This window comes from Schistocerca piceifrons, chromosome 3 (assembly GCF_021461385.2).
Source record: "Schistocerca piceifrons isolate TAMUIC-IGC-003096 chromosome 3, iqSchPice1.1, whole genome shotgun sequence".
Classification (NCBI taxonomy): domain Eukaryota; kingdom Metazoa; phylum Arthropoda; class Insecta; order Orthoptera; family Acrididae; genus Schistocerca; species Schistocerca piceifrons.
Window position 1 is genome coordinate 84,315,877 of NC_060140.1, and position 144,179 is coordinate 84,460,055.

Sequence of the window (144,179 nt, forward strand, 5' to 3'; positions counted from 1 at the left end):
AAAAGAAAAAACATTGATAAGAAGGGACAGGATGAGAGGAGGTGTTAAGGCATCAGGGAATATCCTCCATGGTACTTTGTAACTGAAGAGGAAAAAATGTAAAACAAGAAAAGAGACTGTTACACATAAAGCAAATAATTGAGGGCGAAGGGCACAAGTGTTGCTCTGAAAAAGAGGTTGGCACAGGAAAGGAATTTGTGGCAGGTCATATCAAACCAGTCAGAAGATCGAGGACAAAAAACAAACCTACTGTTATCATGTGAATCCAATTAACACGTCTGGTTTTCTGTTTAGAAATTGTGATCAACATTATTAACATTTACTGAAATGTAAAACCGCTTCTTATTTGCAGTGACAACATGCGGAACAGCTTCCATGAACTAATCCTACCAAGGCTGGTAAGCGGAGCACTGCCCAAATCATTCCACACTTTCCTTAAAAAGCATTTTACCGCACTTGCAAGTACTTCAAAGTATAAGATCAATATTTCAATTAATATCAACTAAAAACTCATTAAAATTCACTGATAAGTTTCAAAGCTTCTTCACTAGATAAAATCCAATTCTACTAATCAAATTCAAATCATTTGATGAGCAAGTATAGCTCATCTATGAATGTCCACGAAAGATCACACTTTATATTCTGCAGATATCTAATAATCGAGTTCGGCAGGTAGAGAAAAATAATGTCGAGGAACACCTTGAGTCAGAGAAGCCCTAAGTTCACTGGCAGAAAAATGCTGCTGGTTCTTAATAGACACCACGATTAACTGACCGTGTAATTACTGCCACAAAGGAGGAGGCCATTTTAGAAAAAGAAGTTTCTAAGCACTGATACTTTTTGTTCCGGCACAGTGTGACGACCTTTTAAATTTGCATTTACTTACAAACAAAACAAAAGGTTGTTGGTGTAAATTCTGCCAAATATAGGTATTAAATTTTCAGGCCCCTAGTCATGAGGCATGCCTCTACAAGCAACACAGGGAAGCCTGTGTGCCACTGAACAACATTAGGCATATATTAAACACAAAAAATTGACTAGCAATCACTTTTACTACACTTTATTTACAAAATATAGCATTATAAAGAAATAGAAGTCATAAATAAAATAATTTGTACTCAATGGTAGTAATATAATGGAAATGTGCTTAAAACGCATAACGTGTGCGAATATCCTCAAGTTTCTTTGAAACTTCACTCGGTGTCCGGTCGAGATCTTCTGCAATACTTTTCTGTTTTGCTATGTCTATGGAATTGAACTGCTCACACAGGTCCCCATCCAACACATTCTGGAAAAAAAATTGCAGAAGGTTAGATGAATGTTAAGCTTACTTCTTTTTGACAAACATGATATGTAGCATTTGAAGTTGTCATACCTTTACTGGGTAATAGTATGATCTGAAGGACAAATGATCCCTTCCACACAGAGGTGGGTTTTCTGACCTCATATGCATTTCAAGATGCTGAAAGAAGTCTTGGTCTTCATGGGAAGTGAATGGTACAAGAACACCTACTGTTCCTGATAGTGTAGTATACACCAAGGATTCACTTCCACCTGGGATCAATGTTGCTTTCTAAAGAAAGAAATCAAGAACAAAGTATGATTAAGATCACCAGCTTAAAATATTTATATTTTAATTTCTCAAAGAAAGCATATATTCTAGCAAATAACCAATTTACTTCTCACCTGAAGGGACATGCAGATTTCTCCCACATGAAAGTTAGCAACCACTCCAGCCTTTTGAGAAGCCCCATTTAGCAAGCCCCTGTCCCAAAGTGCTTTGTTTCCTGTTGGATCTTCATCTACATCATCCGAGATATTACCAGATAGTCTTATCTAAAAAAGAATATGAATACAATAATGAAGAAACAACACGAACTTTTCACACAAAAGACTAAGTACTACAACCACATACATCAAACAGAATACTACACTACTAAGGATTAACTAGCCATGCTATATTGGCTTAAGACTTTTTTGAACTTTCAAGTGTATTCTGGTGGTGCAACAAGTTTGACATGAACTTAATTGCAGCAGCATATGAAACAAGTTAACTGCAAGAGTGCTAGTGTTCTGCTGGAAAATATGTGAAGGTTTAATGAAAAATAATCTAGCATCCTAAGCCTTCCTACAGCATGCCCATTAAAAGAGATGACTGAAGCTATATCTTAGGTACTACAGTAGTAAACAGTTTCATAGCAATGTGAGTAGACTTTTCCTTCTTTTGTATCAAAATAATACACCATGTATATTAAATGCCCTTTTAATACAGATGAACTAAATTTTCTATAAATACAGAACTACAGGAATGGAAAGTAACTGGAAACTGACCTCAGCTACTTTATGAAAAATTTACAACACTGAAATAGAATATTTATTAAGTTCTATACAGATTTAAAGCATAGGTTCCCTGCCCCAAAATAAGACAAAATATCCAGCAAACATGGGCTCTAAAATGCCTAATTTTATTAAGAGCTACAAGCACTTTTTCAATGGAAGACACACATTTCATAATAGCTAAGATTAGCAAGTGTCCATAGCTCTAAGTGCACATTCTAGAGCACATGTTCACTAGAGATTTTTCTTGTTTTGATGTAAAGAACATGTCCTCAAAGTCTTTAAAGGGAATTCTGTCACAACCTGTACATCGTTCAAGTCACTCAATGTCTGGTAACAGCGTATAAAATTCAATAATTTACTGTACCATGTCAAAACTGTGGCAAGTCACAGCCATGATTAAAGCATTACTCCCAAAGAAATGAAGAAAACTACTTCCATTTTACACTTCAGTAACATCACAAAGCTTAGCTTAACAACTAGAATTTACAATAATATTCACAAGAGGAATCTTAAGGGTGCTTAATCATCTGACAGATAAAATGGAAATGTCGTGTGGCTAGGGCCTCTCGTCGGGTAGACCATTCGCCTGGTGCAGGTCTTTCGATTTGACGCCACTTCCGCGACCTGCGCGTCGATGGGGATGAAATGATGATGATTAGGACAACACAACACCCAGTCCCTGAGTGGAGAAAATCGCTGACCCAGCCGGGAATCGAACCCGGGCCCTTAGGATTGACAGTATGTCACGCTGACCACTCAGCTACCGGGGCTGACAGATTAATACTGTTTTATCCGGTCTCTTGTAATTTTGTCTAAAGCACCAGCAGTGTCCACACTATGAACTAATCTGCTGACAGTTCATCTTTAAACACATACAATTTTAAGTCCCCACCACATTTTTTGTCTGTCTGTAAGGGCTTGTCTCAATATGGCAGGGATTTCAATACAGTCACCACTAACAGACTAACACACAAGGAAGGTTTGTGTCTATAATTTATTATCGCTATGTCAGGCAAGTCGCCTGACTAGATATTTATTGCTACCCATTTGAAGCCGTGACAGGTCCTAGTAGCTTACATTTCACTTGTTTGAATGTGAACTCAATTCCCTATTACTTTGAAGAGTTACTGCATTCGTCACCTGAGCCTGAAAAAGCTGAAGGTTCAGTAAGGCTTTTGCACCATTGGATCAGGTTTAATTTATGGCATCATGTCACCGTTAGTGGAGTGACTGCCCTGTCCGATGATCCGTTTCCATAAAATGATTTTACTGTGACAAACTGAATTTTCTGAAGTAACACACACACACACACACACACACACACCACTGCAGCATGCTGAAATCATTTGTATAATATAAAACAAGACTGGTATGTTAAAAGTAGGTTGAATGTGCTGATCTTACCACAGCAATATTGCCAAATTTGTCCGCAGTGGCTACAGTATCATAGTCCAAAATAGTTGCTGTAGTTATCCACCGTGGGTGGGTGTCGTCAGCAAAAATTATTAACTGGTTTTCACGTCTTTTGTAACGCACCATGAATACGCTCTCTTGTACATCAGATACAAATATCCTCTGACCCATGGCCTGAATGTTGACTATTAAGTTAGGTATATGCTGTGGAAGAAGAATTAATTAGATATGCAATGTTAACAAGGAAAAATCAATCTGATAACGACAGATCAGAAAGTTGAATATATCACAGTGTATCAAAAGTCTAACATGTGCGAAGCATCATTTCATTAAAAGGCATTATAGTTAATCAAATGTTCAAACCTTGTTCTCACACTTCCGAAGTAGTTTTTTTTTGCCCATGTCATACAGACGCAGCATGCGCCCAACCCCAACAAGTACACGTCCTTGGAATGGAGTGATAGCTGTAGGTACTTCATCAACAGGGGTCTTGTGTACCAACTCCATGTTTGTACAGTCCGCATTTAATCTAAAACGGGCATAATTGCAAAAGAGCAAATATAATCCATCTTACATAAATATTCAAGTGCATTCACAACTAACAGGAAAAACAATAAAGACAATGACCATCTGTACATAGTTAACTCTAGGGAGTGTGCATTATCATTATATGAACCTCTGAATGTCCACCTTGATCAGCAAAGGTAAATCAGTCAAGTATTAGTTTTTAGCTATATAAGTATCTGACAGCACTAATACTCCAACTTTACAGTGTGATATAAATTAGCTGTCAATTGGCAGGTACTGCAGTGCACAGCTCCCACCACCAATAAACCAATGGGAGCCAGGCAATGTTGGCACACAGTATGTTGCCACTTGTGCTACACTGTCCTGTCTAAAGCATTGTGCCAGTCCACCCTCAGCGACCCGTTGCATAGTGAGATTTTGGTGACTTACCTTCACTTGCCTATCGACATGGATGAAAGCAGTTGAAAGAGGGACAGACAGTCTGCACACTCTGAGGAAACTTTCGAAAGTGTCAGACATGGTGTAATCATATGCAGTCAGTTGCATGGGCCTCTACTTCCTTTGGATAGAGTGGTGGAGTTCACTGTAGCTGCTCTACAATTCAACAAACAATCAGGGATAAGAAACTGCAAGGAGAAATTCACAAAAGGAGAATCAGGACTGTCATAAATTGGAGTAAAAGAAGCGTCTCGAGTAGAGGCTCCCAAAACACCTCTCTTCAGGAAGATGCAATTTGTCATCATATACACACATTATTGAAGGAAGGAGTGCAAGTCCTGTTTCAGGGTACTAAAGCATCCTTGTTATGAGTCATGAGAAACTCAGGATTCTGCTGTTAATTCATTTCTGTCTGCCAGTTATTAATGGAATACAAGATACTGATGCCTGGTGCTGCCACTTTCTTAGGGAGTTAGGAGGAACAAATTTTGACAATATCATTTAGCTTGATGAAACATGGGTGAATGCAGCTCACAGGCTGGAGGGTATTGGGTGAATGCAGGGTATTGGGTGAATGCAGCTCACAGGCTGGAGAGATGATACCACCATCAGCAGTATGGTAGCTTAGACTGGAAAAGGAAAAGAATAATTGTAGCACATGCCGGAAGTTCAATGGTTTTATTCCTAATTGTCTGCTGTTATTCAGTTCAAACAAGTCCTTTGTCTACCATGAAGAAATGAACCCCAATAACTGCTTCAAAAATTAACAAAACACACTATAATTTTTAAGGATAATGTGCCACATCACTCTGTTACACAAGATAGGCACCTATGAAGGCCATGATAAAAAGGACATTATTTACTGTCCAGGGAAGTGTAAAATACAGAACCCGACAGTGGCAGAATTATTAGAACTTGTGTCACAACACAAGCAAAAGTATCCAGTTTACATTGTGGACAAAATAGTGAAAAAATACCAGCTCATGAAAGCTCAAATTACCTCCCTATTATTGCCACTTCAATGCAATAGAACTGTTTCAGGCTCAAGTTAAACATCATTCTGCTACAGAAAATGTTAAGCTGACCAAAATGGAACACCTTTTCAAAGAGCAGTTGAAAAAGAGCCCCAGATGACCGGCAAAAGATAGTGGATCACATCAAAGGAGTGATACAGGAAATGTGGAATAATTAAGGTGTGTCACAACAGTGCACCGAAGATTTGGTATGTGTCACTACAAACAGCGACACTGGTACTTCCACTGACTCTGAATTAAGCAATTTTTCATGTTGTCTGATTTGCGAGCAATGTGTAGTACACTTTAAAGAACATCTTACTCCCATTAAATCTTGTGTTTGTGAATTTATTTCGTTTCATTTCTCTTTCCCAATGTACAACTAAGGAATACTGTTCATCCATATCATCATTATCATCATCATCATCTTATGATAAGTTAGACTGAATTTTAAATATACTTCATTTCATGTAGGCACGAGGATGTGAGTAATAGTTTTCAAGATGTGACAATAATATGAAGATGGATTGCTACTCACTGTGTAGTGGAAGTAATGAATTGCAGAAAAGTACAACAAAAAGCCTTCTGAAGTAAGTTTCTGGCCATAAAGCCTTCTGAATTACAACCCACAACCCCCCCCCCCCCCACACACCCACCCACCCACAGCCACACCCACCCACAGCCACACACACACACACACACACACACACACACACACACACACACACACACACACACCTACCTTTACAGAATGGTCATCTGGGCGAGAGTTTCATTTACATGTGTGTGTTTTTATCTAATTCAGTAGATTTTTGGATAAAAAAAACATACTTATTTAGTGATATTTTTGATGTGCCTGTCTGCAACTTCATTTCCACTATACAGTGAGTAGTGATCTATCCATTTAATAATATCATCCCATCCTGGATACTTCACTGTTTAGTTTTACATTTCTGTCAAAGATTATTGCTGGGGATCAATGTTAGTGCTACCAGCATGACCCTCACACAGTCAAAGCGCTGAATAGCAGAGTCCTGGATCACCAGCCTCGAAAAAGTAAAACAACAACCCTTGAGAGCAAAGAATGTTTATCGCATTCTGTGACAGTAAAGAATTAGTTCAACAAGACTATGTTCCTCCAGATCAAACAGTGAACATCTGAGAGAAGCAAATCGATGTTGCCACCCTGATTTGTAGCACTCTCAGGACTGGTTCTCACTTAAAAGACTCCATAATACTGCTTTATCGGGGTTACTGAGTACTTGGCCAGACAAGCTGTTATTGTCTCCCACGTGTGCTGTACCTGCCAAACCTCTCACCTAGTGATTTTTTCTCGTTTCCACGAATGAAAAGGCGACAAAGGAAAGCTTCAAGACATTGCACATATCCCAATGGGCTGTGATAAATGAGCTTACAAGCACTGCAGTTTAAAATTTCCTTGTTCACTTATGGCGGAAACCTTAGCAACTGTGTATAGACAGCCAAGGGGACTACTACAATAGGAGATAGGATCATTACTTGGAAAGTTCAATTTTATATTTTTTTAAAAGACCTGCATTGGAACATTTCTGACAAAGGTAGTGATACTACACAGACATTCTGTGGTACTATTATTATAACCATAATTGTAGCTGAAAAATTAAATATGTAAGTTACAACACAATCTAATCATAAGCACTATGAAAGTTTCAGAAACACAAGTTATCAAGCATGAAGAAATAAAATGACCTCCTCATAACTATCTTGAAAAGCTGGGCAACAAGTGCCATCACATGCAAGCTCCCATCTGCCACCCACTGATTAACACTGCAGTATCTTTTTCACATTTACTATATAGCACGACGTGATTTAATGTGTCTAGTCCTATATTCTTAATTCTGATAGAAACAGTAGGAATATTTTATTCAGGATGTAATTTCGTGCATTTTTACTGCATCTTTAGAACAGGCCCCTACAGCCATGGTCACTTGAGTGCACATAGATATTACAAATCTGGATCTTATGGAAAAATAAATAGAATGACTTCAGTGCTGTAATTATAATCAATGGCTTCAGAGTCCCGGACACAGCTTAATCATCATAGTCACTCATCTTAAAAAATTCTATGTATGTATTTCCAATGTTACTTACTTGTAAGTATACAGAAAACCTCCAGCAACTTGTCTTGGATTCAGCTGGTAATCTTTGGCAACACCAACAACTACAAACTGCTGGTTATCTGGTTGATTAGCAAACTTCACCAGGGTTATGCTAGTAAAAACACACACAGCTTGTGCTAATATTTAACAAAATCAAAATTTTTAAATATTTGCATCAAAACATGTCAGTACTGCAGGACTATCATCAACAATAACAGACTGTTGTATTTTATCATCATAAATTATCCTAAAAAGATGTACTCCTTCATATCTGAGCTCACCCCCCCCCCCCCCCAAACACACACGGTATCCACAACTAAATTCAAGCATACCAAACTATAAACAAAACATACAAATGTTTCTGAACTTCTGACATACCACATGGCAGCTTCATTTTGATCAAGCTTTATGAGCTGTTCTGTTTTTCCCTCCACTGGATCAAGAAGCCTTATAACAGATGCCCACATTCCAGGGCCTGCCTTAGGTGCACTGAATATATTTTCAGGTAAATCTTCATTCAAGAACGCTTCTGCCATTTCGCGAGCAAGTTCTTGCTCTTCTTCTCCAGCTGCTTCCTTCATCTCTTCTGCCATCTGAATTCGTCGCTGTTTTTTAGTTTCCTCAGTATAAGCATTATGCTCAGTTTCCGTAATAATCAGATGAGCTGACTCTTGATGAATTACAAATTTACGAGGTGTGTAGTCTACTGGAAACGAAACCTGCAAGGGAAGTAAATTTTTAACTGTTGTGAACCAATACAACTCTAGCACTGTAGTTTAACATTTGAACTGAGCTTAAAGTTTTGGCATCCAAATGCAGATTAGGGTGTTACCTGGTTAAACACAGCTCCCAGTTTTTCAAGTGCCAGAATTCTCAGTGTATTGGTTGAAATTGCAACAATACCCTCTGGGCATTGCTCAGAAGAAAAACCAGATGCATATTCAAGAGACTCATATGAAAGTGGTGTCAAGTGGAACCTGTTCTGGTAATAGTAACTAAGCCAAGACCTACTGGACATAGCTAACACCTGAAACGAAGAAAAATCACAAATTATACAATTATACATTCGAACACACATTAAAAAAAATCACTTTATGCAAAGAGTTTTTATATGGATATTTCACAAAGCGTGTAACAGCACAGTTCAATAACTTGAGGATAAGGTATGATTCATTCTAATGACACTTATACTTGACAACCATTCACTGAAAACCACTTACAGCTTCACTATCCTGCATTCTGATGCGAAATAATTTCACTGGCCTCGATCCAAGGTATCGAGTACGTGTGTCCGAGAGATCACCAGTCACTGGGTCCAAAACTGTTCTTAATAACACCCCATTCTGCAAGCCTATGTTGAGATACAAGTGGCTTGCAGCACCTGGACCAGATTCTCCTTCCTGACCCTCTCCAGCTCCCATTTCAACAATACACAAGGATTCTGCTGCTGCAGGTAGTGCTTGCATGCTCAAAGGTGACAGGCAGTCCTGAAAATATACACAGTCTTATGACAGAAAAATTTCTGTGGAGAATAAAGGTCAATCTTAAACAGTTACAATCAGTATAACTTTTTGCAGCAGCAGCAGTCAGATGAAACACGGACAAAATCATCACAATAACAACAACTATCCACAATAACTCCTAAATGTGCGTTAGAAGCTATCTCAGACTAGTCTAAGTGCTTAAAATTCAAATTATAACTTACTGATGGATCCAGGGAAATTATCCTGACAGTGTTATCAGCAAGACCAACAGCTAAAAATCGTGATCTTTGTTCACCTGGAGGAACATTTGCAAGTGCCATACAAACTGCTTCAGATGGCATTTCTTTCCTTTCAGTGAATTCATTCAACTGTCCCGTCTAAAACAGCAGATAAAACCACAACATAAACAATGTTAAATGCAAAAAGAACACACTTCAAGTAAAAAAGTAGCTGAACTACTTTTTTATTTTGGTTATCATACACTTATAGACAAACTTAACCCTTCTACAGTCATTTGCAAAAGTTCATTTTTTATAAAGAAACCTTCATATGATGTTTGCCTTATTACTTCACTGCAATAACTAGTCATGACATGCTTTAAAAAGCTTTCTTGGCAGCTTTCTAGCAGTTACAAAACATTTCTCCCAGGAGCCATTCTTCTACTGCACAATTTTTCAACAAGTTGATGGTAGTTGCCGACAGCAGATAAGAGCACAACACTGAACATGGAAATACTGTACACATGCTGTCCCCCTCCCCCTTCTTTGGACTGCATCATTACAATAGCTCTCAGCTTAAGAAATAAATAAGCTACTGGAGCACACTCCAGTAGTCTTACATTAATAGTAAAAATTACACTGCCACCATGTTTGTTCAAAACTACAGCAAACAAATTAGTGAACTGAACCTGTATACACTTGAGTTCACTCCAACTGAAACTGATTTCATATGGAGGCGACAAGTGGATATTTATTTCTGCACAATCTTGTGACCATCAACAACCATGATGCTGATGGTGTTGCTGTGTGCAATAGACTGCCTACAATCAAGTCTCTTTACACTTTCTCATACACTTGCAATGATTACCTAGTCAATTACAGGGAGAACTGAAGGTGTAAACTGGTGAAATTTCGTAAGTGGAATGCTGATAGCAATATACTTAATCACTACACATCACATAAGCATAAGCAAGTATTGTAGAGTGCTGAACTACACTTTTCTGACATCCACCTTTACTCTGCAAGACTCTCTCACTCTTTAAATACTGTTACTTTTGTCTGCAACTAACAGGGCTGTAGTTAATATTTGCTGAAATGCAATTTAAATGCAGGGTGCACATAAAGTCTGGGAACACTTGATTGTACAAGAACTTAACATTGTACAGATGTCAAACATATTGCATTTCAAAGAGAAACTCAGTTTTTTTTTGTACAAGCATTCGATATGCAAACTATGAGTGACAACAGATATCAATACGGTAATCAAATTCTTGCCATACCTGTCCCAGCATGGCATCATCGATTGTGGCAGTCACTTCCCGTATTCTCTCCTGGAGCTCTGCTACATCATGTGGTCGAGGTGGTACATACATCAGATCTTTAATATGTCCCCACAGAAAACAGTCACACCGAATGAGATATGGTGACCGGGGAGGCCATTTCATGAAACAGCTGTCCCCTTCCATAGCACGGCCAATCCATCGAAGCATCAGCTCTGTGTTCAGGTACCCACAAACTTCACAATGAAAATGGGCTGAAGTCCCATCCTGCTGAAAGATGGACAGTTTGATTGCATTTGAGGCCACCAGTTATTGCTGCAACATGTCCAAGTCTTTGGACTCCTTATGAATGTCCCTCATACGCACTCCACGTTCACTTCACTAACATCGGGACATAGCTTCTCTTTGCCGGGCACAAGCAACCCGTCCCTAACGGATTTGTTGTGCCAGTGGTAAATGGCCTTCCTTGTTGGTGGCTTCTTACCGTACTTTGTTCTAAACATCCGTTGAACAGCTGTAGCACACTATTTGTTGAACTCCAACACAAAGCTTGCGCCGCACCTGAACTCACCATGTTTGCAACTAGCACTATCGGCAACTTGCTAAACTATGCTGTGGCTGTATACATGGAAAAAAAACTTGCAGGGTTTCTCTTCAAAATGACATATGTATGATATCTGTACAATGTTTGGTTCTTGTGCAACAAATAATTGGAAGTGTTCCCGGACGTTATGTACACCCAGTATCTGTAAGCCCTAAAGGCACTATTCACTATTCCCCGGGCAAGCAATGTAATTTTTCACAAAATCTATCATTTTCTCTAGTAGCTATAGGTGAGCTTCCTCTTCCCAAACTCTGCAGTACAAGAAACACATCAATACAATCTAAAATAAAATTACTCTAACAAAATTAGTTATTATGAAAGTACTCACGGGATCCATCTCGAAATATATAAGTTCACCTCCTGTCAGTGCAATTACAACCTGCCGCTGATTGACAGCACATTTTACAATTGTCTTCTTTCCTGGAGCTGACCATTCATTGACACGTTTATCTGCTCTGATATGTCTGATTCCATTTGGGTAAACCTGGAACATATACAACCTCTATTGGATTCACCTAGATAACATCAAACAACAAATACTGTAGCACCAAAAAGAAGAAAGCATTAATTCGAACACAAATGCCTTTAAGTTCTGATAGAGCAGGAAGGCTATTTTCATTTATGCATCTTCCTTTTGTGCTTAATCCCAGAATTTAGGGAAGAGTTACTACTGCAATGTCTTTGCACCAACATTGTATGAATCAGCACAAAACAGTACGTTCTGGGAAAATGTTAAAAGATTACAATAACTTGGTCTCTGAAGACACCCAAGATCCACAATTATCTTTTTTGTTAATTGAACACAGTGACTGGCTACAACTTCAAGTAGCATATTCAGTTTTATACTTCCACATTTTACAGTGTATTGGCACCACTGATTGATGGATAAAAAGGTCAACTGTGAAGTACCAATAACGGAAAGCAGCACTTAATACGAAGATGACAAGTTGCAGAAATGCACAATTAGGACACTTACACATCAGCCTTCAGCCAAAGCCTTTGTCAGAAAAAGAAAGAAAAACACCATTCACTCTCACCTCATGCACATATGACTGCCAACTCCGGCATCTCGGACTAAAATTGTTCAGAGCTGCAGGAGGTTGCCTATCATGTGTGTAAGGTGTGCTTGCTTCTATCAGTGGATGGTGTGTGTGTGTGTGTGTGTGTGTGTGTGTGTGTGTTTTTCTGTACCTTTTGCTGACGAAGGCTGTGGCTGATAGCTTTGAGTAAGTGTCTGAACTGTGCCTGTCTGCAACTTAACGTGTCATCTCTATGGTAAATAGCAATCTATATTTCCCTTATATTAATAGCTTTTATGAGATATTGTCATGTTCTAGAACACAGTGTTAAGCAGCATTTTATTCACAGAACTATTGTCTCACTTAACTCTAAAGTATTCTTTCAGTAAGAATGTAGAAAAAGTGACTATTCCTGCCATGAAAGTGCTATTTCAACACATTCCAAATCTGTTGCTTCATACATTTTGCATAGATGTAGTCTGGGCACACACATTTTCCTGCTCATCACAACTCCACAGTTGGTAAGCACTCTGCCAACTTCAGTCCGGTTACCGTATGATAGAAGTGAAGATAAATTAAGAGGAAGAAAAAGAAGTGGAATGAATAACATGGCCGTAAATATTAAGTGAACAGATAAAAGGATAAACCACTGATTGCACACCTGCACTAGAGCATCCTCACCCAATGCTGAGCAGGAAAGTGTTGGCGTAGTGCCCAGGAATCCAGAATCTGTCACTTCTTCTACAGTTTCTCCAATGGAAAGAACCAAAGTTGCATTTACGAATGCCACAATGATATATGCATCATATTCCTCTGAAAAACACGTTAAAAGTTCATCATCAGGCAATTTCAGAAGACAGCATGCAGAAAGATTCCAACTACACAAATAAACCACTGTGTTATACACATATTACTGAACTGTTAGACCACTTTTTTCTAAAGCATTAGCACCCATTATAAACTTACTTCTCATATTTGATTCATCCAGGCCCACAGAAACTACCCCAACTTATTGTGTGTTTAAAATTAGTTGAGACTTTTGACATCTGGCTAACTGGAGGGGATGTGCCGCCACTCCCAGGTAACATCAATGGCAAGGTGACTTTCCCTACAGTGCCAAAAGTTCAATCGGTAAAGTATCACTGTTACCATGCCATGAATAAATAGTAAAATGCCGTGTTGCACGTTAAGATTCACCAACGTTCATTAGCTCTAGTGAAGTGATATTTTCCGGCATATAAGTGCTGTACAGTCGCCAAATATTGTGAACAGGCGATTTGTGTTAGCATTACATTAATAAAATCGTGCAGCATGCCTGAAGATGAGATTAAGAATAAAACTGGTCATCCAAGAACACTTTCGCAGTTAAGACCTGCTGCAAAATACTACTCCAAACTTGAAAACAGTAATGGACAATGCACCATACCTCTGTTGTGATGGCTAAAGCTCCAACAATGTAGTGGAGGAAAGCGGATATTTTGCTCTGGGTACAAATAAATATTTCAGTGGATGAAGTTCAATCTACCACGTATAAGGTGTGAGTTAATGAAACTTTTAGTGCTGTACAAGCCAAAAACTCCATTGTACAAGGTCAATAAACTGGCTAATGTTATAGGACAGTTTTATCTGGCTTTTTCTGTATCACATTTAAATCAAACTAAGAATGTATGGGCCTAGGTGAAAAGTAAGCAAGATTATGCTCAGTGAGGTTGAAATGTTGACAAAAATAGCCATTGCAAATGTCACACCGCAGGATTGGTCTCGAGCTGTCATCCATACCAAAATGGTAGTTGATGAGATATGGATTCCTGAAGTACTATTAGGAGTTTTGAGTAATACTTAACTACTCCAATTGCCATGTTAAAATTGCTTCATTTGCCAAAACACAGCAGAGTTTACAAATACGAATCCCACTAACATCTACTGCAGCTGGAACTGCGACAGAATCCTGAAACAGTGTTAAACTAGCAAGTCAGGCCAATAGTTTATGAAAAAGCCCATCCTCAGAATAAAAACAGACTTCTGCACTTACATTGTTTCTCAAGATTGCTGTCTGGTTCAAATATTCTTCCAGGCTTATAGACTAATTCGAAGCAATCCCTATTTTCACTGCAAACTTCAGGAATTTCTTGCAGTAGTGTACCCAATATCAAAATATTGGAATAACTATGGCCATTTACAAAAGATAGGCAGTTCATCATGAAGCTGAAGAATTAAGCTATAAGATGTACAAGAATCAAGACTTCTGGCTTATTGTTCGTGCAGCCAAGTGAGCCGTATAGATACCATGCAGAGCATTACTTGTTTTGTCATCACCTCAGCACATGTTGGCAACTATGCTTCCCTCCATTCACCCCACACTGAACTGTCAAAACTAATTTTAAACACACAGTCAGTTTTTTGTTTGAGTAGAATATCCATCTGAGAAAAATCTGCAGCTTTTGATAAGACTCCAGTCTGATGGAACCTCATCAGGCAAATAAGGCACATATGGCAACAAGATATATCTTAGTTTAAGTATTTTTGCCACATGAAGACACTTGTGTGGACATGCGTTGTCTTGAGATTACTTTCTTCCTCGCCAAAACTGGCATTTTCCCATGTATCTTTTCTGTAGTTGGTCCAGAGGGTTAGCGTAGTATTGTCTTAATTCTTTGACCAGTAGAAAAGACTGACACAATGATCTTGCCATCCCACTACATTGCCTTTGCTTTGTTTGGTGGTGATGAAACAATATGCAACATGTTTCCACTGCTGTGACTTCTCTTTCTCAGAGGTACAGTAATGCAAACAAATTTCACCTGCAGTCACAAACAGGAAAAATAAATTTTGTTGGTTTCTCTAAAAACAGGCCAGATTGTTTGGACATTTCCGTTTTCATGCATTTCTGATCCTGCATTAAAGAGTCATGACACCCACCTAGAATTTTTTCATAACCAATACCACTGTTAAAAAGTGATACGTCCATTTAGATGACATCCCTACAACTTCAGCAATTTCTCACCCCTTTAGTAGGTGATCCCCATGACCATCTTATGCACTTCTGCAATAATTTTTGGGGTAGGGGGCACATCTTGACCAACCACTATGCAAATTATCTAACCTGTTGCAACCAAAATTAAACCTGTCTGTACATTTGGTGACAGTTTAACATGGAAAAGCAGAGTCAAACAGCGCATTCTAAAAATCTGCATGACTTTCACTTGGCTTCATATCTTTAAGTAGTACTTAACTGCTGCTCGAATCTCAATTTTTTTACATTCTAGCAAATCACTATATGTGAACAACAGACATCAACATCACAGATCTCTACCCAGAACACTGGCAGACCACTTATTTACTCTATTACACTATTACGTGTGAGGATCTCATTGCACTATTGCCAACATCTGGTGGTGAAGATTAATTAGGAAATTAATGTTTGGTACAGAGAACAGTACAGTAGAGCGTTAATGCAACTGGCAGAAATATTCTTGAACTTTCATTTGCTTGTGTGATGGAGTGAATAATAGATGGTCGTGTAAAAAATTTCGTAACTGCAATGTGGGGCTATCCTATGATCAAACTAAATTAGGCTATACTGTGATCAATCTAAATTCAATGACCGGGAAAAGGCTGTATGGTGTGTGGCGAGCTATCTTCCGCACAACAAGGTTTTTCTTTGTATAATTTTAAGTCTTGTACAGTGCTGTAAGTAGTTAAAATACCCTGAAATTATGCTCATTACATAGGAAGTAAGCGGAGTTCAAGTATCCCACTAAAAGAAACCCCTCAGAGTGCCCAACATTCACAGCAAAGTTACCTAAATAGTGCTTTAGTGTTTCTGTATAATGCAGTTATTCATTGAACAACACTGACTTAACAACTTTTAATGATCACTAATTTATACGAAAGACTGTAGTGTAGGCACTAACACTTCAACATGGCAGTCAGAAGTGCGAACAAATGTATTTGTATCACCATGGGGAGAGGAGTAAATTGCCTGGGAACAGGCTCTGCCTCCCTCTCACAGGGCTGGCTGTAGGACAGCAGATCTGCCTTTAATGTCCTGGAAGTCTTACTTTAACCGCAAGCTGTATCAGGATTAGTCTCTTCACTCATTTCAAAGGACAAAAACAATGAGTAACACAAAACTAAGCAGAGTACACACAGCATTTTTTTTAATGGCTCAACTTTTATCTTAAACAACAGTTCAGGACATATGTACCTGCAACTGCCACATTAAAATGTCCACACAATAATTAAGTCTCAGTTTCTACTAAGAAAGCCATCTTTAACACATCAGAATACTGAAAATGAATGACCTTAGAAAACTGTATGTGCTCAAAAGCAAGTGCTGTCCTAGATTCTTTGTCTACTGCAGCAAATTCGTTCTCCTCTTAATCCAAATCTTCACAGAATTATGGAACAAATACATGCCAAGCAGAAACTATTTTTAACAATATTTATGACAGTTTCATTTAACTCCTGAACACTATTTGTCTTTCAGATTTGTTTTCCAGCATACTTTTAAATTATTGGAATCCAAAAGTTCCACAAAATCCCAAACTTTAAGATTAAACTACAGGCACAGTATATCAGTATCAACCATGTTGCACAGGATCACATACTGAATATGCACAATTCTCAAAAACACATTGCTTACATCAAGAAAAATGGGGACACAAAATACTACTTGCAAGAATTAATACAATGCATATCTTGCCCTGCATAAGCAAACCCTACAAAATTTGTTGTTCTGCTTCAGTACAAAAGTGATTTGTGTAGTTACCACGGCATGTTTTAGAAAATCAGACAGCTAGCTTTTTCAATATTATGTACATTCTTCACCTGGCTACCTTTACTAATCTTTTATTGGGATTTCTTCTCATTCCGGTATATATGGAACACAGGAAAAATGATCCTTCAAATGCCTCTGCGTGAAGAGTAACTACTCTAATAGTACCTTTAGGATCTCTTGGTGAGCAACACTTAGGGGGTTTTAGTATATTCCTAGAGTAGTTATTTAAAGCCAGTTCTTGAAACTTTGTTAACAGACTTCCTTGGGATAGTTTAGGGCATCTTCAGGAGTCTTCCAGTTCAGTATCTGTCACACCCATGGATAAAACAAACCTGAGACCATTCATGCTGCCCTTCCCTGTATACATTCAACATCCCCTGTTAATCCTATCTGGCACAGGACCCACACACTTGAGCAATATCCTAGAATCAGTCACATGAGTGATTTGTAAGCAATCTCCTTTGTAGACTGATTGCACTTCCCCAGTATTCTACCAATAAACTGCCAAAGTCTACCAATTGCTTTAACCACTACTGAACCTATGTGATCATTCCATTTCATATCCCTGCAAAACATTACACCATGGCATTTGTAGGAGTTAGCCGATTCCAACAGTGACAGTCATAGTATATTACATTTTTCGTTTTGTGCAGTGCAAAATTTTAAATTTCTGAACATTTAGAGCAGGTTGCCATGTCAACCATGTTGAAATCTTATCAAGATCTGACTGAATATTTACACAATTTCTTCCCGATAGTTCATTACAAATAACTCATCTGCAAAAAGCCTGATATTACGATTAATGCTGTCTGCAAGGTCATCAATATAAAATATGAACAGCAGGGGTCCCAACACACTTCCCCGGGCACACCCAAAGTTAATTCTACATCTGACGACTCTCCATTCAAGATAACATGCTGCATCCTCCTTACCAAAACATCCTCAATCCAGTGAAAAACTGGACTTGATACCCCATATGGCAATGCTTTTAACAATATGCATAGTCAAATGATTTTGGGAATCAAGAAATAATACAGCAGTACCTGGTTGTCTTGATCCAAAGTTTTCAGCACATCGTGTGAGAAAAATGACAGCTGGATTTCATATGACTGATGTTTTCAAAACCTATGCCAGTTTGCAATAAGGTCATTCTGTTCAAGATACCTCATTATGTTTGAGCTCAGCATATGTGGTCACATATTATTGCAATAATTAACATAATGCATAGGATAGATCAATTCAATGTCACAAGTCTTTTGCTCTAACCTGTTGCAGGAACAGCCAATGTACAGAGTAACTATTCAGTACTCTACTACACACACCTGAATTTTACCCACTGCCTTTACACAAATGGGAAGTTGGATGAAGTACGTTCTATTTAATTTTGGCATTAAGACTCACCACAATGCATTATACTCTTCTGGACATGTCTCCCCATTGGGACTGAATTTTTAACAACATCCAGCATGAATGATGCAGTGACAGGACCGAAGTCTTAATTACACAAATGATGAAAAATTCTGCTAGAATTAGCAGCAAAATATTCCTATGGAATTAACCTGCAGGACAAGGCAAAACTAAAGGTCCAGAACTAGTCCCATCCAGTCCAGCAAATTTTACTTCCGAAGAAGGCTATTTCATAACACACTGCACTGCAGAAGTTTCATTCTGGAACCATGAGTACTCCTAAAAGCAACTTTTCAAGTTTTACATGTTTTTCAGGTGGTGGTGTACAGCCTGTTAAAACAGTTAAAAATCATGGCTGCACACATGTATTTAATTATTACACAACCAGTTTAGGTCATAAAAAGACTATTTTCTGGTGTATTATGCCATAGTAATCTAGTGTCAACAACCCACAATACTCCGTATTGTCACGTGCTTCCCCAAAGATTTATTATGCGCTGTAAAGATTTATTATACGCTGTAAGTGCTTCTGATTTATGGTTGTTGAGATTTTGGTTTGCAGCATGCTTGATAGTGGTTGTGGGTTGCTGTGCATATGGTTACAATGTCACAATATTCATGAAGATGGTCCATTTATGTCAAATATGGCTTTGTTTAACAATGACTTTTTAATAATTTAAAGTTTTGACTGGCGCAAGCAAATCAATGTCCAAGCTAAACTGGGTGTAAAAGAATAAACATTTAGCAGCCACAAGCATAAATCAGTGCCTTGTTTTATTATCAGTGCTTGTCAGCAACACGGACCAAAGCATTATCATCACAATGCTTGTGAATGCCAATTCTTACTCGAAAAAACTTTTGAAAACTGTTCTATTTAGACTGGTTAATATTATTCAAAATATTTATCTGGATATGAATGTTTGTTACAGAATGAAACTTCTGCCTTAATGGGTATATGCTCATTGTCTAGATTGCCCACTCTCGTGGACCCAGTTTAAGAATTGAATAATACAATTATTTTACCCTATTAGTTCTCACCTTATTCAGAAGCTTGCCATATTCTTCAGTTCTACCCAGTGAGGCCGCCTGAAAGAAAAATCAACTGGTGTTTGATAGATTTTATCAATTTCACCAGTCTGTCTATTATTAAGCTCAGAATTCCAAAATACATAATTTAACATATTCATTAACTTAATATATATTTTTTGAAATAATAATGGTGAGAACCAATACGTAAGTAAAGTAACATACATTGGCCAATTATGTGGTAAAGAATCTGAACTACTAACTAAAAATTAATCACCAACTTATTTTCATTGTCAAAATAGATACCTCAAACTAGTCAAAATAGATACCTGAGAAACTAATGTGTGTGCCTGCTACTACCAAAAACCCAAGTACAAGCAGAACTCACATTTTCTCTTCTCACTCCTGAATAAAACTGAGGACTTTGATGAAATAGAGACTTGGTTTAAGTAGTAACCATCTTAGCATTAACTTGCACATTTCATGTCCAAACTGACAGACTAGAATATGAGGTTTAAACACTATTTGCAACAACCAATACATTCTAATGATGGGATTACAAAGCCTTACAACCTTGTGATATTAATGCTTTACAAGATAAATGCTCACCATCAACTCTTCGTTTCACTGTCCAAACAGCATTGGGGTTGCCTGGAAGTTCTGAAACTGCCATCTCTGACACTTCCAGTCCATGTCTAAGGACCCTAACAGTAGAGCGAGGTCCTCTGCCACAAAGCATGTACAACTGTGGTGTATCTTCATTTGCTGTTGAGACAAAAATAGCACTGAAACTACAAACATTCACATTAACGTGACTTATAAATGAAATTACTTTCCCTCAGCTCTCATAATCTCTGCACACAGGGCAACCCTGCATTCCTACGCAACCCTTACAGGTTTCACAGAATCGCAGTCCCCCTTGCAACGGTTGGTTTCATCATAAGGAACTATAAACTTATGTAAAGCCAATACTTATTACAGTGTAAAACAAAAGAAACTCACCCAAATCTGCTACCTGACAAGCCATTATAGGGGACAAAGAATCAAGTTCATCAACCAGCACCAAGTTCCTCAAATGTCTTGGTGCAAAGAAAAATGTGTCTCCTTCTTCCAATGGCATTGCAGAGCTAAATTCTGGCTCATCATCGTCATCACCTAAGTGTGCAATCTGGTACAAATAACTGTAAGAAAATTTAAACAATTTTCAGACCAAAAAAAATAAGACTGTACATATTTTGAATAGATTAGTCACAAATTGCAAAAAGTTAAAATCTCACAAAAACTAAAATTCCATCGCTTCAAAATATCACGTGATGGTGAAATATAATGTACTTTTTCAAATGAATGTTGACTTCCTAATTTGTGTGTACATAGGTACATGTTGACTTCCTAATTTGTGTGTACATAGGTCTCAATTAAAAATATGGAAACATCGGATGCGCAACACATTACCACACTTAATATGCGGCTGGAATGCCGCGGGCAATCAAAAACAGTTTTTAGTCATCCAAGTTTTCAACGTAATCTTTTACCATTCTTCCTGCAAAATGGTGGCAATTTCATGTAGTGATCACAATACTCTCTTCAAAGTGGACCATAAAGTTACAATACTGAGATCTGGTGACCTGTGGCCATGGAAGATGCCACAACTCATCCTTGTGCTAACAAACTCATCATGGATGATGTGAGCTTTGCGAACAGGGGCCCTGTTATCTTTGAACACATCACCATTGGGGAACAAACACTGTAGCATGGGATAGACCTGACCAGCCAAAATGAGTACACAATCATAGACAGTAATGCAACCTTGAAGAGTACTGATGGAATGCCACAATATGGCTGCCCAAACCACCACCAACCCCATCCACATTTCACTCTTGGGATGAAACCAGTAGTTCTGAACAGTGTGCAACAATACTCTTCAACCAAACAATTTTCTTCCATTTCACCATAGACCAGGTATTATTGCCTTACCACTACATTTTTTCTATTACAGGGATTTGCATCAGTGATGAGTGGTTTTAGAATTCCAGCTCATCCTGAGATTCCCTGCTTATAGAGCTCAGTGTTGTTTGGCGTTGACAGGGTTCGAGAGTAGTTTTCATTTTATCACTATTGGTCTGCATTGTGGCTAGGTGGATGAGGATTTTCCACTTTCCCTGTATTCAGTATAAATCTTCTGATCAAGTGCCTCTTGAAACCACATTGGTGTATGCATGTCTAGGGTTTTCCAATTTTTGTCCAATCTCTGTACATTTGTACTATTTTTGACCATCACCTCTAATGCCTGCACTTCATATCTCACCATATCTATCAACTGGTGGGTCCCACAAATCAGAGTAGCCTTCTCCTTTCTAACCCTCCTCAAATCTCATTTCCAAAGAAGGAACTAACAGTTCTCAAAGTTCATTCCACTTTTATGTATAGACAGTAATCAGAATTACAACCCACCTCCCCCCAAAGCCAAGTTCTGGCCAACAATTTCATCATCTTGTAACTTAAAGACATTTCGAATAAGCATGAAAACTTTCTGGAGTGGATGGAACCTGTGGAGTTCCATGGAGCAGATCTTAAATGGAGAGCAAATAACAAGCTTTCAGATAAATTTTAAAGTTACATTTCACTTAAAAATAAACCATGTTTAAAGACACAAAACTATCAGAGATAAATCAATGAGCTAGTATCAGTTCTAATTATAAAGGGAAAGCAAAAATGAACAAAGTACAAAAATTTAATATACAAATGTGGGACGCAACTACGCAGTAAGGAACAAATGGAGAAGCTATTAAGTGAAGAACATGTTAAGGGTGCATCCCCACTTCCAGTTAAGGGAAAAAACACTATAGGGGCAAGTCCAAGTATACAGTGTGATATGGTATACAGATAGTATACGTGGATGAGGAGAAAAAACCCTGGATTTTGCCCAGATTTCCTGGTTAGAAATACACTTTCTCCCGGATGAAAATACACTTTTTCTGTGTTAAGTAATAGTATACTTTTTCCTGGAACTGTAAAACGTCCTTTCAGTGGTTATGGTTTTATACACCGGCATAGAATTTCCCAGCACTTTAAAAAACGAAACTCTAGCGGGGGGGGGAACTTGTTTTGCAAAGATAGTCTGATGTGCAGCAACATGTACACTGCATATTTTCGTATTATGAAAGTATAAATTAGAATTCCACTGAAGACCACATGTTACTTTCTGAAGGATTGACATCAAGATTGTGATGCACTTTTGTAAGCCAGTCTTAACTCGCACACAGTTCATCTTGCATAAAAGGAAATTTATTTTGAAAGTAAGGCATTACAAACAACCATTTGGAATACTTTCCCACAACCTGTTAGGTAACAAGCGTCGCCATGCTTGTGCAGCCACGATGATGCAGGAAGCCCGTACGTTTGTACGTGTAAAACATAAAAGATCTTACATTATGTCGTAAAAAAAAGAAGACATTGGATGATACTCCCAAGAGCATGGGAATTTTGAACCATACTAAAATGCATTATTCGGCTTGAAGTGCACATCCGTATGTACAGATTCAGATGGAAATTTTCTAGGATTACCAGTACTGCGTTATCTCATATTTGGTTCTTTATTATGGCATAATGCCATAAATGCTAGAAGATTTTTTTTTTTTTTTGGTGGATTTAGGGGGCACAACTGCAATGGTCATTAGCGCCCAGACTAAGTTAGGAATGCACCGCAAGGCACAAGGTTAAAACAGCAACTAAAAGGGACAATACTATGAAAGACAGGCATAGGATTAAAAAACCAGCATAGTCAAATGTCCTTGGACAGGTTTGTCAAGTTGATAAAACGAAGAACGCGAGCAGCTGCTCCTGGGTCATCCGCTAAAATGGCATCCAGAGTACATGGCAGGCCAAGATCAAGATGCAGTGCATTAAAATCCGGACAGGACATTAAAATGTGGCGGACCATCAGCAATTGCCCACATGGGCAGAAAGGCGCTGGCGCAGCCGTCAGCAGATGTCGATGGCTGAACCGGCAGTGTCCAATTCGTAACCGGGCCAAAACGACCTCCTCCCTCCGAGAAGGGTGTGAGGACGTCCAAGCCGCGGGAAGAGGTTTCAAGCCCGAAGCTTGTTGGCCGTAAGTGCAGCCCAATCGGCATGCCACAGTGATAAAATGCGCCGACAAATGACCCTGCTACAATCAGATGAAGGGACACAACAAGAAGCTGTCCGAGGCTGCAGGATCGCAGCCTTGGCCGCGGCATCTGCAGCTTCATTCCCAGGGATACCGACATGGCCAGGAATCCACATAAAGCTAACCGGAGAGCCGCCATCCACCAGCTGCTGAAGAGAGCGTTGGATCCAGTGCACGAAAGGGTGAACTGTGTACGGATCACTGAGGCTCTGGATGGCGCTCAGGGAATCGGAGCAGATGACATATGCAGAATGTCGGTGGCGGCAGATGTAAAGAACAGCCTGGTAGAGGGCAAAGAGCTCAGCTGTGAAGACCGAACAATGGATATGGAGCCGGTATTTGAAACTTTGTGCCCCGACAATAAAAGAACACGCGACCCCGTCATTGGTTTTAGAGCCATCTGTATAAATGAAGGTCATATTAATGAACTTCGAACGAAGTTCGACAAAACAAGAGTGGTATACCGAAGCGGGGCTAACCTCCTTTGGGAGTGAGCTGAGGTCAAGGTGAACACTAACCTGAGCCTGGAGCCAAGGTGGCGTGTGGCTCTCGCCCACTCTAAAGGTTGCAGGGAGTGAAAAACCAAGGTGTTGAAAGAGGCGACGAAAGCAAACTCCAGGGGGTAGCAGGGCAGAGACATACAACCCGTATTGACGATCGAGAGAGTCGTCAAAAAAGGAACGATAAGACTGGTGGTCAGGCATCGACAGTAGCCGACAAAGCAGTATATCGCACCGGTAGGTGAGTGGCAATTCACCGGCTTCAGCATGAAGACTCGACGGGACTAGTATAAAACGCTCCGATCGCAAGACGTAAACCCCGATGTTGTATGAGTTGAGGCGGCGTAAGATGAACGGCCGTGCAGAGGAGTATACGAAGCTCCCATAATCCAGCTTGGAGCAGACGATCGACCGATATAGGCCAAGTAGGATGGTTCGATCCGCTCCCCACGACATACCACTGAGAACATTTAGAGAACAGGTACAACGGGCAGCCAAATATGACACATGTGGAGACCAGCTAAGTTTCCTGTCAAATGTAAGACCTAAAAATTTTGTTGTCTCCACGAATGGGAGAGCAACAGGACCGAGTCGTAAGGACGGTGGGAGAAACACTTTGTAGCGCCAGAAGTTAATACGGACCGTATTCTCGGCAGAAAAACGAAGCCATTGGCGACACTCCAGGAGTAAAGACAGTCAAGAGAACGCTGAAGACAGCGCTCCAGGAAACACGTACGCTGCGCGCTGCAATAGATGGTAAAATTGTCCACGAAAACGGAGCCTGATGCATCAGCTGGGAGGCAATCCATTATTGGATTGATCGCTATGGCGAGAGAGCGACGCTCAAAACTGAGCCCTGTGGCACCCCATTCTCCTGACGAAAGGTGTCTGACAGGACAGAACCCACATGTACCTTGAACTGTCGATCCATTAAGAAGTAACAAAAAGAGGGAGGCGACTGCTAAGGCCCCATGTATGTATGGTGCGGAGAATGCCCGCCCTCCAACAGGTGTCTTAAGCCTTCTCCAAATCAAAGAACACAGCCGCGGTCGGGCGCTTCCGCAAGAAGTTATTCATAATGAAGGTCGACAGGGTAACCAGATGGTCCACAGCAGAGCGGCACCTACGAAATCCACATTGTACATTGGTAAGTAGGCGCCGAGATTCGTGCAACCAAACCAAACGAGAGTTAATCATTCGTACCATCACCTTACAGACACAGCTGGTAAGGGAAATGGGTCGATAACTGGAAGGCAAGTGCTTGTCCTTCCCCAGCTTAGGAATCGGGACAATAGATTCGCGCCAGAATGTGGGAACATGACCCTCAGTTCAGATGCGATTATAAGAAGAAAACCTTTACCCGCAGAAAAAAGGTTCTTCAGCATCTGAATATGAATAGAATCAGGCCCCAGAGCGGAGGACCGTGACCGGCCAAGGGCATGTTCGAGTTCCCGCATGGTGAATGGGGCATTATAACTTTCATGATTCGAGGATCGGAAGTTAGGTTGTCTTGCCTCCTCTGCCTGTTTTCGGGAGAGGAAGGCAGGGTGGTAATGAGCGGAGCTCAAAACCTCTGCGAAAAAGCGGCCGAAGGCATTGGAGACATCCTCAAGGGCCACAAGGACGTCATTCGCGACCGTCAAGCTAGAAACTGGTGAGTGGACCTTAGTGCCAGATAGCCAGCACAGGCTACACCAGACAACAGAAGAAGGAGTAAAACTGTTGAAGGTGCTTGTGAAAGCAGCCCAGCTGGCTCTCTTGCTTTCTTTAATAATACGACGACACTGCACATGTAATCGTTTATAATTGATACAATTCACCACTGTAGGATGGCGTTTAAAGGTGCGTAAAACACGTCGACGAGCACGTAAAGCGTCTCTACATGCTGCGGTCCACCAGGGGACCGGTACGCGACGTGGAGAAGAAGAAGTAGTGTGAGGGATGGAATATTCAGCAGCAGTGAGAATGACTTCCGTGAGGTGTGCAACCTGACTATCGCAGCTTGTGAAGGTTTGATCCTGAAAGGTTGCCCTGGAAGAGAAGAGCCCCCAGTCTGCTTGGAAATGTTCCAACTAGTTGAGCACGGAGAGGGGGTATGATGCAGGAGATGGATAACACACGGGACGTGGTCGCTTGAATATGTATCAGAAAGTGCATACCGCTCAAACCGGCGTGCAAATTGGGTAGTACATAGAGAGGTCTAAATGGGAATAGGTGTGAGTTGTGTCCGAAAGAAAAGTGGGGGTGCCAGTATTGAGGCAGACAAGATTGAGCTGGTTGAAAAGGTCTGCTAACAGGGAGCCCCTCAGGCAGGATGCTGGAGAACCCCAAAGGGGATGGTGGGCATTGAAGTCTCCAGTTAACAAAAATTGTGCAGGCAGCTGAGCAATAATTTGCATCATGTCTGCCCTGGTAACTGCAGACAATGATGGAGTGTAAATGGTACAAATGGAAAATGTAAAAGTGGGGAGAGTAATTAGGACGGCAACTGCCTGTAGGCCGGTGTGCAATGTGATGGGATCGTAGTAAATATCACCCCGGACCAGGAACATAACCCCTCCATGAGCCGGAATACCTGCCACAGGGGGTAGGTCAAAACGCACAGAGGGGTAGTGTGCCAAGGCAATTTGATCGCATGGGCGTAGCTTCATTTCCTGGAGGTCTAAGACGAGCGGACGGTGCAAGCGGAGCAGCAACTTCAAGTCCTCTCGGTTGGAGCGAATGCTGCGAATATTCCAGTGAAGAAGTGCCATCGTGAGAAGAAAAAGAAAATGCAAGAAGGGGTCACCTCGAAGGCCGCTGAGGGTCTGGCTTCGAGCGAGCACTGCTGTCGCTATCAGTAGGTGGACAGTCATCGTCCATCTTGTTAAGATGGCCGGGAGGGGGAGCTTCCTCCACCGGTGAACGGACAGATGTTTGGCTACCAGCGGTGCGGCCAGGCAAAATGGATGACGGCCTGGGGCGGCAACCGCTGGGTGGCGCAGGAGAAGAAATGCGCCGTGGCGGAGAAGGAGAACTGTGCTTCCTATGAGCCTTCTTGGAAGGTAGTTTGGTGGAAGTACTGGTCGATGGCTAGGAGTTCGAGGTACGTAGGAAGTCTGCACAGGACGGTTCCTTCTTGAAGGCCTGTACATCTGACTTCTGGGTCTTCGTTTTGGCAGAAGCTGATGAAGGTGCTTGTGTCTGAGGGGTGACAGGAGGAAGAGGAGGCGTCGACCGGGCGATCTTAGCACTGGCAGAACGGACGACCGTAGTGCTGAAGGTCAGATCGCATGTCTGCGTCGCCACCTCCCCGGTAGTCCGAGGAGAGGCGAGGACAGTACTGTATTTCCCCGCTGGGAGCAGCGTGGGCTTCCTACTAGCAAATAGCTTGCGAGCAGCCAAGGTGGACGCTTTCGCTTTGACCCAAATTTCCTGTATACAACGTTCTTCCTTGTAGTTGGGACAGTCGCAGTAGGACGCTGCATGGTCACCCTGACAGTTCACACAACGTGGAGACGGAGGTGGACAGTCACCCTCATGGGCATCCCTGCCACAAGTGACATTTAGCCGCATTGGACCAAGACTGGTGAGTGTGATTAAAACGCTGACACTGGTAGCAGCGCGTAGGTGTCGGGACATAGGGGCGAACAGAAATAACCTCGTAGCCCGCTTTGATGCGGGACGGCAGCTGAACACTATCAAAGGTCAATAAAAGTGTCCGGGTCGGTACAAGGTCATTGTTGACCTTTTTCATGACCCTATGGACAGCCATCAAGCCCTACTCAGCGAGGAAAGACTGAATCTCTTCGTCAGTCAATCCGTCGAGTGATCTAGTATATACCACACCACGAGACGAATTCAAAGTACGGTGAGCCTCCACCCGGACAGGGAACATGTGCAGGAGTGTGCCCCGAAGCAGTTTTTGTGCCTGAAAGGTGCTCTCAGTTTCTAGTAACAAGGTACCGTTACGCAACCTGGTACAAGACTTGACAGATCCGGCTATGGGATCTACGCCCTTCTGGATAACGAAAGGGTTGACAGAGGAAAAATCCTTCCCATCCTCAGATCGAGAAACTACGAGGAACTGTGGGGCAGGCGGTAGTACTTTTGTCACTGGTGGCTGGTCAAGTTTCCGTTTTTGGGCAGAAGTCGAGGGAGAAGAAGAGAAATCCATTGCGGAGGAATCCCCAATGATTGCCAGCGTCTCCGATGGCACTGTCCTTGTGGGGACCCTCTCAGAGGGCACTCCCTCCTTAAGTGAATGTTTACACCTCAGGTCACACCTCCCGAGAAACGGACGGAGGGACCAATCAGCATGGTCGGAAGGTGTCAGCTCAGGCAATCACCCCTCCCTGGGCCTGGCCTTTACCAGGGGGTACATGCGTGCCTTACTAGTCTACCCAGGACGGGGAATTACGCGTTACCCCGTCACCGGCTACGCGTGCGAATGCGTGGATCGGCCTTCAGGCACGCACAGGGAGGAAGGAAGAAGAGGAAAAAGAAGGGAGAGAGGGAGAGAAAGGACAGACTGTTTCAAACGCCGAGGCGGAGACCAGAGAAGGCAAGGAGAAGAAGGCAAGGAGAAGAGTAAGTAAGACAGTGAGATGGAGAAGAACAAAGAAAGGAAAAAAACCACAGGAAGGAAGAAACCAGAATTAGTGAAAAACCAAAATGACCGCAAATATAGGTCGTGGAACCGTCCGTCTCCGGACGCAGGCGCTAACTACCCCCCTTGAGGGGGAGGGACTCCTTTTAGTCGCCTCTTACGACAGGCAGGAATACCTCGGGCCTATTCGAACCCCCGGAGCTGCAGGGGGGACGTGATAGAAGATGAAAACGTGAACTTGAAATGCAGCAAACAGTTGAAACTAGCCAATAGTGTGGAATTAAACACTTCGTTTCAAATAAATTGACTGCCCCAGTAGAAAGGATTAATAAAAGACATTTCTTTAACAAACCAGCAAAAAACTTCATTGTTCTGCAAGGCTTTAATACTTGATTGTCGGAAAAGCGGAAACAAAATACCTCTTCACACAGCATTATTCTATCGCACGTCTGTATTTTGCTCTGTGGAATTCAAACGTGTAATATTTTGTAATGGGTGCCATCAAACTATATTCAGGCCAGTGGACATTAAAATGTCCTGTGGTGCCTCTCCTGCTCCCAGTCAGCCAGTTTGACATCCTGCCCCCTTTAAAAAAAATCAGCAATTAGTGCTCGATGGGATTATTTGTAACTGACAGAACAAGAACTCTTCAGAAAATTTGCAGTCTTTACTGCCTATTAGCTAATAACTTGCTGCTTTGTGTGACATAAAATTAAATATAGGATACATAAAACGCATAACAGACAAGGAAGACAATACACGTTTCTTCAATCCGTAAAGTCCTAGCTTTTCTCTCTCTCTAATCTTGCCACAGCTTCATATGGCATACTTTCCTTTCTGGGAAAGTTCATCAATGTTTTGCTACATGAGAAAACGAAATGCCGTTGTCTAATACTAGAAAAGCTGATAATACAAATAGTAACCAAGGCTGGTGTGGTTTCTCAATCTGATTATGTGTATTTTGTCACTGCCGGACAAAATGAAATAGGCCTGTTTAATATTGCAGCAACTGTTACGCATACCAAATGAGATTGTTTTGCACAAATGGTAATTTTTATAACATTACAGTATATAATTCACGAAGCACCGGTATCAAATGCCTATTAGGCCTACTGCAAGCAAGAAGTTTTACATTAGGAAATAGTTTCATTACTTCATTCATACTATCTAGCTTCTGAAGTACTAGATTGAAAAGCAGTAGTACGAAATTTATATATAAATTTGGAATAGTCATATTCTTCCATGATTTGTGTGGGTCCCCATTTCTTCTTGTTCCTCATTCTAACAAACAATCCTGCCATCACTAATTCTGTAACTATTCCCGCCAGTGTCAAAACTTATTCTCTGATTAACTTCACTATTCCTGCCACAATGATCCGTTTAGTTATCCCACATTTATTCTCCGGTTAGGTGTTACTACATGTTCGTACAACGCGTTTTCTGTGCTACTCCCAGAATAGAACTTCAGCGGCTGCTAGCCGGGGACTATATAACTAGCCCTTAGTCATGCAGCGGTCCAGCCAAACTTTTTCTATCAAAATTTCATTTTCTTGGATACACAGAGAAGACAATACGTGAACTTTTTTGCCTGTTATTCCTGTTAGTCGTTTATTTCCACTCCGGTAGTCTGAATCTATGGATTTCGCTAGTAATTATAACCATGCTTATCATTTGCAAATCCAGTCATCCACATGAACAGCGATTGGCATTCTCCAGTTCTGGATTTATTCTACTCAGCTCATAAAGACCGGTTCCCTTTTGTCTGCAGGGAAGTTTATTTTTAGATGCGACAGGGATTCCCTGGGTGCCTATTCCGTATCTTTCCACCACTGTGCCAATCATTTCGGTACTCAAGAGTACCGAATGGTCTAGTACTCTAATTAGAGTCTCTGCATTGTTTAGCATGCATTCCCATAGCGATACTGTTCGTGTCTAGAGAACTGAAGCTCTGTTGTCGGTTCATGTCACGCAAGCCAATCAAAAGCAAGCGATTGCAGATCCACACATGCGCACCGCAGCGCGCACGAACACAAAGCGGCTATCGGACGACACAGGTGCGCTATTCTTCCTAGTACCGAAAATTGTGTTTACGTTGCCATAACACATGACGCTGCTTTCCATCGAGCTGACGTGCCCACCTTCTTCGCCCTTGCCTCCTCCTTAACAGGATCATGCGCAGTATATCCTTTTCCATGATACTCAGCTGAAATGCGTAAATTTTTTTCAGTTTCTCTGACCGCATGTTTCCATGCATGCATAATAACGATAGCGTATTTGACTGTATTCCACAGATTGTCATAAATGCCGCATTATGTCATCTTATTTACATTCACACGGACATTGTGTTTTGGATTTTGCATTTCAGAAAATGAGTCAGGAATAGTGTGTGTACCACACTGTACTAATACATCTATAAAAACACCCGAAAATTGATTCTGAGAGTTTCAAAGAATAAGAAACAGAATGTGGTTATAACTTGCTCCTAGAGATCCAAATGATTAAGTAGACCACTTCCCTATATGATATGCATCTCATGAATGAAAATGTTTCGTATATGGTGCTACAGTCTAAAAATATTACGGCAGAGATCTTTCATCTCTGTGTACTGTGGTTGAGGATTCGATCACAGATAAATACTTGTGACAAGCAAGATTATGAAGGTGATTGCTGCTAGTTACATTCCCAGTAATTTAAGTTGTGCTCTTAGATTCTTGTCTAACCACATACTTTGAAAACGTTACATATTCGGAAAAAATGGCGAATTATTTCTGACAAGAAAAAATATAAAGGTCGCTGTCGGTAGTTTCACTCACAGCAATTTCATATTTTGTATTTTAAACACACAGAAATCATGGAATCACTACTGAGGAAGTGTGCTCATACATTGTAAGTAATAACGAATACTGGCGCGTGCAAAAAAAAAAAAACTTACACGAATAACACTGTCTCAGAACATGTTGAATATGTTAAGAGGGAGGGGGAAGAAAGGGGGGAAGAAGAAGAAGAAGAAGAAGAAGAAGAAGAAAGGAAGAAGAAAGAAAGAAAACAATTTTTTTTTTGCATCCACCCATGTGCGAACCTGAGTCCGTTTCGCATTCCCGCGCACTAACCACTTGGCCATGCCAAACAACAGACAAACAGAGCAATTCTTTTAGTACTGTGTAAAGGAACCTAAGTTGACCGTTGACAAACGGAGCTGCGTAACTCACAAATGCGTGATAGTTTGGACGGTTCCCAATATCAGGCTTCACATAATTGCTTTCCGTTGTTACTTGAAAGTTGTAAACACGTTTCAATAATTACTAACTAACCCATTTGTGGGAAAAGTACACAAAGCCACTAGTAACGTCAGTTCACACTCTTGTAATATATGTAAGCAGAGCTGATGCCTTGATATTTAATGATCTTTAAACTCTTATTTGCGTAAAAATAACACGTATTTTGAGAGAATATTGACGGAAAACATTTCTTTTGGATGTAATCATTCACAGTAGCAACCTAGCCTAACCATATTTCCGAGAAAGGAAAATAGTCTATTATGAACTCGCTTTCCAGCCGGATGCATCCTCTGGTGATTCTTTAGTAACACAATCACTAAATCCAAAGCTAAAACTGCTAAATATATTAAAAATAACAAATTAAAGTTGTATGTAAACAACAGCTCACTGACCGACAGGGCCAGACCAAAATCCAAAACCTGTCAGTACAATTGTCGTAAGATTAGTGGGAAGACCGTTCGGTACCAAGTCTCAATAGCTTACTGAATAGGATATTTCGATAAAAAACCAAAAATGACGATCAAATTCATATGAGTAATCAATATACCAACGAACGCTGGATGCTGAGCGATTTGTGAAACGGGGTCTATTTCCTCAATAATATAAGTTGCCCCCACCACCCCTGAAACTGTCACCTAGGGCAGATACCTCTGTTTGCCCCTACCCCCTAGTTCCTGGACTGATGCGCGTACGTGAATATGGCAGCTTGGGCGCACCAGTAAAATTTTTTTCAGATAGCATTTGGCTGCTTGCTCCTATTGTTTATACAGCTAACTGCCACACTTCTATAGCCAGAAATGGGAGAAGGTACTACACATACACGACTCAACTGAACATGTGCATAAGCTGGCTTGCAACCGCTCGAACAATTTGTTGTTATGAAACATTGCGTAGTCTTCCTAAAGCCTTTGACGTCTTTTGCTGTTGGCAGACACTCGTATGAGTGCTCTTGTTGTTTATGGTTTTTCCCGGATGAAAAAATTCCAAGGTTTTTCACAGATCTCCCGGGTCATATGCACCCTGAGGATACTATCAGGACACTCATCCTGTATGGTCTACAGCAGTCACATGCTAGACTGTCTCCTTAAGTTGTTTTTATTTTCATCTACAAGTCTGATGGAGATAACCCTATGTAGAATATTCTAGAAGCAGCTCTCTGTCATAACTTGGATGCAGTAGGCCTTTTCCCAGTTTGTAACAGGTAATCGTATCAAAACTGTGCTGCCTTTTAAATAATATTCTAACTTATTATTCCCGTAAGTTGCCTGCATTGCAGAACAAGTAACCTTATGTTGTTACTTCAGTATCTACCTCTAGTATTGTAACTTAATACATTTGTGGCTTGAAAAATCCTCAGCTCTCATAATCTTTGCACACAGGGCAACCCTGACATTTCTTCCATAGAACCTTATGGCTCCATTTCAGACAGTCAGTCCCCCTTGCAAGAGTACTTGTCATCCTTGGAAATACAGAGAGACTACAACCAAACATACTAATACTAAAAGCTCTTTACTTACTGATTGCCAAATTCTGAAGCAACAAAGAGAAATCCAGTTTTCATAACACACATGGCAGTAGCCACAGGTACAGTATCAAAGTATTTCAGTTTTATTTCTGTAACCATATCTTCATCAGTTTCTAAAGTTATTTTGAATATGTCTCCTTGTTCTGTCTGAGCCAAGAAAAAGAACATTGATTTTGTCTTGTGTGTTGCAGAACACACAAAAATCATTCCTCGTTCGGGATCATCTAAATCATTCTGTAAAAAGAAAGCAGAAAACTAGGTCATTTTGTTAAGGAAATGACAGAAATTCAGTTCTTAACATTAACTTTATTACATTTTTTCCTTTGCACACACCAATTAATGACCTATTTCCCACGTGAGCCACAATTATTAATGATCAACATGTCAATTTACATAAATAAAAAAAGCAGCAAATCTGACTGTACATTCAATTAATATTTTAAAGGTCTTCTAACTAAAAGCATTTCACATCATATAAATCTTACAAAAGTTAACTAACCACAAAGGTTTTTGGATATGACGAACACTTAAGCATGGTAAATTAGCACCGTTTTCCTGAGATACAAAGTGGAGCAGAATTGAACACCCTGGCTTGACACGTGAATTATAAAAACCAATAAAGATGATTTTTTATTTCTGAAAACTACATTCAATGCATTTTATTTTCATTAGGTTCTGAAAATTATATCATACAGGTGACTACCTTGACTAGCGATGCACATAATGAGCTGTTCAGAAAAGTTTTCTAAAAGTCTTCTCAGCATATCGTGCATTATTCCAGCGATGACATCTGTTAATTGCCCTCTTAAGAGCTTCCTTCCTAAGTCCTTGGTTGAACTTTGTCAACCCCTGCTCTGAGGTGCCCCCAAAGAACAAAAATCACAGGGGCTCAAATTTGTGGAGCAAGGGGACGATGGGATATCCCCTCTTCAGATCAGGCGGCCAGGAAACTGTTCTTGCATAATTTGGCGTGAATGACAAGGCAGTATGAGCCATGTTACCATCCTGTTGAAACCAAATGGCCCTATGTCATTCCTCACCATACTCTATTTCAGGGTGTAAATATTTCTCCAGCATCTTGCAACAGCACAAAGTTCAAAGTAAGAGCTGCAAGTCGACAGTCAAAAAAGTACGGCTCATTAACACCTATGGAGGACACAGTACACCAAACTGTCACTATGGGGCTGTGCAGTGGTCTTTGGTGAAGTTCACAAGGGTTTTTAGCCACCCAGTAACAAAAATTTTGCTGATGTTTTTTATCCAATTAGTGTAAGATTGCTTTGCAAGCATCTGTACATGTCACCCAGTCTTTTGGACTAAATTCTAAAACAACCAACTTATAGGGGTGTAAGTGAAGGTCAGAGTGTAAAAGTCTTCTTACTGTCCTGGACAATATTCCAAGAGCAGCTGCATGTTTCCACATAGGGCGCGATGGGAGACTGTTCAATGGATGCTCTCACTGCCACGATGTTTTCACGTGTCCTCACAGTTTTAGTCTGGACAGCTTGTTTTCTAGGAACTGTACATCCTGTTGCCCTAACACCAGTAATCCATTTCCTAATGGTTTTAGCATCAAGAACACTGTCATGACAATTCAAACCAAACCACCCACAAAAAGCACTCTGTTGTCACCACATTATCACTGTTTTTAAATAACGTTTCTACGACTAGCCTCTATGTTCACCAGCCCACAGCGTGGTGACTACTGTAACTGGCATCGTTTGCACCACCTAACGCCACTACTCCCACTCCACTACTGCACCTACATGCTCTTCATTGACAAACTATGGAGTCCATTGTGTCCCACCTTGTATTAATAGCACACAACACCATTTATGACGCCCTAACTATTGTTTTCCTGCCAATTCTTATGGATTTGTAGTCACAGAAAAATATCATCCACACAATTTCAACTACTGCAAGAACTGACAAGTGGGAAAATTATCACTTAATCAGCATAATAGGTCGTGCACCCACGACGCTGACAAGAATAATGTACATAAGAATGGGAAAAAAATGAGAATTTGTTAAATGACGAATCAGTTTGACTTTAGGAAAGGTAAAGGCATCAGGGGCAGTTCTGATAATGCACTTGACAATGGAAGCAAGACTAAAGAAAAATCAAGACACATTGATAGGATTTGTCTACCTGAAAAAAAAAAAAAAAGATATATATATCATTCGACACTGTAAAATTCGGCTAAATTGTTCAAAATTCTGAGGAAAGTAGGGGTAAGCTTGAGGGAGAGACAGGTAATTAACAACACGTACAAGAGCCAATAGGGAATAAGACTGAAGACCAAGAATGAAATGCGTTAACTAAAGAGTCTAAGACGAGGATGTAATCTTCCACCCCTACTGTTCTCTCTATATATTAAAGAAGCAATGACAGAAGTAAAAGGAAGGTTCAAGACTAGAATTAAAATTCAAGGTGAAAAGATATCAATGATAAAGGATTCGCTAATAAAATTTACTATCCTCAGTGAAAGGAAGAATTACGCAGTAGAGAAATGTAAACAATGAGAAACTATCAGGATCAATGGTCATGAAGTAGCAGAAGTTGAGGAATTTGATACTTAGGCAGAAAAATAACCCATGACAGACTAGGCATGGAGGACATCTAAAACAAACTAGCACTAGCAAAAAGAGCACTCCTCGACATAAGAAATCTAATATCAAACATTGGCCTTAATTTGTGGAATAAATTGCTGAGAATGTATGTTTGGAGCACAGCATTATATGATAGTGAAACATGGACTATGGGGAAACTGGAACTGAAAAGAAACAAAGCATTTGAGATGTGGTGGTATAGACTAATGTTTAAAATTTGGTGGGCTGGTAAGGTAAATGAGGCGGCTCTGCACAGAACCTGAGGAAGGGAATAAATGGAAAACACGTAGCAGAGGGGGCTGTAGTTTTCACAAATTCAATAAAAAAAAAAGTCGCGTGACTAGGGCCTCCTGCCAGGTAGACTGTTCGCCGGGTGCAAGCGACTTGTGCGTCGAAGGGGATGAAAAAACAATGACGACAATCAGGACAACACATCACCCAGTTCCTGAACGGAGAAAATCTCCGACCCAACCAGGTACCGAACCCGGGCCCTTAGGATTAACATTCTGTCACGCTGACCACTCGGCTACCGTGGGCAAACACAAATTCAATATTATTGTTAACGACAACTTCATAGGTATTTAACAATTTCCAGAGATGTTAAATCAAACTTGAAATACAGTGACTTCAAAAAATCTTGTGTAGGAAGCCTAAACCAACACATGAGATACAAATCTCACATGAACGATGCAATAACCTCCATGTAATATTGCACTGCTTACGACCAACACTCAATAATTTAAGTGTTGGAGATACCCAGTGCAAAAATTTAAGCACAGCAAATTTTTTTATATTAATCACGCCTATTAATACTAATCCTCAACAGGCACATAAATAAGAAATCTTTGGTACTTTTAGACAAACTTTTTCAAGCTAAAATAAAGCACGCAAGGTTTTCCAGCTTATGTTACTGTGGACTCAATCCATCTATTGCGCAACAAACTGTAACCTTGATTCCTAGGTAATACACATTCTACCAGAACTTCCACTTACCAAGAGCATTCAATGACATTAACTTAAAAAAATAATACCCTAACAATCACTCAAATACTGACAACTTACCCTGCGGCGTGGAATAGGACATCTTATGTCATGCTGGTCTCCCAAATTCTTGTAAGTAAGATAGTTCTCCGAGCATATAAGAACTCCACTTGGACCATCATTGCCACCAGGAACAGAAACTAAAAAATTGGCATGTTCTTCTAAGGGTTCACTGTACTTTCTGACCACATGATTAAGACCTAAATCCAGTTCATAAAAGGTCAGTGTCTGTTGTGTCTTATGGGCTGCTTCCCCTGTTGGGTCCGTATCTGCTTCCTGTAAAACAAATGCATTTATCAAAGCTGGATGTAAGTTGCAGTATTAAGAAATAAAATATTGCAGAAATTACACAACGAAGGTAAGTCAGATTCACACATCACCAACAGTGAGGTACAAAACGATGACAGGTATATCTGAGCGTATACTTTGACACGGAAGAATTCCGGAATTTCCCAGTTTAAAATACACTTTTTCCCAGGTGAAAAAGTTAAGTGACAATATACTTCACCCTTTGAATAGTTAAAGTTTTATACACCAGCACAGAACTTCCTGACACTTTATGAAAAACACGATTTGTGAATATCTGATGTGCAGCAGCATTTGTACTGCAAATTTTTGTAATATGAAAGCACAAACAAAAATTCCACCAAACACAGCACGACAGCTTCTGCAGCACCGAAATCAGGATATGTTACATGACCTCACCAGCCAATGACTGCAGATATTAGCACAGAAATAGAAAAAGCTAATGGTTTAAATTAATATGCAAACCATATGGCTACAAGAAAAGTTAAACTTTCACATATAATAGTAGTTGTCAGAAAGTTCTTGCTGTGGTTTCCCTGATGTGTGATTAGGCAGGATCAAAAGAGCAAAGCTTAAATTGCAGCAGCTGAATATTTGTGACTAGCACAATTATAAATTTCACTGCTGTGCATCTGACATTTCTTGATTTACCTGGCTGAATTCATGTTCCATCAAGTACATACTTTTCCATAGAAAAGACAATTACCTGTGAAACTGATCAAGAACTCTTGACACTTTTTTCTAAGGACAATTACACATTTTGCCATTGTTATGGCATAATTTGTAATCTATGAAAGAACTAACAAATATGAAAAATCAGCCTTTGAACTTTACCTTTTTATTAGCATGTGTTACGCTTTTAAGATATACCCAACACAAATGTGCCAGTAAAATTTTAAATAATGGCATAAATGGCGGCTCTTTTTTAGCATGACATTTTTCTAGTGGCTGGCCTTCAGTATTAAATTTTCAATAAGAGTCTAACACACTATAATTTACAAAATTTATCACACATTCTCACACTTAACATAATTCATTTTGCATAGAAAGAAATTTCCTTTGAAATCAACACTTCTCAAACCACCATTTGCAATATTTTTCCATGACCTGTTAGAAATTAAACAGATGTGACATCGCACTCATCGAAACTATGTCAACAACACATCAAAAGCAGTTTGTCGTTACAAGGTATTGCATGGTCTTTGGAACATTTCGCTGTCATCAGACAAACTGTATTTTGTTACTGTAAATGTCATTTCCTTTGCAACTTAAGTTTTATTGCAGCAGTATTATTCAGCAGTAGCAAGCTAAAGCAAAATTCTTTGTGTATCAGTTCCTATCAGCCAAAAATCACAACTGAAAACAAACAATTTAAAATTCTTGACATTTTCCACAGCGTATATGCCGTGTATGGGGAAGAAAAATCAAACCTGGCATAGCCTAGTCTTGCATGACCTGTCACAGGCATCAAGAATACCACTATTACTATTACAACCCAACCCAACCATTGCAACGGCTTTTTCCTTTGGCTCTTGCCTTGGCACATTTCCCCCCTCTGCCCTTCAAACTGCTACCCTTTGCTCAACCCAATCAATTTCCAGATGAGCGTGTATTGATGGTTAACCTTAACCAGATGTACGTAAACATCACAGTATCCATATCCTGTGAGACATCAATTTAGGGAAAACTAACCCTCATGCAGAGATGGCAGTAGACCTTTTGTGTTGGACATCATACTGGTGTGGGTGTGGAGGAGCTCCACCTCAAAAGGTTCGTTTGAACAGTTACCAGACAGCAGGCTGTACTGCGCATGCGCAGCTACGATGACATAGGCAGCTTGTCCTTGGTGCTTGCTCTGATCATACACTTTTCTGGTGGAATTTCGTGCGTGGTGGGGCGTCACATGACAATGGGCAGCCCTGCGGCATGTTGTTGAGAGGACATTTAGAGTAGTACTTAGAGCAATTGTTTTATCATATCCCACCCCGATAAAGGATGCAAATAAGGAAGCACTTCTTGGCAAATTTTCATTTAAAAATTAGACTCCACAACTCTAAGTACGATAACTTTTTTACATCGGAATAAAGGACAAATTTCATGACTATTTCAAAATGTGTAAATAATTAACAATGTTGTCTGTGAGGCAAAGAAACTGTACAACTAACAGTTTATATTCTACTCTAGGAATAAATATGAAGCCATGTGGGGAGTTAAAATGATAAAACACGGTATGCTGCCAGTCTAAAATTTAGCATAGATTGGCATTCTATAAATCTAAGACGTAAACACAAATTAAGAAAATTTCAGGCCTAGAGGAAGTACTAGACAAGTGCCTTGTGATCGAAAAACACTTTCACAGAAGGCAGATCTATAAAAATTCTGCTACAGCTGTCATTACATTTGAAACAAAATATTTAGTTCAAAACTACTGACCAAATTTGCCTACTTAGTCAGTACACTGTTTCAAATAAACTAACTGCCTCAGCGGGAAAAAAATAATAGAAGCTAATTTCTCTATAAAACAGACAGAAATAGCTTCATTAAGACATTAATGGTTGATTGCTAATAACATGGAAATAATATAAAATCAGAAAATTGGAACTACCAATTTATTTTGGTCTTTCATGATTATGAGAATGTATATTAATTCAATTGATGGCTCCCGGCCACAGGAATCTGATTTGATTTCATTTGACGTGGGAGCTGTAACCGAAGAGACCAGCAATATTACAAAGACACGAAACATACGTGGGTCACGTGGGGAAGGACCCCCACCCTCCCCCCACTATAACTCAGCTTGCTCTGCGCTTGCGTGAATCTGGCAGCTTGGCTGCGCCAGAAAAATTTCCCTGGGTAGCTTCTGGCTACTTGCTGCTACTGCTCATACAGCAAACAGCCACACTTCAAGTAGCCAGAAGCTGGAGGAAGGCACTGCTCATACACAAATTCAGCTCTGCGCATGCGCACGAGCCCGCTGGCAACTGCTCATACGAACCTTTATTAAGAAAAAAATTAATCCAACAGTGCATATCAAAGAACCAATTAGAGGCAGATAGTTACATGTAACTAGCTTTAACTTTATAGGCTGGTTAGAATTTACAGTACATACCTCATAATCAATTTCCAAACAAGCAAACATTGGATTTTCAAAACCAACATCCACTCCAACCATGTGGTAAACTAAAGTGTTACTTTTGTGGGCTTCCAATGGTGAAGAAATGGTAAGCCTTGCCTCAGCATCTCTGTTGAGGATATATACTAACTTCTGCTTCTCTATAGCTCCTGCAATAGATAATTTACATCACAATTACACAAATCATATCCAATTTAACTTCAACTAAAAGCTATAACAAATGGCTATACAACTAAAGGAAATAATAGTAAAAAATGGAAAATCCAGTATGGAATGTAGCATTATGAAAAGGAGAGGGAGGGAGAGAGAGAGAGAGAGAGAGAGAGAGAGAGAGAGAGAGTGTGTGTGTGTGTGTGTGTGTGTGTGTGTGTGTGTGTGTGTGTGTGTGTGTGTGTCCGGGGGGGGGGGGGGGGGGGGGGGGGGGGGGGGGGCGGGGGGCGGTGGCAAAATTGTGATCTACACGTGTGTTTAAGTTCAGTTAACACAGTGTTATCAGAGGCCAAATGTTACTCGCCAGTTGCATACACTACAATGACTGAGAAATTGTCCCATTTCAATAATAACATGTTTTGCCTCTTAGTGACCAAGCGAAGATGTCCTGAACGCTTCCATGCTTTACTACATTGTAATACTGAAAGCGGTATGCCCTTGCTTTTTCCTGTCTTCAAAGCAGCTCATAAGAAACCAGTTCACCATCAACTCTGAGGCAAAGTGTAACTTTTCGTTCTTCACATTAATAAAATAATCATTATAGGTGAAAAAAGTGATATCTAAGAAAGCCTGATACTTTTAGGTTTTCAATCTAGCACTCTTTCAAACTAAATTTCTCTGCATGATTATCTTGATAAAATTATTGCAACAGACTGGGAAAAAATGCAACCAACAGAAAAGTCAAGGCCCTAGTCCATCCCAGCTACATCTGCTATGTTAGTGTCATGGTCAATTAGAATCAAACTCAAACTCAGAAATCAAAGACAGGACCAAGAAAGGCTTAAAACTGCTCAAACAAATCGTTTTACACTGATCATTAATGGGAAGTATATAAGCAAAAGTACTGTTGCAATAGTTATATTTTTCCAGGGCATTTCAATGAACTGAACTCTTTCTGCAGGACAAGTCATTCTTCATTAAGAAGAAAACCGTTTGAAAGAAAATATATCTTATGGTAAACAGGAATTTTATGAATGTCTCCTGTTAATTTGTTTACTTTTGGACAACTACATGCATACATCAGTGCCTTGTTGTTCTTATCAGTGTATATCAGCAACACGGACCAAAGCAGTATCATCACAATGCATGCAGTTACCCAATATTACAGGAATTACACTGAATATATATTAATGTCATAATTACTTTTGTTACAAACAAATTTATTAACTAATAAAATAAACGTTAACAAATGAATGCACACTGCAATAAATTTGAGCCCAATTTATCAGTGTACCGAACAATAAATTTTACTATTGTTAAGGAATAATATTAGCTATAGGATACACACTATTTCTTTTTTGCCATAAAATACTTCAAATATTCCCTTACATCCACTGCTTCAAAATAATGCAAGCAATGAACAGTATAAATCCTGACCCCTATTATTCACACATTCCTTGCCATGATTCACACTTTCCCTTGCTGTCAAATGAGACTAAACTCTTTAGCATACAGTACTGAAATTATGTCTTTCTGCTTTCGTATACGAAGCACAGATGGCACACAGAGTGAACAACAAACTAAAAATGCAACACAGTTAGGACACCACAGAATGACAAATCCAAGGAACATGGTACTTTATGCAGAGAAGGCTGGTGGTGACCCAAAACAAGCGAACATTTGTCGGAAGTCTTTTAGTCTCGCAACTTGTCGATTCTGCTATTCCTCACACCTAATGTGCCAGTGTCTACACCTCTCAATATCCATCTGTTTCTAATCTTGGCAGTATTTACGTACAGGGAATGTTCTACTGCACATAGTACAGTATAAAACTGCATGACAATTTAAGAGACAGAAATCAATATCAGTTTTCAAACAACAAAGTTGCTCTCTTCAGATCATAAATTCAAATGTACAATCTGCTGACAAATAGAATGCCATCATCTGGGTAACAGAGAATCTAAAAGCATTAGGTTCGTATGAGCAGTTGCTAGCGGGCTCGTGCGCATAGCTGAATTCGTGTCTGAGCAGTGCCTTCCTCCTGCTTCTGGCTACTTGGAGTGTGGTTGTTTGGTGTATGAGCAGTAGCAGAAAGTAGCCAGAAGCTACCCGGAAAAATTTTCGTGGCGCGCCCAAGCTGCCAGATTTGCGCATGAGCAGAGCAAGCTGAGTTATAGTGGGGGAGGGGCCTTCCCCACGTGACCTGTGGCCGTTTACATGTTTCGTGTCTTCGTTTACAGCTCCCACGTCAAATGAAAACAAAACAGATTTCTGTGGCCGGGAGCCATCAAGTGAATTAATATACATTCTCATAACCATGAAAGACCAAAATAAGTTAGTAGTTTCAATTTTCTGATTTTATATTATTTCCACATTATTAGCAATCAACCATTAATGTCTTAATGAAGCTATTTCTGTCTGTTTTATAGAGAAATTCGCTTCAGTTAATTTTTTTTCTGCTGAGGCAGAAGAGGTGTTGAATAGGATTGGGGAGAAGAGAAGTTTGTGGCACAACTTGACTAGAAGAAGGGATCGGTTGGTAGAACATGTTCTGAGGCATCAAGGCATCACCAATTTAGTACTGGAGGGCAGCGTGGAGGGTAAAAATCGAAGAGGGAGACCAAGAGGTAAAAATCTTAGAGGGAGACCAAGATATGAATACACCAAGCAGATTCAGAAGGATGTAGGTTGCAGTAGGTACTGGGAGATGAAGCTTGCACAGGATAGAGTAGCATGGAGAGCTGCATCAAACCAGTCTCAGGACTGAAGACCACAACAACAACGAGGCAGTAGGTGTATTTGGAACAAAGTGTTTCATTCCGCGCTATTGGCTACTTTCAACCTCGTTCAGTTTAAAATGCAGATTTTCAATTTTCTGGGACGAATGACGTTATACAATAATAAAGAACCAAACATAATACAGTACTGGACCTCCAAGAAAATTGGTATCACAAGAACCACATGAAAAGTTGAATTTCAGGTACTTCCGAGTCCATCTGGACATAGAAATGTGCAATTAGAGCGGAATGGAGCATTTTAGTATGATTTATGAAATTCCGATGCTGCTGGAGAAGTCTTTGATGTCCTGTTCCTTTTATGACATTGTAAGATCTATTAATGCTATACACGTACGAACATACGTAAACATTGACTTGAAGCTAAGTAGGCAAATATGGTCAGTAGTTTTGAACTAAATATTTTGTTTCAAATATAATGACAGCTGTAGCAGAATTTTATAGATCTGCCTTCTGTGAAAGTGTTTTTCGATCACAAGGCACTTGTCTAGTACTTCCTCTGGGCCTGAAGTTATTTCTCAATTTGTGTTTACGTCTTAAATTTACAGAATGCCATTCTATGCTAAATTTTAGACTGGCAGCATACCATGTTTTATCATTTTAACTCCCCACATGGCTTCAAATTTATTCCTAGAATAGAATATAAACTGTCAGTTGTACAGTTTCTTTGCCTCACAGACAACCATGTTAATTTTTTCACATTTTGAAATAATCATGAAATTTATTGCCCTTTATTCCGGTGTAAGCTACATAAGAAACTGTCTTTTTTGTTGCAAGTAATTTGGATTCCATCCTAGTAGCTTTTTGCAGTGCTGTGTAGATGTAAACCCGTTGGAAATGCTACATAACAATATTGCAGAGTACGAACTTAGAAAAAAAATCTGTCAGTCACCCCTTAGCAAAATTTTATGGTACTTCTAGCTGTGGAGTCTAATTTTGAAATGATATTTTGCAAGAACTGCTTCCTTATTTGCATCCTTTATCTGTGTGGAATATGATAAAACAATTGCTCTAAGTACAATTCAGTATGTCCTCTCAACAACATGCTGCATGGGCAGCACGGCTTCACATGGTCATGTGATGCCCCACCAGAAATACGACAAAAAGCGTATGAGCAGAGCAAGCACCAAGCACGGGCTGCCTACATCATCGTAGCTGCGCACGCGCAGTACAGCCTGTTGTCTGGCGCTTTCTGATAACTGTTCAAACAAACCTATTATTTGCTAAATGTTTTTACATTTTACATGACTCACCATAAATGGCAGTAAGTCGAGTAAAAGAAAAATAATGCAAAATCTGTGAGCTGTTACTACCTACACCATCTGTAACTGTGCTAATGCTGTTTATTAACTAGTTCTTCCTTTGTACACCACAATGTGCATGTCTTAGGACAGCTCTGACAAAATACAAGAGCAGAGCTGGACAGGGAAGCACTCACTGGAGGGGAAGGCTTGCCGGCCTCCTGTCTTAGGAAAGCGTACTGGCAACCCATGAGAGAAATGACAAACTATCTAATGCTTCTGAATACTATTGCATTGCTAAGACTTCAAGAGCTCTAGTGTTGCGAGCCAATTGGGTGGTAGTATGCAGCATCCAATCAGAATCAATGAATGAATTATTTCTTTCGGCATAAGATACGAACTGATTATACATATTGAACACCTATGAAAAAGGTATTAAAAAATCTGAGTTTCCCATTCATAAAAAGAAGAAGAAGAAGAAGAAGAAGAAGAAAAAAGTCAATGTGGCATGTGTTGTGTTGACATTTACACGTGAAACCATGTAAAATTCAGCTGCTGCAAGCTCTTCGTGAAGGTGACAAGCAACAAGTGGAGTTCTGCAAAATTTAACATGTTTTGTGCAGTTTCACGTGGAAAGGTGTATGGTCCATTTTTCTTTGCCAAAAACACTGTTACAAGAAACATGCACTTCGATATGCTTGAAACTTTATTTTCCCCACAGTTGGAGACCAATTCGAATGACTTCATTTACTAACATGATGGGGCACCGCTACACTGGTATCTGGAATTGTGGGAATTTTTAAATCAAAGGATTACTGAATGATGGCTCAATTGCACTGGACCAAATGATTCAGCCTTAAATTACTCACCTCCATAGTCACTATGTGATTATTTCTTGTGGGTGTTTATAGAAGACTGTTAATGCACCTCCTGTTACCAACAACAATGAAGGGACAGACACTGCGTAGCAGCAGCTGTGGAAGCTGTAATTCAAGACGTGTTTGCTGCATTGTGGGAACAATCTGAATACAGCACTGGCATATGCCATGCATCTCAAGGGGGGCATATTGACCACCTATGAAAAAAGTTTCCCATTCGTCAAAAAACAATTCATTGGATACATTTATTAGTTTCAGAAATACAGACATGCCAAATCTGATGATTCTTTTTGATACACCCTGTGTTTACAATATGGAGAGTCAACAAATAGTATTAACTGATCTGGTTTTCAAGTTGCTTACCGATTTACCTATTACTGGCACACAGATACGTCTGGGACCTCTGTTACATTAGAATACGGCAGTCTGGTTTTTAAGTTGTCAAAGTCAACAAATGTGAATAGAAGGAAACTAGATGTGCTGACACTGTAGGTCGGGTTGGAATATGATTAGCGATTTGATGAAGCAAACAAATCTCAACACAAAAATACAACTGTCATAATAGATTGGACACACAGCCTACACCGAGATCTACACGATCATTTTGATGACCTACTCTTACGTCTCAATTTCCGATTTTGACAAAAACTGACGTTAAATTCTAAACCTAATGGAACAAAATATGACCTAACTATTTACAGATCCTTAGAAATTATGAATGATTAATGACAACCGACTCTATAGGTTCATCCTATTTCACTGCCAACACTCAATACACAATTTGTCACCAAAACCAGATTGTAACACAACTGGCATACACCAGAAGTGCAGTTTTGCCCTACCGCAGCCCATCAAGACTGTGTTCTTGTACTGTCTGCTTTCTGTGCATACTTTACATATGTGCACACACTTGGTTTTGAATTGCACAATGTACAAACAGCATATTTGGAACAGAGATTTGAGATAACATTCTTATACACGATGTAACAATTCCGAACTTCGATTATATCAACCTGTACAAAAAACAGATTTGATACACCTTTAATCAGCCAGTGCATCTAACATTTTTCCCAATGTGTAAATTATAATATGAAAGCTGGAGATATAAGCTTAGGAATGATGGAACTGAATGTGACAAAGATATTTTCCATGGTGGTAACTAACATACAAGTGTCCCTAATGTGCAAGACAAGACAGACAACCTGCATTTTAACAGAAACAAAAATCCAAAACTCTTTCAAACTATTCAAAGTTACATGCCCAAGCTAGTTTGCACATATGAATTTCTTTCACCACTTTGCTGAACAATAGACTGGTTCTATAAAACGTCACAATCACTTTGTCTTATGCTAACCTGAACACTAACCTAACTTTAACAGTGACAATACAAGCTAAATGCAACACACCAACTTACCAATCATCACAGCTCTTCCCTTGGGATCAATAGCCAGGTACTGTCCTGGCACTATCCTCCTACATCCACTCTTCCCAAAAGTTTCCTGATGAACTTTCTCAAAAATATTTTTTGATGGCGAATACTCTAGAATCACTATTCTTCCTGAATCTGAACCAACTACTATATAATCTGAAATGAACAAGAATTTAAACTGTTACAAAACTTCCAGTGAAACATGAAGAATATAGCATTCAAATTGTTAGTGCACTGACAAACCTTTTGTCCCACCAGTAAGACGGAAAGCCATCAGAGACCGAATAATTCCAAACACTTCCACAGTGAGCAATGTATGAACTTTTCCTGTGTTTGGATCTGGTCTCATAAGCTCCAAAGATTTCCCACGGGAAACTAAAATCTCTTGAGTCTTACTGCCACTGAAGTTTCCATGGACAGCATGAGTAATGCCAGTGGCACGCTGTAGTGTTAAATTGTATAGATGCATCTTCTGTTTTTCTTATTCTTGGAAACCTGAAACTATTAACTTCTGTATGAAATATAAAATCTCTTCACAATATATATCCAACTACTTTTGACAATATCTGCAGAAATCTTCACTCTCCCAACACAAATACTTTACATTAACTGCTGTAGCCAGTTAACCGTTTTCTGTTGGATAAATGTAATACAAGTCCTAAGCCTGATACATCCCACTAAACAGCATCATCTGAATTAAACGGAATGAAACACCATAATTATTTTATGCTGAGTATAGGACAATATCATGTGGTTGCTTGAAACAAATCCCAATAATCATTAAATTCAATGTCAACATTTTAAATTTTGGACATCATATATTCCAACACAGGTAATTTCTTGCAAGCATTCCATTTCCAGAGATCAAACTAATTATGCAATACAATGATAGCATAAAATAACTGATCCCAAGGCTCTACCACAACTTTAAAGACTGAGAATCTATAAAATCTGAGTAGTGTATGAATGTTTTTCAATGATTACATTAACCTTCCTAACACCAAGCAGTATTTGATCTGACATTTATTTTCATTTGCACAGGGAACTGCACTAGTGTATGTCATACATATTTCTTTTTATTTTTTTTTACACATCTGGTTCCATAGGACCAAACTGACTAGCAAGTCTCTATGGTCATGGAATGTGTCAGTGCATGAAATAACAGAAAAGTAATAACAGATAAAATAAAATGTTTATGAATTCTAAAAAGACATCAAACTATAAGTTTATGTAAATGCAGGTTGGCTGGCAGCTTTTAGAGGAGCTCTTTGCGGTGTGGGGGAGTAGCCATGTATGTGAAAAACGGCATCCCATTTGAGTCAATTGATGTTTCAAAGTACTGCACTGAAAAGGTGTTTGAATGTTGTGCAGGTGTGGTTAAATTTCACGGAGCTAAACTTCTAACTGTTGTTATTTATAGGTCCCCAGACTCAGATTTCACAACATTTTTGTTGAAGCTAGAGGAGGTCCTTGGTTCACTTTATAGGAAATATAAAAATTTAGTTATACGTGGTGACTTCAATATTAATTGTATAAGTGACTGTGCAAGGAAGAGGATGCTGGTAGACCTCTTTAATTCATATAATCTTATGCAAACCGTATTCTTTCCAACGAGAGTGCAAGGGAACAGTAGAACAACCATAGACAACATTTTTGTTCATTCATCATTACTAGAAGGGCATTCTGTTAGCAAAAAGGTGAATGGCCTTTCAGATCATGATGCACAAATTTTAACTCTAAAAGGTTTTTGTGCTGCAACACGTGTTAAATAGTCATCAGCTGTTCAGGAAAGCTGATCCAGTTGCCGTAGATACCTTTGTAAACCTTATAAAGGAACAAGAGTGGCAAGATGTTTATAGTGCTGATACAGTAGACGATAAATATAATGCTTTTCTCAAGACTTTTCTCATGCTCTTTGAAAGTTGCTTTCCGTTAGAACCTTCAAAACAGGGTACTATCACAAACAGGCAGCCTGGGTGGCTGACTAAGAGAGAATAATATCTTGTAGAACAAAGTGACAATTACATCAAAAACGTTAGAAAAAGTCAAAATCTAAATGCAGCAGCCCATTACAAACAGTATTGTAAGGTGCTTAAAAATGTTATTAGGAAGGCAAAAAGTATGTGGTATGCAGATAAAATAGCTAAGTCTCAGGATAAAATTAAAACCATATTGTCAGTCGTAAAGGAAGTTGCTGGTCTGCAGAGACAGGTCGAGGATATAGAATCAGTGCGTAGTGGGAATGTCCATGTTACTGATAAGTCGCATATATGTACAGTATTTAATAATCACTTTCTGAATATAGCAGGTGAACTAAATAGAAACCTACTCCCAACAGGGAATCATATAGCGCTCTTAGAAAAAAGTGTTACGAGACTGTTACCTGAAATGCTCCTCCATGATACTGACAAGAGGGAGATTGAGTTAATAATTAAATCACTAAAGACCAAGAACTCTCATGGATATGACGGGGTATCTAGCAGAATACTGAAGTATTGTTCCCCGTATGTTAGCTCAGTACTTAGCCATATCTGTAACTTTTCCTTTAGGAGTGGTCGGTTTCCTGACCGATTAAAGTACTCTTAAGTGAAGCCAATTTATAAAAAGGGAGACATTGATAATGTTGACAATTTTAGACTTATTTTTATGCCATCGGTGTTTGCTAAAGTTATTGAGAAGCTTGTATATACAAGGTTACTGGAGCATTTAAATTCACATAATTTGTTGTCAAATGTTCAGTTTGATTTTAGAAATGGTTTAACAACTGAAAATGCTATATTCTCTTTTCTCTGTGAGGTTTTGGACGGATTAAATAAAAGGTTGCGAATACTAGGTGTTTTCTTTGATTTAACGAAGGCTTTTGACTGTGTTGACCACAAAATATTACTGCAGAAGTTGGACCATCATGGAGTAAGGTAAGTAGCTTACAATTGGTTCGCCTCTTACTTTAAGAACAGAAAGCAGAGGGTAATTCTCTGCAATATTGAGAGTGGTAGTGATGTTCAGTCCCAATGGGGCACTTAAGTCGGGCGTTCCCCAAGGGTCGGTGCTGTGGCCACTGCTGTTTCTTATTTATATAAATGATATGCCTTCTAGTATTACAGGTGATTCAAAAATATTTCTGTTTGCTGATGACACCAGCTTGATAGTGAAGGATCTTGGGTGTAATATTGAAACAGTAACAAATAATGTAGTTCATGAAATAAGTTCGTGGCTTGTGGAAAATAATTTGATGCTAAATCACAGTAAGACTCAGTTTTTACAGTTTCTAACTCACAATTCAACAAGAACCGATATTTTGATGAAACAATATCATATTATAAGCTAGACGGAACAGTTCAAGTTCCTAGGCATTCGGATAGATGGTAAGCTGTTGTGGAAAGCCCATGTCCAGGATCTTGTTCAGAAGCTAAAATGCTGCTTTATTTACCATTAGAACAGTATCTGAAATAAGTGACACTTCAACACGAAAAGTAGTCTACTTTGCATATTTTCATACGCTTATGTCGTATGGTATTTTTTTTGGGGTAATTCTTCTTATTCAAAAAGGTTATTTTTGGCTCAAAAACGGGCTGTTCGAGCTATATGTGGTGGAAGTTCGAGAACCTCTTGTCGACCCCTATTCAAAAATCTGGGAATTCTGAAATTTTCTTTAATGTCGTTTGTTGTTAGCAACATTAGCCTATTCCCAAGAGTTAGCAGCTTTCACTCAGTTAATACTAGGCAGAAATCAAATCTGCATGTAGAATGCACTTCCTTGACTCTTGTGCAGAATGGAGTGCAGTATTCTGCTGCATCCATTTTCAATAAGCTACCACAAGAACTCAAAAATCTTAGCACCAGCCCAAACTCAAATAGTTTCCTCATGGCTCACTCCTATTCTGTCGAGGAGCTCCTGGAAGAGCTAAAAAATTAAGCAAATTCCAGTGTTACATTGTTGATTTTCTTCATTTAAACTTACGACTTGTCACCTGAATATGTTTTTTTATATTTCATTTTATCTGTTTCTAATATCGTGATATAATTTCATGTATTGACTCGTTCCATGACCATGGAGACTTCTCCTTAATTTGGTCCCACGGAACAATAAATAAATGCAATCAATATAACACAGAAATCAGTTTTCATAGAACTCCTTGACAATATAAGTGAAGCAGGAGGAAATTTTTCGGTTTAGATTTGAAAGAGAGTGGATTATTGGTAAGAGTTTTGAATCCTTAAGGGAACTTAATGAAAATGTGTGCAGCGGACTACTGCACACCTTTTTACACAAGAGTCAATGAAGTGTGATACAAATGCTGGTTAAATTTCTGCCTAGTATTAACTGAGTGAAAGCTGCTAATTTGTGGGAATAAACTGATATTGTTAACCAGAAATTATGGTAAAGAATATACATGTAGGTGGGCCAATGTCAGAATACCCAAACTTGGGCCAACATTAGTTTCGCAAAGTTACACCACTCTTAGCCTAGATCACCCATTTCTGAGCCAAAATTACCCTTTGAGAATGGAAAGAAATACCCAAAATATAATACCGTATTTCAAAAGGTAATGAAAATAAGCAAAGTAGACTACTTTTCGTGTATCACTTCACTTCAGATACTTCTAATCACAGCAATAAGTCTCTTAATAAAATCCTGGACATGGACTTTTCATGACAGTTTACTATCTGAACACCTACAAATTTGAACTGTCCAGTCTCACTAATCATATGCTCATTCTGTGTAATTAAAAAATCACGTTCTGTTGAACCTTGTGTTAAAAACTGTCTTACTTTGGTTTGGCATTAGTTTATTTCCTATAAGCCATGAATTTATGTCTAACTGCACTATTTGAAACAACGCCAACAGTGCATACAGCAATCTTTACTACCAAGATAGTGTCATCAACAACAAATATTATCCTCTGGCACTCCAATTGAACTATGCCCCCTTGGACCCCACATTATATCCATTCTCAATACTGTGGAGAATGACATTTTGCTGTCTGCTGTTAAAGTATGAGGTGAACCAATTGTGAGCTACTCCCCATTTCCATAATGGTCTGACTTCTGGAGCAATATTTTGTGAACACAAAACACCTTAGTTAAAAAACCCTAGCATTCAAAATCATTGGTTAATCCATCCAGTACCTCGTAGAGAAAAGAATACAGCATTTTCAGTTGTTAATCCACTTCTAAAACCAAACTGTACTTCTGACAGCAAATTATGTGAAATGAAATGATCAATTATTCTTATATACACAGCCTTTTCAATAACACCAGCAAACACTGGTGGCACAGATATAGGTCTACAATTGTCTACATTAAACCCTTTCCTCCTGTTATAAAACAGTGTTACTACTGAGTAATTTAACCGTTCAGGAAATTGACCATTCCTAAAATGTGCAGCATATGTATCTGCTAGATACTATCATACTCAGAGTCCTTGTCTTAGTGATTTAATTACTGACAATCTCCCTCTGGTCAGTATGACAGGAGTACTTCCAATATGTCTCAGAAGGGCATTATCCAAGAGTTAGAAGACTCCCTGCAGAAACTAAGTTTTTATTTAATTCAATAGCTATGTTCAGAATATTGTACATACATATCGCATCAGCAGCAGAAACATTTTTACCACATACCATCTTTACATCATCAACATTGTGCTGCTGACCAGATACTTCCTTCACGACTGACCACATGGTTTTCATTTTATCCTGTGAATTACCTATTATATTCATGTACTGCAAACTCCCTTCTTTCCTGTAACACTTAGGCACCTTACAGTACTGTTTGTAATGGGCTACTGTAGTTCAACTGTGACTACATGTAACATTTCGATATAATTCCCACGTTCTTCTACAGTATCCCATTTAGAATATTCTAATAAAAAGCAATTTTCAAAGAGCATGAGAAATATGCTACAGAAAGCATTATCTTTGTCATCTATGTTATCAGCACAACAAGCACCATACCTACTCTTGTACCTTACAGCTATAAAAAACCTCCATAGCTCCTGGATTAGCTCTTCTACATAGTTTGTAATTATATATAATGTTTGTTTAAAAACCTTTCAGTGTTAAAATTTGTGTATCATGGTTGGATTGGCAATTCACCCCTTCACCAACAGAATGCCTGCCTAGTAACAACCAAAAATATTGTCTATTCTTACTACTGCTCCCCTGCGCACACACACACACACACACACACACACACACACACACTTCTTCAGATCGTATGAGTTTAGATCTTCCAATGTCCTTTTTCTTGCACAATCACCTACAAAATTAACGTGCCACCAGTTTGAGTAGGTATCTTTTTCAGATCACCATCTACATCACACACCCCAACACTATCAAGAATATTCCTAGCTCCACCCACATCACTACCTGATCCTCTTTCATAAAACTCCTACATAACTTCCCTATGTGAACAGTCAGCTGGCCCACAATACTTCACAATGCTGGTGAGTTGGTACTCACTCCCAACACTTCTTCCAAATGCTGGCCTACACTCTATCATGTGATCTATCTAACAACACAACCTCCTTTATATTTGAAATTACACCTGTCTTAAGGTCCGTAACTGCTGTGGTTGGCTGCATGTTTCCCACACCTACAAGAGGCTCCTCTCCACTAAACCAACAGTTGTCAGATTTATTGGTGATACAAAAAGTAAAACTATCTGAATATCTCCTCCTCCTAAATAAAATGTACCTGATTTATAAAAGGCAAAATAGTTTAACTGTCATGTACAACACGGCCTGATATTCCACCTTGTGGCAGGAAGGTTAACCTTGTAAAATTATATTCAGTAAGATTTGTTACGTGCAGAGACATCAGATTTCAAAACACCTATCCTAGATAATTTACCACTATGAACACGATGCTCCATCGGGCAATTCCGAGCAAAAGCTTATATAAACACCAAAATTTCCTTACATCTCTAACTTCCACATATGTTAATATAACCAGGAAAACTAAAATGCTGGCTTTCAAATTCAACTGTGTAGCCTCTAAACACCATCCCCTAACAAAAACACACACGATTAATTACTGACGATGTGTTACTTCATAAATACGCATTAAAGGAAAGCGCTATTCACGATACCGGTTGTTCTCCACATTACACAAAATGAATAAAATTCTGGCAGCTGCACATCGCTACTCTGGGGCTGCAAGAAATATCTAGCACGTATAACCCCACCTCACCCCCTGCCACAATGACAAAAAAATTACAGTAAAAGTAATTAAACACTGCATTACAATCCGGTGCCCACAAATGGAGAAAAATGCTTGGGAGCCGATTGGAAAACAATTCCAAATCAAAATGATAAACATACATACAGAATAGCAATAATTGTTACTTCATCAAAGTTAAACAATATGGACAGCGAAACTCAAAGGAAAACAGCACATAAGGAACTTATACGAAAAGAACGAATATTAATATACATTAAATCAGAAATCATACGTCATGTATCAACACAGTAAGCACAAAAAACTTATTAATTACCTCTAAGTTTAAAAACGGCCGTTATGTGCATAACAATTATCCATTTCCGAGAAAACTTCTACTAGCGCCACGACACACTTTCTAACATGGCTACCAGCAAAATGAGAAAGAGGCAGACAACTGCGAACTGATGTAGCACATCTCTGAACGGCAACCGGAAGTACAAACTGGCTTCCATAGGCGTAGCCCCCACCCTCAACAACAGAAACAGAAGTGGGGGAACAACGACCCCTGAGTTCGCTCGTATTTTACGCCAATGTAAATCGGCCGTAAATCGTCACGTCGCATCAGCTACCCCCACATTAGCGGATTTTAGTAACGGGTCGCAGATACTTCCGACGGATTCTGCGAAACCTGCAGGCCTTGCCTGTTGGTAGAACGGGTGGAAACATGAGACTTCTCCGACACATTATTTATGCTCAGAAATTAAAAGCAGTTCTAAACTCCGGTTAATTCGCATATGCTCACTACAGGGTGATATCTCTCGCAGGTGCTGAATAGTCAAAAGGAAGGTTGATACGCGTTGAATCTATCGCTGATAATGAAGAAGTCTCCCATCGTAGAGATCGTTGTATAGCAAGCTGTTTGCTGTGACTTCCCCTTCCAGAACATTGAGAGGCATCTCTGTGTTAGGTGCTGAAATCGTCCGAATTAGTGATGGGCTAAACTGCGTTTTTCCGATATCAGTGATTTCTGTGAATGCTACTTTTCAGTATCTGTTATTCTTAACTGTGATTTGTCGCAGTTAAGAGTCGCAGTTAAGGAACCTAAGTCGCGTACGCCTCCGCCACTGCTATTTCTGCTACTTCCGCGATTTCTGCGACTTCTGCGATTTCTGCTACTTCTGCGATTTCTGTGACTTCTGCTACTTCTGCGATTTCTGTGACTTCTGCGATTTCTGTGACTCCTGCGATTTCTGCGACGTACCACCGTAAGAAAAAGTTACATCTGTCCACACAGAAAATTGCATCTCAACAAACCTGTCATTGGTAAGTATGTTTTACGTTTATTCTTCCGTTGGCTTTAATTTTGTATTAAAGAAACAACTGTGAAAATATTAATAGTGTAATTAATATGTAAGTAGCCGCACAGTACCGTAATAGTTCGTGTTTAGAAAATGAATTCTAACATATTGTTATGTTCATAGGTACCTGAACTACATTTCAGTCACTCAGTAAAGTGATAATTCAAAATATCATTGTCAACAGATCTGAAGAAATTGCCAGTCTTTAGACCGTTTTCGTCAGACGAGAGGTTAGTTTCTAAGCGTTTTGATGGACTTCAGTGAGATCGTTCTTGCGAATGTGATATAGCAAATATTAGCAAATGTGATATAGCAAATATTAGCAATCTACTCTGTCAATTATATTGCTAGTAATTAGTGACAGCAAAAATTGTTTAATAATCCTTGTGTTTTTGCAGACGCAGTTCTGACTGATTACTGGTTGCTGTACATATCTATCCACATCAAGGCTGTTGAGAGAGACTCGTGAAGATTCAAGACAGCTCTTAGAGGATTTGCAGTTTAAAAGTGAAATAATTATGAAATAAGTGTGTGACTGATTAAAGTGTTTTATTGAAGTTGTTCTGCGATTTTAAAGGAATAATAAATGTTAAATACATTGAGTGAATAATAAAAATATCATTTTCCACATGTTAAGCCGTCCTATACCCGTAATTTTCCGCCACTTATTTATTGGTAAACACTTGTTGGATACCGACGTGCCGCCCCCCCCCCCCCCCTTTCTCCGCAATCTTGGTGTGACACTTACCTGTAACATATCCCGAAGTCTACAATATGCATTTAGAGGCTGTTGATATGAAAGTGGGAAGTACAGATCTTCCAGTTAAATCAGGAATAGCTTAAGTGCATTACTTGAAAGTGACACAGGAAAAGCTTACTTATGTAGGTGGTAGTAGTGTCGGCAAAAAGTTCTTGTGTGTGAAGTTGCCATGTAGAACACCAGGTGTAAAGCTTTTCTCCCGAGTCTTGAACTGTGTCGGAACAAAAGTGAGGCATTCATATGACTGTTTTCATTTCTCTACACTTATACAGATGTCTGAGTTCTGCTGTGTTAACATTGTGAAGTCCTGTAGGCATGTGGAGTATTATCCAAAACTGTCATATTGGAAGCAGAATCAAACACATTTGTTACATTACTTGATATTTTCAGGAGAAAAAGGCAATGTTGCTTCTTATTAATATAATACATTCAGAGTCACAGCAGTATTTGACCAACCATAACTGATGCTGAATGTGCATGTCGTCATATAATATGAAGGGTTTATTTCAATAGTGGTACAAGTCCATTATCTACACTTTTCTGTCTATAATGCTTCTGAAATTAGTGATCCAAACAAACATAAATAAAGGTTCATCTCTAGCAAGAAGCCATATGCTTGAATATTTCTGGTATCTCAACTGCAGATTTTTCAGCACTCATTTAACTTTACGACTCTATATCTCAAAATTAGCAAAAATGGACTTGTACCACTATTGAAATAAGCCCTTCATATGCACACACAGCACATCGATCTCGTGAGGCACAAGGCTCTCATAACGAAGTACGTACGTCGGTCAACAGATGACACTAGGAACAGTATGTTAACTGCGCTTTTTAGTTGCTACTTGCGACTCTTGGCTGCGATTTGTCACAGAAATCGCAGTTTGACTCGGTAGCGAATAGCGTAATATGAACTTTGCTCAACAGATGGCAGTGCTAACTGCGCTTTTTAGTTGCTACTTGCGACTCTTAGTTGCGACTTGTCACGGAAATCGCAGTTAGGCTCCATAGCGTACCGCAGAGATGGGCGTAGTACGAACTTTGACCCACAGATGGCACTGTTAACCGCGCTTTCTAGTTGCTACTTGGGACTCTTAGTTGCGACTTGTCACGGAAATCGCAGTTAGACTCCAAAGCGTACCGCAGAGATGGGCGTAGTACGAACTTTGGCCAACAGATGCCACTGTTAACCGCGCTTTTTAGTTACTACTTGCGACTTGTCACGGAAATCGCAGTTAGACTCCTTAGCGTACCGCAGAGATGGACGTAGTACGAACTTCGGCCAACAGATGCCACTGTTAACCGCGCTTTTTAGTTGCTACTTGCGACTCTTAGTTGCGACTTGTCACTGAAATCGCAGAAAGCAGCGCTAAATTCGGCCAATAGATGGCTCACGTTTTTGAATGTGAAATACTACTTGCGACTGCTAACTGTGACTGAAATCGCAGTTAGATTCTGTAAAGTTGCTACTGTGATATCTGTGACTTCTCAGTCACTGCGATTTCTAACAGATACGCGATTTCCTGCCCACCACTTGTCCGAATGTTAGCTGGAAGTCGTTTGAACCACAACATGTGGCTGGAATTTTCTGGTAACAAATCTGTCCCCATCAACTACTTAAGTTCCTTCAGTAGCTATTTGGGAGACTTGTCTCCTAATTGTTTGCCTCTAAGTAATCTTTGGAACTGTACCTTTTTTATCAAAAGCAACACTGACATTGCAACACAGTTCTGCTTGAACTTTGTGCATTTCATTTAAGTGGGTCTCAACACAATGAAATAGATCCACATTATCCCTAACACAACGTTATTTGAAGATGCTCTCTGTTTGCGCGAACCATAATTTCGGTCGTGTCATTCAGACTGGCGACATTTTAAAGTGTCTGAGAATCCTCCCTTGGGTAAATGTTGGACGTAACCCAAAGTGCTCACTGGATGATGGGACTTGCCCTGGACTCTTGAACGGTTGGCGTGCTCTGCTGCGTTTGCTCTTGCTTGTTGCTGCCAGCGTTCATGTTAGCCATTGATGTAGAAATTCCGAAGACTTTAGCATACGCTTTATAGGGTCACTGCTGTAAAAGGTTTAGCTTCTAAGGTAAGCAGACACCTACTCTAACTGAATCAAACCATGTTTTGAAAAACCCAAGATTATTTCACCACAATTTAGCACCTTTGCAAGCATGTCACAGTAGGAGAAGTGTGCATCAAACAGCTACAGCAAAGTAAAGTGATCTAAAATATACTACACACTAATTATATTTCATTGTCCATGACCAATAGGTTGAGGTCGCTATATCCATGTTAACTTGGCTCACTTTAAAGGGAAGGCAGTGTAAATAGAAATATGCATGATATACTATTACACTTAAATTGTTGAAATTAAGCTGCATACAAGATTTATAATCTCTGGACACATTGTAGCCACTCCATGCCAATTTCACAAGTGATAATTTTTTGTTGAAACTAAATAATTTCAAACATTTGTAATGTTTGGGCATTTACTAAAATATAGTTTACTAACATTGACAATACATAGCAGATAATTAGTACCAATGAGCAAAAATATTCATATCATTATATGCATACAATGAAAATACGTAAAAAAATGTTAATGAAGACAGTATTAAGTGGCAGGAATGATTCAAGACTTGTTCAGTTAATATTTTGCATTACTACTACTCCAACATATGCCAATCACAAATGAGAAGCAGAAATGTTTGACTCAAACCCCACCACAATCGATGTTTTTGGAAAGCCTGCAACTTGTAATGTCCCCTTAGAAAAATTATAAATGACTGTGCTTAAAGTGACACACAATATTTTTAGCGCAGTGCAATCTGACTTTCAAAAATCCGTACAACAGAATGGCCCTGACTAACAATAACCCATAACTTTCAAGAATCACTTACCTCACAAAAATCTTCGTTACTCGAACTACTGCAATACAGCAAGCGCCACTACAGCCAGCTAAATAAAAGATTCTAACTACTGAAGGAACCAACTACTGATAGGTATACTTAGCAAATGGAAGATTTTGATAGAGAACAAACAATGTATTTACCTTAATAGTGCTCAAAAGTCATTTTATATGAAGAAGAACACGATCAAATCTGTTGCTGCACACGCATTGCTTGATGGACCGTCTGTGTTTTGTGGTTGCAGATTGAATTTTAGCATTGATTTGAATGACTCATTTTCCCATCGTAATGGCTGGTTGACGGTAGCAGTTGTACGTGGTGGGAGTGGTGTCCCCAACGTGTCTGGATTGGAAAGCTTCGTCGACAGAGACATGTCATGAACTGATATATATATATATATATATATATATATATATATATATATATATATATATATATATATCAGTTCATGACATCCAGTCTTACAAATTTACTCTCTCTGATGGACACAAGTCCAGATCATCCACTCTCAAAACTCCACCATCTCTCTCCCCACATCCACAACTGCTGGCAGTTCACCTCCAACTGCGCAATGCTACGTGCTGTAAACAGCCAACTGCCCAACACTACAATAGCAAATTACAACAATGCAAACCAGCCACAGGCTGCACACAGCACAGACAGTGATTTTCATATAGAGCGCTACATGGCGTTACCAACATAAAAACCTAAACAGTCTACTTACATAGCCCCCATGCTCCGCACAAAAAATTTTACAAATTGTTTTGGGCAGTGGCCAATACAGATTTGAAAAAAATTTTCATAATTACAATAACAAAGAAATCAAATGCACACACTTATTGATACAATGTTGGTCAAAAGCTAAAATTTTCTCACAGTCCGTAAAGGCAGTCCTGATCATTCATCACAGTATTAATTACAATTTTATGCACAAAGTCTGAGCAGTAAAAGAAAATGCACATGGAAGTAGTGGATTTCCATGCAGTCTTGAAGAAGTAGTTTTGTCCTTCCAACAGAAAGACAATGCTGAATGCTGATTCTTGACATGCAGACAGGTAATGGGCCACAACAGAGCAAACCCACAGCAAAGTCAGTCGAAGTTTTGAAGAATACTGGTAGGTAGGTCATCACAGAGCAGACCCACTGCAGTCCTGGTAGAGATTATGGTATTGGTGGGCCACCAGAGGCACAGACCAACTGCAGTCCTTGTAGAAATAATGCTATTGATGGATCATCAAAGGTGCAGGCCCACTTCAGTCCTTGTAGAGACGGCCAGCAGCCATCTGTTGCGACAGTGCAGGTGCGCAATCACCATCGAAGAGTCTTGTACTATATAGCAAGTCCATACACCACCACTTGTACACTCACAAACTTTTTGGTATGTCCTTAGAAGTCTTGCAGACAATATAGCAAGTCCATAAACTACCACTTGAGCACTCACAAACTTTTTTGTGTGTCCTTAGAACCAGCAATGCTGTTAACCAGTCCCTTGCTGAATTATCAACACACGTGCGAGCATTAACAGTCCCTTTTTTCATATATTGTACATATACTACGACCTACAGAAACGTGTACAGTGAAATGTAACTTAATTTGATGAACTGGTGTCAATTACAATTTTATAACATGAGAATACAATCACAAAGGTACAGAAAACATCATTAAAAACATAATAATACAGATAAAATTTGTAGTAATACAGGCTTTACAAAAGAATAGAAATAAACATATACATCAGTGTTACAGGAATTATGACATAAATAAATAAAATAATGAGAATAGTTTTCGAAACATCAATTTCATACATGAGCATTGAAACAGAACAGAATAAATAATGTCTAAACATCTTTACAAAGTAAATAACACATTATTAGAAACATTCTACAACATAACTCTTATCAGATAAACACATAAAGACAGGAAGAACACAAATACAAAAGAAAAGGACAGGGTTTGTTTTCAGTGTAACGTTTGGTACTGCAGTCCAACCCTAAACCTCATTGCATAGATTTTTCCTCTTATTTCAACATTTGTTTCCACCAAAAAAATCCTATCCAAGCATGCTTTCTGTATTCTATTCATATCCTCTGTCAAAATAGTTATTCTCCTCTGTACATTACTTTTTTGGCCAAACCATTTTCTTATAGCTTCTCAATGCATTTCTTCCAATTCATCACAGTTAGTTTCTTATATAGTCTACCCCTTCTTAAGCTAACTTAAATCTACTGAGCTCAGATATATATACTAAGGGATGAGGCAGTGCAGCAGCACATAGCAAGTTAACACAAACAGCAATGACAAAAAAAATGCAAATTGGCAAAGCAAGCAGCAGTATAAATTAGCAAAGCAATTGCAATATTACAAGTAATATGAGGCAATATGCAGCAAACAAGAAAATTAAATCAGTAGTAAAACTGGCTTAACAGAGTAATACAAAGTGAAATTTAGCAGCGCTATGCCTGACAAACAGCAGCAGCAAATGCAATAACTTATATCTTATCATGACAAACCCACAAGCAGAAAAAATAGTATACCAAAGAAACAATGCAGATAAGGGAAATGTCTATTCACATCTTAATGTCTATGCCATTAAAGTGGTGCACCACAACAAGTTATTCTACCAAAAAAATTACCAATTAGTTGAACAGAAAATTATGTATACAGTTACTGTTATTAATCCCTTCTTACTGTTCTTAACTTTTCAAGTGCTCCTTTTTCGAAGAATGTGGATCATAAAATTATTTTTTAATAGACCTGTTGACAGAAAGTGTTCACATTAGCAAATGCCTTTAATTTTATTTTATAAAACAAATGCTGCTACACAGCTGGAAAACAGATATCAAATAAAATAAGCAACTATGTAAAGCAAACCATAAAAACATCATTCAATAGCCATGTGGCATTTCATAAATCAGTAGAAATTCTCTCAACTCTCGTAGAAAGGCACTTGTCATAATCAGGTGTGCAGATGTAAGAATACTTCCCATCAATTCATAAACATTTCAGTAAGTAGCAGAAAGTACAATATGTTTCCAAATAATGAGCGTGTCGTATTTACGATGCCTTCTACAAAGGAATGTCAATAGCGAGGGTAATAGTCTCTTTTTTTTCTCCACCTAATGGCTTCTTGTCTAGGCAGGTGGCACAGCTGGGCGCCCACGACACATTACGTGAAGGTCACTTAACTTTCTTACCGAAATATTTACAACAGCATTGACAGTCGCATATAAAAAAATTTCACAGGGTTGAGAATTTGCGTTACAAATGTGTAGAAAAAAATCCTATAAATATAACAGTGTCCAAAAAATTTTCGCCAGCATTGTGATACATTCACTCATGTACAAACATTTCATAAGTCTTAAAGTACGATTCTTGATTTCCAACATCCTTTTCCACAAATCAGAGTCGCTAACCACTACTCATTATTCCTTACTTTATTACACACATACATATTCGTCGACACTTCTTCAATACTTCATCATAAAAAATGCATAGCATAATCAAATTCCTCATATACCATCAGCTTGTTTATCATAAACATACCTCAACAGCATAATACACATCGTCGTCATAATAATAACATCATAACAACTCAGCCAAATATCAAAATCGTCGTAGCTTCCTCCAATAATATCAAAACCTAAAAAAATTCTCTCCTCATTTCAATAGTGTCATCTGCCTCAAACGTACTTTAAAATCATGATCCCATACCAAACACATCATTCAAAGATCTCATAGGATCATAATGGTTCCGAAAAAATGTGAACTGTTCACAAAGTACAGACGAAACACAATTTCATAAGTATGAAGTTATCCAACTGTGTATTGCATAAACATGTGTCACTGATGTAGTAAAAAAGAAGTTTGTTTCTCTGTTAAATAATCAAATAGCTGCGTAATTCTGTGTTAGAGAAATATGGTACCAATGTGTAAAGTTGTATAAGCAAATACCATATTAGCTAGGGCTCCTAGCGCTCGCTACACGCTTAGCACACAAAGTAGGCGTGTACCCCCTGAGGATTAATGTAATTATAGCCTCAGGCGTTACAGATTACAGCAGTCGAATGAAATGTATCACGGAAAACCTTTGTATCACTGTAATTCAAAAATCTTTTAAAAGTAAATCTTTTAACTACAAAATTAATTGCTCAAATACGTGTCCTTTAGCGCTAAATGTGCGTCTTGCTGTAAGATAACTGGGTGTTGTGTGATGTCCTTAGGTTAGTTAGGTTTAAGTAGTTCTAAGTTCTAGGGGACTGATGACCATAGATGTTAAGTCCCATAGTGCTCAGAGCCATTTGAACCATTTTTTGCTGTAAGATAATTCTGTGGAAGTGTCGTAGTTATTGTCATCTGAAAGCTAAGTTCTGCAGAAGTCAATGTACTTACCTCATCATAAACGAAAGTGAAATACTATAATTATAGATATTGTAGCTATTATGTACATTACTGTGATCAAGAAAGAACTATACTGTAACATATTGTTGTGCTACGAAAAAGGCTGGCTCATTGTAGCTATACCACAAAAGTTACTACTAAAACATGTTTTACTTTCCAGAAGAATTCAGAAAAACTGTGCAGATATAAAACAGATACAGCACAAAAGCAACAATGTAAATTGTGTCACACATTAGTAGCGTCGTGATATAATCGTGTAGCTGTCAAAGGAACCAAATACTAAGTCATCTCTAATCTCACAGAAAGTACTTCAAATAAAGAATGTCTTTTCAAGTAAACCAAAATGCTGCATTAAAATCTCATTAGCAGTATATGTTCTAAGAATGTAAGCCTTATAGTCGTTACGTAATTGTGCAACTAACAAGCAAGAATGTACACACACACTAACACTGTGTCCTCTGTTCACTATAACAATGCATTTGTAATTACTTGTGTAAATAAGTTCCCCAGGTTCTTGACTGGATATTTGACTTCAAACGTTGTTGCATGGCAAGAGTTTCTAAGTCTGACAAAGCGCACTAGTAACGTGAAGTGAAAAATTTTATATCAAACACTAAGTTAAAAAGCAGATTATCTCTCAATAAACGGTTTTACATGTGAAATGTGGTGCAATCCTTTACTCTTCATAGTACTCAGAGTTTCAACTTGAACACAATGATCATGCGGTATACGTTGGTAAAGAATACTGGAATTTTTCTCAAGGTTAGCATCTACGTTATTTTTCTCTGAGCCAGCCGGCGCACGTGGCTGCCTGCAGTGTGAGTCATTGTCTGTCTCTTTGTTGGCGCGCATCATTATTAGGATTAGGAGACTTAACTTCTACAAATTCACCTTGTCGAGAGGGCCCTGCCCTGTTTGAATCCCACCAGTTCTGATGAAATTCAGGTCTGTCGTTTTGTCGGTAGTTTACATAGTTTCTTTTTTGTCGGTCATGTGGTGGAGAATTTCTCCCGGAATAGTAACTGCACGGTGGACCGTTGTGTCCGAAGTTATTCTGTCTCCCTTGATAATAATTATTTTGGTACCCATATTGTCTGTTTCTCAGATTGTCTCTGTTATAGTCATTACCGCAGAGAGGTGATCTTTCCCTGTAATTATTACTACTCTGCTAACGGTTGTCATACGGGTGATGTCTGTTTTGGTCACAATTTACGTTGTAAGAATAGCCTTGTCGGGTCCAGTTATTATTTCTTTGATCGCGGAATTGTGACGGATGTGACCTGTAATTGTAGTGCTCCTGTTTTCGCGTTCCACGATTGTCAGTGTCAATTTCCAATTCTTGTAAGAGTCCCTGAAAAGCTTCAATATCGTCTTTGCAACGTCCCACCAAAATAATATGTCGTAAACGTTCAGGCAATTTGATTAAGCAAATGCTGATGAGTTCTGTGGGGCTGTATGGGTTTGAAAGATACTGATTCTTATATAACACTAGCTGACCCAGCGAACTTCGTACCGCCTAACAGTCAATGAATGTCGTGTTACCTTTTAGCTTAACTAATTTAGGCTTTGATGAATGTAATACAATGATACAAAATAATATTAATATAGATAGAAATACAAAAGTATTTTTTTTTTGATGAATGATGATGAATACATACAAAATGAGAATAAAAATTAAAAAAATAATAATAATTAAGTATTTCAAACACATGTCAGAAAAAAATCATTGAAAACTATGTTGTGCAGGTTGGGATACACTCTGATTAATTCATTAATCGGATTTTCATTCAAGCACCTTGTGGTAAACGACATTCTTTGTTTTTTGGTCAGGCGCAAGAACAAATAATGTGGATGGTTTGCCGACACGTGAGCATGCCACGTACAATTGACCATGAGAAAAACACGCATTTTCTACATTGAGGCCACAAATAGTCAAGGATTGGCCCTGTGATTTGTTGATCGTCATGGCGAAGGCAAGACGAATCGGGAATTGAATTCGTTTAAACTCAAAGGGCTTATCTGTTGGGATCATCGGAATCCTTGGAATAAGAACTTCCTCATCTTTAAATTTTCCTTTAAGTATCGACGCGTAAATCACATTGCTCATCAGTTTTCTTATCACCAAACGCGTTCCATTGCACAGTTTTGGTTGGTTTAAATTTCTAAGCATGATGACTACCGAGCCAACCTTCAGTTGTAAATTGTGCGGTGGTAAACCAGGTACATCCAAGGAGTTCAAAAATTCAGTTGGATAATTAGTGGCTTCTTCTTCGTTTGTTACACAGTCGATAGATTTGAATGAATACAGAGTACCTACGATTTGATTTTGAATTATAAAATGAGGTCATCTACATCTTTGTTTTTAGACGCCAAAATTGCTCGCTCACTTAACCATTTAGTATTTTTGTGGTTAGCAATGATATCCGGAAATTCTTTGTTGATAAGCTCGTCTTTTGATGAGACGAAATTGCAAAAATTTGGAGGAAATGAAATCAAACCGCTCGATTCATCAACAGGAACACGGCCATTACCGATAGTCAGCAATTGCTTCGAGAAATCATCAGCAGATAGATCGTTCAACAATGCAACTCTCATATTTACAGACAGTTGAAGTTTGTTTACATATCGCCACAGATTTGATGCTTTGAGGCAAGCGTTTATTTCGTCGGCAGCAGTAGATCTTGGAATTACTGGTAGTGTTTGTCGGAAATCGCCAGATAATAAAATCATTGAACCACCAAAACATCTCGAGTCATTGCGCAGATCTTTTAACGTTCGGTCTAGTGCTTCCAATGCGCGTTTGTGCGCCATTGTGCATTCGTCCCATATGATGATTTTTGATGCTACTAAAACTTCGGCCATGTTACATGTCGGTTGTTCAGTAGTTTGAAGGTTTAATGGCAATTTTAACGCTGAGTGAGCCGTACGGCATCCGTCTAACAATGTGGCTGCTATTCCAGAAGAAGCAATTGCTACCGCAATTTCGGATCTCGCAAGTACAGTGGCCAAAATCAATGACATGAGGAATGTCTTCCCAGTTCCACCGGGGGCATCAAAAAAAAATAAGCCACCATTTCCATCATCAATTGCATTAATCAGTGTATCATAGACTTACTTCTGCTTAGGATTCAACAGTGGTACATTCGTTTGAACTGATTGGATTAGTTCATGTGGATCATATTCACGTTCACGTTCCTATTCTCTATTAAATGCGTCATTCATTCCGCGATCTGGCGCTGGCATTCCTAACCTAACTAACAAACTGCCGCACATGAGGTAACACATATCTTTGATCAGGAGCAAAGCCTGGTTATGCATCTCCTCATTCGCCTCAAGATCGGAATTTCTTGAGCTGACACGAATTCGATATAAAATGTCTTCTGACATGTTATCTTTGTATTTGTTCCACAGGTCACGTGGGTTCGATGGGAAGCATGTCGAAATGATGATAGCAAATAATGCGCGTATCTGACTTGGAGATGCAGAAATAATTGCTTCAGCGATTGTCGTGTCCCAATGAGTATCGTTTTCAAGCAAATTCAGCTCTTGACATGCTGCACGAAATGTGGGGCACACTATACCATTAACAGTTCGTAGTGATTCAAATGATGTTGGCCCTTGAAAATGTACCAGCAACAACCGCAAATAGAAACATTCATCATTCTTCGGATGAACTGTGTAAATACGACCAAGAGCATCAGCAGAACGCATATCTGGATGACCAGGAACTGCATCGCCTTGCTTCCGATGTTGAAATTTCTTCGATGTAGCGTTCCAAGTGTAATAACGTGGCATTTCCGAGTAAAGCAACGTTCGTGCGAACGGATCGTTTTGACAAATTGCAAAGAAACTGGTCAGTGTTGTCGCTGGAGGTGTTTCGGCACGTTGAGCAGCATTCGACACTGTGAAATATACTCTCTGACCGTTCTCTAGATGCACCCCCAAATGTACAACAGTGGGATAACGTTCGTGAATAGGGAATGAGAATATACGCCAAATTGCATCATTGCAGTTCACATATCTACCAACTTGATAGCGCGTGATTTCATCGTTGATATTGGATGTTTGGATACCAAAAACCGCCATGTCGCTCCCTTTCGTGACATATTTGCAAATGTATTTAATAGATTTGACCGAATTGCAATACTCAACATTACAATGTGCCTTGAATGTTTTGGAAAGAAGTGGCGAATATGGAACAATCCAACTGTTGTCAACTATGAAATCGTTTCCTTTCACTTTAGTTGTGATAGTTCTACCATTATCATCGGGCGATCGACGCCGATACAATGGATAACCATCGTTGCCTGTAATGGTCTCTGCCGTGAATTTTCGCGGATACCGTTTGGAACACTTGCCGTCGACCATGCACGGTGATTGGTGGTTGATAGTGCCACATGGTCCATGAATCATATTCGTGATTACAACATCATGTAGGTCTGGATCGGTTTCAGGAGCAGGAATCTCCGCACATATGATGTCATCTATTTGATCTGGCCGAATTCTGTCTACTAACCAAATTAGAATGTGAGCATGCGGTAGGCCTCGTTTTTGCCATTCGGCTGAATACATCCAGCATCGAGTAATCCCAAAGACGTGTTGCTTAACAATGTAATTTATTAGTGACCGAATTTTTTGCTTGAAAACTCGTGCGGTGATGTCGTGTCGATCATTGATGTTTGTCCGGGAAGCAGTAATTGAATAATTTCCATCCATTTCGGATTACATGTAAATGTAATGAATAGATCTGGCTGACCATAATGACGAACATATGTCATTGCATCTTGCGCATATTCATGCATATGACGCGGGCAACCTGTGTATGTCACTGGTAAAATAGTCAATCGACCAACATTTTCTGAATCTCCTTCTGTGCTTATTGCATCGCGTAAATGAATATACTCTTCCGAACGCAATTTAGCTTGATTCAACCGGATGAAAGTCAGGCGCTCCGTTTCGATTTTAACGTACATGTCAACGCAGTATTGTTGAAGCAGTCGACGAAATCGCAACAAATAATTGTCAGAATTTTCACGAATCATCAAACGATATGCGTAATAATTCATCGAACTAACCTTCTTGGTAGTTTCCTCACCTGAAACAAATACAGTAAAAATTGTATTTTAGAACCCATAATAGGTTAACGACTCTTACAGCTACTCTCTACTAAATTAGGAGTGACAACTTTTTTTGTGTACCAAAAGCAAACAGAATAAAATGTATATAAGTTAAAATGAAAACAATGATATTGATCTTACCATTCAATGGATTAATCATTTTGATATTAAAGTGATATCCATCGTCTCCTTGCCAAAACATCAGCGGGTATTGTAACGTGTGTTTCATATATTCTTTGTAGTTGCCCAGTATTGCGTCGTGTAAGCACAATACATGTGTTTCCAAGTTTTCACCAACAATCAGGATTGCCACTTCATCGATTGTTGGAGCATTAAATGTGCGTTCATGTGTTCCAGCTGGTCTTTTATCTGCTCTGATTACAACTTTATAGTCATCACTTGGCATGCGCTCTAAAGCAGTCTTGAACAGCCTGACCAATGCATATGTTCATGAAGCATTTGCTGCAAATCTTGGAGAATTGCTCTTTTCGTAGCTGTGTTGATCCCTTGACGCCGGTCAAGTTGTTCTTCCATATTGCCCATGAAGTATATTTGCAAGAATTTGTGCTGTGCACCTTCAATAGGTTGCAATGATCCAATGCGATGGCAAATCTGGCCTTGAATCTGTAAATTCAAAGCCATAGTTATAGTTAGATTTACAAACACTTTTATTTTCAAGTAATAACATACCATTTTTATTTTAGAGACAAATACAGAAATCTAACAAACTACATTCCAAATTTTGTTTACAATCATAGAAAATAAAGTTTTTAACGTAAATTACCTTAAATGTTGGATTATATCCGTGTTCTTCGATAATTTCCGCCCCAAATGAAGTCATTTGGAAACAGACACTGTATTTTTGAGTGTTCGCTAGAAAATGTCGTGATTCTAGTGTTTCGCCACAAAGCAGGGAACACAATGGCTCTGGTGGCGGGACCACTAATGGCAATGTCACTTTACCACTAAGGCAGCACAAACCAGGCGTTTCACCAGCAAACTTCAATGTGCCACAATGCTGGCAAACAACGTCCATTGGACTAATGCAAACTAAACGATGCAAGCTGTAGTCGATGGTGCAATCATATCGAAACGCTGCTCGATTCAAATCAATACTTGAACCATTTCTTCTTGCACTTCGAAGATTATTCCTCTGTTCATCTGTACGATAAGCTCGACGATTTCTCGTTTCTAATCTAGCCGTTTCACGGGCTGCCTCTCTTTGCTCTTGTGTTTGAGAAGCACGAATTAAGGCCCTTCTTTGCTCCATCCTAACGCAGCGCTCTTCTCAGGCAATTTCTCGTTCTTCGTCAGATAATTGACTCGCGATATTCCGTTGCCTAATTGCATTACGGCTCCGCTGGGAAAGATTAGATCTTCTAGGACGCGGCATTTTTATTAATAGTAATACTGAATATGCACTCGCACAAAACCACATAAAACAATCGAGACATAGACAATAGCTTATCAAGAAAAATCATAGACAACCTATGAAAAGACATTTACACTTTTGTTAACGTGTAGAATAAATCTTTAATTAATTTAATAAATAATGTACACAAATTAATGTCTAAAACAAACAAATATAACAGTACCTACCTGAACTTTCGAGACTTCTACTCAAAATAAATTTCTGAATGCACACATAAATAGTTGTTACAGTATTTGACAGGATTGGACAACTAATGTTTGACATGTAATAAACAAATGAGCATTTATTGAAATGATTAAGTATACATTACACATTTCTGAACGCACGCGTAATATTTTTCAATCTTTTTTTTTAAAAAAATACACATAATAGTATATTCATCGATTTTAAATAGTTTATGAATGCATGCATAAATGTCAATCATTACTTACAGATGTTGACAAAAAAATTTTACAGCTCCAAAACTAAAGAACTTTTAGGGAAAATAACGCATTTTTCAAGTATTCGTCAATTTTTCATTATTTTTAAGATGTATTCTGCTATTCGGGCTGGAGACAAATCCAACAAATCAAAAACCATGAACATTTTTATTCGTCGATTTTTAATTATTTTTAAGATGTATTCTGCTATTCGGGGCGGAGACAAATCCAAAAATCAAAAACCATGAAAATTGGTCCAGCAGATCTCGAGTTATAAGTGTTGTAACAAACCCGAGTTTTGTTTTATATATATAGATGTCTTCGAAATATTTGACAAGACTGGAAAATTCATATTGTTCGAAATGTTTCATCATTATGATGCTATGTTTTACTCGGTCTTGTGTAGTTTGAGACCAATATACTGATATGATAAAATTCACCTTCACTATGACAATCGTGAATGACCGATCGCATTCTTACAGCTGGTTCATTCTCTAAGTAGCCACACATAAATTCTAACCTGTGCTCCAATGACCAGTTGGGAGGAAAACAATGAGAGGCTTGATGGAGCCATACTTGTGGATGAATGTCGTTGCCGGAATTCTTATATGTTTTGAATTTACGTGTAGTAATGAAGAGCTTATACTCAAAATCATCATGTCGGCGAGTCGCATATCTGTCATTGTTACTTCATTTCGGCAGTTCTATCTCAAAATTCGGCGTACCTTGGCAATTTCTTTCATAATTTCCGAAGTGCCCTGTGTTATTCTTTTCTTGCTGTTCCGTATTTCTATGTCCCTCTTCCCGTGTTGGAGCGAGAGTCTCCCCTGATATATGTAGTTCTTGTATTATTTGTGCCAACTGATCTTGTTGTTCCCGGATTTCTCTTTTGTGTTGTGCCGGCCGAAGTGGCCGTGGGGCTAAAGGCGCTGCAGTCTGGAACCGCAAGACCGCTACGGTCGCAGGTTCGAATCCTGCCTCGGGCATGGGTGTTTGTGATGTCCTTAGGTTAGTTAGGTTTAACTAGTTCTAAGTTCTAGGGGACTGATGACCTCAGCAGTTGAGTCCCATAGTGCTCAGAGCCATTTGAACCATTTTTTTTTCTCTTTTGTGTTGCATGTTAATTTGATTCTGATTTTGTTTGAATTTCCTAATTTGTTCGTATTCTTCTGTGTCATTGAAGGCTACGGGTCTTGTGTCATTCAGATCATCATCTACCTTTGTAGATAAGTTAGTGAACTGATTTGAAATTTTGGCTACTTTCTCCAACAGTGAACTAATTTCCTCAGTGTGTTTTTCTGAACCAAATTTCAGAGTGTCCATTTGTGTTGAAATCGTATCCACTGTGTCTTTTAAGTTTCCTGAGTTTTTGCAAGTTGCGTAACCGAATCAGTAGATGCAACTGAGTCAATTTTAGCTTGCAAGGCGTCGCGATTTTCATGAACAATAGTTTGCAGTTCTTTTATGGCTGCTTCGTGATTCTGTAATGCATTTTCGTGACGCGAAAAAATGGTTGATGATGCTCACAAATTTGTGTTTTTACGTCATTACAGACTTTTTGACATTTAGATTCGATTTTAGGTAACTCAGGAGTTAAACCTTCACGTGTTGGTTCAAGCATGGAGTCTAACTTTTGAAGCTGTTGCTGTGACTGTTTTTGATTTTGTTCCATTGCGTCTAACTTTTGAAGATTTTGTTCCATTGTGTCTAATTTTTGCTGTGTTTGTCTCTGATTTTGTTCCATTGTGTCTAACTTTTGAAGATTTTGTTCCATTGTGTCTAACTTTTGAAGCTTTTGTCCCATTTGTTGCATTAATTGTAATAACAATGCACTGGTGTCTGAAACATGTTCCTCAGTGCTATTCGCATTTTGAAAAGCAGAAAATGTGTCTTGACTTATTTGAGAAAACGGTGAAGACGTAAAACCTGAATCTACAGTACTTGCAAGATTGTGTCCTGTCATTTCATAATCCTGAGGCGAGCTGTTGCCGAGCGATCGATCGATAATGCTTCCCTGTTGACTATTTGTTTCACTGTCTACGCCATTATTTGCCGCCCGCTCCATTTCCGTATGCACAATTACCAAATTACTACTTTGAATGTCTGTTAATTCATTACACAGTGGTGCTGATAAGCTACGCACGTCGTCACTATTATTTCTCAGTTTACTTTGGAGCCTAGTGTTACGTTTTTCGCACGCCATTATTGTCACAATATTTCACACGATAACACAGAAAAGCTCAATTTGAAGAGCAAAATAAGAAAACACATTAACATAGGACTGAAAATAATATCTACTTAATTGCAAGCGCATTTGCGAAATACTTGGTGCAAATCTACATGTATGCCACAACTCTTTTACTGTACAACAATGAAAAACTACAACTACAAAGGAAATTCTCTCTATAATTACGCGCTAGCAATAAACAATAGCTACACTAATTACACAAACTACAAGAAAAAATCAGAAGATTCCAGTGAGGTATCCTCGGCTAAGGGTCAACACATGAAACGTTCCCTTAGAAAATTTATTGAATTACTGTGCTGGTAAACCCCTTATGTTATTTGAATTTCAAACAGCTGAGCAGAACTGAACATACTCAGACATTTCGCTCTTTACTTATTCTGATCAACAGTAAACTGACACAATATTTTTAGCGCAACGCAATCTGATTTTCAAAAATCCCTACAAAGGAATGGCCCTGACTAACAATAACCTATAACTTTCATGAATCACTTACCTCACAAAAATCTTCGTTACTCGAACTACTGCAATACAGCGAGCGCCACTACTACCAGCTAAATAAAAGATTCTAACTACTGAAGGGACTAACTACTGATAGGCATGAAAGATTTTGATAGAGAACAAACAATGTATTTACCTTACTAGTGTTCAAAAGTCATTATATATATATATATATATATATATATATATATATACACTCCTGGAAATTGAAATAAGAACACCGTGAATTCATTGTCCCAGGAAGGGGAAACTTTATTGACACATTCCTGGGGTCAGATACATCACATGATCACACTGACAGAACCACAGGCACATAGACACAGGCAACAGAGCATGCACAATGTCGGCACTAGTACAGTGTATATCCACCTTTCGCAGCAATGCAGGCTGCTATTCTCCCATGGAGACGATCGTAGAGATGCTGGATGTAGTCCTGTGGAACGGCTTGCCATGCCATTTCCACCTGGCGCCTCAGTTGGACCAGCGTTCGTGCTGGACGTGCAGACCGCGTGAGACGACGCTTCATCCAGTCCCAAACATGCTCAATGGGGGACAGATCCAGAGATCTTGCTGGCCAGGGTAGTTGACTTACACCTTCTAGAGCACGTTGGGTGGCACGGGATACATGCGGACGTGCATTGTCCTGTTGGAACAGCAAGTTCCCTTGCCGGTCTAGGAATGGTAGAACGATGGGTTCGATGACGGTTTGGATGTACCGTGCACTATTCAGTGTCCCCTCGACGATCACCAGTGGTGTACGGCCAGTGTAGGAGATCGCTCCCCACACCATGATGCCGGGTGTTGGCCCTGTGTGCCTCGGTCGTATGCAGTCCTGATTGTGGCGCTCACCTGCACGGCGCCAAACACGCACACGACCATCATTGGCACCAAGGCAGAAGCGGCTCTCATCGCTGAAGACGACACGTCTCCATTCGTCCCTCCATTCACGCCTGTCGCGACACCACTGGAGGCGGGCTGCACGATGTTGGGGCGTGAGCGGAAGACGGCCTAACGGTGTGCGGGACCGTAGCCCAGCTTCATGGAGACGGTTGCGAATGGTCCTCGCCGATACCCCAGGAGCAACAGTGTCCCTAATTTGCTGGGAAGTGGCGGTGCGGTCCCCTACGGCACTGCGTAGGATCCTACGGTCTTGGCGTGCATCCGTGCGTCGCTGCGGTCCGGTCCCAGGTCGACGGGCACGTGCACCTTCCGCCGACCACTGGCGACAACATCGATGTACTGTGGAGACCTCACGCCCCACGTGTTGAGCAATTCGGCGGTACGTCTACCCGGCCTCCCGCATGCCCACTATACGCCCTCGCTCAAAGTCCGTCAACTGCACATACGGCTCACGTCCACGCTGTCGCGGCATGCTACCAGTGTTAAAGACTGCGATGGAGCTCCGTATGCCACGGCAAACTGGCTGACACTGACGGCGGCGGTGCACAAATGCTGCACAGCTAGCGCCATTCGACGGCCAACACCGCGGTTCCTGGTGTGTCTGCTGTGCCGTGCGTGTGATCATTGCTTGTACAGCCCTCTCGCAGTGTCTGGAGCAAGTATGGTGGGTCTGACACACTGGTGTCAATGTGTTCTTTTTTCCATTTCCAGGAGTGTATATATATCAGTTCATGACATCCAGTCTTATAAAAAATGGAAATGTCGTGCGGCTAGGGCCTTCCGTCATGTAGACCGTTCGCCTGGTGCAGGTCTTCCGATTTGACGCCACTTCGGCGACCTGCGCGTCGATTGGGATGAAATGATGATGATTAGGACAACACAACACCCAGTCCCCGAGCGGAGAAAATCTCCGACCCAGCCGGGAATCGAACCCGGGCCCTTAGGATTGACAGTCTGTCACGCTGACCACTCAGCTACCGGGGCGGACAGTCTTATAAATTTACTCTCTCTGATGGACACAAGTCCAGATCATCCACTCTCAAAACTCCGCCATCTCTCTCCCCACATCCACCACTGCTGGCAGCTCACCTCCAACTGCGCAACGCTACGCGCTGTTAACAGCCAACAACTGCCCAACACTACAATAGCAAATTACAATAATGCAAACCAGCCACAGGCTGCACACAGCACAGACAGTGATTTCATATAGAGCGCTACATGGCGTTACCAACATAAAAACCTAAACAGCCTACGTACAAACTGTGTCATTCATTATTTGAATAATCAAACACTGCACCAGTGTCGTATTTTTTCAAGCTTAGCATGACGTGTTTCGAGGATCTCTCATTGTCATGAACAAATCTTTAGATTTGTATATAGTTCTGTTTCTGTTCCACTGTAGTCGTCTTTTTGAAGCTATATGGTACTGTGCCTTCTCCATTTTACCAAGAACCAAAACACCCATCCCATCACTCACATTCTTTGTGAAAATTCACACAGTGTATTCTGTATGCTGCACAGTGCTAATAACCTAAAAAAACGATACATTACAATGCAATGGAGGCAAAACAATACACACAAACATCACACAAGATACTCATGTAAATATTTGCTCTTGACAATGAGAATAAATTGTCGAAATGTGTTGTGCTAAGCATGAAAAAGAAATTATCTACCAGATATAATGTTTCATTATATAAATCAGAACGTTTCAGCAACGCAAAGAAAGTACAAGTGTCAACTGACGCCACATATGAGCAATAAACGAAACTCGCGAAATATGCATTAGAGTAATGCAAAGGTTTCATGATGATCACAACGATCACAAAGTTTCGCCTGCAACGCAGAGATAGTTTGAAAACGGTTGTAATCGGTCACGACACCTTTCCTCGAATTAACGCAATTGGACAGAAAACAATTACCAGATGCTGTCGCCACAGGTTAACTGATAACTTCGACCAACATCTCGGCCACATCGCGCCGATTTACTCCGTCAGTTTTTGGCGGAATCAGATTGGGTTAGGTTACAAGCTCTTTTAAAGGGACCACATCCTGCCCATCTAACCCATGTTAATTTAGGCAAGTATTTGAGCCATTTCTGAAAAAACTATTTGATGCAGGACCTTAATATTTTTACTGTATATTACATAACGCTAATAGAGTCAACTGTACTAAAATCTACTTGATCCATTACTTTAGTTTTCAAGAAATACTTTTTGAAATTTATTAGCAAAAAATATTAAGTTTTTTTCTGCAGAAAATATTTGTTTGTGAACTTCCTAATGAGGGAATATTAATGAATGTAGTACCAGAGGCGGCTATTTATGTTATACAGAGTCTCTGAAAATGTCATTCATTTATTTATGATAGTTTCTGATATAATGGGGCATTTGTACTGAAAATTTTAGTTTGCGAGAAATTGACTTTAAAGGAAAAACTTTTGAAATTTGTTACTTGCAGTTAATTGAAACTGTCCTGCTGCATATGATGGCCATTCTGTGGCCTTTAGCAGGTCTTCCAGCTTATTTTTCACCTTCCAGGATGTTTGTCTTGTTTTCTTGGCCATATTAGATGCAGACCTGTCTGCATCAGCTATCCTCATTCTATCGCAGTGCTGCAACCCAGTGATCATATTTTCACCAGGATTAATTCAAAGCCTTTTCAGTACCCAACACTTTCCACTATTACCACAATTGACTGCAATTACAGCACCATGAAGTCCTAGTTTCATTGTATGCATGCCTACAAATACAGTTTTAAGAAGGTGGTTCCAAATTATGCCAGTCAAACATTCATTTGGGTAATGTGTCTGCCCATGCAGATATTTCCTTAGAAGGTCAGGATGAGCCAAGTCTCTGAAAATAGGTTTAATTGCTGTAATAATAGCAGCAGGAAGCGAATGCTGGTGAGAATAAGACACTCCAGTTGCCTGAGCACTATTGTATTTGCACCATGAATTTTCTCCTGATGGACACAATCCATGACATGGCTTATCATCAGTAGAGGGCGTATCGAGGAATATGGCCCAAACATCTCTCTTCATTGCCTCCAGATTTTCTGCCCATAGTGTACCTGCAAGTTTTCTATTTCAGTTTTAGTTAACCAACTGTTACCAGTCAATAATTTTCCATCTTCTAGTTTTTTTCCACTCATTTCAACAGTTAGTTTTCTGAGCCTTGTTCCCAAACGTTTTTGAACATGGCCTATTTGCTAATAATAGCGTCTCCCTATGTCTTAGAGTTCACCACATTGTTCTATGCCTTACTGTCACCATTGCCCAAATATTTGGTGTACTGTACACCTCTTGTTTCTACAGAGCAATGAAATATTTGTTGTACTCCATGAACTTCCATACCAGCACTTGTTCCTCTAAAATTAGCCACATGGTTGTGTTATTTGTGTTCATTGACTTTACAACATTTGCAATATTTCGACATTATCTCCACATCTAACACTTTACCAGTGTCTACACTTGTGGCAGTCCCTACTGCATTCAGAGAAGAATGTCCTCTTTTCTGCCAACTTCCATCAAGTTCAACTGCAATATCCGAACATCCATCATTTTCTTCCACTGCTTCCCTAGCAGCAAGTTTCATGCTTTCCTCACTGACCTCACATACAACTTTCTCTAATATTGCAGTCAGTTTTTCAAATTTATTTGGTGGTTGATTGAAGTTCATCACTGAACAAAATGTTCTCCCAGCAGCCATGCCCTTGCCAATATATCATAAGACATAAACTAATCTAGTATTGATTTCATAAGGGCCACTTGCATCTGGTTTTAAAGAACTCATAAATGAAATCACAGCTGGGCATTTAGTGCAAATTAAATCCAAAGCAATTGCTAGGCCTTTTCTCCCACTGGCACTCTCACAAATTTTCACACACTTTGACTCATCACACTGTCTACATTGTACAAATTTAGAATAATATTCTCAAAGCTATAATAATGTTACTGCACCCCTTGTCACTTACAGTAAATTCGTTGTAACTCTCTTAAAATGGTGAGAGTATCTTTGATGTTGCACTTGTTGAAGAACTACAATTAGAAACATCATTGCCAGGCGACATAACCTCTTGTACAGAAAGTTTTCTAAACTTGTTTCCTCTAAATTGTCACTTCTTGAAAATGCATTAACGTTTTGTCATCTTCAATAATCACCACAAAACACACACAAACAAGCACTGCAAACGTAAGTATAACAACTAATCGCAATCACACTTGAACAAAACTAGCTGCGTGTTTGAAAGTGTGTTGTTTACAAAGAGCAGGAACAAAAGAATATCGACCGTTGCATTCCAAGGATAGCCACGTGCAATGTAGGGGACATAAAGATCTAAAATATATGCAGAAAAGTGGGCATGGCACATGGTAGGGAAATGCTCTTTCAATGTTCGAAAAAAATTTTTTTCAGTAAAATCCTTTTCAGAATACATAAATAAATCCTTAATTTATCGAAATATGATGAAAACCGAAAATCGAATTTTTTCGACCTGAACCATGGTGTGGTTCCCTTCATCCAGGTTCACAGAGGCATTTAATGTGGTGCCACAGCTTGTGGCTTTCTGTAGTGGCATCATGAGATACCATTCACACAAGACGCCACAAATTCTACATAGTTGCCCGGCTTTCAATATGGCACCAATTGAAATCAAATCGTATGGGCGGATGGATTTATTGATTGATTTTATTTCGTGTTCCATAAGTCCAACTGCGTTGGGTTCACAAGGACGTGAAATGAGTCAGTTTTTTTACAAATACAAATTGATAATCTTATAACATGTACAGATATTTGAGTATATAATTATATAAAAATTTATACAGTAATTTCTTTGAACAGTAATACAGAAAAAAGACGATATATATTTTCTTAGAATCATTAAAGCACCATAGAAAAATGGATACAGGCAACAAATGGATATAGAGCTCAAGTTACATAACATTTTTGGTGGCATTATGTCAACTTATATTATACAGTACCAAAATTTCACAATTTAATTGTTTCAAAATTCATCTAGACTGAAACAAGCTTTTGCTAGCAGAAACATTTCTAATGCTTTCTTAAACTTACTCATGTTATGAATCTCTGTATTTATTTCAGGAGGAAGAGTACTGAAGAGCTTTGTTCCAGTCTAGTGGACAACATTTTGCCCCAAGCACAGACTTCTATGATTGCTGTGTATGTTACTCTTCTTCTGTGTGTTACACTCATGATAATTACTGTTTGGTTGAAACATCTCTATATTTTTAAAGTCGAAACACATGAGAGAAAAAATACACTCCTGGAAATTGAAATAAGAACACCGTGAATTCATTGTCCCAGGAAGGGGAAACTTTATTGACACATTCCTGGGGTCAGATACATCACATGATCACACTGACAGAACCACAGGCACATAGACACAGGCAACAGAGCATGCACAATGTCGGCACTAGTACAGTGTATATCCACCTTTCGCAGCAATGCAGGCTGCTATTCTCCCATGGAGACGATCGTAGAGATGCTGGATGTAGTCCTGTGGAACGGCTTGCCATGCCATTTCCACCTGGCGCCTCAGTTGGACCAGCGTTCGTGCTGGACGTGCAGACCGCGTGAGACGACGCTTCATCCAGTCCCAAACATGCTCAATGGGGGACAGATCCAGAGATCTTGCTGGCCAGGGTAGTTGACTTACACCTTCTAGAGCACGTTGGGTGGCACGGGATACATGCGGACGTGCATTGTCCTGTTGGAACAGGAAGTTCCCTTGCCGGTCTAGGAATGGTAGAACGATGGGTTCGACGACGGTTTGGATGTACCGTGCACTATTCAGTGTCCCCTCGACGATCACCAGTGGTGTACGGCCAGTGTAGGAGATCGCTCCCCACACCATGATGCCGGGTGTTGGCCCTGTGTGCCTCGGTCGAATGCAGTCCTGATTGTGGCGCTCACCTGCACGGCGCCAAACACGCATACGACCATCATTGGCACCAAGGCAGAAGCGACTCTCATCGCTGAAGACGACACGTCTCCATTCGTCCCTCCATTCACGCCTGTCGCGACACCACTGGAGGCGGGCTGCACGATGTTGGGGCGTGAGCGAAAGACGGCCTAACGGTGTGCGGGACCGTAGCCCAGCTTCATGGAGACGGTTGCGAATGGTCCTCGCCGATACCCCAGGAGCAACAGTGTCCCTAATTTGCTGGGAAGTGGCGGTGCGGTCCCCTACGGCACTGCGTAGGATCCTACGGTCTTGACGTGCATCCGTGCGTCGCTGCGGTCCGGTCCCAGGTCGACGGGCACGTGCACCTTCCGCCGACCACTGGCGACAACATCGATGTACTGTGGAGACCTCACGCCCCACGTGTTGAGCAATTCGGCGGTACGTCTACCCGGCCTCCCGCATGCCCACTATACGCCCTCGCTCAAAGTCCGCCAACTGCACATACGGTTCACGTCCACGCTGTCGCGGCATGCTACCAGTGTTAAAGACTGCGATGGAGCTCCGTATGCCACGGCAAACTGGCTGACACTGACGGCGGCGGTGCACAAATGCTGCACAGCTAGCGCCATTCGACGGCCAACACCGCGGTTCCTGGTGTGTCCGCTGTGCCATGCGTGTGATCATTGCTTGTACAGCCCTCTCGCAGTGTCCGGAGCAAGTATGGTGGGTCTGACACACCGGTGTCAATGTGTTCTTTTTTCCATTTCCAGGATTGTATATTGGCATGTTGTTGTGTATATTTTAAGTTTTCGAAAGCTATTTCTACACAACTCTCTTGGGCACAATCCACATACAACTCTTAAAGATCGCTTCTGAGCAATGAACACGTTTCTTGCTAATGGCTGGTTGCCCCAAAAAATAATTCCTTATTCAATGAGTGAGTGAAAATAGTTATAGCATGCCACTTTTGTGTTGTTAGGTTCACCACATGTAGTGACAACCTGTAAAGCATTTATAGCAGAGCTAAGCCTCTTACAGAGATCTATAATATCCATAGACCAGTCCATTTTCTTTTCAATGTGCACTCCAACAAATTTTGTTGTTTCTGTTCTTTCTATTTGCTGATTACCACATGTCGCACTGATCTCTCTCTCTTCTTCTGCTTTTGTACCAAGTGAATAAAACTGGTCTTACTGGAGTTTAATGAGAGACCATTCACCTTGAACCAATTAACCACATCTGAGAGTATGTGGTTAATGGATTCCTCAAGATTGCTGTCTGTTCTACTACTCATAAGAACTGTGGTATCATCAGCAAATGAAGTAAATTTACATGGCAGCTTGTACATGATTTATAAAAATCAAGAATAATAATGGCCCAAGACAAACCTTCTGGAAAAAGTAGCAAACAGAATGGGTCTAAAAATTTCAGCGGAAAAAACAAAATTCATTACACAAATTGAAACACAAATAGGTGAAATGGAGTGAGTAAACAAATATAAATACCTTGGAGAAACTCTACAACAGAATGGACTAGAAAAATCTGCAAAAGATGTAAGAATTAACAAAATGGAAAGAGCATATAGTTTGACTAAAAATATTTACAACAAGAGATGTATATTTAGAAAAACAAAACTAAAACACAACACCACAGTATTACGACAAGAATGTTTATATGGATTTGAATGCCTAACGATGAGCTATAAGATGGACAAACTAGAGGCACTGGAAAGAAGGGCTATAGGAAAAATAATGGGTGCAACAGAAACTGCAGATGGTTGGAAAATAAGAAGTCATGAGACTTACAAAAATATAGAGAAAATATCTGAAGTAATGGTCAAACAAAGATTAATTTTTCGCACACCTCTACCGAATGGATGAAAATAAACTAAAAAAACGAGTACTATTATATTTCTGGAAGAAGAAATCGATAGTAGCATGGATTACAGAAGTAAGGAAAGATCCATAAAGAAACAACATACAAGAATCAGAAATAGCAGAAGGCAACCGTTTTAAAAATAAAATACTAAATGTGGAAGGCTTTGAAAGCGGAAGAAATAAAAAATCGTGATCAACATGGACAGAAGAAAGGAGGAGACTTCATGGGGGGGTCGGGAAATGAGGGAATACTGAAAAATAGGAAACAACAACAAAGGAAGAAGAGGAACTGAAATTGTTAACATGATTCTGGTTGGGCAATACGATTGTAAAGAAAGAAAAAAACCAAATGGCCCAAGGATTGAGCCCTAAGGCACTCCAAATGTAATGGAACTCCATTCAGAATGTGCAGAAACATTACATACTCCACCTGAGCTATTGAAGACAGCATTTTGTTTTCTGTCTTGAAAACACGACTGTAGACAGTTACTTGCAACACCAATTATTCCTACTAATTTTGCTTTTTGCAAGAGAATCTGGTGATCAACACAGTCCAATGCTTTAGACCAAACACAGAAGACACCAACTACTAGCATTTTCTCATTAAGGTCTCTAGGACTTCATTTGCAAGTGCATAGATTGTGTCTTCTGTTGAACAGCCCTTTTGAAATCCAAATTTGCTTTTGCTGAGAACTCCATTCCTCATGAGATGATTAGAAATTCTTACATTTATCAGCTTTTGTAGTATTTATTGAAAGCTGTCAGCAGAGATATAGGTCGACAGTTAGTTAATTCAGTTTCATTACTCATATTGTACAGGGGCTTCACAGTGGCATACTTAAGTCTACTGGAAAAAAACAGCTTTTTGAAGGGAAGCATTGAAAATATGACAGAGAATGTTCCTTATTCACACATAAGAATATTTCAATAAATTATTAGAATTATTATCAACTTCTGTAGAGTTCTTACTTCTTAGAGACATGATTTTTTTTAATTTCATCCACAGTGACCAGATTATGGTGCATTTCTGGAATTGTGTTTGATTGTACAGCTTGACAAAGAGTTATGGCTTCATCAACAATGGGCTTGCAACCAATCTCTTAAGTTACTGATAGGAAGGGTTTATTAAAAATCTCAGCCACGCTTTTTGGGTTATCTTCTAGGGTACCTTCATATCTGATTTACATGTTCTCTGCTTGTTGTACGTCTTCCTGTTTCTTTTTTTACAATGCTCCAAATTATCATTATTTTATGATACAATTATTTATTTTCTTCTCATAATAAAGGGCTTTTCATTTCTGTGTTACTTTCTTTAAAATTTTACAGTAATCTAGAGTGTTTCAATTTTTATACATCTTTTGATAATCTTATTGCAGCATAAGTTTCCCTTTTGGTTTTACATGACCTGTAATCCAAGGCTTACTTTCAGGATTGGAAGCACTGTTTCTGACCCATTTCTTTGGAAATATTGCTTCAAAATGAGCACAGAGTTCATCAAACAGTTAAATTTATTATCAATAAGACAATCCATTTGCTGCAACCTATCGTTTAAAGTTTCTTTTGCCTTGTTGTTCATTACTCTTATGAGCTTCCATTGAAGAAATTGATTTTTAAATAGATTAATACCATAAAGAGGGAGAATTTGTACATCATGATCTGAAAGTCTATTTATAATCTGTGTGAAAGTATAATTCTGTTGTCTACTTACGTAGTTTGGGACTCAGATGTTATTCTTGTTGGAAAGTTTATTACTGATATCAGATTATGTAAGATCATAATAATCTCAAAGTCAATATTATTCTTGTTCTCTGTCAAAAAGTTTATATTGAAATCACCTAAATCTACAATATAATTTGCTTTTGCATGTAACCCTGACAGCAGGAGTTACATTATATGTAAAAAAGTTTTTGTGTTGCCCTGTAGAAACTAGCACTATTATTGTGTAGGAATTAGTTATTATTTCAGTTGCACACGCCTCAAATTATTGTTCTACACAATATTTCTTAATATTTATAGCTTTGTATGCTACTCTATTCTTAACATAAATTGCTACTCCACCTTTGTCTTTATTTTCCTTACAGTAGTATGTTACAAAACTATTACTTACTATAGATGTCAAGGCACATTTATTAGTGGCATGGTGCTCAGTTAAGCACAAAATCTAAGCATTATTTATACAATCCGTTTCATTAGTGTTAATATGTAGTTGATCTGTTTTGCTTAAGAGGCCTCTTATATTTTGATGGAAAAAGAGCTACCTTCCTCTTGCTTTTTTATTCTATTAGTTCTGGTATTACTTTACTGAGAATCCAATGGAGTCTGCCTTCAGACAGAGGGAGGAGACACTTGACACTACCTACGGTTATCCCTTTTCTTTTTTCAGGCTTACAAATAAAAAATCGTTGAGATGTGAGAGAGGCTCAGTGTTTCTTCAGCCCAACAACCTTTTATTTGGATTGTTTGATGAAGATGTCTTCCCACTTGATGCATATGGAGTTTCCGTTTTTCCTGTAGATATCACATATTTTTCTTCTTCAGATGATGTTAATCTTATAGGTGACATCACAACCTCAGCATAGAAGAGTGTTTTAGATGGACCTTGCGTTTTGATTTGTATGCTAACTGACAATTTATTTTTTTCCTTTACATTTTCAGTAACTGGATGTCCTTGTATTCCCATTTCTAGGATAGTTTGTGACTTGTTTCCCTTTGTTATATTACTTATAAGTTCTCTAATTTGATGACACATAAATCCCTTTCCCTTGTTGTTTAAGTGCATGTCATGCCTGGTATAACGAAACTTTTCATTAGAATGATGTTGACAGCAGTGAGCTTGTTATATTGAGTTTTTTTAGTAGCTTCATTTTTAGTTTTCATGATGTGAGTGCGCCAGGTATTTATGTTCGTTATGTGTGTGGCTGTGTTCCATGGCATTATAAAATTATATCTTTCTTTTTTTGTTTTGTTCTTACGGTTACAGTGCAACCTTTGATTGCAATAAAGAAAGGAGCAATAAGTTATTTTTACTCCAATATACCGTATTTCGCTCTGTGATTGTCTACCAAACATAATTAAAGCCATAAGGTTATGGGCCCAGACAAATGCGTACATATGGTATTTGTTTCTTTTCTGCGAACTGAGTGCTTTTAATCGGAGTTTTAGTGGTGTGAACCGTGATGCTCTAGTTCTGGAAATATGGTATTTCGCTGGTCTATTGTGGAAAACCTACGTTTTCGTTTTGAACTGAATATTATAAGTTTGACTTACATTCAGCCTACATGAAGATGGATAAATTGAAAACGTACAGTATCCAGAAATTTGACAGTAAAAATTTCCAACTGTGGAAATATCAGTTGCAAATTATTTTTCGTGCTGAAAAAGTATTTGATATCATCTAGGAGAAACCGAGGCCAAATGAAGATGGTGAGAGTCAAAGCGCTTGGGACGACTTAAATGCAAAGGCGATGCTCATTCTATCTACTGTGATGGAATTTGACCAACTGCAATCTCTTATGATGTGCACAAATGAAGCTGAAATTCGGGCCAGCCTAAGGACTATTCATGAACCGCATTCCACAGTTAACAAAATGGCTTTGAAGCAGTAATTTTTTGATTACAGAATGTTGCCAACAGACACAATTTCACAACACATTAGTCAAGTTGAGTCCTTGGAACAAGCATTAGCTCATATTGGGGAACCTGTTACAGAAGCTGACAAAACGGCTAAAATTTTGGGAAGTCTGCCAGCAAAGTTTGCAACTTTTTCAACTACATGTGACTCGTGTGATGAAGATAAACAAACGTTCGATAATTTGACTTTAAGGTTATTGAAAGAAGAACAAAAACTTTTACAATATGATGAAAACTCAACAGCTTTCACAGCAGTTAATGTGGACAAAGCACGCAAGTTCAGTTCAAGTATCAATAACAAAAGTGTATCTAACATGGTCAATAGAAAAGATGTTGAATGTTATTAACTGTCACAAAAGGGACATTTTAAATTTGAGTGCAGAAAACTTTTAGCAAAATTTAATACGAAAACTGATACATCTGAGCACCAAACTTTGAGTGCTGATCATGTGAATGTTTTTGCTACAGGTGCGGAAACATTTGGTTAGCTGACAGTGTTCCATCAAAGCATATGATGTCACACATAGAGTGGCTGAACAAATTTTAGCCAATTCAGTCAGATGACTCATTTGTTCAGATTGGAGACAACTCGATCGTCAAAGCAGAAGGCATTGGATCAATTGAGGTATTGTGATTAGTTGAGGGTAAATTGCAACCTCGGACTTTAGAAAACACATTATATGTTCCTAAGTTAAAGAAAAATTTATTTTCAGTGGTAGCAGTCACAAAAAGAGGAATCACAGTTATTTTTGACGACAAGAGAATGGAAGTTCACAGTTCAGGTCTAATTATGAAGGACAATCAGTGTCATCAAATATTGTTCAAATGTCCAGATGTACTACAGGCAAATCCTGCTTCCCTGAATTCCGCCATGATCTGACATGAGAGACTTGGGCACATTAATTTCATTGGTCTCAAGAATATGGCTGATCTGAACATAATAGCTGGTTTCAGTATGAAGAAAGTTGAAAATCTTCATTATGAACCGTGTCAGTATGGCAAGATGAAAAGAAAATCTTTTAATTCAAATTTGGAATCAAGATCGAACGTTCCTGGTGAATTTATTCATGTAGATTTGAGTGGATGGATGAAAAAACCATCTCCTGGAGGTGCACGATTGTACATAATTTTCAAGGATGATTTCACTTCATACAGGTTCGTGTATTTTCTTAAAAGTAAACATGATACTTTCTGTGTGTCTTTGAAATTTCAGAGACTGATTGAAAGAGAAACTGGAAACAAAATCAAAGTTCTGAGAAGTGGCAATGGAACCGAATTCATTAATAAGCAATTTGAAGATTATTTCAAGTAAAATGGTAAACACATGAGAAAACAAGTTCCTATACACCACAGCAGAATGGCTAAATTGAACGAGAAAACAGGTCCATTGCTGTGTGTGCATGCGCTGTGTTCTTAAGTTCTGACTTGTCTCACAAATTGTGGGCAGTGGCAGTAAACTGTGCTGCATATATCTTGAATTGCTGACCATGTATAGCAAACGACAATATTATGCCATATGAAAAATGGTTTGGAAAACATCCTTCTTTAGGACACATGAGGAAGTCTGGATCATCAGTTCCTGATAAATTTAGATCAAAATGGGATAGTAAATCAAAGAAATTGATCAGTGTTGGCTATCATGGGTGTAGCACAAATTATCGTCCCTACAATCCTGACTCAAAAAAATTACAATCTCCTACAATGTCTATTTCAATTAAGAACAAACCCATAGCTTAAACACAGAACAAACATATATCGAATTTCACCTGGGAGACCATGCTGCAGAAGGTGTTCAAGAGGAATCTAAAGAGGATGATACTGGTGAACAAATGAAAGAAAATCAAAGGATGAAGATGAGACATCAGTTTAATCTGCGTGCACCTGATCGTTTTTGGGAACAAGATATAGCTTCTTTTTGCCATTATCTTTGAACTTCAAACTTTTGAGGAAGCAATGGCAACGAAAGAGTCATAAAAGTGGAAACAAGCAATGGAAGAGGAAATGACATTGTAGCGGCACTACCTTTGGTATAGGAAAAGTCAGTTTTGGTGCAATATTCCTGAGTGCGCATGTTACAGCCAGGTGTGGGCCTGTTTACAGTGAATTACGCTCACCAGCAGTTTAGAAGTAAAATAGAGGCCACAGGGGCGTAGAACCGCCGGAAAACGTACACGCAGCAGTTTGCATGGCATAAGTCACAGGTAGAAGGGGCACACTAAGTATTATGAGTATGTGACATGAAGCATTTAGCAAAACAGAGGCGCATAGCCGCTTATAAATAGGTGCCGGTTCGCTAACAAAGCATTCATGTGTGGCAGCTCTCTTGGACAGCGGGACGTGTCACACCAATGGGTACACACAGCAGCAGATGAGGCACCAGCATTCCAGTTAATGGCGGGTCACTGGTTCGACCCTCTGAGGCCAACGTGGGGTCTGCAGCCAGCCAGCGGCGGGCCATGCCATGGCTCGCTTCTGCGGGCAGTCATGTTGGCTTCCAACACACGCAAAGGCATCCCGAGGCGAGGGCCACAGATTCGGACCCCGGATTGCGGCCGCTCATTGTTGCCACATTCTTAACCATGCCGGTGAGGAAGCGCGCCGCGAGTCGCCTTGCAGCGGGTGGCGCTGAGGCGGCACGGGCGAAGACCGCTGAGCTGACTGCCGGCGCATCCTGACGTCAACACAACTCCACGGCTGTACAAAGCCAACACACAGTAGGGCATTGCATGGGTTGCTGAGGCAGCTATTACATGACAAGCTGTTTCGTAGACAGCAAACTGGTGTCCCCAGCATTGCGGGACCCAGTGATGCAGACCGAGAGGAACGGGGTCCCTGTAACTGAAAACAATAAATCGCTTGGAGAGCTCTGACGAGTCTTAGCCTTCTACCTCTTTCCACTAAATTTGGTGTTGCTGTTACATTCGGTGTCAGAAGTTGCCCCTACATTTGGTGTCAGAATAGCGGATTTCGTTGGGGAAGGTAGCACAGTTGACAGTGGAGAATGCACAGTTAAGGAGTGAATTAACATTAAAAGTGAGTGGGAAACTGCATTGGATCAGTCATTGTAGCTAGGATGCTGCGGCAGGAGATTGATGCAGCTGCTCCGAGTTTGATTATTCCATTTTCTGGCAAGGCATCTGAGGATGTACATTCATTTGTGGAGGACTTGGAAACATCAGCTGTGATGAATGGCTGGTCGGATGAACAGTTGTTACATGTAGCTGAGATTGATTAATGGGTGAAGCGAAGACATTTGTAAGGTGTTCTGAGGCCTTAAGGAAGGCAGGACAGTTGAAGTAGTTGAAGGAGGGGCTTTTAGAAAGATACAAGAAAAAGAATAGCACTCGGTACTTTAGGGAGAGGTTGAGTACAATGACGAAGAGACAGGGGGAGACGGTCGAGAGATTTGCGGACAGAATAAGAGAAATTAACGAGTACACTTACGAGTTGGGTCAGAGCGATGAAGCGAATGGTGTTCTGTTGCAGGAGGCAGAGCAAAGGGCACTTGATGTATTTTTGAGGGGCTACCGGCGCATATATGGCGGAAAGTGCGTGAAGGGACTCCGAAAAATTTGTATTCGGCCATTCAGCTGGCAATCCAATGTGAGGAAATAGATGTGGCAATGGAGGTACATGATAGACAAACAGTGTTTACAGCGGGTATGAAATGTTATACGTGTGGTCATACAGGACATGTGCAGAGGCAATATACCCAGTCACCAAGGGATAGAGGAAGGGATGGAAATCAGCAGTGTGGAGGATGGAGAAGTGGAGTTAATAGAGGTGAACAAGCGTGAAACGGCAGAGGGGGCCCAAGACCCACCTAAGGGAGCTCCCATTTAATTTCAATGCTACAAATACGTATGCAGAGGTGGAATGTTTAGTGGTAGGATCCATAGGAACTAAAACGTTTAAGATTTTGTTGGACACAGTGTCAGTAGCTACTAAGAGTTTAATGAGACGAAGTAAGTTAGACCCACCACGTTATAGGTTGCGTGGAGCGGAGGATAAGGAGTTCACACCTTTGGGGTCAGTGACAGTTGACTTTCGCATGGGGAAAGTCCGATTTGTTGCATGCATGGGTAAGCAAGGGCAACGACATGATCTTAGGAGTAGATTTCTTGCATCAACATCATGCCAAAACTAACCTTGGACAACGAACTGTAGAACTTGGTGGAATGTTATTTCGGCTAGGGGAAACTGTTGTCAATGCAGAGGTGTCGTGAGGGGCGTTCAACGTAATGAACAAACCAATTGAACCGCATACATTAGCATTAAGGCTTAATTCGCATGAGAATGTCTGGTGGCACCAGGAAGTTGCTATGGGTAAGTGTGGAGTCGAATCTACCTGTGGGTACAGTATGTGTTATTGAACCATTGGAGGATAATGAAGTTTTGGGTCCATAGGATTGTTTTGTGAAACGTAGTATTGTACGCGTACAGGAGGGGAACAACAGGCGAGTAGTTCCCGTGAATGTGGATAATTTTAGCGCTGTAGACGCGAATTTGAGAAAAGGAGTTTTAGTAGCAAACTTGGATGTGCAAGATGGTGAAGACTGGTGTTCGAGAGGTAGGCGAAGCGATCAACTACTAACTGCCGACAGAACTGCATTGCGTGACAAAATTAAGCATCTGAAAGGAGGAGAATAAGAGCATATAAAAGAATTGTTGTGGGAATTTAAGGATTTGTTTTTTCCGCAAGGACCGTTGCCAGCAACTCCATCAGTTCAACATAGGATACCAACAGGGAATGAAGAACCTGTTTACCGTAAACCATACAGAGTGCCAGGGTATTTGCAGCCGATTGTGGAGGATTTCATTGATCAGCAGCTTGCGGACGGTAGAGCAGAGTAATAGTTGCTGGGAAGCGGGCATTGTCGTTGTGCCTAAAAAATCTATGGATGAACTAAGAAATATAGATTCTGTTGTGACTACCAATAGCTCAATAATAAGACAGTAGACGACGTATATCCCATTCCAAACATATCAGAGACTTTGGAACTTTACTACGATGGATTTGACAAGTGGTTATCATCAATTAGAGGTGGCTCCAGAGGATCGTCCAAAAACTGCGTTCTCTACTCCTGGAGGTCATTACCAGTACATTAGAATGCCATTCGGTTTGAAAAACGCTCCGGCAACGTATCAGAGGTTGCTAGACAATGTCTTCAGGGGTTTGAAACCATGGTTGTGTTTTGTCTATTTGGATGACATTATACTGTTTTCAGGTAGTAAGGAGCAACATAGACAGCAGTTAAGGGAAGTCTTTATGAGGTTAAGAGCAGCTCGTTTAACGTTGAGCCAGGAGAAGTGTCATTTTGCATTGGAAGAAGTGAAATATTTAGGTCATATCATCAGTAAGGATGGAGTGCGAACAGATCCAAGGTTGGTACAAGCTGTAAAGGATTTTTGGGAACTGAAAACAGTTAAGGAAGTGCAGTCATTCATCGAAATTTGCAGTTTCTATCGAAAGTTCGTGAAGGGTTTTGCAGATTTAGCACAGCCATTGACGCGATTGTTACGGAAGGGTTTGAAATTTCACTGGACAGAAGAGTGCCAGGAAGCGTTTGACAAACTGAAAGAAGTATTAACGTTAAGTCCGGTTCTTGTGTTTCCAGATTTTGAAAAGAAGTTTATACTAGCATGCGATGCATCGGATCAAGCATTTGCGTGTGTTCTTAGTCAGGAAATTGATGGAAAGAACATACTGTAGCCTATGTGTCTAGGCAGTTGAATGCAGCAGAGAGGAGCTGCTCAACAACAGAGAGGGAGATGCTTAGCGTAATCTATGGAATCACATATTTTAAATGTTATGTATATGGCTGAAGATTTCGGATAGTGACAGATCATGCTGTGTTGAAGTGGTTGTTTGGGTTGAAGGATTCGTCCACTAGACTCGCTCGATGGGCTGTGAGGCTTAGTGAATTCGACTAAGTGGTGGTGCACAACTCTGGGAAGAAGCACAGTAATATGGATGCACTAAGTAGGAGGGTAGCAAAAGTAGAAGTCATAGGTTATGGTCTAGCGGTATGGCAAGAATTATAGGATGCAGACAACCATTGTAAGTTGTATCAGACACAGTCGCAGTTTAATATGTACAACAGTCGTCTGTGCAAGGAAACGAAATAAGGACCAAGGGTAGAAGAGCCAGAAAAGCTGAGGGATGAGGTTTTATAGGAAGCACATGATCACGTGTTATCTAGTCATGGAGGGTGTAGAGCGAGGAATAGGAGAGTTGCGGATAGGTATTGGTGGAGAGGTAGGAAAGCAGATGTGGATCACTATGTCAAGAATTGTATACCATGTGCGCAGAGAGCAGATTTGAGTCGGAGACAGATACAGCTACAACGACTGCCGGAAGTGACATCACATAGAGAAAACCATGGAGGTATACACAAACATGAACAGCGTGAACAACTGACTCTAGAACACAAAAGTGGGAACACAGTGCGAGGCGAAGGCCAGTTGTAAAGAAGTTCAAATCAACGCAAGAGCTGGCAGGCCAGGACTATCACTGCTGACATAACACCAGATTCAGTGGCTCTGCCTGTGCCATGCTTTACATGCACACTCCCTCACAGCGTTCTACACTAGTCTGCTGTGATATCCATGCTAGCTCATCTGCATCCATCCCGATATCTGCTGCAAGGGGGGGGGATACTAAAAGTTAGACTACAAGAATCCACAGAAGAGAATTTCCAATACTCAAAACCAAATGGTGTACATGTCATATCATTCCACTTGTCTTTACTGGCCCTCTTACCAGAGCAAATGCAAGAGCCCACTTATTGAGAGTCTAAGATCAAAAAGTAGATAGTTGAAGCTGAAGAGTGGGGGTGGGGGTGGACGAGAACTCAGCTAATGAATTTAAATGTAAAGCAACGGTATCCATTCATTGAAAACTTAAATAAAGAAACAGCTTTCCTCATTGCAGAAACAAGTAATAATCGGTTTGAGTAAACCACTACATTAGATCTGGACACATGCAAATGAACTGATTTGAGAGTAAAAATTCACTCCATATTTTCCAAAGGAGTGGCTTATGACGTCACAGTTGAGCTACATATTGCACGCACGCACACCCACCCACATGCACATGCGCGTGCGCGCACGCGCGCGTGCGCACACACACACACAAACACACACACACACACACACACAAACCACAGCCTCTGACTGCCGAGGGGTGCGCATTTGCGCATGTGTGTAGGTGGGCAGGTAGGTGGGTGGGCACATGCAAACGCATCCATGCTGTCTGAATAGACAACATAAGCATAGTAAACAAATATGTTCCAGTTTATAACAGCAGAGTTTTATCTCTTCATAAAAAGTGTGACACCAAACACAATAACAGAATATGGTTCAAATGGCTCTGAGCACTATGGAACTCAACATCTTAGGTCATAAGTCCCCTAGAACTTAGAACTACTTAAACCTAACTAACCTAAGGACATCACACGCACCCACGCCCGAGGCAGGATTCGAACCTGCGACCATAGCAGTCCCGCGGTTCCGGACTGCAGCGCCAGAACTGCACAGCCACTGCGGCCGGCAACAGAATATGATGGCATGGTCACAAGCATATGAATACAAGCAAGTGTGACTACTATATCGTTTGTTTAGCTGTTATTAAAGTACTAACAAGGGGAGGTCACAACGTTTGGGACACAGATTTACTTCAAACTTCGTACACTCATAGTACTGCATGAGGACAAAAAAATGTGTTTGGTGTACTGGAGACAATAATTACTGACCAAGGGACCAACTTCATGTCAGATTTAATGAAGGAACTGTGCAAATTGTTGAATGTAAAGAAGTTGAGGTCGAGCGCATTGCATCCTCAGGCCAATGGAAGGACAGAATGGGTACATAGAACAATCAGGAATATGGTGAGTTTTTATGTGGATTGTCATCACCATCAAGGGGGCGAGTATTTGAAGCATATTGTATGTGCATATAATGCACATGCATGTCCACACAACCACTTGAGTAAGTCAACTTGCATGTGGTAACACCCTACTTGCACTATGTTACACCAACCTACATGTAACTTACGAAAGTTAAAAGGCGTTTACCTTCCTTGAACAATGTTGCTTGCCACACTGTAGCCTACGAGTTTCAGCAACTGCTGATAGATGGATCTGCTCACTTTCTACTCTGGTGCATTTGACAGCACAGACCTAGTATCATTTGTTTATTTGTTTTTAATTTAATGTCATGCCAAAATAATGGGTTTAGTCCTCAACTAAGTAAATAAACACTTTTGAAAGTGACAAAATATTCTTAAACAATGCGATAGGAGCATCATTCTAGCATTTAACAGCTCTTTATAATCAATTATTTGTAACAGAGTAACACAACATTGTGTGAAGTGAGGAAGTGGATAAAAAATATTGTAACTGAGAGTGTGAAATTGCCAATGTTCATTTTGCTGCAGAACAATCAATGTAACTGTATCTTTTTATTTCAGTATAATAACAATAATTTTTATGCTTTAGTCATTGAGTGTATAGTGGTGAAATGGAAATTTACTTGGGGCTTCAGAGATTTAAAATTACTCTCGACCCTCATTAAAATCCTTTTAAAATGTAACATCATTGAGTAATGACTCTTCTGTGCAACAGAACAGGGGTTACAAAATTAAGTATTGCGCCAATAAACCAATGTACATTTACAGCACCTGCAACATACTAGACCCTTGACTAAACCTAGAAATAAAAACAAAGGTGAACTGGAGAACAAAATACTTACCTTCTGATGTATCCTTTGCATACTGTAGACAGTACTGTAGACAGCATAAAAATTTGTAAACAGTACTTTTCAGAATGAAATGCATATATTGTAGAGACTGCAGTTGCCACATATTTCAATATTACTTGTAATTTGATGTAAGCTGGCCCAGCATCTCGCATACTTGTGCTAGACTTTTGTACAGAGAAGGAAATATGACTCAAAAAGATTTCAAAACTGCTCATTCGAAAATGATTACGAAACAACGTCGACCTCAGCAGATGATCACCTTATTACTTTAGTGTTTTGGATGCTCCCAAACGATTAATACAACATGCCAATTCCCATACACTATAATTGTGGATGTGATTTTTATTCATCAAATCACTATAAGTTCTTTGGCTAAAAGCTGCGAAACGTCTTAATGAATACTCCACTTGTCACATGACAAAAGTCGCGTAAGTAGCGTTTCTAACTTCGGAATGTGGAAACGCTAACTTGCGTATAAGCATAGTGGTGGGGGATGAAGTGTAAAAAATTACCACCAGTGGAAACCTGGCTTTACAAAGGAAGAAAAGAGAGGACTATCCATTAAAATTGGAATGAAAGCACGGCTTGAAGATATAATGAGCTACTGCCGTAATTCCTCTGTTAGAAGGGTTACTGCCATGTAAAGACCAATTCACAGTGAACAGAAGAAACAGTACCATGACTGCAGACATATAGGGGTACAAGCTGGTGGCCAGTGTAAAAGCATTTTGAGCCTCTCCTTGAATTAATGTGAATATTTACAATAAAAATAAAGAGTGTGCAAACTGTGAGGATGGTATATATATAAGTTCGAGAATTAACAATGAATGGAGGTACTGCATAGTCTTATATCTACATTCGCTATCTAGTATATGCTACCCACAAGGTAGTGCAGAGGTGGTTTAGCAATGATACAGGAATTGGGAAGCATGCTTCCACATCATTGGCCATTGTTGAAATTATTACAAAAGAATTGGTAAAACTGCTAAAATTGATAGTGGTGTCAACTGTGATCCTTATTACAGCACACCAATGGTGTTTCTTCCATCCCATCCACCCATTGGTATGCTGTTGATTACATGATGATTGACTGACAGCACTCATTGGGGAAGGACAGAGAGTCTTAGTGGAATCAATTGCCGAAATAATAATATTGTATGTGACTGAACTATGGGGTTGCAATCGAAACAGAACACCTAGCCATCTGCTACCACATCACAGTGATAGATGACTTTAAATGTAGAGATCATAAGTCACCCTCAGACAGCTGTTTGGAAACGCTCCACAACACTAAAAAACGTTTCCAGTTTTCATGGATCGTGATGTCTTCCACATTTTTTTGCCAATGAGAAACACTGTCTCCGTCTTTTATTTCAATAAAGCAGCAGCAGCATTATTTTCACCATGCAATGTCCAGTTTTCTGTGAGAACCAATGTTATGAGATGTGTTAGGTCAGTTTAAAACCTGACACAGACCTCGAAATCATGGTGGAAAAAACAAAATGTATGGCAGTGTATATAACTGTAGACATACACTCCTTGGATGTGTTACACTGGAGAAAAACAATGTATCAGACAACAACACATGGACAGTCTCTTGCGACTGATAATCTGTGGGATATGGTCCTCGATTACACTGGTCTGTAGGAGCGACTTTGATCACAAGCCACCTGCTACAACGGACTAATACCTGTATATTTAATAGAATCGTCAAATGTGCTCGATGCCAGCACACAGACAGTATTTATTTTCGATATAATGGAAGACAGGGACATGGTAATATACCGAGTTTCCTACTCGGTGATGTTAGCAGAGTTTTTATAGTTCGTATTTTTTCTCTGTTGGATGGTACAAAATAACGACGAGGGAGAGAATTTTTTAGTGATAGACATGAATTGCACCCTGAGATACGCAGATCTCCTTCAGACTCCAGTACCCTCTATGCAGTTTGGAGACGAATCTCAATGCAGTAACAAAATCCTTGTGCTTCTTCCAGTTCCCGTAACGGCTCGTACTATCTTTCCTACTATCTCGTTTTGCAGGAGAGAGGAAGCTTCGTTTTGTGGTAGCCTTACACATAGTACACGGTTGGTGGAGCTACGACAGCATATTCTCATTTCCACCGAGTGGTCAAAACACGGTCCCGTGGCATTAACTCAGCTCTTTCTCCATGAGTGCAGGAGATGTTAGATATAGTGCTCTCTGACTTCCATTCATTTCCGACTTAAATTGGGAAAATCACATGGACGAAGCAGCAGGGAGGGCGGGGCAGAGAACAGAGGAGCAGTTACAAGATGCAGAGGGACCATCTAAAAATCCGATTTGCACAATGTTTGTATGTGACACTCAAGTGTTGCAAATAAGTTTTAATAGGAAGAAGGATCATCACAAGTTCAAGGTGAGTGTTTTAAGTGACCTATTTTACTCCTTAAGTTGTTAAGAAATTAATATGATAGGGAAGTGTAAGAGGCTTATTTCCCTCTCTTTTTTTATATAGAAATTGCATCAGCTCTCCCTTTGTCTCCAGCATTAGTCAATAGGAACACAGTTTTCTGAGAAGAGATGAAAACCTCTGTGTGCAGGTTTTGGGTCACTCAGACAAACAGGAAGAGGTCTATTGAGAAAGACAAAGACAGGAAGCAAGTCTGGAACCACGAGTCAACAGAATGCCCCCACCTGATGCTTTGTCTGGGTGCCACAAGATCAAAGGAGACCGATATGTAGTCCATGGTCGGTGGTATTCAGTAACGTGGTCTGTAATTAGGACATTGGGCGGCTTTGACCTTCGTGGCAGTGCCCTGACAATAGACGCACACATCGGAGACCCCGCCAAATAGTGACTACTACACCACATTTCATTCCATTCACGATCTGTAGACCCCCTTTTGTAGGGTTTAACTGTCAGTGCAATATGATTGCTGTATGTCTATCGATATGTACAAAATAGTTTGTGACTGAGGTGCTAGTAATTTGTCTGCCTGCAGAAAGTGGCGGCGCGTTTCGAAATGTGTCGTGAGCTTTTAGATATGTAATTGTTCTGATATTTCCGTCTGTGCTTAGACATCAGTGTGCATCTAAAACTGAGAAAAATAAAAAATAACAGCTTTAACACCCCTTACTCGAGCAGCAAATATAAACTTAGCATCCTCAGCGTTTCCATGAGCGAAGAATAAAAAAGCGCTGCAATTGTTTAAATATTCCACACTGAAATCGACTTCCTGACAAATTCTTTAAATAAACTATAGTCCATACAGCACCTTGTATCCCATAGATTGTTCAATTAAACAATATTCCATACATTGCAGTCAATTTCTCAACAAATTCTTTAATTAGTTTAATAATTTTCCAAACACGCCTTGTATCCCATAAACTGTTTAAATAAACAATATTTCATAGACTGCAATCGGTTTCTCGCTTAATCACCAATCAACTGTCTTTTATCCATCTACTTCCAGGTGGGGGAGGAAAATGGGTACTGGGGGTTTCCTCAGGGGAGGGGTTAATTAATTGAATTAACTGGTCAGTCAAATTGCAATCAACTGTCTTTTATCCATCTACTTCCAGGTGGGGGAGGAAAATGGGTACTGGGGGTTTCCTCAGGGGAGGGGTTAATTAATTGAATTAACTGGTCAGTCAAATTGATATCAAAAGTGTGCTTGTATTGGCGAGGGGAGATCCCAGAGGGGTGGAGAGGAGGATAGGCACGGGGGAGGAGGGAGAGGAGTGGAGGTTTCTTGGAAAACCACTTAATGTTACAAAAGGTTAAGATCTTGTCAAATAAAAGGATGGATAATACCCTGGGAATCATAATCCTCCTAGCAGAACAGTAGATTTAGGACCTGTCAATCAAAAGAGAAAATAGGTTTGCCCCTGATTGTGTATTTGTCCTTGATGTAGATAACCCACAATGTGCGCTGATACCCCTGTTACCCCTCTACCGCTAGTGGGGCAAACAGAAGGAAAATTTTGTAGCCAATACCTTGACTAATTTGTTCAACCTCTGACTTGCCTGAAGATTATCAAGCCTCAAGAGACCTTATTACCTTAATGTGTTGACTGATTATTAGTACAGTACTCGTCTCATCAGATTCAAATCCAAGAAGACAACCCTAACCTCATATTTACTGTTGGATTGTGTGTAGAAGGTACTTCCTTTGATATGATGCCACCTTAATAATGACTCATGATCCAGCAAACAAATGCAAAGCAAATCTCAACTCACAGGTCAGAGTTAACATTACTTTCAACAGCAAATCGTGAAAACTTACTCTGCCTGAGATTTACATTGGCTCCTTGCCACTCATTTGACAAGATCATCTGACTGAAGGTCTTTGAGATTTGTGTCTCAGAAATGTGTAGTGTGTAAAGTTCAATTTCTGTACTGACATTTAGAACATCTATAATGAAAGTTTATTCAATTGCACCCTAATGTGACATTGACCAAAAACGAAACAAAGAAGTCCAAAGGTGAAAAACATCATTTTAGGCTTGTTAAACTTTGAACACTATGAATATATCACCAGAAAGATTTCTTATGACTACCCATGTTTCTGGATTATTTAAATAGTTCTGTGGTGCACCCTATGTGTTGTGTATACTTAACACAGTGGCAGATACAGAAAAACCTCAAGGAGGGGGCACTAAAGAGAGCGAAGGACAATATTGGCTTTGGCAGCCGTTGTTCTATCCCTTCAACATTGAATTTCTTTAAGAACTTTGCAAACTGTTCCGAGATCAACTGCGAATTGAATAACAGCATCACATCACTGAAACCGATCTCGTTTGACAATGTGTCTACACTGAGTGTTTTAGGTGACTCTTCAACGTTACAAACCACTTGTTAGACGCTGTAAAGAAAGATACTACTTCTACAATAGTATCAAGTGAATTTCTCACACTTGTAACTTTGCACCTGCATGAGACAGAGAGGTTGAGCTGATGACTTCGACACAGTGCTACTTGTGCATTGATAGCTTTCTTTTTTATTGTAGCCACAGCTCCTTTCAATTCTGACATATTAATCGAGCAACCGACACAGCCTATACCCACACAGTTCTCCAGTGACAGAGAAAGGCTTTTCATCCTCCTTAGAATCGTAGTACCTAATACTTCACCAGTAATGCTAAGCTCTTCATCTTGTCTCTCTTGAGATTCATCGTCAATGTTTCCACTACAATCATCGTCTTTATTGGTGTCAGCGAAACCCAAAACTCTTGTGTGTACTGGTAATTCACGGTCACCATCAACATATCCTGCAGCTAAACTCAGTTGGGCGATGTGCACTGTCTCCGTAGTCTCATCGAACATTATGCTGTTATAACGAGAATCTTTTCCTCCAGTATTCTCAATAACATCTCTGTTTCACAGCATGAAATAAGTTCGTTACACGTCGTTTTACTTACGTAAGTGGCGTTCGCTTTAGTGGTCTCAAAGTGATGTTTTAGTTACAAGACTCCCATCATCTCTATGCCATTGCAGAGGAATATTTTGAATTCAATGAAATATGATTGTTTTTATTATAGGTACAAGATGGTCTCTGTTTTCCCTAATGCTTTCCATTATCTCTCTTGACAATTGATTTATGACCTAAAGTTCGCGGTTGTCTCGTGTTGCCAAAATAATTTTGCATCTGTTGGTGCTTCAATGTGGTTCTTAAGCTGAGAGTGAATCCCAAGATCACCATCTTTACCAGTAAGTTTGGTATACTTTGTTAGTGGTTCAGTCACAAGTTTCTTGGCGATAAAGAATTTCTTTCCTCCAACCATTTTATTATTCACAAAAATTGAGCAGTTAATACAAAGAAGTCCCTTTTTAACTTATGAGGACACCAGCCATGGACACCGTTCAAAGTGATTATTGTGCACTTGTCTGTGTTCAACCCGTCCACTCTTGTTAAGCTCAGAAGTAGGAAAGATACAACCTTTTTCAGGTTTCCTTGGAGCTGTGATTTCCTGATGCTAATATATCCAAATAATTGCCAATATCTGTGGGATTAGAGGAATCAGTCGATGAACATTGTCATGGATGTTTTGACGAAGTGTTGAGCTCTGTCTGTACATCTGGTGGTGCTTTTGCGGCTGAATAGTGACCAGAATCTTCAGATGTTTCTACTTTTCTTTTTCTTATTACATAACGGTCCATTTTATCATGTTGTTACGGTGTAGGTAAATTAGCTGTCAATTATTCTTGAATAAACACTTTATTTGCACTGAAAAATGCAACACTAGTACACTTAGCACTAAAACACACACAGTCACACTCTGTGTATCACTAAGCACAACACTGACTGAAGTCTGTAGTAATAGCCAATAACCGCAGTTGTTCACTTTTTATCACTTCCAAGTTATCGCGACAATTGTAGCTTCCAAACTGACTACCTGCAGCGTCTCTGATTCCCTTGTATGTGTAGCCAGGTTGTTTCGAGAACATTCGCTGTCAGAATGTTCGCTTCCAGACTTTTATAGAGTGTGAACAAATACCTACTGTGAAAACGATAAACCAATATGTACCTTACGACGTATAATATAAGGACGAGTTTCCAATCATGACGTCATCTGGCAATTTATGTGTGTGGAACTTTTATTGTCGACCGCATTCCTTTCTAGAGCACACAATGGAGGACCTATATAGTAACAATGCGTTCTTAGGAATCTTCTCGAAAGTCACTATTACAGTAGATATATGCATCAATAGTTTTCCATACGTAACTCGTGTGATGGTTAGGTGTGGGAAACAATTCTTACGTTATTAGTAAAAATATTGTTACGAGTCTCATAACAATACTTTTACTTAGAAATTACTATGAATTACTATTATTAATACTTCACAATCAACTGATGACTCTCACTCTTGACTGATCTTCACACTTGCACTTGCTACAACCAGGAATTTTTATTATTTGATCTTCAGTCTTAATATTTCTGCTTCTAAATGTAAACTATATTCCTATTCCGCGAATAGTCCATATTTATAACGCTATGCATCGAAGGTTATCTGTACAAGAAAACAGTAGAATATTCGCGACTTTTCTTGAACAAATGCCAGACAGAATCGAGATCGCTAGAACGGCCACAAATTTTCTCATAGGTATGTGTTAGCTATCTATGTGCCAAACAGAAATGTATAAAATACGATGACGTGGACGCGTGTCCTACGTAGGAAAGTACAGCTACTCGATAACTCGTTTCAGTCGAGTCGACTGACGAAAGATGCGAACAAATAGCGTGCAGGCTGACTAGTGGGGGCAGTGCGGGTGGCAATGCAGGTGGCCCTGTATGGGCACATGCGTATACGCAACAGACTTAACAGCTAAATGGCCCATGGCAACATGATGAGTGTTGGTGGTTGTTGAAACAACAACATAGGCATAATCAAGATTATGTTTTACTGCTGTCCTTACCATCAAACATATGTGGAATTTGGAACAATAAATACAAGACACAGACAAAATATGTTACACGAATATGTGGCACGTCTGAAAGAACAGACATCGAATGGAATCCACAGCTGTGATACATATTGTGTGAGTTAAAGGAGGCAGGGGAAGAAAAGAAGGGAAAGGGAAAGCAATACTCATGTCAGCTGCATCGAGACTTTTTATGGAACGAGCTTCGACAAGTGAAAATGTGTGCTGGATAGGAATTTCAACCTGGACTCTCCTGCTTACTAGGAAGTTGTGTTAACCACTGCCCCTCCCGGACACAGGGTTTGTCACAACTATGCAGGCTATCTCGGTACGCCCCCCAACCTGCCCACATTCTCACCTAGCACCACCTATCTGCTGTCCATGTCCATGTCCTCCACACTCATTATTTTGATATCTCCACATCAGGTGGAATATAATTGTCCATCCGCACTGAAGGTCGTGGATTCATTGCTCATCAAAGTGAATCAGTTCCATGAATGTGTGGTGTCTGTTCTTTTGGATATGTAACTGAGTCACATCGATGGACAATGAATCTACCACCTTCAGTGCTGATGCACAATTATCTTTGGCCTCATGTGGGAATCTCAAGGCAGCAAGCATGGAGGATATGAATGGGCACAGAGGATAGGTTGCGCAAGCTGAGAATGTGGGTTGGTGGACAGGTGGACTGTTGTGATAAACACTGTGTCTGGGTGACACAGTGGCTAATGCAACTGCCTAATAAGCAGGAGACCATGGGTTTGATCATGGTTTGGCACATATTTTCATGTAGTGCTGCTATTTCCGCAAAAATCCCAATGCAGCTTACATCAGTAATTCCTTCCTTTTCCTTTCATTTCTCCCCCACTCCACCTTCAGTTTACATAGTATGTATCACAGCTGCAGTTTCTGCATGGTGTCTGTTTTCTTGGACATGTCCAAAAGAACAGACACCACACATTCCTGTAATTGATTCGTCTTGACATGCAATGAATGTGTGGGTGCACAATTATGTTCAACATTATGTGGGAATCTCAAAGTAGCAAGCATGGAGGACATGAAGAGGGACTCCAGATAGGCAGCACTAGGTGAGAATGTGGGTTGGACAAGAGGCATACCAAGGTACCTGCGCAACTGCAATAAACACTGTGTTTGGGTTACGCATTGGTTAATGCAACTGCCGAGTAAGCAGGAGACTCTGGGTTCGAATCCTGGTCTAGTACACATTTTCACTCTTCGCCACTGATTCCGCAAAAAGTTCTGATGCCACTTTCATCAATAATTCTTCTCTTTCCTTTCCTTTCTCCCCCACCCACCTTCAGTTTACATAAGGCAAAATATGTATATGTGATGTGGAATACACAATACATCAGGACGAGAAGCAAAGAAATATTTTTACATACATTCAAATAAAAATGAGCCTGTTCTGCCTTTATAGCAAAAGAAACATGCGTTAAATGTCACACATGCACTGGTTCACTGATACATAGGTATATTTGGGGGGGGGGGGGGGTGCATTACTTAATACAGTCTCAGGAACGGTATGCAGAATAGTGGCAGCTGTCTAGTCGACCTTTGCAGGAAGGGCAGTTTACTATTCTGGAACAGGCAATGTAGAGGACAGGAGGTGGGCCTCCTTTTCATCCTTTACATTTCAGAGAAGGGTGATTATTGCACTATGATATCTCCATGCTCGACTGATCGTGGCTAACCTTCTCTGAAATCGTTGTTTTGGGACCAAAGGTTTGTAACCCAGAACAGCAGTCATCAGGGTGAGCTGATGCAACTGGTACTGATCTCTGATGTCGCTTGACAGTGATTATTACGCTTGATTGAGCGAAAAAGGCAATTTATGGGCTAGTTGGCTGACAACCCACTAGCCAAATACACTCCTGGAAATTGAAATAAGAACACCGTGAATTCATTGTCCCAGGAAGGGGAAACTTTATTGACACATTCCTGGGGTCAGATACATCACATGATCAAACTGACAGAACCACAGGCACATAGACACAGGCAACAGAGCATGCACAATGTCGGCACTAGTACAGTGTATATCCACCTTTCGCAGCAATGCAGGCTGCTATTCTCCCATGGAGACGATCGTAGAGATGCTGGATGTAGTCCTGTGGAACGGCTTGCCATGCCATTTCCACCTGGCGCCTTAGTTTGACCAGTGTTCGTGCTGGACGTGCAGACCGCGTGAGACGACGCTTCATCCAGTCCCAAACATGCTCAGTGGGGGACAGATCCGGAGATCTTGCTGGCCAGGGTAGTTGACTTACACCTTCTAGAGCACGTTGGGTGGCACGGGATACATGCGGACGTGCATTGTCCTGTTGGAACAGCAAGTTCCCTTGCCGGTCTAGGAATGGTAGAACGATGGGTTCGATGACGGTTTGGATGTACCGTGCACTATTCAGTGTCCCCTCGACGATCACCAGTGGTGTACGGCCAGTGTAGGAGATCGCTCCCCACACCATGATGCCGGGTGTTGGCCCTGTGTGCCTCGGTCGTATGCAGTCCTGATTGTGGCGCTCACCTGCACGGCGCCAAACACGCATACGACCATCATTGGCACCAAGGCAGAAGCGACTCTCATCGCTGAAGACGACACGTCTCCATTCGTCCCTCCATTCACGCCTGTCGCGACACCACTGGAGGCGGGCTGCACGATGTTGGGGCGTGAGCGGAAGACGGCCTAACGGTGTGCGGGACCGTAGCCCAGCTTCATGGAGACGGTTGCGAATGGTCCTCGCCGATACCCCAGGAGCAACAGTGTCCCTAATTTGCTGGGAAGTGGCGGTGCGGTCCCCTACGGCACTGCGTAGGATCCTATGGTCTTGGCGTGCATCCGTGCGTCGCTGCGGTCCGGTCCCAGGTCGACGGGCACGTGCACCTTCCGCCGACCACTGGCGACAACATCGATGTACTGTGGAGACCTCACGCCCCACGCGTTGAGCAATTCGGCGGTACGTCCACCCGGCCTCCCGCATGCCCACTATACGCCCTCGCTCAAAGTCCGTCAACTGCACATACGGTTCACGTCCACGCTGTCGCGGCATGCTACCAGTGTTAAAGACTGCGATGGAGCTCCATATGCCACGGCAAACTGGCTGACACTGACGGCGGCGGTGCACAAATGCTGCGCAGCTAGCGCCATTCGACGGCCAACACCGCGGTTCCTGGTGTGTCCGCTGTGCCGTGCGTGTGATCATTGCTTGTACAGCCCTCTCGCAGTGTCCGGAGCAAGTATGGTGGGTCTGACACACCGGTGTCAATGTGTTCTTTTTTCCATTTCCAGGAGTGTACTATGTTTCTACGAAAATAGAGGAAGCTGATCTGTACTAATATCTGTGACTGCTAGCAGTTAGGAAGTTCCCTGTGGTAGAATATGGGTTATATTGATGAGGTTGGCTAGAACAGAAAGGTCTGGTGAAGCAAACTGGCTTGAGATACTGAGTTTCACCAAGAGAAGAGGATATTTAGGTGGTCAGGTTGTAGCTGACTCATTGTGTTAAGACTGACAACTGTAGAACAGAACAGTTACGTGCGACAATGTACCAGCAAACCTCAGGTTGCAGGAATCCCTTTGATAAAATGCTCTGTCATAGCAGAGCAGTACTTGCCTCGGCTGCCACATCAGTCACCTGTTGGTCACCAGCACATCTCAAGAGACCATTCCACTGTGCTTTGTTCCACCCTCTTCAGTTCAGCGTCCTGCTGGAGGATGTGTGATAGCTGGAACTGGTTGATGTAGGCTGCGACATGTGACACCAGCCACACCCTCAGCTTGTCTGTTGTATGCAGTGACACCACTGCCTTCTGTTGCATTTCCCTTCGCTTGTGTCAGGCTGTCAGCATGCACAAAAAGGCCAGCACCCACACCCCACTTCGTCACATGAACCTGCAGAATCTTTTACAACTAGCCAAAGTACACGGAGTCTCCTATTATCTAAAACATGTTCATAAACATATTTGTCAGTGATTACAGTGATGGAGTAACTAATTAGAGGAAATAATAACTTAAAAATGAACACATTCAGTCCAAGATTCTTGAGATAAAATATCTATTTAAACGGAGTTATGCACATTCTAAGGTGAATTGAATTGTGAATTTTGCCCAGTTCTGAAATCTCAAAATATCTTTCATTGAATTAATGGTCTTAATTATTAATTAAATTCTGCACACTGTGCTGCTGATGGTGACAACATTCATCATTTGCTTAATGCTGATATCCCCAATTAAGGATTGATTAGTTCCATGATAAGCATACCTTTAAAGTCATGGTTAGTTCCATAATCTGTTAAATTCATGTTGTTTGTACGGTTCCCCTTATCACACATCTTCTTTATTTCACGTTCTTTCATATTTTCCACTCTATTTCATCCATTGTGTTTGTGGTGCCATGCCCTGTCATGCAATTATCTCATGGTGTCTCTTGTCATCCCGACCTTCTTGTCCCATGTTTGATACATGCCTTCATCTAGTCCTCCATCTATACTACTCTCTAATTGATCTCTAAGAACCACCATCTTGACTCGCAAACTTTCCTGTGCTTCCTACAGGCTTTCTCAATTTTCGATTTTTTTCTGATATAGCGTCATGATTTAATGCTTCTCTTCTTCTATATTCTTCTATCGCCACCAGCACCTTACTTTTAGCTGCCATACAGCAGCTGTGTTTTCTGTGCTATCCTATCCATTTGTACTACCAAATTTCCATTTCCATGGTTTCTTCTTTCATCTTCTGAATCTCGTTTCATGAACTTTCCTCCTTGTCCATAATTTCTTTCCTTATATCTGTATGTCCCTGTTAGACCTTCTCCTCCACGTCTTTATTCTCTGTCCTCATTGCTCTTAAAACGTCGGTTAACTTGAATTCATTGTCTCCTTATCCACTACGTTTATTTGGCGCAGCTGCTCTGGATTTTACGGCGTTGATCCACACTCCATCTTCATTTGATTTGCTGTTCCTTTTCTTCTCCTTGGCATTCCTTATTACTGTCTCTTTGCTTCTTTTCTCCTCTACCATTTACTGTCTCCCCATGTACCTTCAGATTCCTGTGGTCTGTGGTACATGTTTTGTACCAACTTCCTTCGTCTTCTCCTGCTCTATGATTCTTCCTCTCTTCTTTACCATCCTCATAGTTCCCGCTCTTTCCAACACTTCTTGTGTCACTGAGACCCTGTCTCTGCTCCTGGTCTTAGCAGTCTATCTGTTCAGACCTGGGCTGACAATCATGACTGATGGGAGTTTCTTTCAGATCATAAATACTACCTTTATTTTTTTTATTCTTCAAAGTACTGCATGTGTTGTTGCTCCTGCAGTTTCATACTGGTTGGAAAATCACACCGAACTGCATATGCATAAAGCTCGGAAATCACATATCTGAGAACGTGTATTTTAAATTCTGCTGCTCTTATATTTACCACGCTACTTAGTGCAGCAAAGTACAAAACACCTTTCATGAAAGATTCACCAACCCTACATTCCTGTGTGGTAATTGCTCTCATGTCAGATGGTGTGTCCACCTTGACTTAACAATACCAATAACAAATATAAATATCCTGGTAATTCCTTACTGACCACGAATCTATAGTCTTCGAACCCTTTAATGTTCTTATTTAATATCACGCTAAATCTTCCTCATGTCTTTCTGCCAATGATACTTCTATCCCAAACTGTAACACCAGCCAAAATCAGTATCTGTTAGCTATCACTTGCTGCTCACCTACTTCCATTTCCTTATACACAACCATGCACATCTCTTTCAATCTTGCTCAGAGTGAGAAAGGACAATTTCAAAGAGCACTGCACTCCCACCACTTACCATGATTCCATCTCCTCAATAAAAGTTCTCATGCCAATTTACCCTGTTGACTCTCAGTTGCAAAAACATGCTCTAATTTGGATGAAAACGGCATGCAGAATTGGTTGCCATGTCTCACAGTTATTCAACATAAGCTCAACTATAGCTGTTTCAACTCGAAAAAACAGCTACCATACGTTGAGAAATACGTGCAAATATGCCTACAACACTTAAGCTGTAAACATGGGTTTTAGTGATCATCATGCTCAAATTTTTTCGATGAAAGTTACAGGAAACCCAAAATTCCATGCAATAAGATGCACTGTAAGGGATTTCATTGCAAAAATGTGGAACATTTTTGTTTGTTCCTGAAGGGTGAAAACTGAAATGACGTATATGGCTGTAATGATACCAATGAAAAAATGATAAATTTATGGTCACATTTAAGCAATTTTTATGTAAATTTTCCCAAAAAAATTACATTTAACTCCGTCTGAAAGGCAACAAATTGAATCGCAACAGTGGTAAAGGAATTTCCAAATAAGAGGAGATTGTATGAATACTCCGAGCAAAATACAAGTCCTGTCTTTATTATTTGCTTCAAAAGATGCAAGCAAAAACTAACAATAATTATTTCAAAGGATAAAAAATTATTGTGTAATTCCAAGAATAAAAATAAAGCAGTCTGGCAAATTTAAGGAAGACAAAAAGATGCAAGGTAAGTTAATCAGAGTAATATTAAGCTGATTAAGAATAAAAGTAAACTAATTGACTCCAAGCAAGTGGTTACTATTTTCAACAATTATTTCTCAAACATGGCACAGCATTTGATGAATGTCACAAATAGTGAGACAATATGAGAGTACAGTCAGATCAGAAAATTCATATAAATACGTTATGTATGTACCAAGCAACAGCAGAGGAGCTGCCTAAAACTATAAAGGGATCACTTAATAAATATTCAGTGGCTGCTGATGAGATACCAGATGCTATCAGCAAAGTTATTGCAAGATTTATTGTAGAATCACTAGCAGTCATAGTAAATTCATCATTTGAGAGTGGTGTATTTCCAAGTAGACTAAAAACTACAAAAGTAATGTCTCTGTATAAGAAGAGTTTCAAATGTGAAACTGCTAATTACAGGTCACTTTTAGTTTTGTCAGGCTTTAGAAAATTACACAAAAAATTGTTTCTTAGGAGGTTAACGACCTTCTTAAATAAAGAGAGGCTCATAAGTGACTCCCTACATGGAAGGGAGCTGGAAAGTCAACCCAATCAGCAACTTCCGCGTTTTTCAATGAAATACTAACAGCAGTGGATACTAAGCAACATGTTTCTAGATATTTCTTGACCATAGTAAAGCCTCTGATTCTATTGATCATGACATTCTCTTGCTTACCTTAAGTAATTATGGAATTAGAGGCCAGTCTGAAAGGTAAATGTGATCAAACCTAAATAACCGTCATCAATACAAAGAAATAAAATACAAAGGCCGTGAAACATAAAAAATTTCTGGGTTTTGCAGTAATGTGCAAAAAAAGATCAGGTATAGAGTACTACAAATGTCAGTTCTGGGAACTGTCCTATTTTTGCTACATGTAAATGACTTGGCAGATAAAATACATGATGGAACTACAGTGGTCTTTGCAGATGATATTAATATTCTTATTACATCAAACAGTGGGAAAGTCTGCTGGAAATTGCAACACTGGTTATGCATAGTTTAGCACAGTGGTTCAAGACCTCATAAATTCTGAAAAAAAATTGTGAAAGTTAACATTCACATCACACAAAACTCCATCTTGCAAACCCTGTTTTCACTATTGAAGAAAGAAATTTATGAAATGTGAGTCATACAAAAATTTTAGACATATATGTTCAGTAGGATTTGATATATACATATAATACTAATTATTTTTACAAAAGGGAGTATTTTAAAGAAAGAAATCACCTTTAGAAATAACTTTGTTTTGTGTGCATATGAAACTACACAGAAGCTCAAGATACATATAAACATGTAAGTACAAAATGAGCTTAAAATAGAGGTGGGAGTGGTCTGGAAAAATCTCATCAAATCTCATTTATGGGGAGCAGTGAAACTTTCATGTCAGCTTTTTAATTCAGAGATCATACATTACAGTAACAGATAACATTTTGTTTTATATAATTAATTCTGAGCATACATAATATTAGAGTGTCCACCAGTTTTTATGGACTCTCTGGACTGAGCTGAATGCTTTACATGTGAGCATGCTCAGGGTTCCACAAATTGAAACAAGTGCTGCATAAGAGTTAGATTTCATTTGCAGAGATCTCTGCTGTGTTAGGCAAAATTGCTATGTGCCAGTGAGTAAGTCACGATAACCTGCAACAAATATAAAGCTGATGTTATTGTATCAAAGCTTTTACAGTGTGTTCCACACGCCAACAAGTCGAAACACACATGCCAGCAAGAAGTTAAACTAAGGAAGGATAGGAACACAACAAGCAGTCACAGTCAAGCCTGGGAATTTCAAAACTTTCGAGAATGTTTTGATTTTAAGTTTGAAGCCAGGCAACAAATGAAAAAGAAATATTTTTTTCATGTGATGAAATTATAATTAACAGTTCTCTGATTTTTTTCCTTTACCTATATTGTGGAACCTTTCATCTTGCTGTGTTCCTGTCCTTCCTTAGTTAGTTAAAAATTCTTTTCATTTTTCGTTAAAATCTTCAAAAATTGTTAAGTTCACATGTAGCTGTTAATCCTCATTTATTGAGGAATCACAACCTGTTTCACAATCGCATCTTTAGTTTAATTAGGCTGGATTATATCAAGACAGTAAACAAATATGATCTCCTATCATTCTATAAGGTACATCTCCTGGCATAACAAATGCAATGGGATGTTGAAAGATCCATCAGTAATCTTAGATAATTATAGGTAGACCCGTATTGAGTTCCTGATACTACTTTGAAAAACAGCTGTCTGGGTGGCAATGAGGAAATGATGACACTGTGTGCAGACACAGCCCATAGTAAGTCACATAACATTGTAGCTGAGATAGCTGTTTTTCAAAGTACTACCAGGAATTCAATATTAGTCTGAATTAGTTTGTGCCCCAGAGGTGAACTCTTGCTATCTAAGATAACTGATTGATCTTTCAACATCCATTGCACTGACTTCAAGATCGCAGCAAGTGAAGGTGGCATGTTATGTGAAGTGGGCAACAAACTACTAAAACACACGGAAATTAGTGTGATTTGTGAACAATGGTGCAGGAATTTCTTTCACAGTGACTGTGTTGACCTTACCCATAGTGAAGTAAGCTTAGTAAATAGCTCAAAAGAATTAATTAAGCTCTGTTGTTGTGCTTGTGAAGATAGGTAATACACCAGACTTTTGGAAGTTGCATCTGCAGCGAAATATCAACAGTCTGTCAGTGGAACAAGCTATATTAACAGTGAAAACGCTAAGATAGGTGACAGCATTAGTATCATTAACTAGCACGAAAGTTCACACAAGGCAGCTCACGAAATCAAACATGTAAACCATGTGGAGTTGAACTACTGGAAACACAAAATAATGCATGTGGTGTAAACAATATGAAAAATCAGTTTTTTAGATTAGGCGACTCTCCATCCAATCTAGACAACGATAACTGTAGGAAACCCAGAAGCATCAGTATAAGACTGAAAGAATGCCTGCAACAGGCGAGAATATTAAGATCCTAATTATAAACTGCCGAGGCATTTGCAGTGAAGTACCAGAGTTTGAAGCATTTGAGAAAAGCAGCGTTGCTCACATAATACTTGGTACACAATGCTGGTTGAAAATGAAATTGACAGCAGTGAGATTTTTAGGGAAAATATAATTGTCTATCGAAAGGATAGAGAAATGGGAGTGCTGTATTTGTCGCAGTAGACAAGAAACTCAAATTCACCAAGATTTGAAGCTGCATGTGAGATTGTTTGGGCAAGACTGAGAATCAGCGATGGCCATAAAATGATAACTGGATCTTTCTATCGTCCACCAGACTCATCTCTTGATGTAACCAAAAACTTTGGAGAAAACCTCCTTCCACTTGTATGTAAGGTTACCAATCATACTGTAATCATTGGTGAAAAATTTAATCATCCAACAATCAGTTGGGAAAATCACAGTTTTGTTAGTGGTGGGCGTTACAAGACATCCGGTGAAGCTTCACTAAATGCATTCCCTGCAAACTACCTAGAACAGATAGTTAGGAACCCCACTCATAGTGGAAATATATTGGATCAAATGGCAACAAATAGACCTAAATTCTTTGAGGATATCCACGTCAAAGCTTGTATCAGTGACTATGACACAGTTGTGGCAACAATGATTACCAAAGTGTAAGGGAGAACTGAAACAAGCAAAAAGATATAAATGTATAGTAAACTAGATAAAAATCAGTAGTGTCATATCTCAATGAGGACCTTGAAACTTTCAGCACAGGGCAGAAGCATGTAGAGGAACTCTGGCTCAAGTTTAAAAGAATAGTTTACCATGCACTAGATAGGTATGTACCCAGTAGAACACTTCATAATGGGAGGGAACCTCCATGGTATACTGTCACTGTCAAGATACTTCTAAAGAAACAGAATTTACTACATAATAGGTGTAAAACAAAGCTTAGTGCTATGGACAGAGAGATGCTGAATGAAATGCATTTGGCTCTCAAGAGAAGAATGCATGATGCCTTCAATGACTACTGTAGCAGATCATTGTCAAGAGATCTTTCACAAAACCCAAAGAATTTCTGGCCATATCTAAAGACAGTTAGTGACACCAGCATCCCAAAGCAAAGGCTGAAATGCCAACCATCATGGATTTTGGAAACCCCTGTGAAACCCAGCTTGCACTTTTCTCACGTAACATGCTGGATGCTTTGGATCAAGGCAACCCAGGTAGATGCAGTATTTCTTGATTTCCGAAAAGCATTTGACTCAGTACCATACATACACTAACTGTCAAATGTACGATCATATGGGGTATCAAATGAAATTTGTGACTGGAGTGAGAACTTTTTGGTAGGGACCAAACAGCATGTTATCCTGGGTGGAGAGTCATCGTCAGATGCAGAAGTAACTTTGAGTGTGCCCCAGGAACTGTGTTGGGACCCTTGCTATTCAAGTTGTATATTAATGACCTTGCAGACAATATTAATAGTAAAATCAGGCTTTTTGCAGATGATGCAGGTATCTACAATGAAGTACTATCTGAAAGATGCTGCATAAATATTCAGTCAGATCTTGATAAAATTTCTATGTGATGCAGAGATTGGCAACTTGCTCTAAATGTTCAGAAATGTGAAATTGTGCACTACACAAAACAAAAAAAACTTAGTATCTTATGACCATAATACCAATGAGTCACTGTTAGAATTGGCCAACTCGTACAAATACCCAGGTGTAACACATTGTAGCAATATGAAATGGAATATTCACATAGGTTCAGTTGTGGCTAAAGCAGTTGCTAGACTTCGATTTACTGTAGAATAATGGGGAAGTGCAATCAGTCTACAAAGAAATTTGCTTACATATCACTCGTACGGGTGTCTCTGGAATATAGCTCATGTGTGTGAGGCTCTTACCAGATGGGATTAACAGCGGATATTGAACGAATACAGAGAAGGCCCACATGAATGGCCACAGGACTGTTTAACCCATGGGAGTGTGTCACAGAGATACTGAAGCAACTGAACTGGAAGACTCTTGAGTATAGACTAAACTATTCCGAGAATGTTTGTTAACAAAGTTTCAAGAACGATCTTTAAATGATTACTCTAGAAATATAATACAAACCACTATGTATCGCTCACATAGAGACCATAAGTATAAGATTGTTATACAGAGGCATTCCAACAACCATTCTTCCCATGCTCCATACGTGAATGGAACAGGAAGAAACCACAATAACTGGTACAAAAGGATGTTGCAAAGTGTAGATATAGTTGTAGATTTTTACTTTACTTCATCATCATCTTCGTTTGCCCTCTACCCAACATCTGATCGGGTTGGGGTATCAATGGTACTTTACTCGGTCTTTCCACCATTCTTCTTCCACAATTTGGTTCCATAGCAGTTTCTCCTCCTTAAATTCATCTTTATTGTATGAATCCATCTTGTTCTCGGTCTTCCTCTTGGCCTCTTGGCCTCAGTCTTGAATTCCATCATTTTTCTTGGTATTCTCCCCTCTCCCAACCTCTTCACATGCCAAAACCATTTTAATCTATTCTTTTCAATTTTTTCAGTCAGCTTCTCCACTCCAATTTCCTTCCTAGCATCTTCATTTTTCACTCTGTTTTTCCTCGTCTTCCCTAGCATACCTCTCAGAAACTTCATTTCACTGGATTGTATCCTGCTCTCCTCTCTTCACATCATAGTCCAAGTCTCTGAGCTGTAAATTAGTATGAGTGTGAAGCAAGTCTTGTATAGCACCAGCTTGCACCTTCCCCACACCAAGCCCCTCACACACTGGTTAAATGTACTACTCTGTTGTATTCTTTTGCTAATGTCTGTCTCCAAACGAGTATTCCCCATTAATACACTTCCCAAATATTTAAAGTTGTCCCACTATTTCAATATCCCGTCCCTTAATATGAATTTGTCCCTTGCCCTCTCTATCCCCTCTGGTTACCACCATGCTCCTGCTTTTGTCCATACTAAATTTCATTCCATATTTCTCGACCTCATGATTTAGGATGTCTATTTGTTTTTGTACCTCCTTACTGCTTCTTCCCCACACCACAATATCATCTGCAAATAGTAACAGCTTCAACTCCCTTCCTCTATGGGTTTCTTTCGTCTCTTTGACTATTTCATCCATCACCATTATAAATAGTAGTTGTGATATCACACTTCCTTGTCTTAGTCCCGTAACATTCTTAAAACATTCAGATCTTCCAACAGGTGTCTGCACAGAAGTATAGCTTTTTCATTCATTGCCTGGATGACTTCAAGTGTTTGCTTTTCAACTCCCTTTCTCTTCAAGGTTGCCCATACCTTTTCCCTGATAAAACTGTCATATGCTTTCCCGAACTCTCAATGTCTATCCATCAACTGTTACAAACTAAAAATGGGGTCCACTGTTGATTTACCATGACGAAAGCCATACTGCTCCTCTTCTAACTGCCGTTCCACTTTTTCACTCACTCTTCTTTCCAGTATCCTCTCCATTATTTTTGCTACTTGGGATATGAGTCTGATCCCTCGATAATTATCACATACTTTCCTGTCTCCCTTCTTGAAAACTGAGATTATTATTCCCTTTCCCCATTCTTCAGGTACATATTTTTGGATTCAAATGCATCGTATGAGTCTATATAGCCACTTCAGCCCAACTGGTTCAGCTGCCTTTATCATTGTCACGGAAATTTCATCTATCCCAGATGCCTTTCCTGTTTCTATTCTTCTCAGAGCTAGTTCCACTTCTAACGTCGTTATAGCCTCCTCTTCTGCCCCCCTGCTGTACTTCTATTTCCTTTCCATTGTCGTTCTTCACATTTAGTAATTTATCAAAGTACTCTTCCATCTTTTACCTACCTCCTCCAGTTGCATTAATAGCTCTCCGTTTTCCCCTTTCACTAGCTTTGTGTATGTTTTTTTTCCTTCCTCATACTCTTTGTAATTCCATATATCATCTTCTTAGCACTAGTAACATCTTGCTCCAACACTCAGGTAAATTTCTCCCAGCTTTTCCTCTTTTCTTCTGCTACTATTTTCTTACACTTATTTTTACTATCCTGGTATTTCCTTTTACTTTCAGCTGTTTTGTCTCTGTTCCATTCATGTCAGGCTTTCTTCTTTCCTTTAAGTGCCTCCTTCACCCTCTCATTCCACCATGGTGTCTCCTTTTCCATTACCCTTCCAGACCAGACACTCTGCCACAGGTCTTCTTAGCAGAGCTTACAAACGCTTCTTTGAACCTACCCCATTCCTCTGCAACACTGCTATACTTGGCGTTAGGGATTTTATGTTTAAGTAACACTTTTCTTGTATCATGCCATCCTTTAGTTTCCACACGTTTATTTTCCTACCCCTTTCTTCCTCTATGTCTTTCAGTTCATCGAATCTCATCTTTGCCACCACTCGATGGTCTCCATCAATAGCCTCTCCTGGGAGTGCAGTTACATCCATCAACTGTGTCCGATTTTTCTCTTCCACCAGAAGGTAATCAATGAATGTCTTCATCCGTCTATCACCCCATCCATATCTCATTATCTTTTGGCTATTCTTTTTACGGAACCATGTGTTGCCACAGTCAGACCGTTTCTTTCACAGAAATCAACCAGTTTCTCTCCTTCCTCATTTTTCCTCCCATATCCATATGGGCCAATTATCTCCTCCTTCCCTAGCCTTTCTTTGCCTACCTGATAATTTAGGTTACCCATTACTATTGCTTGCACATCTGTAATTATACTCTTTAATACCTCTAGAAGATCCTCTATGTTCTCGTCTTTATTTCCTGTTTGTGGTGCATATACTTGGATGAAGTCCTTCATTACATTCCTTGTCCTCAGCCGAATCCTCACCACCCTGTCACTTGTGTATTCTACTGCTTCCACATATATATTGGCTTCCTGTCTGCCACTCCAGTAGCATGTGAAGCCTTTCTTCATTTTCCTTCTTCCTCTTCCCTTCCATCTAACTTCACTAAGTCCCATCAGTTATCAGTTCTATTTTCTACTTTTCCATGAAGTCTATCAACTCTTCCTCCTTCCCAGTAAGGGTCATCTCATTTATGATATCCACCATCATTGTGTTGGTGCCTAGTAGCCCACTTCTCACAGTTCCCCCAGCACCCCAAAAACTGCGTGACGTCTGCAGGGAAGCTAGTTTTTCAGAGGCTGGTTTTGAAGTACCATTTCATATATAGGCTATTATTACGATGGAGTCGCCACTCCCAAAGGCATTTTAGAACTGCTGCCAGCATATATGTTTAGGCTGCTCCTGACATGGAGAACAGATGCTGTTTGTAGCCGCCCCTCTGAAATACAGACGCTACAGGAAGTGAGATACGAAGACTGTTCTTCCGCTTTTCCACCGTTGGGACTTGTAAAATCCTCTTCCGCTTTCCAACCGTTGTCTGTCTTCACCTGTTACCCTTACAGGGTACTACCATCTGGAGTCAGACGAACCCAGGTTTTTTAACGGGGTTGTTACTCTTCCCCCTCCTCCTACCTCACCACTTGCAAGGTGAGGCCCCGGGCTTGGGACTGGCACTGGCGGTGTTGATTCTATTGGTCAAATAGTCTTACTTAAAAGCTATTATCACCATATGTCCTAGCAATGTAGTACGTCAGTTTGCAACATTATTATTATGTATTTGCCTTGTCTGTGTTGATTATGTGGTCACAATGACTATTACCTGGACAATATCAGTAAATTCATTTCGCTTTGGCTTCGGAAGTCTGAGGTCTAGGCGGATGCTGGCGCTAGCCATTGTGTTGTAATAGGTAGATGACTGGCGCCACTCAGTTGGCGTATCGAATCAGAGATGCCAATAATGTGTGGATTTCAGCAGTGCTTGTGTTCCGTGTTGTGTGGGTGTTAGCTGACATTTCACCTATATCAACAGACTTCACGGATCGCGTAAATTCTGTTGTCAACAACTTTGTCATGGTTATGGACGTCGTCACGTCGTGGGTCATTGTACGGCGTTACGATCAAGATAACAAATGTCCACAAGGAACAGATGGCTTCAGTTCACCACCTATCCCTATACATTTAAATCATGACTCAAATTTTATGGAAATTAAAACGGAAATAAAAAACTGCTTAGGGCTCCCACAAGATGGTTTTGAAGTGATTAAACTAAGGAATAAAGACGGCACGCTAATAACATTGTCAACTTTACTGCAAGGGAACTCTGCATCAAATCCGTACTACTTGGATATTGCTCGCATTCATCAAAATACCCCAGCTTCCCCGCGAGTGGCATTCTCTCCTACGTATATTGAAACAGTGAAAAATAAGCTCGACAGTCTGGAGAAGCGTGTGTCCTGTGTCGAATCGTTAGTTCCAGAACTCCGCACACATCGCTTGGCAACAATAGATCGTACTATGCAACAGCTGTCGTCGAAGGTTAATTTCCTAGATAAAAGGTTGGAAGAGCTCGCGCCCATGGAATGGAAAGCTCATTTTCCGCATACTTGAAGTATTTTATTATGTGTTTGGTTTACACTTAAAGGTAGGGAGCTTTGTGTGTGTGGCTCTTTTTTTTTTCACTAAGCTGCATTTCTCGTGACACATCAGTTTGTATATTGATGGTAGATAGCATAGCTTAACGTAACTAATTTGTATTTTACATATATCATTGTAGCTATATGGACACCGAAGTGATGTGTCAGTTACCGTATGTCACGTACTACAGCAGGATGTTGTCGCTTATGCTGAGTGATACTAATCTTTACATTGAAAGTCCATCATGTTTCTTGAATTATGGAATTACATAAGTGTTTCAGCATTAATCAAGTACGCCTTTAACCTAGACAACATTTGTAATTGTACGCCTTTAATCTAGACAACATTTGTAATTGTTATCTAATAATAAAGATTTTTTAACGCACTAAATTTTTGTTTTAACGCAAGTACCGGTACCTGACATTCTTTAGAGCCGCAACTGGTGTACACGGGTTATCTCACCTTCGAACCCATCACCAGTTTCGTATTATTATTATTTCAGAGTCTGATAAATTACTTACATTGTTAGTATGATAAATTACTTAGTGTTGTGGCAGCCCTCAGCAATAGTCTTATTTCCTCCACTGCAAATGTGTGTAACAATTTACTGAAAAAATCATTTTGTATTATCTCATTTTATTTTTTTGCAATGCAAATGCTAATTATGAGTTCTGAATGGATGCTAATTAATATTTCCAAGTTGCTGTCAGTGATAGATGTGTCATAATATATTAGCATGGTAATAGATGTTTTGGGATATTACTGTAGATACCACACGTAGAGGTCAAAGGGTGTACAATGGATGAGGCTACATATTTTGAAGTTCCTATGCATCCAGATGCAAAATAAATTGAGGTGGCACTAGCACATGGATAGTATTCATCAGTTCCCACCTTACATAAAGCAAGAAATTGGGGATCCCTACAAATTAGAAAGAAAACTAAGTACATTCATCATTAGCTATTCTGTCTACTACTTATTTGAATATGTAGCTTGTAGGACTGAAAACATTCTGTTAGGTACCAATATGGCATGTTAGGTATTAGAGAATTAGAGACCAGCAGCAGATAAAGAACAGCTGTCTTGTATAACTAAGTAGGCAGCAGTTTTTTTTTAATAAAAAGTAGCAGCTTCTTTCATTCTGATTTACTGGATTAAATTCAGCATGCCTAAGAATAATAGTGCTCAGTAATGCTGAATACAAATGAAGTTTCTACAATTTCCCTGTCTTTCATTATTGTATATCTCGACATGTTCCACATTGTGAATGGTTCCTTTCATGGTGGAAATGTAGTGAATTACACTTACATGCCAATAGACATGCTCCATAAGGTATTCATGGCTAACAAAAGTGAATTTAGGTGAATTCTGAAATTTACAACCACAGTACTGGAAGCGAAAATAATTTTTATATAAACCATGCTTCCTATCTAGAACCAGAATGGAGTTTCATTTTTTGATGCAAAAATCAATAAAAGGTTGCCAATAGGCCTAGACATCAAGCAGGAAATTAAAACTCTCCAGACATTCAAAAAGAAAATAGACCTAAAAGAATACTACATAAGCCACTCCTACAGTTTATCAGAATATGTGGACAGTACAATGCAAGCTTCACATAGCTCTACGTTTGGTTTAAACAGATCTGGACTTCATCAGTACATAGTCACTATTAATCCGTGTAATGTAAATGCTTTGTGTGAAGTACTAAATAAAAGAACAGCTGATTAGTGGTTAGTTCAACAGAAAGAGCAGTGGCTTTTCTCGAATAGGGTCCTCTTTCTTGTAATATACATATAGCAGCAAACACCCCCCCCCCCCAATTCTTTAAGGAATCAACCTCCCGTGTACAAAATGTCATATCCCTCAAACTATGTGTTGTTAAGCGGTATAATTTTACATTCGGTGGTATACGTGGATACTTACTGCAAATAGTTGTGAATAGTGCTGATAGTACTAAATCAAGCCAGATGATGCTGCAGTTTTACTGCATGAACAGCAAAAATGTAGCAACTTTTTTCCATTCATCATTTTGTGGGAGGGGGATGTCAGTGGCTAGAAGTTCTGTGAAAGTTTGAAATTATGTATTGTTGTTAGAAGTCACCAAGTGCTCTCATTCTCAAATACTGGATGAATATAGTTTGAGTAACTTGTGTACCATGAGGTTTAGTGGGGGATCTACCGTGATTGGTTCTTTTAATCCCCACTGCAGTGTATTTTAAGAGATGTATTTCCAGTTCTTAATAGGATCACAGAAATTATGAAGTGTAATTTGCTCTTTTACAGTGCCATCTAAAAAGGAATACCCACATAATACATTAAGTATAGCCTACTCATTACAATGACCTTTCATTAATATGTTTGCAGTAAACCAAGAAATAACTAGAGGCAATAGTTATTTCGTTGTAGGTATGCTGAAGCATCTTCTACTCCACGTAACTTGCAATGCTATTTTATTTCACAAATTCATTCCTTGATGCTATGCAATTGTCTCATTGTTCACTGATCTGTCCAGTTGCTGCTGCTGGACTTCATTTCACATTATATTATTCTATTACATTCTTATTTCCTTCTCTTCATATGATTACAGAGAAAAACGGCAGGTGCAATGCAAACGATTTTCAAGAGTGGTCTTTAACATTTTCTTCCCACCAATGCACCAATATTTGATGTCTTAGCAAATTTTCATTGGATGAGTGACTAAAATATCCCATGATCAAACAACATTGTCTGGTGAAAAAAATTGGTTTCACAAGATACTACTTGGGCAGGTACTTGTTTCCAAAATATTCCAAGCAAAGCACAAATGTGTTCAATGCAAATACCAAAGTATTGTGATATAAATGGGCTACTTTAAAATTAAAACCTTTGATGAAATTATAATGATTCATTAATGCTAAATGGGTTTACAGACAGTGTTATTGCTATGTAACTTTGTTGTTGTTGTTGTGGTCTTCAGTCCTAGACTGGTTTGATGCAGCTCTCCATGCTGCTCTATCCTGTCCAAGCTTCTTCATCTCCTAGTACCTACTGCAGCCTACATCCTTCTGAATCTGCTTAGTGTATTCATCTATTGGTCTACCTCTACGATTTTTACCCTCCACGCTGCCCTCCAGTACTAAATTGGTGATCCCTTGATGCCTCAGAACATGTCCTACCAACCGATCACTTCTTCTAGTCAAGTTGTGCCACAAACTCCTCTTTTCCCCAATTCTATACAATACCTCCTCATTATTTATGTGACCTACCCATCTAATCTTCAGCATTCTTCTGTAGTACCACATTTCAAAAGCTTCTATTCTCTTCTTGTCTAAACTATTTATCGTCCACATTGCACTTCCATACATGGCTACACTCCATACAAATACTTTCAGAAACGACTTCCTGACACTTAAATCAATAATTGATGTTAACAAATTTTTCTTCTTCAGAAACGCTTTCCTTGCCATTGCCAGTCTACATTTTATATCCTCTCTACTTTGACCATCATCAGTTATTTTGCTCCCCAAATATCAAAACTCCTTTACTACTTTAAGTGTCTCATTTCCTAATCTAATTCCCGCAGCATCACCTGACTTAATTCGACTACACTCCATTGCCCTCGTTTTGCTTTTGTTAGTGTTCATCTTATACCCTCCTTTCAAGACACTGTCCATTCCGTTAAACTGCTCTTCCAAGTCCTTTGCTGTCTCTGACACAATTACAATGTCATCGTCAAACTTCAAAGTTTTTATTTCTTCTCCATGGATTTTAATTCCTACTCCAAATTTTTCTTTTGTTTCCTTTACTGCTTGCTCAATATACAGATTGAATAGCATCGGGGAGAGGCTACAACCCTGTCTCACTCCCTTCCCTACCACTGCTTCCCTTTCATGTCCCTCGACTCTTATAACTGCCATCTGGTTTCTGCACAAATTGTAAATAGCCTTTCGCTCCCTGTATTTTACCCCTGCCACCTTCAGAATTTGAAAGAGAGTATTCCAGTCAACATTGTCAAAAGATTTCTCTAAGTCTACAAATGCTGGAAACGTAGGTTTGTCTTTTCTTAATCTTTCTTCTAAGATAAGTCGTAGGGTCAGTATTGCTTCACGTGTTCCAACATTTCTATGGAATCCAAACTGATCTTCCCCGAGGTCGGCTTCTACCAGTTTTCCCATTCGTCTGTAAAGAATTCGCGTTAGTATTTTGCAGCTGTGACTTATTAAACTGATAGTTCGGTAATTTTAACATCTGTCAACACCTGCTTTCTTTGGGGTTGGAATTATTATATTCTTCTTGAAGTCTGAGGGAATTTCCCCTGTCTCATACATCTTGCTCAACAGATGGTAGAGTTTTGTCAGGACTGGCTCTCCCAAGGCTGTCAGTAGTTCTAATGGAATGTTATCTACTCCCGGGGCCTTGTTTCGACTTAGGTCTTTCAGTGCTATGTCAAACTCTTCACGCAGTATCATATCTCCCATTTCATCTTCATCTACATCCTCTTCCATTTCCATAATATTGTCCTCAAGAACAGCGCCCTTGTATAGACCCTCTATATACTCCTTCCACCTTCCTGCTTTCCCTTCTTTGCGTAGAACTGGGTTTCCATCTGCTCTTGATATTCATACAAGTGGCTCTCTTTTCTCCAAAGGTCTCTTTAATTTTCCTGTAGGCAGTATCTATCTTACCCATCGCGAGATAAGCCTCTACATCCTTACATTTTTCCTCTAGCCATCCCTGCTTAGCCATTTTGCACTTCCTGTCAATCTCATTTTTGAGACGTTTGTATTCCTTTTTGCCTGCTTCACTTACTGCATTTTTGTATTTTTTCCTTTCATCAATTAAATTCAGTATCTCTTCTGTTACCCAAGGATTTCTACTAGCCCTCGTCTTTTTACCTACTTGATCCTCTGCTGCCTTCACTATTTCATTCCTCAAAGCTACCCATTCATCTTCTACTGTACTTCTTTCCCCCATTCCTGTCAATTATTCCCTTATGCTCTACGTGATACTCTGTACAACCTCTGGCTCTTTCAGTTTATCCAGGTCCGATTTTCTTAAATACCCACCTTTTTGCAGTTTCTTCAGTTTTAATTTACAGTCATAACCAATAGATTGTGGTCAGAGTCCACATCTGCCCCTGGAAATGTCTTACAATTTAAAACCTGGTTCCTAAATCTCTGTCTTACCATTATATAATCTATCTGAAACCTTCTAGTATCTCCAGGGTTCTTCCATTTATACAACCTTCTTTCAATATTCTTGAACCAAGTATTAGCTATAATTAAGTTATGCTCTGTGCAAAATTCTGCCAGGCGGCTTCCTCTTTCATTTCTTACCCCCAATCCATATTCACCTACTACGTTGCCTTCTCTCCCTTTTCCTACTACCGAATTCCAGTCACCCATGACTATTAAATTTTCGTCTCCCTTCACTACCTGAATAATCTCTTTTATCTCATCATACATTTCATCAATTTCTTCATCATCTGCAGAGCTAGTTGGCATATTAACTTGTACTACTGTAGTAGACATGGGCTTCGTGTGTATCTTGGCCACAGTAATGCGTTCACTATGCTGTTTGTAGTAGCTTACCCGCACTCCTATTTTTTTATTCATTGTTAAACCTACTCCTGCATTACCCCTATTTGATTTTGTATTTATAACCCTGTATTCATCCTACCAAAAGTCTTGTTCCTCATGCCACCGAACTTCACTAATTCCCACTATATCTAACTCTAACCTATCTATTTCCCTTTTTAAATTTTCTAACCTACCTGCCCAATTAAGGGATCTGACATTCCACACTCCGATCCGTAGAATGCCAGTTATCTTTCTCCTGATAACGATGTCCTCCTGAGTAGTCCCCACCCGGAGATCCGAATGGGGGACTATTTTACCTGCGGAATATTTTACCCAAGAGGACGCCATCATCATTTAATCATACAGTAAAGCTGCATGCCCTCGGGAAAAATTACGGCTGTAGTTTCCCATTGCTTTCAGCCGTTCGCATGTAACTTTGTATGTATGTTTAAATACTGTGAAGTTTTAGTTTGCATTTAGGCCTATATGCAAAACTTCTGAGGAACTGATCTACTAGTTGGGAACTGAACAGTGTAAATTGAAGTAAATATTGATAAGGGAAAAAAATGTCTTGTCATCTGACAGCTGTAGATTTACAAACAAGAAATGTGTGGAGGGAACAGAGCTTCTCAAAGGTTGGTCATCCGTGATGTGAGGAAAAGGGAGCTACAATAAGCAAGGAATATGGAAATTACTAATAATCCTCAAAACTTCCCTCTACTCTTACCAATAAATGAATGTAAATTCAAAAAAATAATCTGTCAGTTTTATGTTATTTGCATCTTTATATGTCTAAGGCTCCATTTAAGAAATGTTCTGTCTTGTGATAAGATACTAATGAGACATTGAATTAGTTGTAATACCCCTTTCTCATCAGCAAATGGGAAAATTCTGTTTTATATGTGACTAATATCAAACATCATATTGATCATCTGAGGGTCAGACGAGTTGAGAATGAGAATACACAAGATCTCATCACATTAGATTACAATAGGATAACTCGGGCCATACGTACTGGACGTGCCAGTGTCCTGTTACCAAAGTTGTGTAGATATTGACTTTGTGTGGCATTGTGAGTACTTTGAGCCATAGTATGCCGAGTCAACTGCAATGGTCAACACTATGTATTGCGAGGGCAACTGCTCAATACATTGAGTGCTGGATGCTAACATCTACATCTACTTACTATTTTCTTACTATAGAGTGCAAAACCCGCCATCCCCTTTGAGTACATCGGCCAACTGCACATGACAATGCAAAAATTAGGAAGGACACAAGAAGACCACACTGAGCTATCAAAGCATGGAAAATGATTACTCAGGCTTTAGTTTGAGCCTCTGGTCCTACCCTTGAAAGGGGATTATATGTGAGATGAAATGGAACTCCTGTCATGCCTACCACCATCAAAGGCAAACTTTGTTAACCTTTTCATCTGATAAGGTCTCCTACAGTCGGTGTTGTTATGCTGATGACCAGTAATACTTTGCCATCAAATCAACAACTTGCAACTTGTTACAAATTCTACACAGTATTGTAGATGCTTCACTATTAGCTTCATATTAAGGGCAGAGGTCTTAAGTTGATTACCACGTAAGTAGGAGTCTGTATACATTGTAGTTCTTTCCTAATTATAACAGCATTGTGGACATTGGCTGTGAACAGTACAATTATAACAGATAACTCAACAGAGAATGTTTGGGTTCACCAATTTATAAACTGGAAAGAGATAAAGTTGTCTGCCTCATGCATTCAGCAGAAATGATACAAGACCAATGTTGTGAAGATACTCCTTGAGGCAGTCATTACTGAAGCTGTGTTCAATTGTGGTTCTGAGGGTCCTCAAACATTGACAGTTGACATACCAGTGACATGTTGGTGGTGAAGGGTGCAGTTATGCATGTGCTCTTTCTGTAGTTATGCATGCATGCTGCCCTTCTTTGTTCCACCCTTTCTAGGCTTAAGATCTAATTCGTAGTAAGAAATCAGGAGCTAGGATTCCACAATAACTAATTTCTGCAACAATGTTTACTTCCTTAGCCAAAACATTTTCCATTTATGCTCGAATGTGCTTTTATCTGAAAAATACCAACCTACTGTTGATAGTAAGGAATAATGTTATCAGCTTCTGTGTGCCATATGAAACTGAGTGGCTCCTACTTGACCTAGATAAATGATTCAGTATAGTAAATGCTGATCTGGAATCTAGTAATATGGTATTCAGTTCCTTGACTTGTTGGTAAATTTGTTGGAGACCACAGAGTGGGCTGTCAGCACTGCTGTTATAGTAATTATGTCAAATAGAAACATAACATGTTTCTTTGCTTTTGGCAATAGAATCCCAATAAACACTTTGGCATCCTTATACACATAGCAAGGCATCAATACATATGTTTGTGAACTGTTCCATTTGGAAAAGTAATTTAATATGATACTCTGGGTGTGTCTAATGTTAAAAATAAAGTGCTATGATACTTCTGGTAAAATACGGTGTAGCGGTAGTCGGTATCAAAGTAGTACGACCTCTGGGTAGAAACATATCTACATACGTACTGAATAAGCTGCTGTGTGGTGTGTCATGGTGGCCCCACATTTCTCTAATTTTAACATAATGGTCGTTATGTGAGATATGTACTGTAGGCAGTAAAATATTGTGAACTCAAGTGGCCCTATCAGACTACATTGTGACATCCTAACTGCTACCTACACTTCTGACAATTCATCTTCAATAAAAAATGACATACTGAGTTTTGTTTACTTAGGCAGTGGTATGGAACCAAGTCAGGGGCTTTCTGGAACTCAAGAAACAGGGGATCAGTCTGAGCTCCAGTAATGTCTGCTTTATGAATCTGAAATGAACAGAGCAAGATGTGCTTCACATGATTAATGGTTGCAGAAACCACGTTGGTTCCACAGGCATCTTTCAGTCTCAAGAAAAGTCATTGTACGTAAGCACAATATACGTTGCATAATTCAGCAAGAAATTTACACATGTCAGGTAGGTCCGTACTTCTGTAGTCAGTTCCTTCATTCATTCATTAGTTCCATAGACTCATTCATAAGTTCCTAGATCCTGTAAAGGAGGACATGGCAGCTAAATGTAATGTAACAAAATAGAAATAACTGATTCTTTGAAAAAAGCTTCTGCATCCTCAGTTAAAACAGCAGAAAACAATCTTTTGTCAGGAGCTTAATACTTTGTTGATCACATTGGTATTTTGTCATGGACAGAAAATCTGGTTGATGCTGTTTGCTGATGACATAGCAGTAGTTACTGAAAGTGAACAGAATCTGAGTCAGATACTGAATGAAATGGAAGATGTGCAGACTGATGGTTATAAACGGGCACAAACAGAAATCTAAGTTATTGGTAATAGTGTGTGCAGGAAGTGGACATGCTGGACAGCTAAATGTTAAATGCGGGAAAAGACACTCGAAGGAATGGGTGAGTTTTGCTGTCTCAGCAGTAGAATAGATAAGGATGGCCTATGCACAAAAGACATGGTAAGGCAGACTGCATGGCACTAATGAGAAACACCTATTAACTTCCAAAAGATATAACACTCAGGTGAGAAAAATATTCATGAAAAGTTTTGTCTAAGACATAACTTGATGCGGGTGTGGAACATGGACAAAAATGAAATGATTAGGAGTCTCTGAGAAAGCTGGTGTTACAGGAGGTTGTTGAAGATCAGGTAGATTGATTGATTAAGAAAAGATGATCTCCTGAAATGAGTCAAAGAGAAAAAAACAAGTCTGCTACTCAACATAATGAAATGAAGTGGTAGGATAAAAACAGTAGTTTAAGGTACAGTAAAGGGCAACAATCACAGTGACAGACCAATGCATGTGTACACAATGCAGAATATCAATGATGTAGTGTTCAGCTGTTATGCTGAAAGGAAGAGTGTAACAGGCAAGCAGCAGGAGGGGAGAGCAGCATCAAAACTAACTTTAGGGTTGATGACCAAACCAACTACAAAATTGTCATTTTCAAAAAAAATGGTTACCTGCCTCTGTAAATACAAAGACTTTATAAGGCACTACTACTTGCCGTGCACATCTTCAGTGAACTCTTCAACTTTCCATGTAGTGAACAGAAATTTTCTGTCCTTGGACGTAAATAACAAGGTAATTTGTAAAAGGAGTGGCCAATGAGATATGTTTTTAATTGCCTTTTCAATTGTTATGGATTCCAAATTATTTGCTGTATTGTTAGATGTTAAGCTTGTTGAATAGTTTTCCACCTGTATACATAACTCTATCCTTAACCCTAGTCTGCACGAAAATAATTTTCTGTATTGTATTATGGTTCTGCCATTACAGTTCAGATGAAACTAATTTTTAATATTAACAGAAAACATGAAGTAAATTTACTGGAAGTTGAATGTAAGGATTCCAAAATCCTGAAAGAGACCTCTTTACATACTTCAGATTTATGTACCCACATGATACAGGGGTTACCTTTTAGATGGCACTACTGAGATGTGATGTGGCAATTGTTTTAAAATTTGTCATTTGGTATTGTTAAAACAATGGCAGCTGACAAATTAGCCAAGTGGATTGTTTGCAATACCATTTAAAGAAAAAGTCTTGTTACAAAACACTGATTTTACCTGAAGGATTTCCTTGGATAGTTTTTAATAAGCCGTAGGTCAACAGCAATGTCTTGAGCCTCTTCGTTTAGCTTTTCATAATCAGTTACCTTCAGAAGAGACTAAGTGCAGTTGGTTTACAGAATTTCATCACAGTGGTGCTTCTGTCACTGGTGGATTTTGTGGAGTTTGACCAAAGCCTGTTGTTCCCAAAAACACTGCTGTGTGCAATATGCTTGAAAAGGATCGGCATGTGACTTACCAAGAGACACTTTAAGAGTCTAAGTTTCCAGCACATGTACAATTGCAGTGCAACAAGTCTAGTTGAATGGCACCTGCACGGTCCACGAAGAAGATTTATTCGCAGGTGTAGCAGTCCAGAATTTTCCTTCTCTCGTTCAGACCACTGAGCTGACTTATGTAGCCAGTTATAGGAGACTTGCAACTTTACATGGGCCTTGAATTGGTGACAGGAATTTGTTTCACTGGAGCGTCACAAGAAATATAGCCAAATCCTTGATAATCTCAAGAAACATCTTGGTAAGAGTTGAACTGTCCTGATGTCTCTTGACTGGGTACACAAATTTATTGGTAAGTCACCAAGAGGTTAAGCCACAGATTGACTATTCATGGGTTACATGGTCTTAAATGCAGTTGTTACACAAGCTGAACAGTCACATGTGGAAATTGCATGTAGCAGTATGTGGTTTTAAATGGTTATATTTTTGGTTCATCTGCTTAATACGAAAATCGTAATCTATTTATGAAAAGAAAGAGACATAAATCTATACCCAGTTTGAATCGGGTTCAGAAAGAAGGCATTTTATTATTTTCCGCTGAATAAAACTGGATTTTCTTTTCCATTGAATTAGCTTGTGATTACTCTTTGTTTTAAACTTTGCACTCGGAACCATAAATGCTAAATCAGAAAAAAAATTAAATAGTAGTAGGAATAATAATAATAAATAATATGAAGATAAACAGAATAGATACTGCTATAGTGGTCAATAAGACCAAATAAAATAAATCAGAATATGATTTATTCAGCTTCTGGTGAAAAAAGACCATATATGTACAGTAATTCCAGTGATAAAGTACAGAGGTGAGTCAGTATTTGTGTGTGTGTGCATGATAAGTTGGTCTGTAATTATAATCCTGCATTTCATTGAAGGAACAATTATCAACATGATATACTGAAGGCAAACATGTGCTGAGGCAAAAAAACTGTGTGTGGAGTGGCAATGAAGTACACTCCATTACACATCGTATGGTGGCTTGCTGAGCATAGACCTAAACGAAAACAATTTCATTTTTCATTAGGACTGTGGTACTAAGAATACTTCCACAAATACAGCAGTACTAAGAATACTTCCACAAATACAGCATGGTTCTTGCATAACAGTGTGCAACAGCTGAAGACACTCAGGTTTCCAGATTTACATATGCTGAAAATTTGTGGAACATCTTAGAATCATACACTAACAGCATTCATATTGGAAATAAAAGTCATATAGTGAAGCTGCTTCCAAAATCTGGGGCAAAATATCATCAGTGAAGACACTGAAACTGATAGAATCAAATAATAAACACTCATAAAGTGTATTTATGAAGAACAGACATGATATCTGTTTACTATGGTATAATTTACACTATGTGAATTCGTAAAGTTTTTATGTGCCTACTTCTGTAAGTCGACATATTAATTTTGATTTTCAGCCTTTCCTGTATGTTAATAGTTTCACTGTAATTCATCTCCACACAATCTTCAGTATCCAGTAATTTCACCACACTGATGAAATAATCAAAAGGCTTCACTCCCAAAGTACATAGGCCTACATAAAAAAATAAATCGGAAACATACTGTCGTCATATAACAGCATTAGTAATCTACAGTTAAGAAGAGTTTGTAGTTGATGCATCACTGCCTTGAAATATTTCATGGTTCTTCAAACAGCAGACTGCACCCACTGTATTTCAGCACTTCAAACTGATACACAGGGAACAAATATGACATGGCACTTTGCATAGCAGGGCATCCGTAAAATACTCTCAGGTCCACTATTGCCTCTTCGCTGCCATCAATGTACTTTACAACTATTTTTAAGACAACTGTCTTCTATTCACAAAATGAATGATACAGCTCGAATGCAATGACTACATTTATTTTGTGTATTTGTCATTGAGTTTCACCAGTTGCGTGTATGCTTTTTGCAGTGAATACAAGGCCAGAATCTCCATTTATCACTCATTATCTGTCTGTCAGTTGATTCTGCACTAGTTTGTGCTTGGTGCTGTCCTCAGACCCTCTGTGTGTCACAGAACTGTGACATCAGGAATGTGTTGAAACACCGAAGAGTCTTATAAGGTACACTTTACAGGAAATGCAGCGAGAAGTTCTTGAGTGTCTCAAAATGCGTGGTCTCATTTCCTGACCCTATTCTGAACCATGACACAAGAAGGAATTTTTCGCACTAAAAATAAATATTGCCAAAGGTGTAAGAAGTGATCGATGAAAATGTTAAGACTGGCTAGGTGTCCAACAGTGTCGGTAGAATGACACTTCATCCTTTTTTTTTTTCTTTTTTTTTCAACTTATTCATTTTCCACCCAATTGCATTATTGAGTAACAGCATAACCATTGTTACAATAAGAGTGTAAACAAGCTTTTTGGATTACACATATAAAAATGCAACTGTGGCGTTCATAGACTGAGGACTTTTTTTACAACCCTCAACAGTTATGCAAAGAAAGAACTTTTTTCACCTTCACTTTGGAAGGCGCCTTCATTGTCACTCTTTGAGGTGTTGCATTCCTGTGTCATCTTCCAAATTTTGATGTTCCTCTTCCCAAGTATCCAAGCCTTCACTTATTACTCTGCTGTTGATGCAATGGGGCATACCCTTTACCGTGCACATCACGGTGGTTGCAGAGTACAGATGTAGATGTGTTCCCTTTCCTGGCTCTACAGGAAATAACAACAGGAACAATCTTAAGTGTCAGTATTCAGTTCCGTATTAACTGCTTTGGCCTTAGCATTGTTTTGAACAAATCTTATTTTCCTATTTCTGTTCCTTTTTCATGTCTTCCATCACTTTTGTAATTAAAATATTCTAACTATATAACAAAAATAAGTAAAAATATTACAAACTTAATATAATAGAGATCTGCAGTTTCATCTATCTTTGCTTTTACAGCGTTATCCGTTTGAAACAGAGCTGCAGGGTGTGAGTGTTTTCTAATAGTTGTCAGATTGTACTTGTAGGTGGGTTCCAAAATGCTGTAGGATTGATTTGTGTTTTTCTTTCATTGTGCACTGAATTACCTAGTAACTAATTGGTGCACATTCTTTTAGATGCAGAATACAGCCATGTATGCAATGTTGTAAGCAATTGTTCTGCTCTTATGTTAACATTTATGTGGTTCTTTATTGAAGTGCAACCTGCTGAAGTGTTACAGGTGAATTTAGGTTCTATTACGTCCTGATTTTGATATTCTATAAAAATTTATCGGTGTTATAAGTATATAGTTTTTCAGTGTTGTATTATATTATTTATGCCTTATACTAAGCTACACTTCAGACATTCTGTTCTGCAGTCACTATGTGACCACCATATATGTTCTCCTGAAACTGATAACTAATTGGTTATTTGCCAGTGTACATGAGGTGGCCATAATACATGCTGACACAACCACACTGATTTTAGTTAACAGAACCAGTACCTGATTCCCATTCAGTAACTCCACATAAATAGGGCCTTAGACATAAGAGGGGTAAATCAACTATAAATGAAACTTTTTTTTTGTATTTGACAAGAAAAAGTACAAGTGTAGCTCATTTTTCCACATAGACCCCAGCTTCCATAACATTTTTCCCAGTGAATAGGTAACTATGATATCCTATCCTTATAGAACAGTCAGTTGTGTCTGCAGACCCTCACACCATCGTCGAATCTTTACTTCTTGAGCTTCTTTGAGCGGGCCAAAGACACAAAGGTCACAGGGAGGTAGGTATGAGCTGTCGGAAAGGTGTTCACCACCAGCCAAGTTGCTCCAACTTCTGTTTGGTTAGTGCTGCCGCATGCGGATGTGCATTGTCTTTACAGATGAATCACTATTCCCATGTCATTTGCAGCGATATGCCTGTCTAACGCAGCTCACATCATCACAGTTGTAAGCACTCTATTATCCAATGTCAGTGCAAAAAGTCTATATTCAACGAGTCATACTGGACTGTAAAAAACAGTTGCCTTGACCTTGCCCACTGTGACTTCCCATTATCATCTACAATTTCAGCAACCATCGAGTGTCAGTCACCCTCAAGAAGTTGAACACAGCAAATGATGATGTCTATGTTATTAGTGCAAGTTCGGCGATCATGGCCATCATTTCTCAACATGCTCAGAACCCTCCATAAATTGCTTCTGCCAAGAAAGCAATCAAGCAAGATCTTGAAATTGTTCAGTAAATTTCCTGAGGATTTTGCCTGGTTTTACAACTTGTAGATTGAGAAATATGATGATAGTGGTGGTGGTTAGTGTTTAACGTCCCGTCGACAACGAGGTCATTAGAGACGGAGCTCATGCTCGGGTTAGGGAAGGATTGGGAAGGAAATCGGCCGTGCCCTTTCAAAGGAACCATCCCGGCATTTGCCTGAAGCGATTTAGGGAAATCACGGAAAACCTAAATCAGGATGGCTGGAGACGGGATTGAACCGTCGTCCTCCCGAATGCGATATGATGATAGTGTGCTGCACAATGGAGTTGGGTAACTTATTCAGATGATATGATAATGACAGACGCAAGCAGCCCCACTCCACTGTTTTTCCCATTCCTCATATACCCGCGTAAAACTGACAGGAGTGGGATCTGTTCCATGTCAATATTGCACACACACGTGTAGTGCGTTGGTTATATTTGATTCACTCCCATACATTACAAGAAGTAACTGAGTATGATGTGCAGTGTAAAAGTGTGAAATAAGTAGTGACATTAGGAGTATAATGTCACAATTTTTTTTGTCAATCCAGTTACAACAATATTATGAGAAGGAAAGTTGCTACTCACCATATAGTGGAGATGCTGAGTCACAGGTAGGTACAACAAAAAGACTCACAATTGTGTTGGATTCCATTCTGGATTTTCCATTGTTCAATTACATTATATCATGAAATATTTATTATTTTCACTGTTACAGTGAAAGGAAAACGTCAGCATTTTAGATTTTTATTGTGCTAATATTTACAAGCTTTATTACAAGTGCCTACAAGTAAAATCATAATTATTCGTCATTTTCAAAGTCAGCTGGGTTCTTCTTCAATGTTTCCAGATGTTTCTTCTCCACAAAGTCATACACCAGATAACCAATGATGAAGGCTGGAAAATAGTTACAAATTTGTAAGAATATATCAAGCATTCAGACGCACACAATGTAAATCCAACAGCAAACTTAAAAATGTGTGTTTATACTTGAGGAACACTTTATAAAGGACAGATATGTACATTTCTCAAGTTCTACATCTACATCCATACTCCGCAAGCCACCTGACGGTGTGTGGCGGAGGGTACCTTGAGTATCTCTATCGGTTCTCCCTTCTATTCCAGTCTCGTATTGTTCGTGGAAAGAAGGATTGTCAGTATGCCTCTGTGTGGGCTCTAATCTCTCTGATTTTATCCTCATGGTCTCTTCGCGAGATATACGTAGGAGAGAGCAATATACTGCTTGACTCTTCGGTGAAGGTATGTTCTCGAAACTTTGACAAAAGCCCGTACCGAGCTACTGAGTGTCTCTCCTGCAGAGTCTTCCACTGGAGTTTATCTATCATCTCCGTAAAGCTTTCGCGATTACTAAATGATCCTGTAACGAAGCGCACTGCTCTCCGTTGGATCTTCTCTATATCTTCTATCAACCCTATCTGGTACGGATCCCACACTGCTGAGCAGTATTCAAGCAGTGGGCGAACAAGCGTACTGTAACCTACTTCCTTTGTTTTCGGATTGCATTTGCTTAGGATTCTTCCAATGAATCTCAGTCTAGCATCTGCTTTACCCACGATCAACATTATATGATCATTCCATTTTAAATCACTCCTAATGCGTACTCCCAGATAATTTATGGTATTAACTGCTTCCAGTTGCTGACCTATTTTGTAGCTAAATGATAAAGGATCTACCTTTCTGTGTATTCGCAGCACATTACACTTGTCTACATTGAGATTCAATTGCCATTCCCTGCACCATGCGTCAATTCGCTGCAGCTCCTCCTGCATTTCACTACAATTTTCCATTGTTACAACCTCTCAATACACCACAGCATCATCCGCAAAAAGCCTCAGTGAACTTCCGATGTCATCCACAAGGTCATTTATGTATATTGTGAATAGCAACGGTCCTATGACACTCCCCTGCGGCACACCTGAAATCACTCTTACTTCGGAAGACTTCTCTCCATTGAGAATGACATGCTGCGTCCTGTTATCTAGGAACTCCTCAATCCAATCACACAATTGGTCTGATAGTCCATATGCTCTTACTTTGTTCATTAAACCACTGTGGGGAACTGTATCGAACGCCTTGCGGAAGTCAAGAAACACGGCATCTACCTGTGAACCCGTGTCTATGGCCCTCTGAGTCTCGTGGACGAATAGCGCGAGCTGGGTTTCACATGACCATCTTTTTCGAAACCCATGCTGATTCCTACAGAGTAGATTTCTTGTCTCCAGAAAAGTCATTATACTCGAACACAATACGTGTTCCAAAATTCTACAACTGATCGACGTTAGAGATATAGGTCTATAGTTCTGCACATCTGCTCGACGTCCCTTCTTGAAAACGGGGATGACCTGTGCCCTTTTCCAATCCTTTGGAACGCTACGCTCTTCTAGAGACCTACGGTACACCGCTGCAAGAAGGGGGGCAAGTTCCTTCGCGTACTCTGTGTAAAATTGAACTGGTATCCCATCAGGTCCAGAGGCCTTTCCTCTTTTGAGCGATTTTAATTGTTTCTCTATCCCTCTGTCGTCTATTTCGATATCTACCATTTTGTCATCTGTGCGACAATCTAGAGAAGGAACTACAGTGCAATCTTCCTCTGTGAAACAACTTTGGAAAAAGGCATTTAGTATTTCGGCCTTTAGTCTGTCATCCTCTGTTTCAGTACCATTTTGGTCACAGAGTGTCTGGACATTTTGTTTTGACCCACCTACCGCTTTGACATAAGACCAAAATTTCTTAGGATTTTCTGCCAAGTCAGTACATAGAACTTTACCTTCGAATTCCTTGAACGCCTCTCGCATAGCCCTCCTCACACTACATTTCGCTTCGCGTAATTTTTGTTTGTCTGCAAGGCTTTGGCTATGTTTATGTTTGCTGCGAAGTTCCCTTTGCTTCCGCAGCAGTTTTCTAACTCGGTTGTTGTACCACGGTGGCTCTTTTCCATCTCTTACGATCTTGCTTGGCACATACTCATCTAACGCATTATGTACGACGGTTTTGAACTTTGTCCACTGATCCTCAACACTATCTGTACTTGAGACAAAACTTTTGTGTTGAGCCAACAGGTACTCTGAAATCTGCTTTTTGTCACTTTTTCTAAACAGAAAAATCTTCCTACCCTTTTTAATATTCCTATTTACGGCTGAAATCATCGATGCCGTAACCGCTTTATGATCGCCGATTCCCTGTTCTGCGTTAACTTTTTCAAATAGTTCGGGTCTGTTTGTCACCAGAAGGTCTAATATGTTATCGCCACGAGTCGGTTCTCTGTTTAACTGCTCAAGGTAGTTTTCAGATAAAGCACTTAAAAAAATTTCACTGGATTCTTTGTCCCTGCCACCCGTTATGAACGTCTGAGTCTCCCAGTCTATATCCGGCAAATTAAAATCTCCACCCAGAACTATAACATGGTGGGGAAATCTACTCGAAATATTTTCCAAATTATCCTTCAGGTGCTCAGCCACAACAGCTGCTGAGCCAGGGGGCCTATAGAGATATCCAATTACCATGTCTGAGCCTGCTTTAACCGTGACCTTCACCCAAATCATTTCACATTTCGGATCTCCGTCAATTTCCTTCGATACTATTGCACTTCTTATCGCTATAAACACGCCTCCCCCTTCACTGTCCAGCCTGTCTCTGCGGTATACATTCCAATCTGAGTTTAGGATTTCATTACTGTTTACGTCTGGTTTCAGCCAACTTTCTGTCCCTAGTACTATATGGGCATTGTGATCGTTTATTAATGAGAGCAGTTCTGGGACCTTTCTGTAAACGCTCCTGCAGTTTACTATTAGCACATTAATATTGTTATTCCCTGTTGCATTTTGCCTACTCCTACCTTGCCGCGTCTCGGGAGGCGTCTTGTCGGGCCTAGGGAGGGAAGTATCTAACCTAAAAAACCCCCCATGTGCATTCCACACGTACTCCGCTACCCTTGTAGCCGCTTCCGGTGTGTAGTGCACGCCTGACCTATTCAGGGGGACCCTACATTTCTCCACCCGATAGCGGAGTTCGAGAAATTTGCACCCCAGATCTCCGCAGAATCGTCTGAGCCTCTGGTTTAAGCCTTCCACTCGGTTCCAAACCAAAGGACAGCGATCGGTTCTGGGAACAATACTACAAATAGTTAGCTCTGATTTCACCCCGCGAGCGAGGCTTTCCGCCTTCACCAATTCCGCCAACCACCTGTACGAACTGAGGATGACCTCTGAACCCAGATGGCAGGAGTCATTGGTGCCGACACGAGCAACAATTTGCAGTCCGGTGCACCCAGTGCTCTCTATCGCCGCCGGTAGGGCCTCCTCCACATCTCGGATGAGACCCCCCGGCAAGCAGACAGAGTGAACACTGGCCTTCTTCCCCGACCTTCCCTAAGGGGCTCCATCACCCGCCTAACGTTGGAGCTCCCAATAACTAATAAACCCCTCTGCTTACAAATGAAACAACAGAGAAATTATTTCATGTGTGTTTCAGTGAGGTACAGTTTCAGCTTAACTAATTGTGCTTATGATGATGGTGAGAGAGAGAGACACAAGGATATCTATAAACTTTATACTTAACGTAGGTCTCTCATCTACAAGTTTGCGAAAGTAATTACCAAGTTACCTGTCTTCTTTCTTATAAGGTTTATATACTTACTGTTACACTTCAATAAAATTTTAAAGTATCATAATCAGTGCTTCCTTAACTAGGATATTATTTTCATGACATTTATGTATGAATTAGTCCAAAAAACATAAAAAAAAACATTTGCACTTAAATGTAATTGTTTCACAAAGTTGCTTGCCTTATTTACTGAATATTTGCATGATTGGTTACATCGGTAATTATTATTATTATTATTACTGGTTAAGGAAAAGTTCTTGATATAGTATACTTAAAGTAAGTTGTAAGTGAAATTGTTTTCTGTTGAAGTGGTAATACTGAAGCCACAGGAATAGCGCCATAACATATAATCTTTGAGGTCATGTGTTTGGCAGAACACTTGGTTGTTCTGCAAGAAGAATATTGAAACTGTTAATAAAATATTAAAAGTCTGAGTCAAATTCGGCAGTATTTCATTCAATAACATACAGAGAGACCTAAAACCTGGAAACAAAATTGCAAGCAATAATACCATGCATCCTAGATTAAAACTGTGCCTATAAATACATCAATAAGGAATAGATCACGAGCATAAGTAAAACAGAAGCATTTTTTTAATTACAGCAATTTACAATTCATGGACATTTTAATAATTTTCTTTTATTTGTTGTCAATGTTTGACAAAATATACACAGAAGATACTTGTGAGATTTACTATCTAAAATAATTGTACTAAATTGCAATTTTCAGCTTGGTAAGATTAGAGGTTGGTTCAAAATTGCAGCAAACAAACAACTGACTTTAAATACGAGGTTCTCCTGACCAAGCAAACTATCTGAAAAGTTTAAAATCGGATTCATCGCTAATATGGTTACACATCTTTCATTAGGTTATCTCATCAATTTTATTTTCTTGGGATCCATCTTCCCCTATCCACTGTTAGCCTCCACTGGACAATCAAATACACTTTTTTTTGCAGTTAAAATCATGCACTTTATAACTAGCTTAGTTTGGAAAGTTTTACAGAACATACTTGTTTGCAAAATCAGGTTTAAAATACTGCATTTTTTATCTTTTTACAAGATTTACTTAATTTACTTATTTACTTAGTTAATTTAGTATTGGAAAAAGGTATACAAATGAATCTTTCTACTTGAGAACCTTGTTTAGTTAGGTTACAACATGCCAAGTTTTACATTTGTCACTCACACCTGTAGTCCCCGAGGTATGAGAAGCCAAACTTATAAATTTTTTTAAGAGCTGATTTTGCCAAAAATTTTCTGGCTGCATATGACAAGACTTTTTATGTTATTTTTAAGAGAAAGCTTAAAGTTGTACAAGATGGCCAAATTTCAAGTGTTTCAACAAAATATTGCCTGATTTAAGTGTCAGGAAGTCATTTCTGAAAGTATTTGTATGGAGTGTAGCCATGTATGGAAGTGAAACATGGACGATAAATAGTTTGGACAAGAAGAGAATAGAAGCTTTCGAAATGTGGTACTACAGAAGAATGCTGAAGATTAGATGGGTAGATCACATAACTAATGAGGAGGTATTGAATAGAATTGGGGAGAAGAGGAGTTTGTGGCACAACATGAAAAGAAGAAGGGACCGGTTGGTAGGACATGTTCTGAGGCATCAAGGGATCACAAATTTAGCATTGGAGGGCAGTGTGGAGGGTAAAAATCATAGAGGGAGACCAAGAGATGAATACACTAAGCAGATTCAGAAGGACGTAGGTTGCAGTAAGTACTGGGAGATAAAGAAGCTTGCACAGGATAGAGTAGCATGGAGAGCTGCATCAAACCAGTCTCAGGAGTGAAGACCACTCACAACAACAACAACAACAACAACATTGTCTGATACATAACGGCTCAAAGTCACCGAAAAATCATGCCCGGCCTGTGCAACGCTGTGCATGGAGGCAAACAATAGCCTTTATCTTGGCCAGTATTGTTTCAACAAATGTTAAACTTTGCCAACCATTATCAGGGAGATGTGGGAAAGTTCACATAAAATTTCACCAAAATCCGTGATGGTCAAGCAGTACGGCCTAGGTAAACCACCCTTACACAACATTAATAGGTTTCATGTTCAAAACATCATGAAGGGTCATGACGGTCTGACTGTCCGCCAATTTTTCATTTTCAAATCAGAACTGTGGAGGCCTGTTTCTAAAAATCAAACAATAGGAAATCCAGGATGGAATGTAACAATATTATGAAAAGGAAAGTTGGTACTCACCATGCAGCAGTGGTGCTGAGTCACAGATAGGCACAACAAAAAGACTGTTTACACACACGACTGCAGTCTACGGCTACAGGTGCCTTAGACTACAGTCATGTATGCAGGAGTTGCATTGCGTGTGTGTGTGTGTGTTTTTGCCTATTTTTGATGAAGGGCTTACTGGCCGAAAGCTTTACCTGGAAAAGTCTTTTTGTTGTGCCTATCTGCAACTCAGCACCTCTGCAATATGGTGACTAGCAACTTTCCTCTTTCTAAAAATAAATATTCCTCTAACACTTGCCTGGATTAACATATTATAATTATGCAAATCTAGGAATTTCATTTTTGCTCCCAGAACATAACTTCACGAATTGTTGTTATGCATACTAACAAAAAAACTGATAAAATTTATGCTTCCCAAATATAATGGTCATAACTGAAGTCACTATTTTGTTGAATATTTTTGTATCTTCATTTAGTTCAAACAGAATGTTGCTATGGTTGATGAAGTTTACAGCAAAGAAAAGCTGTTGAATGTCTACACTGGTGAACCCAGTTGTCCATTAGTTGGACAACGTTTCCTTCTCTGTATATTACTGCTAAATAATAACAAATCTCGCACAACTGCTGTGAATATATATTCATTTAAATCAGACCATTCTTGTTGCCAAATGTTAAGTATTCAGAGAGTTGCTAGAACTGTAGTAATAGGTAACTCAAGATGTACTTACGTGGTGCAACTCTGAAGATGTTATCTCGTATCCTGTTAAAAAGGTTGGGCAGCCCACCACTTAAAATTCCAGCAAATGCTCGCTGTTCAAAGGGTGACAGCCTATAATGTATGATTCCACGCACCTTTGCTAATTCACCAAAGTGCTTCCCCATGTCTAAAAAAGAGAAATTATGACAACAAACAAATTATGTGCAAGGGAAAGAAATTACAAACTACCTGGTCAAAAATATGCCTATTATTAACGTTAATATGGATGTGTGCCCACCCTTTGTCATCATAGATGATCTCTGGTGTGGCACTTTCCATTAGCTGTGAATGTCTTTGAAGGAACGGCAGTCCAGTCTTCCTAAAGAGCCAAAACCAGAGAAGATAGTGGTGTTGAATGCTGGAGTCTGGAGCTAAGTCGGTGTATCTAAGTCATCCCAAAGTTGTTCCATTGCTTTCAGGTTGGGACTCTGGGCAGGTGAGTCAATTGCAGGAAGATTATTGTCCACAAACCAACACCTCACAAATGCTGCTTTATGATAGGTTGCATTGCCATGATGATACAACCACCAATCGTTGTCTCTGAACTGTTCCTCTACAGTATGGAGTATACAATTACTGCAAAATGTTTTCATTTCTGCGTGAACTTAGCATTCCGTTAAGTGCAATAAGGGGACCACACCCAAACCATGAAAAACATACCCATGCCATAACACCTCCTCAATACTTCACTGTTGATAGTAAACGTAACGGCAGGTGATGTTCTACAGGCATTCGCCAAACCCAGTTTCTTAGATCAGGTTGCCACAGGATATGGTACAATTCACCATCACAAGTCACTTTACATCTACATCTGTACTTGGCAAGTCACCATGCAGTGAGTGTGTGTGTGTGTGTGTGTGTGTGTGTGTGTGTGTGTGTGTGGGGGGGGGGGGGGGGCAGAGGGTACTTTGTGTACCACTGTCACTTTCCCCCTTTCCTGTTCCTGTCATGACCGATTTGTGGGAAGAACGATTGTCAGTAATCCTCTCTGGGTGGCTTCTGATATCTAATTTTTTCTTCATGGTCTTTTCACAAGATATACATGGGATGAAGCAATATATTTGTTTCACTCTTCTAGGAACATATGCCCTCAGAACTTGAACAATAAACCACCCTGTGATCGAGAATGTCTCAGTTGTAGCATCTGCCACTGGAGTTAACTGATCATCTCTCTCACACTATCACACTTACTAAATGAACGTGTAACAAAATGTGCCATTCTTCTTTGGATCTTCTGTTTCTTTTACCAGCTCTATCTGTAATGGATCCCACACTGACAAGCAAGATTCCAATTGACCACTGTCCAGTGGTGTCGCTCTTGCACCCAGTTCTAGTGTCTCTTAGCATGGATTACACAAAAGTGTGGCTTATGAGGAGCCTACTGTACTCCATTCTTTTTAGCTCTCTATGCACACTCGTTGTGCCAGATGGACTGCTGGTAGCAATCTGGAACATACGTAATTTTTTCCAATGATATTGTGCAATTCTTTACAAGCATCCTCTGCAATGCCTGAGTGTCACAGCAGCTGTGGTTGTTCCTTTGCATTTGCATTTCACAATCATATCACAAACAGTTAACTTGGGAAGCTTTAGAAGGATTGAAATGACCCTGACAAATCTATTTTTAGGGGACACCCAAAGACTAGACTGCAAGCCAAGTCACTGAGCTCTTATGATGGGAGGAACCTGCTGTTAATGTTCCTCCACTGGCAACCCCCCCCCCCCCCCCCTCCGCGCGTGCCCCTCATTTCACAGAACAAACCACCTCTCATAACATCTAGTGGCCAATTCCAGATTAGACAGGGGTGTCGAGATACTTTTTATATGATAGTGTATGTCCTAGAACAGACACCATGCATATTTAAACACTATTTCAGCTATACATTGTTTCCTCATCACTTTTCAGTTCAATGGTAGAAAACGTCAACATGGGAAAATGCAGTCACTATAAATGATATATCCTGTTGAAAGCAATAAAAATACTATCATTCTGATTTTGCTCCAAGAACAAGAAGACTAGGAGTTAGGTACAGTTTTTGTAGTGAGTGAGCGAAAATAGAAGGGAGGGACTGCATGAATACAACCACAAAGGCTTCTTTTTTATGGAGAAGAGAGTGGGTCTAAGAGTGTATTATGAAGGTTGAATTATGGAATGTTGCAAGAGGAAGCTTTGTTTTTCAGATAGCACTTCTGTTTGGGATTTTAAGTAACAACACTGACAGAGGTGACCAGTTACCAGAGTACAGGTCTGCACATGGTAAAGGAAAGTAACACTGCTCCCCAACCCTGAGGCTTATGGTAGCAAGTACCCCATAAATTTAGTGGCAGTGGAAGATTTATCCAATTCTCCCAAAAATCTCCACATTTTCTCCACATCTATGCACTGTCTTTTGTAACCTCCTTTGCGCTAATTTCTCCTCCCTTCCCGTTGGCTAACATTGCTGTCTTTACTCTTTATTGCAATTTGTCTCTGTATATGACTGTATAATAAAGGTATTTGCATGCTATTCATTATTTTAACTATATGGGTATTTTGTTCAATTTTTGGAAGTACAAATTTATAAAAATCAATCTTAAGAGTTGTGTGATGCTAGACCCCCCCCCCCCCCCCACCCTGAAATCTTGGTGTGGTTATAGACTGATCTGTGGCAGAGGCCAAGGTCTACGTTAGGCTTAAATTTGACAAAGATGTGAGCTGGTGAGACCATGAACGTAAATGCCAAATAAATGTTGTAATAGACTGACCTACAGCACAGTCTAATATTTTCGTCCCCAACACAAACACACTTTTTATCATAAAAACAAACTACAAGGTAAATTTAGAAACTCTATATCACATAATGGACAAGTATCTGATGAGCATTTTGATGCATATTTTGCAAAAATATATATAAACTACTACAAATACAAGAAAGGTTCACTAAATGATTTTCACTGTGGTTAACACCCCTGAATAACATACTGCCATGTACTGGAACATGTGATGTATTGCATACAGAGCTCTGTTAGTCACCTTCAAATGCAATGTTTTAACCCATCTTAAATTAATACAGTAGCACCATCAGGAAAATGGAAATGATAGGACACAGACAGAAAAATGACGTATTGCAGATGCTGAAGCTCTCTCCACACCAAGTATCTCCCTGTAGCAGCCTCTGTGCTGTATGGATCTTGCTTCATCTGCCTACCCTCTCGTCCACTGGCATTAAAGGAGAGGGTGAGAATCTATTCAACGCTGTCTCATAATGTAGCCATAAGTACCAGAGTGATTGAACCTAGACACAACATTAATGTAATTCAAAATATCATTTGCCTGTTTATGCACATTGCCTATGATGGAAAACAGGCAGTAAATTTACCAGTCAACTGAATCTAACAATATGTGGTGTGTCTTTGTACCATAATGTAATGATGTAGCACGTGTGTGCTCAAACTGCAAGGGGGAAAAGACACTATTAATCTTGGTATATTTGTCAGAAGCATGCATGGAACACAATGGTATTACACTGCCTCCACCCTCCCTTCTTTCTGCCATACCTTACCATTGCTGGCCACAATCTTCGGTATCTTCACCACATTAAATTGTAACAGACAAGGCAAGAAGCCACACCCATTGGACACCAATTCACTTTTTTGGTAATAAATCAGTCAATAAAAGTAAGTGCACATTAGTAATATACATGCTGCCCTACAATCACTTTCTGTACTGTACTATTTAAGCCTCACTGAAAATATGCAGCATCTAGTGCTGGATCTTATTTGCTAATTGCTTTGGTCCATCAAATATCAATAACATGAAAATTCACATTTGGAATATCACACGTTTGTTTA

General features: G+C 39.6%; 3 protein-coding genes across 5 annotated transcripts in view; 1 reads left to right on the forward strand and 2 right to left on the reverse strand.

Moving 5' to 3' along the window:
- Positions 1-1,044: 1,044 nt before the first annotated feature.
- Positions 1,045-54,953, reverse strand: LOC124789272 (splicing factor 3B subunit 3). Of its 2 annotated transcripts, none has more exons than XM_047256577.1 (20): positions 54,825-54,953; positions 47,574-47,831; positions 47,316-47,486; positions 40,814-40,986; positions 37,420-37,674; positions 33,740-33,981; positions 20,691-20,869; positions 20,298-20,453; positions 13,137-13,288; positions 11,785-11,940; positions 9,576-9,731; positions 9,091-9,357; positions 8,703-8,897; positions 8,249-8,589; positions 7,863-7,982; positions 4,117-4,282; positions 3,745-3,957; positions 1,687-1,836; positions 1,376-1,573; positions 1,045-1,288 (listed from the first exon to the last, which is right to left on the reverse strand). In XM_047256577.1, the coding sequence occupies exons 2-20, from the start codon at positions 47,797-47,799 to the stop codon at positions 1,148-1,150; spliced, it is 3,657 nt and encodes a 1,218-aa protein (XP_047112533.1). In that variant the 5' UTR covers positions 47,800-47,831; positions 54,825-54,953; the 3' UTR covers positions 1,045-1,147. The 2 variants fall into 2 exon arrangements, with proteins under 2 accessions (XP_047112533.1, XP_047112534.1); XM_047256578.1 differs by having other exon boundaries at positions 47,574-47,825; positions 54,825-54,915.
- A 62,478-nt stretch (positions 54,954-117,431) lies between these two features.
- Positions 117,432-118,525, forward strand: LOC124789571. The gene has a single exon (XM_047256976.1). It carries the CDS (start codon positions 117,572-117,574, stop codon positions 118,106-118,108), a length of 537 nt encoding a protein of 178 aa, XP_047112932.1. The 5' UTR covers positions 117,432-117,571; the 3' UTR covers positions 118,109-118,525.
- Positions 118,526-133,491: 14,966 nt separating this feature from the next.
- Positions 133,492-144,179, reverse strand: part of LOC124790004 (cytochrome b-c1 complex subunit 8) — an 11,728-nt gene continuing 1,040 nt past the window's right edge. The window contains exons 1-3 of one of the 2 annotated variants that reach the window (XM_047257547.1): positions 140,587-140,736; positions 140,320-140,475; positions 133,492-133,657 (exon numbers count right to left, since the gene is read on the reverse strand). In XM_047257547.1, coding sequence (XP_047113503.1) covers positions 133,563-133,657; positions 140,320-140,475; positions 140,587-140,599 — 264 coding nt within the window. In that variant the 5' untranslated portion in view covers positions 140,600-140,736 and the 3' untranslated portion in view covers positions 133,492-133,562. Of the gene's footprint in view, positions 133,658-140,319; positions 140,476-140,586; positions 140,737-144,179 lie in introns of those variants that run through there. The other variant, XM_047257548.1, reaches the window with a different exon arrangement.

What these genes read in the sequence shown, in the direction of transcription:
- LOC124789272 (XM_047256577.1), bottom strand. Translation starts at nt 47,799, where the DNA reads ATGCATCTATACAATTTAACACTACAGCGTGCCACTGGCATTACTCAT. An exon ending in GGGAAGAGCTGTGATGATTG is followed by an intron (nt 40,987 to 47,315) that starts GTAAGTTGGTGT and finishes TATCTATTGCAG; the next exon opens with GAGCTATAGAGAAGCAGAAG. An exon ending in TTCGGAAGTGTGAGAACAAG is followed by an intron (nt 3,958 to 4,116) that starts GTTTGAACATTT and finishes CTTCTTCCACAG; the next exon opens with CATATACCTAACTTAATAGT.
- LOC124789571 (XM_047256976.1), top strand. Translation starts at nt 117,572, where the DNA reads ATGGTTATGGACGTCGTCACGTCGTGGGTCATTGTACGGCGTTACGAT.